General features: G+C 38.6%; 1 protein-coding gene and 2 long non-coding RNA genes across 4 annotated transcripts; 1 reads left to right on the top strand and 2 right to left on the bottom strand.

The window, feature by feature from the left end:
* The first annotated feature begins 5,332 nt into the window (after nt 1-5,332).
* Nucleotides 5,333-80,734, top strand: MROH2B (maestro heat like repeat family member 2B). Its single transcript, XM_079145586.1, has 42 exons — nt 5,333-5,507; nt 6,689-6,750; nt 9,096-9,206; nt 10,285-10,444; nt 11,098-11,196; nt 14,685-14,839; nt 23,326-23,466; nt 23,838-23,930; nt 24,019-24,088; nt 25,683-25,796; nt 26,683-26,756; nt 28,295-28,417; nt 29,703-29,816; nt 30,558-30,714; nt 30,861-30,901; nt 31,700-31,841; nt 32,417-32,460; nt 35,034-35,141; nt 38,364-38,480; nt 44,899-45,006; nt 45,561-45,713; nt 48,712-48,738; nt 49,559-49,678; nt 49,870-49,949; nt 56,028-56,163; nt 56,260-56,355; nt 56,625-56,714; nt 57,082-57,202; nt 59,345-59,442; nt 61,878-62,030; nt 64,422-64,579; nt 65,348-65,474; nt 65,958-66,145; nt 67,935-68,075; nt 68,482-68,596; nt 69,205-69,351; nt 69,593-69,775; nt 73,480-73,635; nt 73,972-74,103; nt 74,516-74,618; nt 75,542-75,607; nt 76,150-80,734. The coding sequence occupies exons 1-42, from the start codon at nt 5,492-5,494 to the stop codon at nt 76,254-76,256; spliced, it is 4,746 nt and encodes a 1,581-aa protein (XP_079001712.1). The 5' UTR covers nt 5,333-5,491; the 3' UTR covers nt 76,257-80,734.
* On the bottom strand, nt 46,510-50,242 carry LOC306664607. The gene is made up of 4 exons (XR_013764757.1): nt 50,028-50,242; nt 49,745-49,944; nt 48,079-48,935; nt 46,510-47,201 (listed from the first exon to the last, which is right to left on the bottom strand). It is a non-coding gene; the product is annotated as an uncharacterized lncRNA (long non-coding RNA).
* On the bottom strand, nt 56,785-80,859 carry LOC306664606. 2 transcript variants are annotated; one of them, XR_013764755.1, is made up of 4 exons: nt 80,730-80,859; nt 68,548-68,660; nt 59,026-59,076; nt 56,785-56,945 (listed from the first exon to the last, which is right to left on the bottom strand). It is a non-coding gene; the product is annotated as an uncharacterized lncRNA (long non-coding RNA). The 2 variants fall into 2 exon arrangements; XR_013764756.1 differs by lacking the exons at nt 56,785-56,945; nt 59,026-59,076 and adding an exon at nt 64,486-64,623.
* Nucleotides 80,860-108,892: the final 28,033 nt, after the last annotated feature.

Here is a 108,892-nt window from a genome sequence, read left to right on the forward strand (position 1 = left end):
TGCAAACAACAAAGGAAACAATCAGAATATTTGCTTTTGTAAACTAATATGATGTTAAGAAGCAATGAGGAATTAAAGACCATTATTTCACAAAATACAATATAAAAGAGAAATGCCTATGAAGTAATTAATAATTGAGTGATTTGCAAACACTTAGCTTGATTAAATCATGAATATGATTATTTCACAGTGGAAAGAACACTTTTGCTTAACATCAGAAACAATAAGCTTAAGACTTCAATAAGCAGAATGTTGTTGGATTGATATGGCCTCAGTCTGTTTTCCAGTTGTTATAAGTATGAAAGCAAGTGTGGCATCAGCAAAATAGCAGATAACAATAACAATGCTGACTTGATGCGATTGCATCTTTTCTTTGCATTATTAATTTAATCTACACACTTATCCATTTTATCAATGATTCAACTGAGGCTCAGCTGGATTGAGTAACTTCCTTGTAAATGTCTTTAATATTTATTAATGGATGTATCTACTTTCCTGCTTTAGTAAGCACAACATGCTGAATTGGGCCCCTGCTTTATCTTCTTGAGCTTCTGTCCTCATCTTTGTGCATCACAGAAGTAGATGAAGAGTTCTACACACCAACACAACTTTCAGCCAGGAAAGTTACATTGTGTTTCACAATCCTGAATCTACATTATGGTTTTGAGTTTTGCCTCTTTTCCAACAAAAATCCCTATTCATATTTGAATGTTATTGGTAACTAGGAAATATATTATTTAAATTTTAATCTGATTGTTCACTATCCCCTTCTTGATTAAAATGTTTTGAACACTTTCACTTAATAAATAATTTTTATAAAACTCACTGAACATTTCTAGGAATCTCAAAGTCTTCAAGGGCAACATGAGAATACCCATATTTTTTATGTCTTATCTACAAGCCATTGAAACAACCAAAATCCTGAATTAGTGTTTGTCATCCTATAAAAGTAATCAAAAGCAACAGAGACAGGTTTGTTTCTTTTCAAATAAATGACAAGTTGTTGTTGTTGTTGTTGTTGTTGTTGTTTTTTCTAAAAAAAAGAAAATCACTGAAAGGCAATGAAACTATCTTTATAATTCTTAAAAATATGTTACTGGTGACTTCTAAAATTCTTCTTCTAAAATTTATTTACTTGAGAAGTTACAAAACCCAAGTCATACATTATGGAAAGTTGAGATAATGAAAGTATTCAAATAGTTTAGTTGCCATTTAAGATGAGCTCCTCAGTGAAAAGATGGTGTTTCATTTCTCACCAACATAACCCTGGAAGGGGACTTGGCAAGAGGTGACTGACAGTTAAAATATAGTCCTAAAAGCTCTAACCAAGGTCAAATGAGCCCCACAGAGCAGAAATCCAATATCCAGAAGACCAAGTCACTAGACAAGGTCTTCTGAAGTAAAGGTCCCCATATTACAAAGATGGACGGGTTTCTTCTCCCTCAGCCTATAGGTCATGAAGTTAGATATACCTACTATGAGAGGCTCTGAGAAATAATCTGCCTCTAATATGCTTCTTCATCTGCAGGGACTTGAATTATCTATCACTTGAGAGTGATAACATCAAATTAATCATCCCTGAGTTCCAGAGAAAAATAAATTCTTAAGGTCTTTCTGAATACCTAAGATAGAGGATACCTTTAAAACCATGTTCTTGATTTTTAAATGCAGCATACTTAAATGACATACATAAAAGTAACTGTTACTTGCATGTTTCAGATTATTAATTTATGGTTAATATCTCTTGAGGTTTTTAAATCAAGAAACTAATGGAAACTCGGTCACTGATATGGACCCTGAGCTGTATCTATCTCCCTTACCTCACTGTCCACAGAAATGGCCACCTTGCCTCAGTACCTAGGGAGTCCTGCAGTCTCCTCACCCTGTATGGTTGGTTTCTGCTGCTATCGGTGCAGGAAGAAGGAAGATTTTAGGCTGACTCTCTACCGGCAAGACTATAACTTCCTTTTCCACTAAAGGTTCTAATACAAAACTTCACTTATAATGTCATTGCTTTGGAATTAGAAACAACATTATTAATGGTTTGAAATTAAAAGAAAGTGAAAATAAAGTTGCTTGACACAGGAAGTGGTCCTTAGGCCAGCTAACCTGATATCCTCATTTCTCACAATTGAAACATGGTTGATTTTCCCAGAATAATAAATACAACTAAGACTAAGGCAGGAGGATGGTGAGTTCAAAACCAGTCTCAGCAAGAGTGAGGCACTAAGCAACTCAGTGAGACTCTGTCTCTGAATGAAATACAAAATAGGGCTGGGGATGTGGCTCAGTGGTTGAGTGCCCCTGAGTTCAATCCCCAGTACCAAAATAAGGAAATAAAAACAACTAGTATGAAACAGAATCTAGATAGGATTCAAGTCTCTGAAATCCAAGTCTCCTGCTGCTTCTTTCCTTCTATTTCTTACATTAATTCTGCTCTAAATGGAGGAAAATTATTTTGAATATATATTTTATCACGAGAGCTGAATACTATATATTTGCAATAAAAACAATCAAAAAGTCTAAATATTGGAAAATTTGAATAGAAAAAAATCAAGAAAATGATGTTATTTAGTCATGTTGAAGAAGAAAAAATTAACTAGAGGCTCCTAAGTCTTCTACTTAGGAAAAGAGGCAGATAAGTTTCTCTGAGTGCTGTGAAGAGGACTCATTTCTGTTTCCAAGGACCAATTCCAGTTTCACCCTATGCTTGGCGGACAATTCCTTCATGTTCGGTTTGCTCTTCTATGGTAACACTCTCAACCCTGGCTCACTGTTCAGTTTGTTATGTTGATGGACTGGCCTCTCCCCTCAGACTGTGGGCTCTCTGACTGAGGTATTCAAGAGTCTCTACTGTGGGCTTCTTACCTAACAAGGAGTCAAGTAATGGTTGAATCTAACTAAACTGAAAAATACTGAAAATTATTCTTATATTGTTTGTTGTTGTTTACTGTAAGTTTAAAAGTAAAGAAGGAGAAAAGCAAAAACCAAAACCAACAGGACAGAAAAGACTAACCTGGTGACAGGAAAGCAGAAGAGACAGGAGAGAGAGCAGAGGGAAGAAGTAGGAAAGGATGAAAAGAAAAAAAAAGAGGAAAATGGGAGGTTATTAACATCAAAGGCATATTTGCCTCTGTATTACACTGCTATGTAATATTTCTTGTCCTTTTGTATGCCAAGATTCAAGTTATTGGGTTTAACCTCCTGAAACTGATGAAAAAGTAAAGCACAAGTTAATTTCACTTAATTTAACTCTTTTATAATATCTTAACACCTCATTGAAAGAACAAAAGGATTGATGTCAAAGTTTAAATTAATTGTGCACTACAATTAAAAGTTTTTACCTTAAAACCACAAAATATAAATTTCTATGGTTTCCATGTTTGTATAGGTATATTCACCCCTAGCTTTATATTTTACCTTAACTAGATTTTTCACATTCTTGTCTGGTAATGCTTCATTTGGGAACACAGTACTCCTTGGATTAAGGGGAAACATTTGACAAATTGTATTGAAAGGAAGGAGTTATCACATGTCCAAGGAGATGCCCTGGTTCCTCAGTAGGCTGAATTTAGGCTCCTTCAAAATAAAAAATCTGGAAACAATACTGAATTAGTTAGCAGGTGCCATCCAAATAGATTTGAGAATCACTGCTTAGCAAGTTCCCATAGCCTCAAAGAAATCAAACCTACTTTGTGTAAGTCTGATATAAAGAAGAAATGATGGGAAGACACAACAAAGAGACCCCCAAAAATGAAATAAAATGAAAGCAAATTAGCTGTTTTGAGGATTTGTTTTTTAATCTATCTGAATTTGCTTTATCTTTAAAGATTTTAGTGAAAGGATGTGTTTTGATTGTCCTGATGAATAAATTACAAAGTTAATATAAATCAGTCATCACCTGACTTTGCCAATTTCTAAAGAAATCAGAAAAATATTTATGTAAGGGATGCATAAAATCATTGCATTCACAAAAATATAAAAAAAGAAGAAAACAATTATAACAGTAACCTAAATAGCTAATTTCTTAATTTTGTTGCATATTGACCTTTATGATTTTAAAAGCACATAATTTCTAATGTCATTTTTCCTTATGAGGCATTATAAGCTTCAGGCTGCCACTAATCACCCCACTACCTCTGACTCACCAGTTCTCAGCCCCTTCTTCAACGGTGAGTGAGTCAAGAGGAACAGCTGCTCTTCTTGTTAATCACAAAGAACACCGTCAGTTAACTGCTCAGTTTTCACTCATCCACTCATGGGTGACTGGGCCAGGATCTTGGCCAGGGCTTCTCAGACTTCAGTGAACCTAAGACTCACCAAGGGTACTCATTAAAAATACAGAACCCTGACCCCTCATTCTAACTTACCAGGTCTGAGGTGGGGCATGAGAATTGACATTTTAAGTAAAGATACCAGATGAATCCTATAACAAGTCAGTTGTTGACCACAGCTTGAGAAAAAGTGATACTGACTTTGGAAGCAGAGAAAGTTTTTAATCGCTGGCCTGCTGACCTACTGACCTAAATATCTGCTTATGAGTGGTGATTGGGAGCCAAAACTTGATCTTTGAAATAAGGTGTGTTAATGAAGGGAAGATAGAGAAGAAGCCACTAAGATCATCATGTGCCCCTCTCATTGTCCCTTTCACCTTGGCCTATGGCTTGTTAGTACCTCTTTCCCATTCTCTCATATGCCATTTTTTCACACAGGCTGCACATATAGCAGAGATTGTGATCCTATAGAGTTAGAGTTAAGGGGCATTAGGACCAGATTTAAGTCAATGCTAGTAAAGTTGAAAGCATTATGACCAAAAAGTCTGGATTAAAAATTATTTAAAGTCAAATAGAGATAATGGAGTCAAAGAAAAACCTTGATCAAGACAGGAGAAAGCAGTGGGAAGGGAAACAGAGAAAGCTTGGCTATGCCACTGTGTCAGTTGGACATTCCATTCAACTGCCCCTGACAGTCCACTGGGCATGCCCAGTTTGTGTGACTGACTTTCACCAAATAGAATAATCAGCAAGCTCACCTCAAGGCTTTACCAACATCAGGCCAGTAAAGTGACCACTGAAAACCATTCCCAAATTTGTGATCAATGGACCCAAGTTTAGGGAGAGGAACTCCTTTGATCTCTAACAATGGTTTGAATCCTAGTCTCTAATTTCTTCCTTCTCAAATACTCTGGTCTCCACCAAAGGGACAATATTCGGTGAGATGCAGCCATTTTGTTGGTCAGCAGGAGCTCAAAAGCAAGAAAATGCCATAGTGGTAGAGTACAGCATCAGCCTCCTCAACAGCAAACCCATCGCTGGAAGTTCCCAGATCACTGTGCCAATCAAGTGAAGGGACTTTCATTTAGGGAACCTTATGTGAACTTTATTTGAGAAACTTGCCAACCTGCTTCTTTGATTTTTTTCAGCCTTACTATTTCTGATACTTAGGTGCTGTCTCTTAGAAAGCCTAAAATAGCCAAGACATAACTCACGGCATGGAGGAATCCACAGGTAAGCACCATCAGGTCCTGGGGAGTTGGGACTCTGCTGTGTACTGTACATGTCTTGTGCACACATTGGGTCTGGCAGAAAGTGTGTCATTGTGGGAGGTGTGTATACCTCAAAGATTTTATGAAATGTTTTGCCAAAGTAAGATTATTTCCTGCTACTCTCCCTTTATATAAAAACAATAAAAACCATGCTAATTTATAGGACCAATGATAGACTGGAAGCCTGGGACATAACTGTTTTACTTGTTGTAAAAATTTTGAGCCTACTTGAGAAGAATGTGGCTACAAATCAAAGAAAGGCAGTTTCGTGTTTAATTTTAAATATTAGAGGAATCCTATAGAACTGTCTTCCTCCTATTTGCAAGTATGTCTGTCTTTCTGCTTTGCCAAAGATGCTGTATTGTTTGAAGAGTCATAAGAAATCTCCATCCCCAAAATCATCCCTCCTACCAACCTGCCATGTTGAGCCCGAAATTGCTCAATTCTTTTGATTCCAAATTTGTATTTGAGTACTCTAGACTGCTTTGTAAAATATATATATATGTGTGTGTGTGTGTGTATATAAGCATATACATGTATATAAATATATATACACATATATTATAATAAATAATATATATATATTTATTCCTGGAAAGTGCAAATCAAAACATGTAGATCTTTATCAGAAAAGATAAAGGTCTAAGCAACGTGGGACCAGAAAAAGGACCTGGCAGGCACAGTGGGGTAGATAGAAGGGAAGAGAGTAAGGAGGTAAAATGGACAGGAGAGGTGTTGAGACAGAAAGAGGGGAAATGAAGAGCTGTATTTGACCACTGCCTTCTAAGGCTCAAGTCAAGAGAAGTGGATTCAGCTCACTGAATCTTACAGCTGAGCTTGGTTACAGGTATACATAGGGCGATGGCCACTTGACTAAAGGGATAAATAGGGATCCAGCATCTTTTATGTTCCTCTCCACATGGAACTCAGGTTTCAAAACTATTATAGAACATCTGATAACTTCAAAAATCTGATAATTTCAAATGCATCAGGATGTGAAATATGAGTAACATACAACTTCTGTTAAGGAAGAGAGAAAGGATGCCATAAGGACAGAGAACAAATTAATTTTCTGTGACTACTGTAAAGCAATGAACAGCATTTCAATACACATTTTAATTCTTCTTTTTCTGCCCATTTTAGAGATTTTTGGTGATATTAATCTCACTCTTGGGATGCTGAACAAAGAGGATAATATTAGTAAGGTAGGACAATTAGGGAATAATATCTTTCACCATGTTTAATATTGTTGTTGCAACATTTCATATTTACTCTTCTTTACCTCAACTTCCTTATTTTATCTTCCTGGCTTCTGACATGGTGTTAAGTCTTTCAGAAATGTAGTTGTAAACTGGGCATGGTGGTGCATGCCTATAATCCCAGTGGCTCGGGAGGCTGAGGCAGGGGAATCCTGAGTTCAAAGCCAGCCTCAGCAAAAGTGAGGTGCTTAAGCAACTCAGTGAGACCCTGTCGCTAAATAAAATACAAAACAGAGCTGGGGATTTGGCTCACTGGTTGAGTGCCCCTGAGTTCAATCCCTAGTACCAAAAAAATAAAAATAAAATAAAACAAAATAAAGCAGTTTTAATGTAAGTCATTATAACACTGAAACAATTATATTTGCCATTTCAAGAATCATGGAACTTAGCAATCACTTAGCATTTCAAGAATCCATTCAATTCTAGAAACTAGCAAATGATGCCCTTGTTCATAACCTTATACAGGTAGATATGGAAAAAGGGGAATATCAAATTTGCAACCACGTGGTTAAAGTCTCCTCTTTCATAATTTTAGAGCTCCTAAAATAATTCACAAAGAGCTCCCATACTCTAATGATTTCCAAACTGGAAATTTTTCCTAAGAATTGAAGGCTATTCAGACTTCAACAACTAAAACAGCAGTTCTACCCTTCAATGGACACTTATGTAGGAAGTGAAGGGCTAGTTATTTTCAACACAATGGTGCATGTAATATAATAATTACTCCTCACAACAACTTTATAAATATTGCTATTTCCATATGACAACCAAGAAAAATAAGACAGAAAAGTTACATCACTTGCCCAGGGAAGAACAAAACACAAGCCCATGTCACACCACCAAAATGCTCCTAATGACTCTCAGTATTGCTCCCTGTGGAGGGCAATACCTACACCTTTATCTCTGAATTCAGCAGTTCTCAACCCTGACTGTTTATTGGAATCCCTTAGAGAATTTTAGGAAAATACCATGAGCCAGACCTCACCACCAGGGATTTTGATTTGATCAATCTGTGATGAGTCTAGACACTTAAAGCTCACAGAGCTTATGCTGACATTTAGGTATGGTTGAAAATCATTATATTAATCTCTTGGTAGGAATTAATTTTCCCACAGACCACTATTTCTCAAACATTTGGGAGCATTTGGGAAATGGTCTCTGGACCCCATATTGAAGACAAAGTTCTAGAAAAGGCATCAGAGAATAGCAAGTATTTACAATTTATTTTAATGTTGTGTCAAGTTAAGGAATTGAAAAAGACAGCACAACCAATAGGTTAAGGTGCCAGCTAAGAATCAGTTAGGTTCCAAGTGTAGCATTACCACTAACACTAACCACAGTTAAGCTCTCCGTGACTCAATTTCCTCATTCATAAAAGGGTATATTAATAGCTTCTAACACAAAGGCTCAGTGTGATCAGTCAGGAGAGGTTCCAGATAAAGGATCAGGTCCAGTTCCAGGAACACAGTGAAGGTCACGCGAGTGTAGACCTTGCCAAGAGAACAAGGCCTGCAGAAAACAGAAAACATGTGGAGCAAGGTGGTAAGACAATCTCTGAAAGCACTTACAAGGAAGAAAGCCAAGACAAAGTAAGGCCAGTTCTTGGGTCTTCCAAGGCTCAGCCCTTGGGAGTCATGCAAAGGAAGCTGTTTCATACCTCAGACATGGGTGCAGCCCCAGAGGTGTGTGACTGATAACTATTGAAGATCTCAGCACACCAGCCTCCCCTTCATCTTCCAGAGGACATGTAAGCCACCTGAGAGATTTAGAGGACACAGCATCTGGTTAAGCCACATAATTCCTGAAGCTGCAGCTCCATCCAAAAAGGATTTACCCTTCTCTCAGCAAAGGCATAAATAAAACACAGACCTACAACTCTCCCTTTTGGTCCAGTTTCACAGCATAGCAGCCTTTTTGGGAAATGCAGTGTGCTTCCTAGAACACTCCCTGAAATTGAGAGCAGCAATTAGGGTGACAGGCATTTCCATTCCCCTGAGACCTCTACAACAGTGACTTTCAAAAGACTTGGATATATGAGGTAACCTATCCCTGCCTTCAGTTAGATCTTGCCATAGGAATGTAACAAGTTCAAATCGATTTTAGAATTAGTTTTGTTCTACATATAAACTTTTGACTCCTAAAGATGCATATTATGTTTGGGAAGCCTGAATTAAGATATTTAAGATCCACTCTGTAGTAAAAATATATTGCCTACTTGAATGGTGTTATTTATTTGAATTTCATACAATTCCTTTATTTTTACAATCCGAATACCTCTTACATGTTCACAGGAAGACATTTACAGTCATCTCACATCTGTTATTCAGAATACTGACATCTTGGATGATGCGATTGTCCAACGGTTGATTTATTACACCTCTAAGGATATGAGAGATGAAAATGTAAGTTTGGTTCCTAGTGGAATCAGCAAAGGGCTAGCAACAGGGTCTTCAAGTCACCCAAGTGGACTGGGGATGTAGCTCAGTGGTAGAGCACTTGCCTAGCATGCATGAGGCACTGAGTTCGATTCTCAGCACCACATACAAATAAATTCCAAAAATAAAATAAAGGTCCATCAGGTCACCCAAGTGCATCTGTGTGGATGTGCAGAATCTTTTTCTACATCTCTGCCAGAACGGCAGATGACTTTTACTTCTTTATCATGGACACTTGAATACAGTTCCAGAGCCCATTATTCATCCTTTCACAGTTGAAGAAACTGAGGGAAATCTGAGAAAGACATTAGAGGTAACATCATCCAGTCTCCATTTAGATGAGGAATTTTATGCTAACATATTTTTTCAAAGTAGCACAACTATCTGTTGACTAAACAAGTAACTAGAAACCAGTTTTCTTGGTCCCCTTATGACTTTTTATCTCTTTGTGTGCCTCCTTATCTTGGACTGTCTGATCTTTTCTTGATTTCAACCCATTAATTCATTACACTCTACATCGTGAGCTCCCTAATACTTTTATGAATACATATTTTAGTATCTTGTCCTGATTTTTTTATTTTCCTCAGCAGGAGGGTTGATCAAATTTACCTAGCTCACCATCAATAGAAGCAGAGTATTTCCAATATCAAAGACAATTAGGTCAGGAGATAATAAAAGCAACACTCTCAACTCCTAGCCCATTTCCTTTCACCGTTATTTTTGGTCTTTCAACCACAGTTATTCTTATTATTTAAGCATAAAACATAAATCCTGTGTTCACAGTACATGACCAATTAGCAAGAAAACATCCACTGACTCCCCATTTACAAGAACCCTATTAAAATCATTTTTTAAATACATTAATATGACATCTACTTTCCCAACAAGTGACATCTATCTGAGAGTATTTTACCATAGATTTGTAATTAATAGCTTGTTCTCTCTCTATCCCAGATTTATGGGAAATCACAATGTTATGTAGACTGTTTTCCTCTGCAGACTTTGATCATCCTCTAGTTGTTATTATTTTTCTTTTCCTTCTCAGATTCCCAGAGAAATCAGAATGTTAGCTGGTGAGGTGCTGGTGTCTCTGGCTGCACATGATTTCAATTCTGTGATGTATGAAGTCCAGAGTAACTTCAGGATTCTAGAGCTCCCAAATGAATTTGTCGTGCTCTCCCTAGCTGAACTGGCAACCAGATACGGTATAATCACACTTTCCCTAGGAGACCTCTAACCAATTATCTAAAACCCAAATGAGAGAAAACGGCAGAAAGGAGAGCATCTCTACCTACTGTAGAGAATTGACAGGAACATACGGGGGCTATTTATGAATGTAGGTGAGCCTGCCCACCCACCATTAGTCCAGAATTCAGTGAATTTGACCTGACTCCCATCCTCAACGTCCCCTTCATCTGGCTTTGCTTTTGCAGAAACACATTTTCCAAAAGGCATATTCTGCAAACCAATGAACATTTGTATGAAGTAAAGGTTTCCCTTTCTGTACTACTCTATTTAACAGACATTACTGAGTACCTGCTACATTTCCTGGGCCTTGGGAGTACAGGCAAGTTTGGGTGGGAGATACTGGTATTAATAAAACAACTATCCAAATAAGCAATAGCTACTGAACAACATTTACAAGTAGTTGTAAAACCAGTACCTTCTTTCAAGGTACTAACTACAGTGTGGCATTCAGGTGGGGAAGGAGGGGATGGAGGAGAACATCTCCCTCCTGAACCTCACCTACCTCCTCCTTGCAGCTTTGGCATGCTTGCTGCTTATGCAAGGAGAAGTCACAGAGCCCCCACGAGAGAAAATGAGTAATACCTTTCTCCTCTCACCCGCTTCCCTGCAGTGTCCCAAAGTATTCCCTTCATGATGATGACCTTGCTCACCATGCAGACTATGCTCAGGCTGGCCGAGGATGAAAATATGAAGCAAACTTTCTGTATTGGTGGGTACACCTGTGATTTCCTCTTTGCTTAAGACAAACTACAACCTGTCTTACGAACTGAACAAAAGTCTTCTCTTTCCTTTTACTCTATTGTCTTATACTAAGGGGTGCCTTTTATTGAGTGCCTCCCACGGAGAAGGCCCTCTGCAGGCAGTTCCCTCACTCAGTCTTCACAACAATCCTGCAAAGTAAGCCCATCATCCCATCGTGTAGATGAGAACCTTAAGATCATGAAAATTAATCAGCTTTCTCGAGGCAGTGACACGGTTGTACAGGGGGCATTCAACCTGGGTCCACCCGACCACCCAGACTCATTTGTATACTGTTCTGCACGACCTCCTCTTCTCCTAGCATCCTTCTTCAATAGGACCACACTTTCTCCACAATGATTATGAGAGTTTATCAGATCTCAGCAGTAAGTTAATTTGTGAATGATTAAAATCTAATAAAGATAAGTAAACAAAGTAACCCAAATACAAGCAATTGCATAATTAAAGAAAAATGAACAGACAAACTCTGGTCATAAAGCCCCTCTACCTAAAACTGAAATACATTTATAGTAATCAAGAGCCTACAAACAAAGAACATATGCTCGAATTCCTGGGAGAAAATATCTGTAGTGCAGAGGGAGTCTTCTTGGATGAGTCTGGAAACCTAGATTCTTGTCTCTGTGCAGTCACTGAGCTACACCAGCTGACATCTCCCTTCTCTCAGCCCCAGTTCTGCTTCTAAAAACATCAGAAAAAGTGATTGTTAGGATCCCTTCCACTTCTCACATACTGTAACACTACTATTTTATAATACCTAGCAGCCTGTGCTCTCAGAAATGTCTTTACCTGTCAACCAAGCCCCTTCTATCCCACTGTGCCCCTCTCCTCTTGATCTGTCCTCAATTAAGGTGATATTTTTATCTGATATATATTGAGTATTTATTGCCCTGGATATTAATTTTATTATTATTGTTTCATTTAAGCTTCACAGCAAATCCATTAGGTAGGTGACACTTTTTTCTCCATTTTACAGATGATAAAATTGAGACTTAAGATAAATAACTGTACTGTCATATAAATAGCACATGGCAGAGCTGAGCAAATCAACCATGAGAGCCTGACTCAAGAATTTAAGCAACTCTCCAAGATTTCTTTATACTAGATTCCACTTTCTATTACTTTTATTATCCCTACTATAATCACAGCTAACACTATGTTCCTGCAAATAAACTTTGGAGCCTCTACCTCCAGTATTAACAACAAATAATGTAAGAGGAAAATCATCATGGCAATTAAGAGAATTCTGTCTTTGCACTATAAATGTACCTAAGTGCTCTTTGATGTTACAGCAACTCTGCCTGAATACCACTAAAGAAATGGCATAAAATTTAATAACCATTCATCCATTTATCCATCCATTTGTCCACATTGAGGCATTAGCTCAGTCAGCAATTAAGCAGATATTTCACTGCCTGCTTCAAATACTGTGACCCAACAGGATGCCAAGTTTTCTGTCTTGTTTCTCACAGGCCAATGGTCTCTACCTCCCTCTCTCTCTCTCTTTCTCTCTCTCTCTCTCTCTTTCTCTCTCTCTCTTTCTCTCTCTCTCTCTCTCTCTCTCTCTCACACACACACACACACACCCTACACACACGCATGCGCATGCACACACACACACACACACACACACACACACATTGATGATAAAATGTAGCCAGAAATTCTCAAAAGGAGTTTCAAAGGAATGTGAATCAATTCATAACTGGCCAGCTCTCAAACTCAGGGCTTTGTCCAAAATATTCTTTGCACGTAAGAGTATCCTCAAGGAAGTAAACTATGAATTTTTTGTGTGTTCTAATGAAATGGGTAGCATGAGGTCTCAAGGAAAAATATTGTAAGTTGATGTATTGATGCAAATGGAATAGTGGATCAAATGATATTTTTGTAAGTCCAAGGTGACATTTTTATTTCATTGAAGAAAACACAGAAAATCATTCAGACCAGCTACATACAGGTTATCCATGTGACCACCATTCATGTCAAGAAGTGTGACACACCCATGTTTCCTCCTACATCCTAATTTCTAGCACAAGTAGTTTTATCTGCTTATGAGACTCATATTATACTGATAACTATAGTCCGTTTTCTATATTCTCTTACATGTCTATACTATAATTTGCTTTTCCATTCTACCTACTGGCAGAAATTTTGACCATACATGCTTTTACAAGATTTTTTGGTATATATATATTTTATTTTATATGTATAAAATGACTGTATCTGCAGACTAGAATTGATGGGTCATATTCACCTTTGATAGATAGTGCCAAAGAGTTTTCCAAGTGTTTACACCAGTTCAACTCTTACCAGCAGTATGCAAGAATACCAGCTATGTTTTAGTCCTATCGGTACTTGGCTTTATATTAAATATTATCCACTCTGGATGGTGTGTTGTCATGTCTCATAGTAGTTTTAATTTGTATTTTACTAACTTGACTGAACTCTTTTTATATGTTCATTTGTTGCAGTTGTAAGATTAAATATAAACTATTATATATTTACTAATCATCAGTACTCTCTTCACAAGTTATAGTGCTTCCGCTTCCGTTTCTTATATTCTTCTCAGTCGGTGATTATTTTTTTTATTTTATTTTATTTGCATTTGTACTTTCTTTTTAATTTTTTATTTGTTTTAATTAGTTATACATGAGAGTAGAATACATTTTGATACATCATACATAATGGAGTAAAATTTCTCCTTCTTCTTTCTATACATTATATAGAATACCACCAGTTGTATAGCCATGTATGTATATGGGGTAATAATGTTTGATCCATTCTTCTATTCTTCCTACCTCCAGAGCCCCTCCCCTCCCTTCACTCCCCTCTACCTAACCCAAAGTAATTCTATTCTTCCCTAACCCTGCCCCCCATTGTGAATTAGCATCCACATATCAGAAAAATAAATAGTTTTTTTGGGGGGGAGGATTAGCTTATTTCACTTAGCATGATATTCTCCAACTCCATCCATTAACTGGCCATAATTTCATTTTCCACATCAATGTTTATAGTAGTTCAATTCACAATAGCTAAACTATGGAACCAAACTAGGTGCCCTTCAATAGATGAATGGATCAAAAAATGTGTCTTATATATATATATATATTTACCACATATATATATATATGCTATATATATATATATATGCTATATATATATATATATAGGATGGATTATACTCAGTTTTAAAGAAGAATGAAATTATTGTATTTGTACTGTCTTAAATTGGTTGCAAAAAGTTCCCTTAGGTTGAAGTGGATTCCCTTTTTTTTCTATCTGTTGTCTTGAGTTCTGGGCTCTGTATTACACATCTCCATTTGGCATACAGAAGCTCTTTGACTTATGATGGGGTTATGTCCTGATAAACTAAAGTGGAAAATACAAGTTGGAAATGCACTGAATATGCCTAATCTATGTGGATGCACTTTTTTAATGCAGCCCTTGAGAAATTCAGCAAGGCCATTTACAAGTATGTCAACCATTGGAAAGATTTCCCCTATCCCAGATTGGACGCCAACCGACTATCTGACAAAATCTTCATGCTGTTCCGGTACATAATGGAGAAATGGGCCCCCATGGCCTCCCACATGCAAGTGAGTGGTGCCTCTGCAGGCCTCAAGCCAGACCTCCCTCTGTGCTGGTCACAACCAGGTCTAGGTTTAAATCCTATCCTATTTGAGTTTCTCTGTGGTGATATATAAAAGGTTAAATACTTGGCTACCTTCTCTAGTTCAGTTTCTTTTCTAAACTTTAACTTATTAAGACATTTATTTTTTTAACATCCTAGGGTAATTGAATCATTAGCAAGCATAGAACTCTTTGAAACTCCTCTCTCCTTGTGACATGGTAATTGAGCCTGTTCTTTCTGACACTACTGGTTGTATTTTTTGAGGTTTATCAGATCTCTCAATGTTTGTATCTATTTCAAATCATTATTTAGTCATTCTTTCATCTAATATTTATTGGATCCCCATGGCATGCCAGATACTATTCCAGAACTGAGGACATAGCAAGGATTAAACAGACCTAAACCACACTCTTGTGAAACTGATATTTCAAAGTATAAAGAGAACAAGTGAGTAAAATAGCGAGAATGTGAGCTAGTTCACATCTTATATATCATAACCTATATCTGAGCTGAGTTACACACTGGGAAAACAACAGGCTACAGAAATTTCCAGCACCTATGAACATCACGATTAAATAAAATAACATTTAAAGAATGTACTAGGCTGTGTCAAAATACCACAATGTCCTATTGGAGAATAGATTATGAAGTGCATTCACATATATAATCCCATCCTTATCTTGCTTAATTGCTGTGACTTTTAAGTAACATAAATTAGATTGAATTTAGGTTCCTTTATTGTCATATTATAAAAGGTTTGATACTGAGCTATATTCTCAAGCTCAGTTTCTTTCCTACACTTTAAGTTATGAGAGCATTTTTTAATTACTTTTTTACAGACTGAATTTTGATTTGTTGTACACAAGTGGGGTACATCTTTCCGTTTTTAAGGTTGTGCACAATGTAGATTCATACCGTTCATGTAATCATACATGTACATAGGGTAATGATATCTGTCTCATTTCATTTCTCATACACTCCTCCCTCTCATTTCCCTCTACATAATCTAAAGTTTCTCCATTCTTCTCTCGCTCCCATCCCCACACCCCCATGATCTATCATCATCCACTTATCAGGGAAAACATTCAGCCTTTGGTTTTTTGGGATGTGCTTATTTCACTTACCATGATATTCTCCAATTCCATCCATTTATCTGCAAATGCCATAATATTATTATTCTTTATGGCTGAATAATATTCCATTGTGATATACCACAGTTTCTTTCTCCATTTGTCTGTTGAAGGGCATCTAGGTTTGTTCCACAATTCAGCTATTGTGAATTGAACTGCTATAAACATTGATGTGGTTGCGTTACTGTAGTATACTAATTTTAAGTCCTTTGGGTATAAACCGAGGAGTGGGATAACTGGGTCAAAAGGTGGGTAAATTACAAGTTTTCTGAGGATTCTCCACACTGCTTCCAGAGTGGCTGCTCCGATTTGCAGTAATGTATTGGTGTACCTTTTTCCCCACATCCATGCAACATCTATTACTGTTTGTGTTCTTGATAATAGCCATTCTAATTGGAGTAAGATGAAATCTTAGAGTTGTTTTAATTTGCATTTCTCTAATTACTAGAGATGTTGAACACTTTTTCATATATTGATTAACCATCTGTATACCTTCTTCTGTAAAGTGTCTGTCCAGTTCCTAGGCCCATTTATTGATTGGGTTCTTTGTATTTTTGGTGTAAAGTTTTGTAAGTTCTTTCCAAATTTTGGAGATTAGTGCTCTTATCTGAAGTGTGTGTGCAAAAGATTTTCTCCCACTCTTTTCGCATTATTGATTGCATCCTTTGCTGAGAAAAAGTTGCATTGGTTAAATCATTAGCAAACATGGAACTTTTAAAATACTCTTAAAATTAAAATTTTCTTAAAGCCGTCTAGAATGGCTACCCTTTGCTTTCCTTAGGAAGAGCCAGGCAAATGAAGATGAGGGTACACAAAGTGGTACAGAAGCACAGAGGGAAGACGCTTCCCTCCCCTGGTGAAGCGTAGCACTGGAACTGAGCCTGGCAGCCTGTGAGGTTGCCCACCACAGGGAAGGTGCATTCCCTGAAGAAGGAACCAAACCCACCAAAGTAAAGGCTGCAGATGGGAAAACATGCCTGCTTCAGTGAGGGCAGTGTGAGACCTTTCTGGAGGGAGGACAGGAGACAGAAAAAGCAGAAAAAATGAAACCAGAAAGGCAGTTCAATCACACTATGAAAAGATTGGCATGCAACAAAGGACTGGGGACTCTTTTCAAGAAATGGGAAACATTTAAGCTTTTAAATCAAGTATTTGGAATGCTAGAAAATAAATCATTGTAATGTCAGTGTAAAAGGTGGATCCAGAATAGAGAAGGCTGAAGGCAAGGTCATAAACGGTAAGAGGATCAATTAGTGTAGTGTCAATGGTCTTGATCAATGAAGTCAGATGCTGAAGAAGAGATTCAACAAGAATCTGCATGAATTGAATGCTTCTTGTGGAGAAATTGGAGAACACCTAGTGCGCTTCCTAGATTTCTGATTTAAGTGATCTGGTGGCCATGAATTTAGATAAGGAAATGGGAGGAAGAACAAATTTTGGACAGTACAACATGGATTACTGTAGACATTTCGACTCAAATGTCTGTGGTTCATTCAAGTGGAGATATTAGTAAGTACAGGGATATTCAGGATTGGAGTTCAGAAGAAAAACAAAAACTGGTTGCATAGGTATTAGTATCATTGTTATAGATAGAACCATTCAGGGAGAGTATGTAGAGTAGAAAGTGCCAAGAAATAAACTTTTGGGGAAAAGCAAAAGAAGGACTCATGACAGGAAATTGAGAATTATACTAGGAGTAGGAGAACAAAGTAGGTAGATATTTTAAAAACTAAGAAAGAAGAAATTTTTAAGAATAAAGATCTACAAAGTCCATTGTTATGGTGCTCAATCAAGAAAAGGCTTGAAAAGTATCTGTTGCATAGAAATGTTTGGTGAAAGAACCACCACCTAACTAATACAATTTTATTGTATTGGGTATTGAACCCAGGAGCCCTTAACCACTGAATCACATCCCTAGCCCATTTTATTTTTCATGTTTTTTTTTATTTTATTTTTGAGACAGGATCTCACTAAGTTACTTAGGGCCTCACTAAGTTGCTGAAGTTGACTTTAAACTTGTGATTCTCCTGCCTCATCTCCTAATCGCAGGAATTACAGGCGTATACCACCACACCTAGCTTGATACTCTCTTGAATAGAATAAATGGTTGTTGTTATTAGCTAAGTTTTGAAATGGTCTGCTTTAAAATAAAATTTATCCAATGCAAAAAAAAAATTGTCATGTAATATTAGCTAGAAAAAGTAGACTATAGAATTATATAGTTAAGAATTGTGTTTCACAATGAAACTTCTGAGAAAGAAATCAGGAAGTCAATATCACTTAGAGTAGCCTAAAAATAATAATAATAATAATAAAGTATCAAGGAGTAAACCTAACTAAGGAAGTGAAAACTTCTACAGTGAAAATGACAAAACACTGAAGAAAGAAATAAAAACAGGCATTAGAAGATGGAAAGACTTCCCATGGATTAAGAGAAATAACATCGCTACAGTGGCCATACTACCAAAACAATCTGCAGATTCAATGCAATTCCCATTAAAATATCAATATCATTTTTCACAAAACTAGAAAAAATAATTCTAAAGTTTATTTGGAACCACAACAGATCCCAAATAGCCAAAGCAATCCTTAGCAAAAAGAGCAATGCTGAAAGCATCACAATTCCTGGATTTCAAAAAATATACTGCAGAGTTATAGTAACAAAAACAGCATGGATGGACATAAAAATTGGCACAGCCAATGGAATAAAATAGACTCACACAAATACAGCAATATGATTCTTGACAAAGCTGCCCAAAACTTGTGTTGGAGAAAAGATAGCCTCTTCAACAAAAGGTGCTCAGGAAAGTGAATTTTCATCCATAGAAAATTGAAACTAGAGCCCCATCTCTTACCCTGCACAAAAAGGAATGAAAATGGGTCAAAGACAATGTAAGATCTGAAACTGCAAGGCCACTAGAGGAAAGCATAGGGAAAGATACACTCACAGGCAACAATTTCCTAACTCAAACTCAAGAAATAGTTAAGGAAATAAAGGCAAGAATTGAAAAAAACAATTACATCACATTTTAAAGGTTATGCACAGCAAAGGAAACAATCAACAGAGTGAAGAGACAATCTACAGAGTAGGAGAGAAACTTTGCTCGTTATTTATCTGATAGAGAGTTAATATCCACAATATACAAAGGACACGAAAAAACAACATCAAAAGAACGACTAATCCAGTTAAAAGCAGGCAAATTATCTGAACAGACACTTCTCAAAAGAAGTACAAATAGACAATAAATATATGGAAAAACTGCTTAACATCTTTAGCCATCAGTGAAATGCAAATCAAAACTACATTGAGAGTCCACCTCACCCCAGTCAGAATAGCTATCATCAAGAAAAAAAAAAAACAAAAACAAAAAACTGGAAAGGACATGGAGAAAAGGAATCCTTAGACACTTTTGATGCAAACTAGCATAACCACTATGGATAAAATGTATGGCGATTGCTCAGAATATTAAAACTAGAACTACCATACAATTCAGCTATACCACTCCTGGGTATATACCCCCAAAATGAAATCAGCATACAAAAGAGATACCTGCATACCTATCTTTTTTATGTAGTTTAATTAAAAATTCCTTACACCATTTTTAAAAATAATTTTAATATAAATATGAATTCCTAGTACTTGTACATGGCACTGTTTATAATAGTAAAGTTTCATACTCAGCCTAGGTGCTCATTAAAGGTGAATGGATTTTTTTAAATGTGGTATACATATATGATGGAATGTTGCTCAGTCCTAAAGAATGAAATCATTTCATTTGCAGGAAATGGATGGAACTGGAGCTCATCCTGATCATGTTAAATGAAATAAACCAGATACAGAAAGACAAGTAGCATGTTTTCTCTATATGTGGAAAATTTTTTAAAAAAAGAAGAAAGGAAGAAAAGATGACCTGAAAGTAGAAGAGGAACTATCAAGAAAGGGGGATGAGAGAGGATTGGAGAGAATGGGGAGGGAAGAGGGAGTTGTAGGGAAGCTAGACATGATTAAATGCCATATGTGTATGTATGGAAGTGTCCCAGTGAAAACCATTGGTATGTACAAGTAATAGGAATTCATATTCATAATAAAAATTGCTTTTTAAAAATGGTGTAACTTATTTTTAATTAAAATACATAAAAAAGGAAAAAATAGGTAAAATAAAAAGCCTATTAAATCAGACAAAGACACATCAAAGAATGAAAACTTCAGATCAATATCCCTGATGAACACAGATGCAAAGATTCCTAAAGAAATACTAGTAGATCACATACAAAACCGCATTAAAACAATAGTGCGCCATGATCTAGTGGTATCATCCCAGGGATGCAAGATTGGTTCAACACATGGAAATAAAAATGTAACTCATCACATAAATAAGTTTAAAGAAAAGAATCACATGATTATCTCAATAGATGCAAAGAAAAGCATTTGACAAAATACAGCATCTATTCATGTTTAAAACACTAGAAAAAATAGGGATACAAGAAATATACCTAAACACTGTAGAAGCTACATAAGACAAATCCAAGGCCAGCATTATTCTAAACAGAGAAAAACTGAAAGCATTCCCTCCAAAAATAGGAAGAAGACAAGGATGTCCACTTTCACCACTTTTATTCAACATAGACTTTGAAACCCTAGACAGAGCGATTAAGTAAAAGAAAAAAATTAAAGGGATACAAACAAGAAAAGAACTCAAACTCTCTCTATTTGCTGATGACATGATTCTATATTTAGAAGATCCCCCCAGAAAAAAACACCAGAAAACTTCAAGAACTCAAATGAATTCAGCAAAGTAGTAGGATAAAAATTGACACTCAGAAATCAACTGTGTTCCTATACTCCAACAATGAATCATCTGAAAGAGAAATTAGGAAAACCATCCCATTCACAATAACCTCAAAAAAATAAAATACTTACCAATCAATCAATCTATCAAAAGAGGTGAAGGACCTCTATAATGAAAACTACAAAAAACTAAAGAAAGAGTTTTAGGAAGACCTTAGAAGATGGAAAGACAAACCCATGTTCTTGGATAGGCAGAATTAGTATTGTCAAAATGGCTATATACCAAAAGCACTATACAGATTCAATGCAATCCCCATCAAAATTCCAGTGACACTCTTCATAGAAATAGAAAAAGTGATCATGAAATTCATCTGGAAAAATAAGAGGCCCAGAATAGACAAAGCAATCCCTAGGGAGAAAAGTGGAGCAGAAGATATCACAATACCAAGCCTCAAATTGTACTACAGAATTATAATAACAAAAACAGCTTATTACTGGCACCAAACAAGCAGAAGACCAATGGAAGAGAATAGAAGGCACAGAGAAAAACCCACAAAAATAGTTACTTCATACTAGACAAATGTGTCGAAAAACATCAGTTGGAGAAAAGATAGCCTCCTCAACAAATGGTACTAGGAAAAATGAAAATCCATATGTAGTAGAATGAAATTTAACCCCGATCTTTCACCTTGCATGAAATTCAACTCAGAGTGAATCAAAGACTTAGAAATTAGACCAGAACTCTGCACATACTAGAAGAAAAAGTAGGCCCAACTCCCCACCATGTTGACTCAGGAACTGACTTCTTCAATGACTCCTAAATCACAAGGAGTAAAATTAATAATCAATGAATGGGAATTCATCAAACTACAAAGCTTCTTCACAGCAAAAGAATCAGTCAAGAACATGAAAAGAAAGGGTACAGAATGGGAGAAAATCTTTGCCATCCACACCTCAAATAGAGCATTAATCTCCAAGTTATATAAAGATCTCAAAAAACAACACCAAAAACACAAATTACCCAATCAATAAATGGGTTAAGGAACTGAGCAGACACTTCATAGAAGAAATATAAATGGTCAACAAATATATGAAAAAATGTTCAACATCTCTAACAATTAGAGAAATGCAAACTAAAACTACACTGATATTCCATATCACTTCAATCAGAATGGCAATTATCAAGAATACAAACAACAAATGCTGACAAGGATGTGGGGGAAAGATACACTCATACATTGCTGGTGGAAATACAAATTGGTGCAACCAGTATGGAAAGTGGTATGGAGATTCCTCATAAAACTTGGAATGGAACCACCATTTGACTCAGCTATTCCAATTCTTAGTATATATCCAAAGGACTTAAAATCAGCATACTATAGTGACACAGCCACATCAATGTTGATAGCAGTTCGATTCATAATAGCTAAACTATGGAACCAACCTAGGTGCCATTCAACAGATGAATGGATAAAGAAAATGTGGTATTTATATGCAATGGAATATTACTCAGCCATTAAGAAGAATGACTTTATGACACTGGCCAGTAAATGAATGGATCTGGAGACTATCATGCTAAGTGAAATAAGTCAGTCCCACAAAGCCAAAGGTCAAATGTTTGCAATAATATGTGGAAACTAACCCACAATAAGTGGGAAGAAGGGATGAATAGATACTCAGTAGATTACACAAAGGGAAATGAAGGGAAGGGAGGGGGAATGGAAAAGGAAAGACAGTGAAATGAATCCATAATAATTTTCCTATGTACATATATGAATTCAAAATAGTGAATTCCACCATCATGTGCATCCACAAGAATAGGGTCCTAATTAGAATAAGATATATTCCATGCCTATAGAATTTTATCAAAATGAATTCTACTGTCATGTATGACTAAAAAGAACCAATAAAAATTTCAAAAAGTCTAAAAATAAAACAGTGTCATCTATGGGTTTTTGTGGCTACTCTTTTCTTTTTCCTAATATTCATGATATCTAAATTTTTATGATCAAAATTTATTACATTTCTAGGTTGTACTTGGGAACTTGTTCATTTTCATAGTCGAGTGAAGAGGAAATCATAGTGGATCGAGGAGTGAATGGGAGTTGGGAAGTGAAGATAGGACAGACATCGACTCCTTCAAAAAGTTTTATTCCAAGAAAGGGAGAGAGAGAATTGGGTGGGGCTCACCATACTGGGTCAAGGAGATGTGGAGTCACTAAATCTTTCTTAAAGGAGGGAAATTTTCAATTCATTAATATATAAAGGAAAATGACTATTAGAGATTAAAGAAATAGGGAAAGAAGGGCAAGTGTTATAATGAGTATCAATACAGAAACAGATGTAGATATAAATACTGCTCTGCCCAAGCAATGGCCTGCAACAGAGCATTTTTAAGAGATTTTCACAGAAACTCTTCTTGCCTGGAAGCACCCAGTAAAGATTTTTGGGGTCCCCTAAAGCTCCCAATGCCCTGGAAACATAGAAAGCATAACCATGTGTTAGAAATGGTGTATTTTTCTGCTTCTACAGACTTTGGCCATAGTTAAGGTCCATGGCCCCACCGTGAGCCTGCTGCTTCACCGGGAAGACTTCAGTGAATTTGCCCTAAACCAGGTACACTGGCTCCTGAACCAGTATAAAGACCAAGAGATTGATTTCCACATCACCCAGGTAAGAGCCGCACCCTAAAGCAACTGAATCACAACAGATCTGCAACCCTCCTGAGGACCCTGAGTCTCAAGGGACCTATGGAACTCAAATAGCTGTTTGGCAGCTGAATTTAAATACCCCTCGGCAAATGGGAGGCCGAGGCAGGTTGTCTTAGCTAGTGATGGAAACTCCAGGAAGGGATTGGGAAACGTCATTCCGAGATGCTGAGGCACTGCACCACACGAAGGGAGCCCCAGTCATTGGAGAAAACGTGTAGCCGTGGGAAGGTCATGGGTTTGCCCTGCTCACAAATTTTAACTATTTGCATCCCATGTCCTGGACCACCACATCATTGGTGGCCTCCGCCTAACCTGCGAGCCCTTCCATTTTAGAGTCTCAAACAGATACTGGCTGCAGCAGTCCTGTATGACATTGTCCTTCCCAAAACCTTGAGAAAATCCATCTTTGTCAATATGCTCCACCAGGTAAGAGGGTCATGCTGTCAACTCTGTTTGATTTTAGCTGGTTTTCTACTTTTCACTTCTAGCACCTATTTTTTTCCTCCCCATTCAGTTCTGCAGAGTTCCAGAACATTCAGCAAAGGAAAATGAAATCGAAGCTTCAAGCTGTTTCCTCATTCTAGGTAGGATCCTGCATCCTGAGGGTGTTAATAAAAAAGTCCCCAGGTGACCAAAACAACAATGGTAAGAGGGTGTGCAAACTATCACTTTAGTTATCGCCACACTAACACACACAAAATACTTCTTCAGCTCACAGCATTCTGTGCCTGCCCCTCTCTCCACAAGTCTCCAGGAGGGGTTGCAAATCAGACCAGTGTGCCCAGGACTGGGGGATTCTGGGGAAATAGAATTTTCAGCTCTCAATCCAGAAAAGTCCCAGGAAAACTAGGGTGAGTGAGTCACCCCATTTTTGGAAAATGTGTCATTTTAAAAATAATTTCTAATGCCATTTGGGGGATATACAAATTCAAAGCACTATTATATATGGATTTTACATCCAGCATCTTTTCTAAGTTCTCTCATTAATTCTAATGATGTCACTGAACATTCTGTAAGATTCAGCATATAGACAACAATAATTGTATAATGTTAAGCAAATAATCCTTCCATTCCAATTTTTATTTATTTTTTGTTTATGCTGGGTATGAAACCAGGGACTTACACATACTACGAACATGCTCTACCACTGAGAGACACCCCCAGTCCCACCTCTTTTTAATTTTATTTTTTTAATTTTATTTATTTTTACTGTTACAGACTGCATTTTGATTCATTGTACAAAAGTGAGGCACAACTTTTTGTTTCTGTGGTTGTACACAATGTAGATTCACACCATTCGTGTAATCATACATGTACATGGGTAATGATGTCTGTCTCAGTCCACTATCTAAGTCACCCCTTTTTTTCCTTGGTCGTCCCTTTGTATTCAAGTCTCTTTAGCCCTCAATGTCCCCCCACCTCTTTCCCTCCTCTCTCTTCTCTCCTCTCTCCTTTTTCTTCTTGCCCTGTGGCACACCGTCACAATCCCTTCATCACCTGGTTGAAATGATTGACACAGGAGACATCAAGGTCCCAGGCCCAGGATGCCTCCCACACTTCTATTCCCCAACCAAACCGTCACCACACCTACTTCATTGCATAATTTCTATTATGTTCTACTTCTCTTGACTAGCCCCTCTGTTTCTATACTTTCCTTATTGGCCTAATTAACTAATTCACTTTATCTCTGACAATTTCTGAAACAAACTGTCCTTCTCCAGCCAGGCATTTCCTTAGTTTTGCCTGTGTCAAAGCCTGCAGCCCTCTAGCTTCACAGCTGGTAAAGCATCGCTCCAGTCTCTGCCTCATCTTCATACCTCCATCTTACCAAACCTGTGTCTCTTCTCCTTTACTTATAAGGACACCAGTCATGTTGAAACAGGACCCACTCCAACGACCCTCTCTTAACTTGATTATATCTGCAAAGATCCTAATTTCCAAATAAGGCTACATCCACAGGTGTGAACAGAAGTGAGCCTACTAGATACAGAAAGTTTTCTTAGTAACCAAACTGCTTAATTAATTCTGCAAATATTGATGATGACATCATAAGACCAAATTACCAATTGAAGAGTGACTTTGACAATCCTCATGATGAAATTCCCTTCTTCCCATGCAGAAGCATTTACCTGAGATGAAAATGAGTTCTTATGACCCCAGTATTTCTTAAACCTGCAGCCCATTCCAATCCAGCAGAACTGATGGAATTTTTTGATGAACAAATAAGAAGTAACAAAGAAGTTATTCGAATAGGAGTATTGACTTTGTTAAAATCAGTCATCAGTGCTGAGGGTAAGCATTAGGGACAATACAAAGTGGTTTATTTCATATCAAGAAGCAACCTGAAGCCTTTGCATTCCCTAATTCGATCCTAAGTTATCTGCAAAACATCACATGCACATGAAACTCTGTCTTCTCAGTCTTGTGCAGTCTATTGCTTTTAAGCAGGTATTTTCAGTTGCCTCTTTTATTTCACGATACTTATACATTCTGTTGAAATAGATGAGTAGAATTTTTGAGAATCAAATTTAGAATTTAGAAGATCCAGCAAGTGGGTTAAGTGAATCAATGACAAACAGCAGGTAGGCAAGAGACAAGAGGTACTAGATATTGGTACATTTAAAATAGAGAGTAATTTAATGAATTACCACATTCTATTAATCCCAAAAAAATTCAATATTTTCATAATATCAAATGAATCTTTCATTTAAAAACATCTTAAATTAACCACTATTTTTTTTTCTTTTTTTGGTGCAATATAAAATAATGCATCATAAAACTGATGATATCTTCAATTCCATAAAATGAGAATTCATTTTTGCACAACATAATTTAGGATTTTTTAAGAAATTAGTTAGGACTATACTAAAGAATTAGCATATCAGAAAACATGATGTAGTCTTACAAAATTCAGAGCTAATCCACCAGGCATGTTGTATTGAATCCCTGATGGAATCAAACATTTTAAGCAAGATGAAACAAATGTAACAGGAAGTAAAGACAGACACAGACTCCTTAAAGGGTTAGGAAGAAGAGGGTAAAAAATAACTGAATAACGTAAGATGGTAAAGACAAAAGACTTTGCAATTATGTGCCATAACTCTAATGGGTTTTCCTGAACTCTAAAAGCACTGTACTCCTACTGACTCTGACGTCACAATCTCTCTTTGTCTTCCAGAGCCCAAGTTGAGGGATCACATCACTTCAGTTGAAAGAACAGTCAAGGTTGTCATGGGTGATCTCAGTACAAAAGTAAGAGAATTAATAGAGATTTTTATTTGGTTAATGGCAATTGTAGGAATGAATGAAATTACCCTGATTTTTTAAGTATCACCTGCCAGACTGCTTTATAAAGAGATCAGTGATCAATTCCATTTTTTTAAAATAACTCAATTCCAAAAAGATAAACTCCATGAAGGTGGAATCCTAAAATATATACAGTTTAGGGCCTTTCAATGGACTCTTGCCCACAGCAGCACTATATCAATGCTCTTCAAATAGTTTAAAAATAAATGTTAATTATAAATAAAATGTGTTTTCCCCCTCCTCCCCAAAAAAACCCTGAACCTTGTTCTTAGCTTAGATATTCTATTTTCCAACCAGAGACCACTGAGAGCAAGTCTTACACATTTCTGGTTGCTCAATATTTCTTGATTATTTGACTAAAGTAGTAAAGTCAGAAAATATAGAACTTATGCTGAGAGAAATCACGGAAATTAGCAGTTATTGTAATCTTTGTAGAAAACTCTTTGCAGAAGAAGAAAAGAAGAGGAGAAAAACCTTCTAAAGCACTTTGGACTTCAGTGGCTATTTTGTTATTTAAAATAACAAAAACTTTGCAATAAATAATAATGGAGTAAAATATGAGCATGCATAAATAAACATCATTCCATTATCTATCCATATACATATATATTTATTTATATGTTTATGTACAAACTCGTGTGTGTGTGTGTGTGTGTGTGTGTGTGTGTGTGTGTTCCAGTTGTGGACCAAGCCAATAGAATTATGAAAATACTTTGGAATAGAAGAAAAGAGCATGGATATGTTCAAAAGCCAGCTCCCCAGGCAATAAAAGAAGATGTACCCTTTTTTGCCCTACTATGCAGAGTAATTCCGTGTCTTTATATTTTGACCATCAAGCAGTCCTGCTTTTCTGTTAAGAATTATTTTTACTTCCCACCCTGCAGTAAATGACTCGTTCATTAATGGATTGGGTCTTAGCTTTCTGTCCTCCACAGAAGCAAGCAAATAAATGAATTTAAACCAAATTTCTAACAATATTATAACACAAAATTATAATCTCTCCCTCTAATTCTGAAAGCTAGATGTATTTCAAATTCACAATTTTTCAGATTTTAGAAAGACATTATTGTGATAGAAACCCAAAATCTAAATCAATTGGTATTTCTGCAAATACAATGTATGCACATCCGCACTATACTTAGGTAAATACTACAAACAACTTTAAAACAATTTAACATGAGTTTTGCCACTAAATGATATTAAGAAACAAAATTCCAATATTTAAAGTGAGGTATTGTTTTAGCCCAAAGTTTCTGACATTTTACAATACGGGATGTGTCTTTGGGAGCTGGGGAGAAAGCTTTAGGTTGACGAGAACATTTCCAGTGACTCCGTAGACTGTTTCCTACTCCATTTATTTATTGTTAATTTCATATTCTCTTTTGAAAAGATTCTCGCCTTTGAATGACTCACAAAGGTTACAAGACAAGGTACATTTCCATTCTTCCAAACAAAATGTTGCTATTGCCTTGTTTCTACACTAGGTGAGGAATTCCACCCTTCTTCTCATCCAAACCATGTGTGAAAAGTGCTTCATTGAAGCTCGGGAAGGATGGCCCTTGATTGATTACGTCTTCTCCCAGTTTGCAAGATCCAACAGGAAACTGGTATGAAGGGGCTGCAGTTTGGGGTGTCACACTCAAAACTGGGCTTTAAAAAAATGACTGGCCCCAATTAAATAACTGATTTCAAAGTTATATTTCATTGTGATCACTTTCACTGGTAATTTTTCTCTACCTCTAGTTCTCAGAATAAATAAACATCACTCCATTATCTATACACATGGTATCAACAGTGGAAGGGAGGTTAAATCACGGTTTTCTCTGAGGAGACAACCAGCATCCAAAAGCTTGGGATGGGGATGGTGTGGGGAGGGGCAGAGACAGTGGATTGTTTTTAAGGAAACAAGAGACACTTGATACCAAATGCACTAATGTCTTAGTACATTTGAGCAGCTAACACAAAAATACTATATACTGTGTGGCTTACGAACATTTATTCTCATAGCTCTGAACACTGAGAAGTCCAAGATTCTGTGTCTGGTGAGGGCTGGCTTCCTCACAGATGGTGCCTTATTCCTGCGTCCACACATAATAGACAGCTATCTAGCCCACTGAGGTCCCTTTCGAATGACCACCAATTTCAAAAATCACCTTCCAAAGGCCACTCCTCCTAATACCATCACCATGAGAGTTAAGATTTCAGCATATGAATTTTGGGGAAATTCAAATATTGAGACCATAATAACTGGGCTCAGCTCTCTATAGATGAAAAATATGTGAAAGTCAAGGCAAAGTGATGCACAGTTGTAATCCCAGCATATCAGGAAGCTGAGGCAGGAGGATGACAAGTTCAAAACCAGCCCTCAGCAACTTAAGCCAGGCCCCTAAGCAACTTAACGAGACCCCACCTCAAAATAAAAATTGAAAAGGACTGGTTGGGGATGTGGCTCAGTGGTTAAGCACCCTGGGGTTCAATCTCTGGTACAAAAAAAAAAGTGTAAAATCTGAGCAATCTTAGGAAGAAGTTACAACTGAAATTGCAATCCACTATGTTAGGAAGCACTGCTTTGAATTTTTTTTTTTTTTTTTTTTTTTTTTTTTTTTGACCTAGAGAACATGAAAAAGGCCTGAAAGACATAGAGAAACAGAATATCTTCTGCTCAGAGTTCCTCACAGTTTTTGCTTTTCTATTTTATCCAGGGGTGTATTCCCAACCCCTTCCTCCAAGGGGCCCTTTCAAATAGGGATTAGATGTTGGAGACCAACATTAGCAGGTTTTAAAGCTCCTTAAGTGACAGTATCCTCCATCCCAGAGTCTGAGAACTCATCCAAGTAAGGTTACAGGGACCAACATGAGAGCTTAGTGTCATCTATTTCATCTTTCTTAAAGGAAAAAACAGTGAAAGCTAATTCTCAAGAGGAAGAAAAGGGGGAGAAATCTGTTCAAGAAACAAGCCTCAAGGTCCTAAAAACCCTGGACCCACTAGCCTTTGGAATGCCGCAGGTAAGGCTGGAAATAATAACTGTAGGAAACCAAGGGACCAAGATTCAGTCTGAGCAGAGAGACTATATGACAGACCAGCCACAACCCACAGAAACAGCAACAGCGTCATGACAGTAGGAATGAAATGCAGAAGGGCATGAGAGATCTTACAATGAAAGGGACTTAACCTGGTGATAAAATACAGATGAAGAGACCAGAGTCCATGTTGACACCAAGGTCTCCATTATGACAAGGGAGAGTTCCTGGGTTGGGGCACGGGACATGAAACAGTATTTATACAAACTAGAGTAATTCCAGACCTTCAGAGCAGGAAGATAGAGCCTGAAACACAAAGAATAAGAGCAGCCCTTTCCCTGTTCTCTCCCAGTTGTTCTCAATTGGAGAAGTCTAGGGAAATATGTAGGGCGATTTCAGTTGCCACTCTGACAAGAGGAATAGCAGCTCTTGGTGAAGGGGGCCTCGTAGACTTCCTGCGCTACCTGCATCCATCTCTAACAATGAGGAATAGTCCTGCCCCAAATTCCAAGAACAGCCCAGGAAGAACCCTTGACCAACATTTACTACAACTAGCACCTGAAAATGAAAGAGATTTTACCTGATTTATTTCATTTTGACCTGATACGAACTGTAAAATTATATCCAATGAAAGTTTCTGAATCAGAGGGAGACCTCAGTCAAGTTTAGGGAGAAGTCACAGAAAAGAACAAGTAATCCTTGCATCTTGCCTTGTGCGTTCCACAGGTGCTATGGCCAAGAATCCTGACTTTTGTCGTGCCTGAAGAATATACAGGAACCCTGGACTACCTGTTCAACATCATCAGAATTCTGATCATGGCAGAAGAGAGAAAGAAGCATAATGTGAAGGAGTCGACGGCGCTTGTTCTCTCTACAGGAGCTGGTTCGTACATTCAGAAACAAAGTCAGGTTTTGCTGTCAGGAAAGACTCATTTCCAGAAAGACTTCTGTGCCCTGATCTTACACCCAACCCCAGTCTGAATTTCTCTAGCCCCTAAAGTGATAATGAAAATTGCTTTCTCTTTCTAGTGAATCTTCCTTCACCACAACAGCTACTGGCTAGACTTCTGGTGAGTGAGTTATATAAAGATCCAATGTAGGATGAATTTAAGCTGATATGGATAATTCAGTTCAAAATATAATGCTAATAAAAGTTGCATAAAAGTCGGGCATGGTGGCGTGTACCTATGATTCCCGCTACTCAGGAGGTTGAGGCAGGAGGATCACAAGCTCAAGGCCAGACATGGCAACATAGTGAGACCCTTTCTCAAAAAGCAAAGCAACAACAAAAAAAAATTACATACATATTCCAAAAGAAGTACTGAAATGGTCTCGATAATGAATTTTCTGCTATACTAATGACATGGATATTTACTACTGACAAGATTGTCTCTTCACTTGGAAGTGCTTTTCAAACTTTATGACTTTATAATATACATAAACTGAATCTCATCCAGAGGTACCATCAAACAAATTCCATACCTGTTGTATGGACTTCTCTTCTCTTTTTGGCCATATGTGTATCATTTACTCAAGCACAATTCCATATGCATTTATTTAATAAATAGGTATATCTGAGTATGGATCCTTTCCATTTATCTCTTTTATTTTATTTTATTTTATTTTATTTTTTGGTGGTGGTTTCCATGTATCTTTTCACCTTTATCATCAAGGGGGAAAAAGACTGGGAGAAGGATTGTCTAAATATTATCTTTGCTCTAGAACAAGTAAGGACTGTGATGATTTGTTAAGTGATTATCCAATTTAGGAATCAAGGGAATCTAGAACAATTAACAAAAAAGGAAAAGGTAGGTGAACCTTTAAAATACCTCTAAAATTCATGAGTACTTATCTCTTCCATCCTTCAGGTAATATCTGTGCTTGCCAGTCTGGGTTCATTACGTGGGGCTGGTGCAATAGGACTTTTGAAGATACTGCCTGAGATAATTCACCCAAAATTGATAGACCTGTGGAAAACACGTTTGCCTGAGCTCCTGAAGCCTCTGGAAGGTACATGGATAGAGTCAGATCTTTACCAAGGAGGTGAGAACACAAAGAAATGGTGTATCACTTCCCTGTGTAAAGCCATTGTTGCTCATTTTAGGCAATCATGACCATGAGCTTGGCATGCGAGTTAGACAGCTATTTTTCTCGACTCCTTGTGTTTTGTTTCTCTACCAATGCTCACACTGTGAGAAGACTTGGTGGGGTACCTGCTTTGCAGGAAGGTTTACTTTTGCTTTGATCTTTTTCTTGTATATAGACGCTCTTTCGGTATTCTAAAAAGTCATTATTCATTCATATTCAAGTATCAAAATACAGTCATTTCAGTAATTACTGCTGAAATTAGCAAAAAAAAAAAAAAAAAGTAAAAGAAAAACCCACCCTAGAATATTTTAAACAAATTAAATACCCTCTCTCCACCTAACTCATACTTTTCATACTTTAAAGTTGCCAAAATAGTAAATTTCATCTCAGAGTAGGATGAAAGCTTGAAATCCATTTCCAGAATCGACTGGGGGCCTGGTAGGGGAGAACTGGAGTCGTGGTTCGTTTGCAGTTATTGCATCAATTTTTATTTCCAGGAAATAATGCTAGTGTCGTGCTGTGGGAACTCATGCTGCTTCAGGTAAGGTTGGCTTCTAGATGAATTGTTGAAGATGGATGAGGGAGTAAACTGTAGCTACCTCTCTTTTTTATTGGTTCTGTTTAATTATGCATGACAGTAAAATCCATTTTTTACATAATTTTAAAAGCATGGAATATATCTCGTTCTAATTCAGGCCCTAGTAACTCCCCTTCCCCTGTCCTCCCCCCACCCCCATTCCCTTCCCTCTATTGCTCTTTCTGCCATTTACCCACAGTTATTTTTTTAATTAATTTCTTGTGGATGTGCACAATGGTGAGATCCACTGTGGTATATTCATATACGTACATAGGAAAACTATAGCTACTCCTTTTAACAATTAGATTAACAACAAAAGAAATGGATTCCAGAGGGCAGTGAACAACATTTCCTTCATGAGGGAAAGAAACTGGAATGGTAGACGTGATCTATTAAGGAAAATGCTCTTTAAGTCACCAGAACGTAAACAATGGTTTTTAGTCTTTAATTAGGTTACAAAAGACAGTTTTGAAATCTTCTCTTATAATACTTTTCTGTCCTTCAGTCTTGAATTTTCAAGGTTTTTCCCTTTCCTTCCAACTGACATAAATACAGATTCACCTAAATTCTATCTGTATGCTTTTAAATAAAACATTTTATTTCTTCCTCTATCTGCTTCTTGCTAACTTTTTTCCAGATTTCTAAAATCAAAGGCCCTTTTCCAGAAAAGAATCTCCTCTCTCACACATCAACTCTTCGACAGTTACAACTAAACAGTGCCACAGGAAATGTCAAACCCCAGAAATGGTGAATTACAGACAGGAGTAGACAGGAGATCTCAATTTCAGGAACCTAAAGGAGGTCAAGGGGCATATGGACAGAGAGCTTTTATTTAATTTTTTTATAATTCAAAATGCTTTATTTTTGAAAACACTAAAAGAAAAACCATTTATTATGTAAATATGAAATTCTCTTGCTTTCAGCAGATTTTCCCCTTTGAGATGACTTTTTACTGACAAATTATAATTACACATAGTAGTGGAATTCATTATGTCATATCCATACATGCACATAACATACTTTGATCAATCTCATTCCCCAATACCTTGCTTTTCCCATTCCTCTTCCCTCCCCAATCCATTCGCTGTACTCTACTGAATCCCTTCTATTATTGTTATTATCATTATTATTTTAGTGCACTGCAATTCATATAAGCAGGATTCAGTGTGATAGATTTATACATGGATACTCCATGATCTGGTAGATTTCATTCCCCAGGACTTCACCATACTCTCCTCTACTCCCTCCCTCTTTCCTCTTCCTCTTTTCTGTTCTTCTCAGGGAACTTTTAGCATAGCAGGTTTTCAGTTCATAAACCATATGCATAAGCATTTCTATGGCTTCTCCAAAGTGTGGTTTTCAGTGAGCTGCTCACAGCATCCCCTCTACCCCATTCCACCACCTTTTCTGGAATCAGAGTTACTGAAGTGGCACCAGAGGGCCATCGTGTTTCAAAGCCTCCCACTAGCAATTCTTATTCAGTCTAAGGTCTACAATGACTGCTCTACTCAGCTGGTCCTCTTCTGAAATCCACCTCTCCTCCTGTATTCTTCCCCTCTGTTTCCCCTCCTTCTCTCAAGTTTCCTACCCTACTTTCCCCCCGAGTGCTGTTTTAAAACAACTGTTTTCATGAGGAAAGAAATTTCTTTCCCTGGCAGGGAGTCTTTGGAGCCACTCATTGTCTTCTTCCTATCTCGAGTATACTCTAGTCTTATTTTTCCAAAACTGTGTGCCTGGGCCTTCTTCCCCTAATCTTCTAAGTCTGTTTAATTTCTTTTCTTTAAGGGACCCATTGGATGCTCTCCTATTTTAAAAAAATGCATACAAGTCTTTTCCCTGGCTTTGACATTGTGTCCTTTTCTAAGCTTAAAATGGGAAAATATAGGAGAAATAATACATTGTAGAAATTACATGGAAATTGTCCTCCAAAAGACCAAAAAAAAAAAAAAAAAATGCCTCTTTATATGTTGTTGAATGAAACACCAAGGGTTCAGAGGACCAGTTGTGACCCTGGCTCAAACAATTGGTAAAATCAGAATTATTTACTTTCACTCACCAGTGGGGATGTTGGCACAGATGTGTCTGTACATTTAATTGGTTCTTAAATGCATTTAATTTCTTATTCTAAAGATCTCCTTCATGTTCTTTTTTTTAATTTCTAGTATGTAATAAGCCAAACTCACATTGACAAAATGGAGTTTTTCCAAATTTTTCAAAACTTGAAAAACCTTAGCTTCAATTTAAATTTCAGATTGAATTAGTTTCTACTTTGAGTCATTCAGCAATTTTTGTTGAAAGGAAAAAGAAGGAAGGCACTAAGGTAGAGTTATTTCCACATTTTGTGTATTTTATTCTTAAAGGGAATCCAGAAAATTGTTTTGAAAATAAAGAGGAAAAGTTCTCAAGTCACTAGTTCTTTGGTGGGAAAAGGTCCCATTTAATACCTCTTCACACTTTTGAAAGATAAGGAACAAAAAAGTACCAAGAAAGCACATCAAACCATCACACTCATCTCTCACTTCCACTTCCTATAACAGTTGCTCAAAGAATCTTTATGGAAAATCAGTGACAAGGCCTGGACCATCCAACTGAGTCAGGATTTCAACCAGCAAATGGACAGTTACAGCAACACCTCCATTGAGAAGGTGGGTTTTTCAGCTGAGGGGCCTTAGCAGTTTACCTTATGATCCACAATGCTTCTCAAGCTCCATCTTGTTTTTACTGCAACCAAAATGAGAGAGGAATGGTTAGAAAAAGTAGTTCCCTCCTTTTAAGGCCATTAACTTCTTTTCACCTCAATTTTGGCTGAAATCTACTCACATGGCCATACCTAGCTGCAAGGAAGACCAGGACAAGATAGATATGTGCCTAAGACTCAGGGATACTCTTCTAGAAGAGAAAAAAAAAAAAAAAAAAGGAGTTGCACTCTCTGCCACATCGGTGGCTTAATGTCAGTTTATGTATTGGTTTCCATTATGCCAGTCTGTGAGGCTTCCTGCCAAAAATGATCCACTACATTAATAAAAGCTTAGGAGTAAGAAAATGCTTAAGAGCCTCTTCTTCCATTCCACTGTCTCCAAATGACCTCTCTATAACCCTCTGCCTTATAGCCTTCCATTCTGTTTTTTTTTTTTTATTGTTGCATTATAATTATGCATAATGGTTGGGATTTATTGTGATATATTTGTACATGCACATAACATAATTCGGTCAATTTTATTGCTCACTGTCTCCTCCTTCCCTCTTTTCCTCTCTCCCCCTGATCCTCTACTGCTATCCCTCCATTCTCATGAGGTCCCTTTTTGTCTTTCTAGCTTTCACATGTGAGAGAAAACATTTGACCCTTGACTTCCTCAGTCTGGCTTATTTCACATAGCATGATGTTCTCCAGCTCCATCCATTTTCCTGCCAATGACATAATTTCATTCTTCATACCCTTCCATTTTAAGGGCAGTTGGAATCCAGTGTCTGCTTCTTGCTCCAGATGTAGTTCAAGAGAAACTGTTTAATTTCTCTGGATCCTCAGCATATTCATCTTTAAAATAGAAACAGTGCCCACCTCTGAGGGTTGTAGTGTCACGAGGGTTCAGTAGATAACGTATAGAAAGTCCCTGGTGAAGTGCCTGGAACAAGATATGTGCTTAGTATAAAAGCTGATCATGGTCATTATTATGTTAAATCAATCATAAATTTATTTTCCTGTAAGAACAGTTCTTAAATTTCTTCGGTTATAATAATATTTTCCTATAAATTATTCATTATTAAACTTCAACTCTCCTATGTAATTTTTGGAGCATTATATTGTTTTAGAAAACATTCAAATTGAACTAACTTGTTGTGGGATGTGTTTTCCAAATTATTTTTGAAATTCCCTTCACTGACCAACTCTCTGATTTGGTACAGAGTATTAATTCTCCAAATTGGTCTACCAAGCCTGCAGATACACATTAAAATGATTTTATAAGCTTTGTTTCATCCTCTTGTCACAGATTTGCCCTGTGCACCTAAGGCCATATATTCATCCAATAATTTCCAGACTTATCACTCCAGGATAATGGTGGTGCTGGTAGGCAGAACAGTTTTGGCAATGGGATGTCTAGATAGCCTTCAACCCTGTACCGAATAAGAGTAAAGTAAGAGTGTACCAGTCAGCTTTTGCTGCCTAAGGAGATACTCTTAATGGCTTAAGATGACAGCCACCCATTCAGCTGAGAGGAGTTAGGCAAGGCTCAGCTGCGCAGTCTTCTCATCTCAATGAGGTTCAAGGAGGTTGCCTGGCAGGTGCTGGTCTCAATTAGGACAACTGATTCTCTTCCTTGTGGTCTCTCATTCTCCAGCAGGCCAGGTGAGACTTGTCTTCATGGCATTGACAACAAACTATGCAGAGCCTCTTGAAATATAGGTTCAGGAGTGGCACAGAGTCATTTTTGTCTCATTCTGTTGGCAAGTCACAATATCCACAAAAGGATCAGGAAAACAAAATCCTTTCCTGATGGAGGGAGTTGTAATGCCCATAGTAAAAGGACATGGATAGAGGTTGAACAGAAACATAGTAGCTATTTTTGAAGTCTACCACCTTTTCTTCCAATGCTGGGTTCCAGATTTCTTAGATTCATCACTAAATCCCAATGCAGGAATATATTTTATGTTTGACCAAAACCAGCAGAGAAGCGCTTTTTCTCTTCATCACGTCAGTGTTTTTCCATACCACAAGACTTTTCCAGGCTCTTTCCAGTCCTTCCCCCAAGATGGAGTTAAACAGACCCTAAAAACTTTGCCCTACCTGGGCGAAATGGCACACACCTGTAATCCCATCAATTTGGGAGACTGAGGAAGGAAAATTCCAAGTTTGAGATCAACCTCAGCAATTTAGCAAGTCCTTGTCTCAAAATAAAGAAAAAAAAAAATGAAATAAAAAGGACTTGGGATGTAGTTCAATGGAAAAGCACCCCTGGGTTAAATCCCCAGTATCAAAAAACAAACAAACAAAAAAACTTTGCCCCTGTCTAATGATCACCTCTGTGTGTACAGTTTTCCTCATTCTAATTCTATTATCGCAGGAGGGCATTTTTCCTGAGTAACCAGGAATGGAGTGAGTGGTGCCTAGACAGAGTCTTATATCATCTGGTAGTTGAAATTGCAGCAACGGCTCCACCAGTTTTAACACTATGTCCCCACCCCATTCCAGGTCAGACTGGTCTGTACAACTTCTACTAGATGCATTAATTTCCCTCCATCTGTTTCTACTAACCTTTCTCCCTGTTCCATAGATTCCCCTCTGATTAATGATGACCATAATAGCCATAATCCTGCAAGTGTTACAGAGTCCTTGAAGAACACCAGCAGCTGGTCAGTTTTCTCTCCTGCACTTGACAAGATGGAGAGTCTAAACAAAGAGATGCTCATTTGATATAATATAGCCATAAGTGATTTGAAAATTTGAAAACAAATCAAAACCAACTTCAAAATAACCCTTCTATCACTGAGCATGTTTATTCAGTGAGCATACACGAAGTGCTTTTTCACCACCAGGAACTGCACACTGGAAAGAATGCATAAGACACGCGGTGACCAAGAACCCAAATCTGAGTAGAACCAAAGAATATTAAAATATTATGATAGGAAGTGAAAGGCAATTGTAATGGTGGTGCCCAAGGTGTAGAGAAGCCAGAAGAACATTGTGGAGGACAGACCTGGGGTAAGGACACACCTTTTCAAGAAGAGATAGCGTGAGGGGTACATGGCTGTAAAGCAGTGTTAAGTCACCCCAATTTCTTTCCCTCAGATAACAATTTCGATTCCTTCCATTTTTTATCAACTTGGTTTTCTAACTTTTACAATCCTGTTGCTCACCTTTTGTTTTTCAGAAATTCCTCTGGAAAGCCTTGGGAACCACCTTAGCATCCTGTCAAGATACGGACTTTGTAAGCTCACAGATTAAGGACTTTCTGGTTGCTCCCAGCCAACTAGGGGACCAAAGACAGGTGGGATCCCTTGCTTTCAATTTCCTCTTACAGTGATGACTGCTAATCCTATCCACAAAACCTGGGACGGCTCTGGTGATAAAATCTCAACCGGAAGTATTCATGAATACTTTCAAAGAGTCCAATAGAATTTGGTGGGGAAAAATGAAGTTTCCCTATTTACTTATCAATACTTCATTTCTTTAGCCACATTTATGGAAGTATTGAAAACTCAATTTCAAACATCCTTACTTAACAAGAGCATCTCTGATATATTTTGATGTTGGCTTAATCATTTAGAGCATGGTCACGACCTTTGAAAGCACTGTGTGCCCAACTTGACAGTAACCATACAGACAATTGGTTTTTGATCTAAAGGGAATGTGAGTGCAACCCAGAGAGTTTTACTAAGTAATTTTACTTATTCCCTACCTAACCTCAGCTAGGGAACATATGTACCTGTGAAGGAAGGAGAGGACTGTATGAAAAAGAAACAAACAAACAAACAAAAAAACTCCCCAGGCTAACAGAGACCACTAGAATAAAAATCTTGCTAGGTGTTGTATGATATCTCTCCTCAACAATTATAAGATGTCTGGGGCCTTTCTCCCACATTCAATAAGAGAAACCACTAGACTTTAATGAGCTTTTAAAACTGCCTCCATATTACCGTTATTTCTTTTTTCCTTGTCAGATATTATCATTTATTGCTCTGGCACAATTTCTAACACCATTTTTCCCATGTCAATTGCCCTTGTTAGCTCTGCTTTAACTGTAGAAAACAAAGTAAGTTTGTTTTAGATGTAAGCATGCAATTAGGCTCTCATTCAAGGTCAGAGTGTCGCAAGAACCTTACAAGACCAATTGTGACATCCATCTGAACTTCTCAGATACATTGTTCACTTAACTTCATGACCCTCTGGAGTGTCCCTCACTCAAGTTGCTTAGGAAATGACATCAGATAAAAAAGTGTTAGCACATGACTTTCTCTATCTCACTAAGCCCAACTGGCTTTTTAAAAAAAATAAATCAACACATTTTTATTTCCTTTTTATTGGTGCCTTATAGTTTTACGTAATAATTGGGTTTGTCTTGACATGATATAAAGGCATGAAATTTAACTTGCTCCATTTCAGTCCCCAGTGCCTCCTCCTTTCCTCCTCTCCTCTCCACCCCATTCCCCTTCTTCTGCTCTACTGGCCTTTCTTCTGCTTATTTATCTATTTATTTTAAACTGGTGTTTTATAGATGTACGTGAAGGTGCAATTCACTACGGTATATTTATACATGCATGTAGCATATATTTGTCAAATCATTCTGCATTTCCTCCCCTTTTTTGTCCCTCTTCCTTCCCTCCACTACACTGATCTTCCCTCTCTCCTTATAATATCCAATCCCACCTCCCAACATTTTCTTCTTTTAGTTTGCTCTAGCTTCTGCATATAAAACATTCAACCCTTAATTTCCTGAGTCTGGTTTGTTTCACTTAGCATGATGTTCCCCATTTTCATCTATTTACTGGCAAATGCCCTAATTTCATTCTTCTTTATGGCTGAATAAAACTTCATCATGTATATATACCACATTTCCTTAATCTATTAATCTATTAAAGGGCACCTAGACTGGTTCCATAACTTGGCTACTGTGAAAGGTGCTGCTATACACATTGATGTGGCTGTATCATTATAATATCATGATTTGGGTTCTTTGGGGTAAATACCAAGGAGCGAGAGAACTGGGTCATATGGTGGTTCCATTCCTAATTTCTTGAGGAATCATCTCCATACTGCTTTCCAGAGTGATGGTACTAATTTGCAGTCCCACCAACAATGTATGCGTATACTTTTTCCCCCATCCTTACCAGCATTTATTATTATTTGTATTATTGATTATTCCATTTTTAATGAAATCCATTAATTCCATTTTTAGATGAAATCTCAATGTATTTTTTATTTGCATTTCATTGATTGCTGGGGAAGTTGAACATTATTTTAAATATATTTGTCAGTCATTTATGTTTCTACTTTTGAGAAACATCAAAAGTAGAATTATGAGTTACACCATTTATGAGTTACACTTTTTTCATGTTGAGCTTTTTTAGTTCTTTATATATTCTGGATATTAATTCTCTGTCAGAGGAGTAGCTGGCAAAGATTTTCTCTTATTCTTTAGACTCTCTCTTCATGTTCTTAATCTTCTCCTCCACTGTGAAGAAGCTTTTTAATTTGATGTCATCCCATTTATTTCTTCTTGGTTTGGTTTCATGAGCTTTAAGAAGGGGTCTTGTTGAAGAAGCTAGGGGCTGCACCAATATGTTAAAGTGTTGGTCTTATGTTTTCTTCTAGCACCCACCTGGCTTTTGCTCGCCTAAGCATGACCCTGTCAATCACATAATGTCAGAGCTCCAATTCTGGCATCAGACTAGATGGATTCAAATCTTGGCTCTGCAACATGCTATCTGTATGACTCATGTTCCTCCAACGTAAATTGGAGAAAGCAGAACCCCTCTCAAAGTTCACATCCAAGTACTGTACTCGGTGAAAAGTTGTGGGTGAGGGGAGGTTTTGAGATTGAAATTGCATCTTCAAGGAACTGGGCAGAGAAGCCTGGATTAGAAGTTGTGATAAATTCTGTGTCAATTTGAGGGCCCAGATAGGGTTGAAACCAAAAAATTACACTTTCTCAGAGCTATTGCTGGTATCCCAGTCACACCAACAGATGAGGTGCTGGGTAAATGGGAGAGTCAGTTAATCCAGGGCTTGGGTTTTGCCAAAAAGAAGGACAGGGGGACATCTCTCACAGAATTAAAAATATTGGAGAAAGAGACACAAAGCTGGGAAGAGGAGTTGGAAGAGGGAAAAAAAAAAACCACTGAGTATTCAAAATATCTCTGTATGCTGACAACATGATCTTATATTTAGAAAACCAAAAAAAATTCCACCAGAAGATGTTTAGAGCTCATGAATGAATTCAGCAAAGTAGCAGGATACAAGATCAACACCCATAAAGCAACCACATTCCATACTCCAATGATGGATCTGCCAAAAAATAAATTTACTATCCCACTCACAATAGCCTCAAAAAATACTTTGAAATCAAGCTAACAAAGAGGTAAAGGACCTCCACAACAAAAAGTATAGAACACTAAAGTAAGAAATTGAAGAACTTAGAAGATGGAAAGATCTCCCATGTTCTTGGATAAGCAGAATTAATACTGTTAAAATGGCCATGCTACCAAAAGCTCTATTCAGATTCAAAGCAAATCCCATCAAAATTCTAATGACATTCCACACAGAACTAGAAAAGTAGTTCTGAAATCCATTTGGAAAAATAGACTCGGAACAGCCAAAGCAATTTATATCAAGAAGAGTGAAGCAGGAAGCATCACTATACCAAACCTCAAATTATACTACAGAGCTATAGTAACAAAAATAGCATTGGTACTGGCACCAAAAGAGGCATGAAGACCAAAGGTACAGAATAGAGGACAGAGCCAAACCCACATAAATACAGTTATCTCATACTAGACAAAGGTGCTAATAACATACACTGGGAAAAACACAGCCTTTTTTAACAAATGGTGCTGGGAAAACTGGAATTCCATAGGTAGTAGAAGGAAATTTAACCCCTCTTTCTCACCCTGCACAAAACTCAATTCAAAGTGAATCAAAGACCTAGGGATTAGACCAGTAACCCTGCAACTGCTACAAGAAAATATAGGCTCAACATTCTAACATGTCAGCACAGTAGCTGACTTCCTTAGCAAGACTCCTAAAGCACAAGAAATAAAATAAAAAATCAGTAAGTGGGATGACTTCAAATTCAAAGCTTCTTCACAGCAAAGGAAACAAAACCATGCCTACAGAATGGGCAAAAATCTTTGCCAGCTGTTCCTCCGATAGGGCATTAATATCCAGAACATACAAAGAACTCAAGGAAAAAAAAAAGAAGTGAGACCAAAAAAAAAAAAAAAACAAAAAAAATAAATAAATAAATAAATAAATAAATTGATCCATAAAAGGGCAAAAGAACTAAATAGACATTTCTCAAAAAGAAGAAATACAAAGGGTCAATATATTGAAAAAATGTTCAATATATCTAGCAACCAGGGCAATGCAAATTAAAACTACACTGAGATTTCATCTCACTCCAGTCAGAATAGTCATTATCAAGAATAAAAATAACAATAAATATTGGCAAGGATGTGGAGGAAAAGATACACTCATACATTGTTGGTGGGACTGCAAATTAGTACCACCACGCTGGAAAGCAATACAGAGATTCTTCAAGAAATTTGGAATGGAACCTCCATTTGACCCAGTTATCCCATTCCTCAGCGTATACCCAAAAGACTTAAAGTCCGCATACTATAGGGTTGCTGCCACATCAATGTTTATACCGGCTCACTCACAATAGCTAAGCTGTGGAACCAACCTAGGTGTCCTTCAACAGATGAGTGGATAAAGGAAATGTGGTATAAATACACAATGTAGTTTTACTCAGTCATGAAGAAGAATGATATTATGTATTTACTAGTAAATGGACGGAACTGGAGACTGTCATGCTAAGTGAAATAAGCCAGTCCCAAAAAGTCAAGGGTCGAATGTTTTCTAGTATATGCAGAGACTAATTCAAACTAAGGGGACATAAAAAATAGAAGAAAGATGGGTAAAGTAGATGAAGGGGGTCGAAGGGGAGAAAAGAGGTATGGGATGAGGAAAGAACATTGGAATAAATCTGACCTAACTTTCCTATGTACATATATGAGTAGACAACAGTGAATTTCACCATCATGTATAGCCACAAGAAACTAATTTAAAAAAAAAAATCTTCTTATAAAACAAAAAACCTGCTTTCCATGAACATTCATATATATGGATATAACCAAAATAAAAATGATCAGCTATCAAGACAGTGGGGCAAAGGGTCAATGTCCACCATTCATTTGTTACCTGATTAAATATTCACAAATACTATGTAATACAAATATCATTACTGCAATTTTAAAGATACAAAAAAATTATAAGCAGGTTAGTCAACTTTCCCCAAATTGCAACATCTTATAAGGAAGACCAGGCATATTCGTCTGAGCTGCTTTAACTTAAAATTCATGTTCTTTCTTATATATCATATTGTTGTCAATAAAAATGTAAATAATTTGTTTTACTTATATATTTTCTATGTTTTCAAAAAAACCCACTGAGAATTGTATTGTGGGGTGAGGGTAAAATAAGATCAAAGATAGAGAGGTTCATATCTTAGACTATGACCAAGGAACCAAAGTCCGTCCACAGGACTGCAGAGGATTCCCAGCACCTTCTACGGGGCCCCTGTGGCCTGGTGTTTGAGGATAAGAACAGCCGCTTGAGACCTTGTTGACAACCGTCCAATCTACGGGATCTTGTTGCAACCCAGGTGGGGTTATGTAACCGAATGAAACGTAACAGCACTCATGAACACGTAGCAGTGGAATGAGACACAGCAGGATTCATGTCCAAATTGTCACAAAGGCACAATGGTGAAATCAGCCTTAGACCAGAGCGGTAGGAGGGGCCAGCATGGGCAGCGGGGAACATGACCTTAGAGTGCCCTACAGGAGCCCCCAGATCTGGAGAATTTCACTGTGTAAGATGTACGGACATTTCAGCAGCAGAGTGATCCTTTAAAAATGTCAGTCAACATAGTTAGTAATAACCTACTACATATTTCAAAAGAGCTAAAAAATACTAGGTTTTAAATGTTGGGGTGATGAATATAATAATTAGCCTGATTTTATAACTCCACAAGGTATACATGCATCAAAATATATTGTACCTAAGACTAATATATGCACTAATTATTTGTTAATTTAAAAGACTTTAAAACTTAAAAGAATATATACATTTTTAAAAAGTCAGTCAATTCAAACCTCCATTGGCTTGCCTTCTAAGGTTATGAGTCCAAAATCTTGAAAAGATTAAGAGTCACCAAAAAAACCCTCTGTCTGCCCCATCTTATACTGATTTCCTCCATGACTGTTCAGTCTGACCTCTTCAGTGACCTCAGGGCCTTTGCACTTACTTTCTGTTTGGAGCTCTCCTTCTCAGGTAGTTCAGTAACTCACCCTCACACTTATTTCGGGTTCTCCTTATGCCACCCTGTTCAGGGGCACATCTCTGACTACCCTATTTACATTGCAAACTGCCCCAACCCTCACTAGCCATTACCTTTTCCTGCTTTTCTTATCTCCCTAGCACTTTCCACCATCTGACATGCTATATATTTACAATTTACTGAGTCTGTGTGTTTGCTTCACTTCCCTGTTGCTTCTCTGTCCTTTCCCTTGGGTCTACACTCCACAGGGACAGAGTTTGGTGCACATGACGGGTGGGTACTCAACAGACATCTCTTAAATGAATGCCTGATTAACCTCATAATCTCATGCCCTTTCTGATTTTAGGGAATAACATCTATTTTAGGATACTGTGCCGAGGACCACTTGGATATTGTTTTAAAAGTTCTTAAGACATTCCAAGATCAGGAAAAGTTTTTCATGAATCGATGTAAGGTAAGTAGAACATTCATCTCTAACGCTTTTGGTCTTTACAAGAGAAAACAACACTGATTTCTTCAATGAATATCCTTTTTCCGTATTACCCTCACTCCTATCCCCAAGTCCTTATCCTACACCAAAACCTAGTAGACCCCGCCCTGCAGGGTGATGAGCTACCTAACAGACCTACTCCATTTCCCTGTCACTAATGCTGGCCCGGAAGTCCGTGTGTGCCTACGTTTGTCCTGCTTCCAGCCTGCCAGGCCTCCAGCACAGCTCCCATTATGTGTCCTCTGCCTCCCCTGAAGGAGCAGCAGGACAATTAAATAATTAACAAATCCTCTCTCGGTGACCTCTGCTATGGTCCCATTAGCCCCACGACAGTCCTGCCTGTTTACATTTGTACAAGCAAAAGTATATCAGTTTTAGACTCATTTTAATCATCTCAGTCCAAATTCTTAGCTCTGAAAGTAGCCCAGAGGGTTAGGAAAAAATATGAGAGAAAAAGAAACTCCTTAAGTCACATTTTTTTTTTCTTTTATCAAATGTCTCCCTTTTCTGGTCTGCAGTATATTTTTTCTGGGAAAAAGAAACTGACCAAGACGGACGTCATAGCGATCTACGGAGCCGTGGCTCTCCACGCTCCCAAGCAGCAGCTTCTCAGCAGGCTGAATCAAGACTTCCTGGCCCAGATCCTGTTTCTGTATGGCCAGTGTTCTCAGGTAACACTCATCCCCATGCTGCCGCAGATTCCAGGGCAGGGCTCCCCCCCCTCCCCCCAAAAAAAAAAGTGAGATCAGTTATTCAGTTATGTTTGGGAGAGGAAAATATACGCAAACAGAAAAAAATGGTTATGAAGTAGGGTCAAATAATTTGTTGGCTTCCCAAAGCCTTATGCAGTTTATGTCCTACCACTCTGGTGATGTCTCCCCAGATCAGCTGTGTCCGTGGTGACCTCAGCCTTGTTTGAACTTAAAATAATCAGTGCTGTACCACTGTAGGGCAGCTGGCTTATAACTTCCCTATAATAATCCCAATGGTAGTTGTTTAACCTTTCATATGATACTATTCATAAATCACCCAGAATGGTGTATCAAAAGTGCACAGGTATATGCTTTTTTTAATTTTGTTTTGTTTTGTTGGTACCAGAGGTTGAACCCAGGGCTCTTAACCACTGAGCCACATCCCCAGCCCATGTGTATTCATTTTTTTTTTTTTTTTCTCAGTACTGGGAATTGAACCCAGGAGGACTTCATCACTGAGCCATATTCCAAGACCATTTTATATTTTATTTAGACACAGTCTTACTAAGTCGTTTAGGGCCTCACTAAGTTGCTGAGGCTGGCTTTGAACTTGAAATCCTCCTGCCTCAGCCTCCTGAGCCATAGGAGTGTGCCACAGCATCAGCCACACAGGTATTCTTCGGTGAATAAAGTATATTATTCATCAAGCTACTAGGTTCATGTACTATTTTCCCTCTCCCCATTCATCCCAGCCACACTGACCCTTCTTGATGCCTTTCAAACATGACGAGAATGTCCCAGCCTCAGAGCCTCTGAACTGAGATGGAATTCATCTGATCATTCCTGCCCCGGTGCCCATAGAGCAAACTTTCTTTGTTTCTTTAATAAACTGCTTTATGCAAATTGTCAATTCAGAACCCTTTTGCTGACCCGTATCAGGTTGGCTACCAAAGAATCACCTAGGGATGAAGTTTTAAATATAAACTCCCAGAGTCGTTTTTTCAGGGAGGTTGATTAAATAGATCCCAGAAGGAGTCTGGAAATCTGTAGGCTTAAAAGGCTTATGAGTGGCTCTTGATCTACAGGCAGGTGTGGGGAGTGCTCATTGATCATGTGCACATCTGCTTCCCCCATTAGCTGCCAGCACCTTGATGTTACAGTCTCTATCTAATCCTCCTTCATCCCCTTTTCTGCCTCTCCACAAACCACATTTGATCCACATGTGCTTTGATTTTTTTTTACTCACAAGCGTAACTGATAAGAATAGACTTGTGGGGAGTTCATAAAACGTGGACACCAGCATAAGTCAGTGGAAGGATGTGGGGCACTGACCCCCACACTTCAGTTGCATGAGAATTGCCTGGAGATCCTGGAGATATGGAGCCCAGTAAGCCAGTCTTCAAGGATGGATCACTGAATCTGTATTTTCAACACCCTCCTCCGGAGCTGAGTCCAATGCCCCCAAATCTGATAAGCAATGATGAGAAACATCATAAAAGATGTTTTATGCTACATTAATTATTAGCCAATCATTGAGAAAACTTATTACAAAAATAAAATAGGAATGGAGATAAAGGTGACTGTATTTATAGAGTACAATAAATTCTGCTGTCATGCAAAATATGAACAAGATAACAGGAAAAGCTGGGATTATGGGGAAAGTGGAATTGAGGAACAATATTCATTTGTTCACACATTTTTTTCCACATTTTTTGTGCATTATAGCTGTACACATTGATGGGATTTGTTGTCACATATTCACACATGTACACAATAGACAATATAATTTGGTCAATATCACTCCCAAGCATTGACCCCGTCCCTCCCTGCCTCCTGCCCCTTGGTCCCTTTCCTATGCTGATCTCTCTTTGATTTTTAGGAGACCCACCCCCACTTTGTTTCCTTTTTCCTCTCTAGCTTCCACATATGAGAGGAAAATATATGCCCTTTAACCTTCTGAGTCTGACTTATTTCACTTAGCATGATGGTCTCTAGTTCCATCCATTTTCTTTCAAATGCCATCATTTCATTTTTATTGCTGAATAAAACTCCATTGTGTATATACCACATTTTCTTTATCTGTTTGCCCATTAATGAACCCCTAGGCTGGTTCCATAGTTCAGCTATTGCAAACTGTGTGGCCATAAACGTGGGTAGGCTTGTATCACTGTAGTAAGAGGACTTTAATTCTTCAGGGCAAATCCCGAGAAGTGGCATAACTTGGTCATACAGTGGTTCCATGCCTCCTTTTTTCAGGAGCTAGAGGCATGTTTTTAAATAAGACAGGAACCTACTTTTAATTTTTTTTTTAATTTTAGAATACAAAAAAAAAATGGCATTTTACCTTGAAACACCTGAAATCAGTTGCAAATGTTGACTTATGAAATAAGGAAGGCTTATCTGAAGTGCAACGGAGTCATCACACCAGATTTGGATGGGAGAGGCTCTCAGCACCCAGCAAACTGAGATAGCTGGTAGAGGACCACACGGTGGGCACCTCTGTGCTCTGGGCTCAGTCCAGCTGTGCGCCTTTCTCTTATAGAAGCAACTGCACATGAGCAAACACAAAATTGGCACATGCTAAAAGTATTCCTAATCTGTCAACTCAAGCCTTGCAGTAGGTCTGAGTATACTCTCAGTTCTAGATTTAGCTGCCCTGCAACTTTTCATCTTCGAACTCCTCACTGAACTTTCCTCCAAAAGGCTTTATTTACCCTTTGTCCCAATCACATTCAGTTAGAGCCTCTTTAAAATGATTGCAAAGCCTGAAACCCAAAACTTGGAGTCTTCATCCTGCCTTTTACAGCTTACTCTTGACTAACCTGCCAGTGTGCAAGGTCTCACTTCAAAACTCTGGTAGGAGTGAACAGCTCCCACACCTGCCTTAGCAAGACTCTACTTGCTGCTATCTTTCAGGATGGCAGGTAGTTCCTTTGGGGACTGGGGGTGTCTCTGACTGCTGCTTTTAATTTTTCAGGTTCTGGGCATGGCTGTGATGAATAAGGTATGAGATACTTGATAGATGATACCTCAATCAATCAAGCTCCCTTGAAGTATGCCAAGTGTTGACGTCCTCTTAATTCCAGTGGAAAGGATCCCAATATATAACTAATTCATCCAGTTCTCTAGCCAAGATCCTTAAGCTTAATCCAGAACTGGACAAGGTGCTGTATTCTGGTTTGAGGTTGTTTGGAAGTTGACCTGTAAACCAAAGCAGTGTTTTTCAAACTTTAGATTGTAACCCACCAGTGGACCAAAAATTCAAATTAATAGTTCACAACAGCAAAAAAAATCTTTTAATAGAATAAAGTAAACGATAAAGTAGAATATCTTGCATATAACAATAGCAAGTATTATTCAACTTTTCAGTTATATATGTTATGTTGTATACAAGTAAGTTCTAGGTAGAATGGTAAATGCTTTTCTGCTGTGGTTCATGATCAAAAAACATCTGAAAACACTGCTCTAGAGAAACTTCAATCTGTGGAGAAGATAGTGACCTTTGTTTCTTTTTTAAATATTTTTTTTAGTTGTAGATGGGCACAATGCCTTTATTTTATTCATTTATTTTTATGTGGTGCTGAGAATTGAATCCAGTGCCTCACATGTACTAGGCAAGTGTTCCCCCACTGAGCTATAACCACAGCCCCTGACCTTTGTTTCTTAATTCCCTGCAACTTGGATCGCAGTTTGGGATAGAGATGCCAAAGGGAACTAAAATTCTTGCTCCTGTCTGGGCACTTATTTCAACCCTGAGTCCATGTTCACAGGTCCAGCTGTGGTACCTAAGACCTCACCTTACACTGTGACTTGTTTTGCTTTAGGACATAGATCTGCAAATGAGTTTCATAAGAAGCATCATTGAGATTGGCATTGCTGTCCAAGATGCTGAGGATAAGCAGTTCCAGTTTTCCTACAAAGAGTTGCTGATCGGTTACATGCTGGTGAGAGTGCAGAGAAAGAAGGAGGGAAGCATCTGAGTATTCCATTTAAAAATGGCTGAAACTCACCAGTGACATGTCCCAGGATTTTGCTGTCTTTCTGCCCCAGAGCACCCAAGGGCCCAAGGTTGGTGCTGCCTCTGGGAACTCCCCAAGCATTTCTGAAACCTTTCACTTCCTTGTTTGTGTTTCAGGACTTCATCAGGGATGAGCCCCTGGACTCCTTAGCTAGCCCCATTCGGTGGAAAGCCTTAATTGCCATCAGGTACCTAAGGTAGAGAATGTTTTGTTATTCTCATGGAAAAAGTATTTCCTTCTCCCCAACACTCCCGATCCTGACCAACTGACTTACCTCTCAGTGTCAACTCCAGCACCCTCCCCAAAGTGAAGATGATTCATTAAGGGGGCTTTAAAATAGAAGCCTTTTCTCCTTCCAGAGCATTGCCATGCCAGCAGAGAGATTGATCATTTAATGAATGACAAGGTCAAAGAGTTACTCAGAGAATTGGATTTATTGTTATATGAGACTGAAATTTCTGTGCAAAAGGAAACTTCTCTTCCTACATCTTGGCCTGCAGACAAATTTTAACCTTCCCATTAAAATCTTATGAAAGGCTTAATCACATTCTAGTTGGTTAGCAGCAATAAACCTGAAGAAGAAAATAATTTTAATCAAGTTTTTAAAGACATATTTCCTTACTGTAGTAAAAGAAATTCAAGTTTGTTGTTAAAATTCGGAAGTTATAGAAAAAAAAACTTCTGAATAGTAAAGATAGCTCATAATCCCCCTGCTAGCAACATTTTGACATGCTTCCTTCAAGTCTTTATTTCTAGTCTTCCATTTTCAATACTTAATTGAGACACTACTCTGCATATGGTTTTTCATCTTGCTTTTTCTCACTTCACGTTATGTAGTCTCATGACATTATCCATTCTTCTCAAGCAACATTTTTTATTTTAAAATTTTTGTTTGTGGTAAAATAAACAACATAAAATGTTTCATCTTAATCATTCTTAGGGGAACAGTGTGATGGTGTTAAGTACATTCACATTGTTGTGCCATCAATCTTGAGAGCTCCTTTTATCTTATAAAACTTAAACTCTATATCCATTGAACAATAGCTCCTCATTTTCTCCCCACCTCAGTCACTGGAAACCACAGTATTCTGTCTCTGGGAATCTGTCTACTCTAGATACATCATATAAGTGAATCATACAATATTTGTCATATGACTGGCTTATTTCATTTAGAACAATGTCTTCAAGATTTATCCATGGTGTAGTACACATCAGAATTTCATTTCCGTTTTAATGCCTATACATATATATATATGTGAGATATATAACACATATCTTTATCCATTCATCTTTTCATGAGTACTTACTTGGGTTGCTTCCATCTTTTACCTAAAGTGAATAATACTGTTATGAACATGGGTCTACACATTTCTCTTCAAGATGCTACTTTCATTTCTTTTGGGCATATAAACAGGATTAGAACAGCTGGATCACATGGTAATTCTGTTTTCAATATTTTGCAGAACCACCCTAGAGTTTTCCATGGCAGTGGCATTATTTTATATTCCCACCAACCAGGTTCAAGAGTTCAAATTTTTCCACATCTTTATTAACACTTGATATTTTCTGGTATCTTTAAGAGTTTCCATCCTTTGAATGGATAAAGAAAAGGTATATATACACCATGGAATATTACTCAGTCATAAAGAAGAATGAAATTACGGCATTTGCCGGTAAATGGTTAGAACTGGAGAACATCATGCTAAGTGACATAAGCCAATCCCAAAAAACCAAATGTCGAATGTTCTCTCCAATTTGTGAATGCTAACCCAAACAAGGGAGGTTGGGAAGGGAATAATAGAAATCCATTGGATTAGACAAAGAGAAACAAAGTGAAGGGAGGGGGTAAGAAATAGGAAAGAGAGTAGAATTTATCTACTTTCCCAGCCTTGTCTTTGTATACACAACCAGGGTAACTCCACATCATGTGCAACCACAAGAGTGGGAACCTAAATAGAATAGGTTATACTCTATGTGTGTATAGTATGCCAAAGCACATTCTACTGTCATATATAACTAAAAAGAATATTTTTTAAAAAAAATTAGTTGCCATCCTAATGGTTATAGGTAGTAATTGATTGTGATTTGGGACTGCATTTCCCTAATGATTTGTGATACTGAGCATCATTTCATATACTTTTTGGCCATTCGTGTATCTTCTTTAGAGAAATGTCTATCCATTTCCTTTGCTCATTTTTAAAAATCAGATTGTTTTGTTATTATGGAGTTACTGGAGTTCTTTATATATTCTGGAAATTAACCCCTTATCAGATATATGGCTTGCAAATGTTTTCTCCCATTACATAGGTTAAATTTTCACTCTGTTTGTGTCTTTTGGTGCCAAAAGTTTTTACCTTTGATGTAATCTAAAAAGCATCTGCACCACAATAAAGCAATCAACAGCATGAAAAGGCAACCTGTGCACTGGGAAAAAATATTTGCAAACCACATATCTGATAAGTATTTAATTTCCAAAATTCAAAAAGAACTCATGCAACTCAATAGCAATGTAAAAAGACGGATTTAAAAAAAAAAAAAAAAAAAAAAAAAAACTTAACAGACATTTCTCCAAAGAAGACATAAAAATGTCCAAGAGTTATATATAAACATGTTCAGTACCACTAATCATCAGGGAAATGCTAATCAAAACCTTTAAATCATCTCACACCCATTAGGATAGCTATTATTAAAAAGATAAGAAGTAACAGTGTTGATAAGGATATGGAGAAAAGGGAACTCTTGTACACTGTTGGTGAAAGTCTATATTGGTATAGCCATTAGGGAAAACAGTATAGAAGTTTCTTATGAAATTCAAAATAGAATTAGCAATCCCTCTTCTGAGTATAACCCCAAAGGAAATGAAATCACCCCCTTGTAAAGATATATGATTCCCATATTCATTGCAACATTATTCTTTATAACCATGATATAAAGACATCATAAGTGTCCACTGACAGATGAATGGGTAAAACAAACTGTGGGGAGTATATGCAATAGGATATTATTTAGTCTTTAAAAGGAGGATATTTTGCCATTTGTCACAATACGAATGAGCCTGGAGGACATTGTGCTTAGTGAAATAAGCCAGATGTAAAAAGAAAGATATTGCATGGTCTCACTTATATGTACAATCTAAAGAAAAAGTCAAATATCCAGAGAATAAAACAATGATTAACAGGGGCAGGTGGAGGCGAAGGAAATGGGGAGATGTAGATAAAAGAACACAAAGTAGCAAATATGTAGGATGAAAAAGTCCAAGAATATAATGTGCAACATTAACAAATAAATTAAGAATAGCACACTATTGTACTAAGTATTTTCACTTGTAAGATTGTAACTGCACTTACCAAAGGGCAGGAAAGGGTAACCATAAGCAATGATAGATGTGTCAGTGTTTCTCTCCAGTAACCATTTTACTGTAGATCTCATATAGCACCATGTTGTATACCTTAAAAAAATGCAATAAGTGATATTTAAAGACAAAAAGGTCGTCCTTTCCCCCATTGAATGGTCTTGGTATCCTTGTCAAAAATCATTTAAACATATATATGAGGGTTTATTTGGGGGCTGTGTATTCTATTAATTGATCTATATGTCTGTCTTTATGCCAGTACCATACTATTTTGATTACTGTGGCTTTATAATAAGTTTTGAAATCTGTAAGTGTAAGAATTCAAGATTGTGTTGTTTACTTGGGGTCCCTTCAGATACCATATTAGTTTTAGAATGGATTTTTCTATTTCTGCAAAAACTGTTTTGGTTTAGATAGTAATTACAATTAAATCTATAAATCTAATCTTCACATTACTAAGATCTAACCCTCTTAACAATATTAAATTTTCTAGTTCATGAACGCAGGATGGTTTTCCCCTTATTTGTGTCTTCTTTGATTTCTTAGAAAAATGTGTTGTGGTTTTCCTTGGTTAAGTTTATTCCTGACAAGTTTATTCTTTTTGATGCTCTTATAAATGGAATTGCTAATTTCCTTTTTGTATAATTCATCATTAATGTATAGAAATGAACTGTTTTTCACATTGATTTTGTTTATTACAACTTTGTGAACTTGTTTATTAGTTCTAATCTTTAGGATATTCTACACATAAGATCATGGTACCATGAACAGAGAACATTTTATTTCTTCCTTTCCAATCTGAATGCCTTTTACTTCTTTTTCGTGACTGCTCTGCTCTGCTCTGCTCTATTATGTTAAATAGTAGTGAAAAAATAACATCTTTGTCTTGGTCCTGATCTTTGAGGGAAATTCTTCAGTCTTGCACCATTGAGTGTGATGTTGACCACAGACATTTGATATGTGGCATTTATTATGGTGAAGTAATAAACACCATTTTAATGTCTACCTAACAGTTTATTGTATAACTATGCCTCATCTTACTCAATTTCCCATTACTATCTTTCATTATTTCTTATTCTTAAAAACTTAAATATTTTGATGAACACCTTTGTGCAAAAACTATGACTGGAACATCTAAGTATAATAGTTGATAATTTTTTCAATAAATACCATTGACATCCATGTCAGTCAGTCATTGAATTAGAATCTAAAAATAAATGAAAAATAAAACAGCTCCACCCTGAAGGAGTTTTTGCCTACTGGGGAAATAGATGCAAAAATCACCCACATAATTCCTCCGAATTGTGAAAAGAGGCAAGACAAAGGAAAACCCAAATTACATGTCAACAAAGAGGAGGGAGATTTGTAGAAATCTCAAACAAGTGAATCTTGAAGATGACTTAAGAATAAAATTATGGCATTTGCAGGCAAATGGATGAAATTGGAGAATATCATGCTAAGTGAGATAAGCCAATCTCAAAAAGCCAAAGGACGAATAATATCGCTAATAAGTGGAGGATGACACATAATGGGGGGGAGGGAAGGGTTAGTGTTAGGGTTAGAGTTAGGGTTAGGGAGGGGGGCAAGTATGGAGGAAGGAAGTACTGTATAGAGGGTAAAGAGGGGTGGGAGGGGTGGGGGGAAGGGAAAAAATAACAGAATGAATCAAACAACATTACTCTATGTAAATTTATGATTGCACAAATGGTATGCCTTTACGCCATGTACAAACAGAGAAACTACATGTATCACATTTGTTTACAATAAAAAAAAAAAAAGAATAAACTGGACTCTAGAGCAGTGTTGTCAAGTGGAAATATAATGCAAGTTACTACATGACATTTAAAATTGTCGGGTAAAAACTTTTTAGAAAGTAACAAATTAAAAAAAATTTAAAAAGAAAGTAACAAGTTTATTTCAATAATATATTTTTCATTTACTCCAATATATTTAGCATATTATTATAATATATTTTGTTTATATAATATTTATATTATGTAATATATATTCAGTATCTATCATTATAATATACTGAATACCTTGGATTAAATATTTTTTAAAATCCACATTATTCTTCTCTCTAAATCTTCAAAACCCATTGTACTTCAGGCTGACAGCACATTAATTCAGACTAGCCACTACTCAGATGTGTCCAGTGGCCACATGCGGCTCATGGCTACACTCCCTTAGAGCAGCTGCAGAACCTAAAAACTAATCTCCAACGGCAAAGAGCAAATCAGTGGCTGTCTGGGGCCAAGGTGGAGGAAATGATGTACTGAAAAGGGGCATAAAGAAAACCTGGGGACAACAGAAATGTTCTGTATAAATTATGGTATTGTTTTCATGGATATAGCTCTCTGTAAAATCCATTAAATCGCACACCCCATATAGACGCAGATTGCTTACATTACCTCAGTGATGATTTTTTAAAACACAGTCAGTCAGCAAAGACAAGAATCTAAATGGAGCTTTCCTGGTTAGTACTGAAGCTCCCTGCTCTCCAAGAGAACTTCCTCACACAGCCCTGACAGCATCATCATGTTTAATTTCTTTGCTAATTTGATAATTGATGAGTGGTATCTTCTTGTCTTAATTTACGTTTATTTAATAACCAATGAGTCTTTATGTTTATTGTACGTTTCCATGTTCCCAAATCGTGTCAGGTTGTGTTTTTCACCCTCACGATGTCTATAGCAAACAGAGAAGGGAAAGAAGGCAAGGCGATTCCAGTTCATTTGTTCACTTAACACCAATGCAGTCGGAGGCTGTGAAATCGGCCTCTCCCCGCTCCCATCGCCAGCTCCTTGGACATCCCAGCCTTTCTGAAAAAGTGGCACCTGGGCCTGACAGCTCTTGCCAACCTCCTGGGTGGGTTCTGCTTGTCGCGGTAATATCCATTCCTCCACGTGGTTCTCATTGCAGTAAACTGAAACCTCAGCTCTCAATAAATGACCACCTGAATATTCTTGATGAGACCATTCGGAAGCTGCTTCCCCTTCCACCTCTAGAAATACTCAAAAACGAGGGCGAGACGGACAAGGACAAGGAGCACATTAACGTAGGTGGCAGTGAGGACTGAGTAGAACGAAAATCTCGAGTAGAACTTGACCTCCTCACCGCAGCCTGAGGCTCATACACGCACATTTGATTTCAGTTTCTTTACGATCGATCCATGGATGCTCTGGGAAAACTTATGAGGACCATGATATGGGATAACGTGGAGGCAGAAAACTGTCACGAAATGTTTAATGTGAGTAGGACCTCCGCTCACGCTGATTCCCCTGCCCCCGATCTGTCCCCCAGTGTGTCACGCCAAACTACCTCATCTTCACAGGAGGCTCCAGCCCGACCCACTTTCCCCACCGTGGAGGGTCAATCCGCTTAAGAATTTTTTGTGGGGATATGGGAGCCTTATTGCAGAAGAGGCAGAATGAAAGGGACAGTGAGGGAGAGGGAGAGAATGAGATTGAATGAATATGAAGAAGACTAAGGAAAGGACATTTATTCTTTGACCAACAGCTTCTCCGAATGTGGCTTGTTTCACAGAAAGAGTGGGAAAGAGAAAGAGCCTTCCAGATCACAGCAAAAGTGCTGACAAATGATATCGAGGCAAGTAATCCCCTAGAAACAAATAGATTTCATTGCTTGCGAATCGCAGGGATTTCTGAGGCCTCTTGAATCCAGAGCTCCTGCCTGATGGGTCTGGGGTCCCAGAGCGGAAGGCTTTCCAGAGGACCACCGAGAGTGTCTCCTGACTCCAGAGTGAGGGCAGCACCACAGAGATAGGCTGTCCAGCTGTCTCTTGCTCAGCTCACTCGGCTCTTCCTCTCCAGGTGCCTCCTAGGAGAAAGTTTGTGATTCAATTTGATTCTAAAGACTTGCAGTGAGAAAATAAGGGACTTGAGATTCAATGTGGGGACGCCCGGGGCCATAATCGGGCTGCCCCATCACACGGGGTGCTTCCTTTGTCTTGCAGCCACCAGAGAACTTCAAAATCGGTTCACTTCTCGGGCTCCTGGCTCCTCACTCTTGTGACACCCTGCCCACCATCCGCCAGGCAGCTGTGAGTTCCATGATTGGCCTGTTCTGTACAAAAGGTGAGGGAAAGGTGGGAAACCTACAGACAGGGAGATGCCGATAACCTTCATTCTCACTCTTCCTCCTTGAGCATCTATCTCTCTCCTTCTTGTGACTGTCTCCTCCCATTTCCCCCACCTCCATTTCTCAGGCCAAACACCTTAATTAGATCACAGAGTCTGTGTCTGCTGAGTTTGAGAGAAGTCATATCTTCCTTCAGTGGGTCAGGGTTTTTTTTGTTTGTTTGTTTGTTTGTTTGTGGTTGTTTGTTTTGCATTTTATTTTTTTTAACACTGAAGCACTACAAAGATTCCTAAAAGTAGGTAGAATGTTTTGGAAGTCTCCTATTTAAATCACTGAGCCCTTCATCATGTTAGCGATGCCTTCTCTAATGCAATTCTCTTCAGGAGAAGCTTGCACTAGTATGATGGTGCTAAGTAACTTTCAAATTTCTCTAAGAGAGAACTGTGAGGTTAGTGAGCCTACAGATCAGCACTTCTTCTTGCTCTGCAGCTATATGAGAATAGCTGTCAAGATCAGAAAATATTGAAGGAATTTCAAAACTTCTGTCTCAGAATGAAACCAATAATCCCAGCCTTCTGTTGAAGGCTAACTCTGCAGGTATTTCACCAGGGACAACTCTGCATGGTGTGTACTCAGTTCCATGGAGACCAGGTGTCCCTGGAAACACTTGATTCAAGTTTAAGGCCATCCCAGGCCCATGTTCACTAGTTGGTTTTGAATTAAAAAAAAAAAAAAAGTCATACATTTTCAAAATTTTAGAGTGCTATTCCATGTGTCAAGCACTGTTCTGATGCTGGTGACACAGAGATATTACAATTCCAAGAGTCACATAAGAAAAGTACTTAGGGACAGGCGGGGAGGGTCATCGCTCAGTGGCAGAGCGCTTGCCTAGCATGCACAAGGCCCTGAGTTTGATCCCCAGCGCCGTGAAAGGAAAGAAACTGTATTAAAGCCAAATGGTGAGATTTAGATGGGGATAGATACGGTTGGCAGTCAGTTCAAAAGAAAAAAAAAAACTATTCATCAGAGTTGGAGTAGATCCGAAAGTTCTTTAGGATATGGGAAGATAATCTGTTAGGGATATATGCTTTGTACCCCACCGGGAAAAAAAATAAGAAAGTGACCACTAAGGCACTATTTCAGTAAGTGAACATGCCAAGAAAGAACATGCCAAGAATTTGTATTCTATTATTGTTCTACGTATTCTTTATTTTCCTGAAACACAAAACTCAGGTCCTCAAACTCTCTTTGTTGCTAAGAAATCCCATACTTATTAATTAACCTACCTCTTTTTACTTGGTTAACTAAATAAGTATGGCAGAGAGAAGGGACATGCACTATTAAGCACCTACTAAGTACAAATAACTATTGTGGTGCTAAATTAAATCCCTGTGAATACTCATGGATGTTACTCCATCAGTTCAAAGATAAGGAGATTTGCCAGTTACTTGGACCACTGAAAGCGTAGCTGGGCTTTGAGCTCAGGTGTATCTGACTCTTAAGTCTATGTCTGTTCCATTGGGCTAGGCTGCCCCCCATGGAGTGGTTCAAGCGTCAGTCTCCATAATTAATATGCGTTCAAATCCAAGCAGAGGATCATTGTTATTTAGGTCTGCATTTGTAAATTGATAGCAACAATCACTTAGGCAGTTACTGAGGTAAACTTCTTATTATAATTGTTATCTTTGATTCTCCTCCAGGGTAGCTTACTGAAGAATGGAACTCCAAAAGAAATGGCAATATAGCAGAGTTGTTACAGCCTGAACATTTGCTTCACACAGACCAGGGTTCAAATTCTGATTCTGCAATTGTTACTCACTGTGTGACCTTGGGCAAATGACTTCCACTCTCTCCTCCCCAGTTTTCTTATCTGCAAGATAGGGACAAGAACAAAAGAGTCCACCTCAGATGATCTTTCTGAGAGATAAACCATTGCATGCAGAGCATATAGCTTGGTGTCTATATATAGAAACTACTCAGGATATGTTTGTTCTTAAGTCCACCCTCTCATCAGACAACCCCATGTGTGTTTGTTAAAGGAATCCAGCAGTGAATTAGTACCACATCAGAGCATCACCAGCTTCTTCAACCTTTGCGGGGTCTTTGAACCCATATATTTTCCCCTTTGTTCACTTCAGGCATTCGAATGGAAGTGGAAAAACTGCAGGGTTTGCAGCAAGGACTGGAATGTGAAGACCTGCAGGTCCAGATCAAGATTTCTTCTAAAATAGCTAAGGTAACAAATATGGAGGATTGGCCAAGGCATGCAAAGGGATTCTGGTCCAATTTCCAAATGCCGTAAACTGTAAACCGCCCCTTGCAAAGGGAGACAAAAGTTCAGACCTTCCAGCTAATGAAGGATCTGTTATCCTGTCATTTATTGACTTTGGGTACACGTGCCTACTCAACAGCTGCTACTGATCATGTCACACTATGAGAAATTTTGTAATCTAAAGAGGCTTCCCCAGGGTGGAATACAGCAGAGTAGAGTGGAAGGAACAGGGCTTTGCGGTCCATTGGATGCACTCTGTGCTCGGCTTGATATGGAAAGTTTACTCTTTCTGGGCACAGTAACACATGCCTATAACCCCTGTGACTCAGGAAGTTGAAGCAGGAGGATCTCAAGTTCAAAGCCAGCCTCAGCACCCTAGTGTGGCCATAAGCAACTCTGTGAAACCCTGTCTCTAAATAAAATATAAAAAAGGGCTGGGGGTACAGCTCAGTGTTAAGTGGCTCTGGGTTCAATCCCTGGTACCAATAAAAAAAAAAAATTTTTTTTTTACTCTTCATCTTCAAACTAACAAACAGAAAGAAAGAAAAGAAGATAGCTTACTTCACAGTTCTAGTGAGAATTTGTCAATCAAGTCACCATTCATTCAGTCTTGCACTCATTCACCTACTATCTCCTGAGCACCTTGCATATGCCAGGCTGTATTCTAGGCTGTAAGGGTAAAAGAAGACAAAATTCCTCCCTTAATCAAGATTGCATCCCAGTAAATTGAGTCTGAAAAAATAAATATAATTTCAGATCATGACAATTGAGAAAAATAAAGGGAAGTGAGGTAATAGGGAACAGGGAGAAGTGAACCTCTAGAGAAATCCTCTCTGAAGGAGAGAAACATGGAGATATGTAGGAAATAGCCCATTGTGAAGGACACAGCTAAGGACACAGCAAGTGCAAAGGCCCTGAGGTGGAGAAAGAGGTGAGCAGTGAAATCTAAGAGATAGCTAAGGGCTTGTTGAGGAACTTTCTAGGCCCTATTAAGGACATTGGTTTTTACCTCTGTTGAAATCAAAAGCCAATAGAGGATTTCAAGCAGTAAAGTCAGGGCTGCTACATGCATTTATGCCTGGTGTGAAATGTGCAGACTTCACAGATTTATATGTGTATCTCAGAAATGTTTTCCACAGATGACAATAAATCAGTATATTATGATAATACACATAGAGAGGGAAGTGAAATAAGCTCAAGGATAGGATACAGTCTCCGGATTTGCAAAGGCCTCTTTGGGCTCATGGTGGTTCTAAGAAAAGATCCTATTTTTTTATTTCCGAAAAGTCACATTGGTTGCTTTGGGGAAACTAGAATATAGTCTGGTAAGAACAAAATTAGTGAAGTCAGTCTGGAGGAACCAAGAGTTCTAATGTTTGATGAGGTAGCTTGAGGCAAGGCGGCAGCAGAAGAGATAATGAGAGACTGAAGAGAAGAGGGAGGAGAAGTTAGGTGGGTCACATGGCACAGAAGCAGTGGAGAAGTCCTTTGAGCTTGGAACCATGGTCACTCAGGAAACGGCTGCCATGAGCAACTATTCACGGGAAGGAGCTCAGTTCATCTCAACAGACCATCACCAGATCATGCCATGCAGCGGGGTGTCCACTGTGGACAGGCATGCTCTCGTGTCTGCAAAGTATTACCACCTTGCTTTGTTAACAGCCCAGAAAACACTCCTGGATCTCATTGGCCCTGCCACTCTGCCTGCCTACCCGCCTTTATACATCAACCCACATATACAAGTATACACACACGTATTTATACACTCCCATTCACACGTTGCTGTCCACCATTCTATGGAGTTCTTGGTCTTAGAGACCAACATTACAAAGTTTTTTATTTTCTTGAACTTATATTTACTGTTCTTAATACTGAAGCATGGAAGACCACAAAACAGGGCCCAGAATAATCCATACCCCAGAGGGATACTGTCAGCCACCTGAGTACTCAGCTTTGTACTCAGGATATGTAGGTCGATTTTTCCCAAATGTTCAAGGCTTAGTTTTTCTTGAACAGACTTCAGACATATTTCTATGATGCATGAAATGTATGTGAAAGTACTTTAGAATATGAAAATCACTGTATAAACATGCACTGTTTTCCCCTCATGCAGTATGCTATTGCTTTAGGTTTGCATAGGAAACTTCCTTACCAAACTTGAGAGTCAATAAACATGAAATGATAAAAAGGCAAGCCCAGGGAAAATTTGCTTAGCAATAAAAGGTCATGCCTATAACTTATCTGAGTGTCTTATCTAGTTTCAATGGCGTCAGTCATGTGCCATTTGGAAATCCCAGTGGTTGCTAACATCCTTAAGTAAATAACAGCAGCATGCTCTTAAGTGTTCATTCGTAAAATGAGGTGTTTGGCGACATGAGTCTTTCTGGGTACATTCTCAGATTGCCTGTAGATTCATTCCAAATGAAGAAATCCAGATGTTCTTGGAGGAGACCCTTGATGGTCTGGAAAGCCTGGATCCCTCATGTACAAAGGCCTGCGGCATATGGATGATCATCACCCTGAGGGAGCACGGAGCGGCACTGGAAGATCAGGTGAGCTGACCACCGACTGTGTAACTGAGCAGAACTCTGCTACTTTTGAAACGCCAAACAGGTGGCTGCTCCTCAGCCTGTCCTGTGATGGGCAACAGGCAAGAGCCCATGCCCAGCTTCAGGAGGCCTCAGCATGGAGTCCCGTGGTGTGTTAATAAGACTCTTGCTGAGTCCTGCCTCCATGGCCTCTCTGGTCTTTGATCCTAAAAACTTTTGAAACTGCCCCATTCTGACCAGAGGGTGTGGCTCTGAACCAACACCGATCAGCTTATGGAAAACTGTGTTGTTAGATCCAGGCGATGACAACAGCCAGGGAGATACCCTTGAACTTCTCTCCTCACTGCGACTCCTCCACTTCTCATTCACACACCACAGGGTGCACTGTCTGGTAAGCAAGGCTGCTGGTGGGTTGGGGTAAAGCCCTCAATCCTTCCTCCCAGCTGAAGAGTTAAAGAGAATGAACAGAATTTAAATTCAAGAAGCTTGATTAAGGGCTATAAATAGAGATTCGTCTGTCCTGTCTCCTGAAGTCAGACACAGAATACAAACTATTCAAAGATTAATCAGTAAGAAAGGAACTTTTAACTAAATGAAGACATCTCAAGGGAAAAGGGAGAAAGAAATCTTTGTCCCCATATGCCAGAGTCAACCACACTCGATTTAAAATTTTTCCAAAGCATGGCTTTTGTGAAAATGCATTAGTGGTTGATAGGCCCTGGGTTCAATCCCCAGTAGCAACCACTCCAAACATGGGGTTTTCTACTATGCTAGTAGACATGGGAGACTAGAGGTTGAAAAATATGAAACACCTGTGTGTTTGTGCTTAGCATAAGGAGCTGTTCAAAGAATGGCTACAGACTTCCAACAGGGAATTAAATCCTCTTCAAGTGTCACCGAAGTGGGACTCTATCATGATCATGTTTAAGGGATATTCATGATTAAGGGGTAAGGAGAAAATGTGATGTTTAAAATAAATTTCTAATTTAAATGTCTATGCAAAATAAGAGAAATTTCTAAGAGAAGAAAAGTTTACTTGAGCTAGACACATGTTCTTGTCCACATCAAGAAATCCAAATGTATAATATCTTTCCCTACTGTCCACAGATAAACATCAAAATTCAGAAAAGTGAGGGCCGGTGATATAGCTCAGTTGGTAGAGTGCTTGCCTTGCAAGCATAAGGCCCTGGGTTCAATCCCCAGCACTGCAAAAAAAAAAAAAAAAAAAAATTCAGAAAAGTGGCCTTCAGTGTCCTCTGGGCACTATCAAGTCATCCACTGTTCATGCCACATCCTTCTCTCAGTTCTCTGAATGGTATCATTGTCTTTTTCCAGAAATCTTGCTGGCATTTTCTTATGTTCATGCTTTCCTACTATTTTCATTATGGACTTTCTTTTTTAGAGCAGTTGTAGGTTCACAGAAAAACTGAACAGAGTGTTGCCATATCCCTGCTTCCCCACACATGCTCAGTCTCCCCACCATCAACAGCCCCCTCCAGAGTGGTACATTTTTTACCCTCCATGAACTTACATTGGTTCATCAATATCACCTAAAGCCTGTAGAGTTTGCATTGACTCTAATGTTTAAGGTACTGTATTCTAGGTCTTGCACATCTCATGGATTTTGACAAGTGTTTAAGGACATGTACCTACCATGGTAGCATCACATGGAATAGCTTTTCTACCCTTAAAATCCTCTGTTCTTTGTCCATTTTCATGTTTTCCTATTTTACATCTCTACCTGTTTTTTCTGACAAGGATGTCCTCCTCCACCAACTCCACCCCACCCTTTGAAATGACGACAGTTCCTTTAAGACTCAGACCAAAGTCTCCTCCAGCATGACTCAGTTGCTTAGCTTTCCGTATCATTTCTGTGCACCTTTTATATTCGATCTGCCTTATGTACCCTGGAGCACATTCCTCTGGGTAACCAGCTGATATCCTCCACTAGACCACTTGCTCCTTTTACAGGGGCTGCATCTCTTTTCACTTTTGGTGTACCACCCACAGTGCCCACCACAGCATCTGGCATAATACACTCTTTCATTGACTGTTTCCTAAACTGAACTAAGAATGAACATCCAATTCACCAGCAATCTTCTTATGTGAGAAATAAGCCATGCCTAAAACCAATGCTTGCTTTAAACATTATTTATCATTCATCCACCACCCACCCATAATGTGCTGATGGTACCTTCTTTGGGCCATTCATGTAGAAAAAAATAGGTGATTTTTTTGTTTGTTTGTTTTTAGTTGTAGATGAACACAATACCCTTATTTATTTTTATGTTGTGCTGAGGATCGAACCCAGTGCCTCACATGTGTTAGGCAAGCGCTCTACCACTGAGCTACAACCCCAGCCCTGACATAACATTTTATTTGACTTCTTTTTAGCTACTGGAGATCCTGGGCACAATGTACCACCACATGCCAGTCCTCAGACAAAAGGAGGAAAGTTTTCAGCTCATGCTCGAAGCCATCTCCCAGATTGCCAGCTTTCACATGGATGCTGTTGTCGTCAACCTATTGCATAAGGCTCTGCCCTTTGACAGGTAGCTGCTAATTGAATTGGTCCTTTCTCCCAGGAGAAGCCACCCTGCAAGGCATTGGGGAAGGGTTTATTGTTTGAGGGAAAGATAGCAAAGATTGAAAACAAAGGCTGAACAATTTAAAACTTGGTATTTGAATCACAAGTAATGTTTTCCCAAATGTTTTATCCTGTTTTTTATTTATTTCCAAGTGTTATTTATGAGATTTTTTTTAAATTACACACACACACACAAACACACTTTGTCTCATGAAAATCAAGTGAGGATCAGTAGAAAAAATGGACCAGAGGGTAGAAGGAGGGCAGGAGGGAGGGGGTTAAGTGCTAGGGAATGATATTGTCCAAATTTTATTGTTACAGTGTGTGCATGTATGCATATGTAACAATAAATCCCATCATTATGTACAACTATAATGCACCAATAAAAAATATGGAAAGAAAATAATTATAGATAGATAATTCAAATATATATATATATGCATCATAGAAATAAATGATATTAGAAAGTGAATATTACTCCCCTTTCTTGTTGCCTAAGATGCAGCTATGTGAGAGGTTTCCATACTGATAGACATTAACAAACCTTGGTCGCCCAAATCCAGAATTTTGGATTAGTAAATAAAACATCTTACTGATCCCCTGTCATGCAGCATGTCAATCTGCTCTTGAAATTGTGATTAGGAATATTATGGTTTTAGAGTGAGTCTGATGAAAGAGCTCACGGTCCAAGGACTTGTGTCTTATCTGTCAACCTCCTTCCTTGACACCCTAGGGACACAAAAACGTTGTGGAAGGCCTTAGCTGAGAACCCAGCCTCCACTGGTAAAGTCATTCGAGTCTTAATAGAGAAACTGGAAATGGGATTAGAAGATGACGTTGCTGGGAGAGAAGCAATTTCAGTGAGTTCAACATTGCCTCACCTGCTGGAACTGTTCCCTACTCCATGATCTTTCGTCATCCTTCTCGCATCTGCTAACTTTAACTCTACTCCAGTTCACATTTAGACAAATATGGTAGTGATCTTGTCAGTGACCAATCATTTGGAGACGCACCTTTCTCATCTGCCCCAAAGCAAATCTATGTATCTGTGTTTCCAAATTAGTCCTCAAGATAACCAAAGCACCTTTTGGTTTTTGAAAAACTCCAATGCTGAAAACATTTCATTGTCTATGCCTGGTACCTCCTGATAGACATGAAGTTCTCAGGGCAACCCCAAGAGAGAAACATTTACAGACAAATAAGCTCCCCATTTCTCTTTATCATGAACATTGTCGACTTAGAAAACAATCACTTGGGGAGAAAACAAACTTTGGAGATCAGCCCCTAGAGAAGATGGCCTTGGAGAAGAGAATGCCATTTGACTGAGTGCTTTGTCCCCTCAGGTGGCCTGTGCGCTCTATGAAGTGGTCTCAGTGGGAACTCCTGTCACCGGTTTGTACCCAGAGCTATTCACTCTCCTCCTGAAGCTGGTCAGCTGCACTCTGGGCCAAAAGATGCCCACCTCTACCTTGAGCCACAGGAGGCGCGTGATGCAGCCAGGGGAACGGCAGCAGGTCCCAGACCCCTGCAGGTAAATGGCCTGGCAGGGAGAATGTTCCAGGGCCACCTTCCATAGGCAGATTCCCAAGAGGGGATGTGGAAGCCAGGATCTGTTCCTGCAATCAGGGCATCCAACATTTGTAAGAAATGAGGTCCTACTCTCTCGAGGCTGTGATGGCAGGCCCTGCAGTTCCTTTTCCCTCACCCAGTACCCACTGTGGCTGCCCAGAAAGGGCACATGGGAAACAACAGGCTATGCCTTCTTTCCTAAAGGCCCACTCTGTTTCCTGGGGTTTCCTTTGTCAAGCTCTTTCTAGGAAAACTGGAATTCTTTGACATTAAGACCACTAGAGAAAGAAGGAAAATACAAATGGGTACCATATCTTATCAAATCTAAGACTTCAGCCATTGAAAACAGCAACATTATTGTGCGTACCATTGAGAAAGAAGAAAATGATTATCAACTAAGCCATAAGTCAATGCTTTCTTATGTTATGTACATTATTTTGTTCTTACATACACTTATTTTCCTCCAAATTGATTACTTTTCTATAATGGTATGAAAAGTTTTCATTTCCCTTTTCCCAAGTGTTGCTGTTCAAAAAGCAAAATCTTAACTATACACTAATCTTCATCTCTTCAGTGTCTTACATGCTGATTTAGTTTCATATGTAAATATTTATATCCATTTAGTGTATAAATTAATGTATACATTCCTCAGGAATGTATACATTAATACATATGCAAATAAATACAAACTTTTTTATCTTCATTTTATCATTTGACAATACAACTCTGAATGTTTCACACAGCTATTTCTTAGTCAAGGTCATTTGCAAGGGCAAGTTGGTTTCTGATGAAATCTCATTTGATGGATGAAGGATCTTTTGAGGGATTCTTATTATTAGTTTTTCCTCTATATTCTGATCCACTGGGCTTCTTTTTAAAGAGCTTGCAGAAGGAGGTATGAAGTCCCCCCTTTCTGGTCTTGCCAGGATTTTGATCTCTGAAAGATGTTTGTTCACTTTCTTTTTCTTCCTCTGGACAGAATCAGATGGTGTTTTCTAAATGCATCTCTTCCAGATAGGTCTGTTTTGCTCTTTGGGTCTTCTGGTAGGGGAAGATCTGAGGTATGCCACAGAGGACTTTGGTGCCAGCTGTCCAGCTGTGCAGCTGCCACTTATATTTTTAAATTTTTGTTTCATACTTATCAAAAGAGATCTTCAAGGATTATTAGGTGTAAGATTTTCATCCTATGTAACATCACTGTTTCCTTTACCTTTTGCCTGACTTTTCATCCCAACATCAAATTATAGTACAGCCTTCATAAAGACGTTTTAAACGGCACATAGACTCAATAAGCGCAGTTGCACTAACACATGCAACTTCACTAAAATGAAAACAATATGAAGAGTCACACCTGAGTGCAAGCATGTACATGAGAGGTCAGTAACCACATCACAACCACTGTCCGGCCAACAGCAGCGGTGTACCACACCGTCCAGTGCAAGATGCATCCCCATCTCACAGGGCTACGTTAGAATCAGTGAATAGGGTATTTTTTCACTTTCTGTTCTTAGGGTGTTGCGTTTTTGTTTTTTTCTCATGGAAGGTTGACAAGACCTTGTGGCAGCATTTACTAGCTCACATCATCTGGATGTCTCCTTTGATCCCAAGAATAAAGTACGGTTTTTCTCTTGTACGACAGCCATAAATCCAGGGTTGTCAGGGCACTGTGGGGAGCAGGAGAGTGATCGTGGGATTCCGCAGTCCTCTGTTAGGCGCTGACTGACTCTGGTGATGCACACTGTCTCCTTCAGGCTCTCAACGACAACTCTGAAATGCTTACAAGCGCAAGCCACGAAAGAAGGCCTTGCAAGAGAATCCGACGAGGGGGACAATTTATGGACCCTCCTTAGCAGTCCTGAGAGCCATCACATAGGTGTATGTGCACTGGCCAGGTAATGTACAGATAGTTTAGAACCAGACACAAAGAAGAAAACCAAAAGCAAAGAATAAAAGTGTGATACAGGCAACCTCACTGAGAACAATGGGCTCACACAGGATTTATCGTCAAAGGAGAACATCAGGGAAGAGTGAGCAAAGGGGGGTAGCGAGAGATGGTAGGATCAGCCCCAAACTCACCCCTCCTCTCAAAAGTGGCGTGGGAGTGGGGATTCAAGTGAACGACTTCAGATAAATGACATTTAAATTGGATCGTTGAATAGGCATTTTAAAATTTAAGGCTTGGTGGTCTTTCATCAAGCATTCTTTTTAGATCATTTGCATGAGGAACAAATGGGCTAAGAGTTCCTCCATTGCTGAGAGAAAAATAACAAAGATTCTTCTAAAATTTGCATTTTCCAGGAGCATGCTGGTGTGGCAGCGTGGTGTCATACTGGACATCATGGAACAACTCTTCCCATCTCTTACCTCCTCCTCAGAGAACTACCGGATAACTGGCACAGCTTTCTTCTCGGAGGCAAGGGAGAGCATCCAACAGAGCATGCTCAGTGGGCCCCTGGGGGTATTTCTCTCAGTAAGAGCTGAAACCATAGAAGAGGGACCGTCAAGGGAAACTTTAGTAGCAGAGGAAACAGCACCTGACAGAGACACCTAAGCAGGGATCAAAAGAGGAAGGACACTCCCTTAAACATATCCTGCCCTCTGTCCGCAGAAATAAACTTTCCAGGACAGAGAAGGGAGGGAATCAAACCTGGGAGGAGCAAAACTAAAAGTAGCCAGCAATCATAACATTACCGACCCTTCCAACTCTGGCATAAAGACCCTTCCAATCAATCCAGAGGAAAATCAGCATCAGTAATCCCTGTTTTCCCTGCCCAGTTTTTCCACTGAGATTGGAAACATCCTCTTATCCAGGTATTCTGGTTCTCATGACCACATAACCTTGGCCTATGGGCTGTCATATCTAGGGCTTATCCTCTACAAAACTTGCTAGCTCACCCAAAAGCTTCCTTCTCTACTACACAGCAGTGAGGCCCTTTCTTTGATTGTAGTTATGATACATTTGGCACTCTCCTGAAGGGAGGTCACACCCTTAACTAAAGGGAAGGAGTGTATTGATTTCAGCTCATGAAGGAGCCAAGTCTTTGGAAGCTTGGGAATCTACGAGATGTGCTGATCTTGATGGATCAGAGTGCCTGGGATTCCAATTCCACTCTGAGGCAAATGGCCATCCGAGGGCTGGGTAACACAGCATCTGGGGCTCCTTATAAGGTAAGAGGTGCTCACAGGGAAAATATTTCACTTAAACCACTTTTAAATAATTATTTACTAGACCACACCTGGTAGTTGCTTATAAATTAATCAAAATCCCAATACATTACTGAAGTGATGGCTCTTGTATTAAAGTACATGTGACCCTAACAGAATTTCAATCTCCTTGCCAGGAACTCATACAGTATTCCAGATACACTTAGAAGAGTTTATGAGATTAAGAGACTTTATTTCAAAATAGGTGAAGAAGCATAAGCAGATAATGTTAGAATCTATCATCAGAGGCCTGTATCACCTGGCTCGTACTGAAGTCGTCTGTGAAAGCTTGAAGGCTCTCAAAAAGGTCCTGGAGCTGCTTACAGACAGAGACGTGAGCTTCTACTTCAAGGAAATAGTGCTGCAAACGAGAACCTTCTTTGAAGATGTAAGTGAGCTTGTTCAGGAATTTTTCTTCCCCAAAGTGAGTACACAGAAAAAGCACTCAGGTCCTGCTTGTAGAAGATGTCAGTGTTCTATCAGTATTCCTCGGCCAGCCCAGAGGACACCTACAAACAATTCTCATATAGGAAAACGACTTCCTTTGTCTCTCTCTGCCTGAGGGTACTCCCTGGCCTAGGAATCATGACTGATGTAAGCCGGGTGAGGTAGAATTGTTGGGGGAAGAAAACCCTAGAAAGGGTCCTCCAAAAATGGGAAACAACAAACTGTAGATTCACTTCCCAACTTCCTTAAAAGGAAGGATTGAGCACCACTTGCTCAGGTAAGTAAAGCACTCATTACTACTCGCTTTCTGTGCCCTCCTTTCTTCCCTATCTCATTCCCACTACCCAGGCTTGCTTCCTGGACTCAACTCCCAAATAAATTACTTGAGCCTAAATGCTCATTTCAAAGCCGGCTTTGTGGGAAACTCAATGTAGGACTAGGCCTTAAATAAAGATGATGTTGCTCTGGTACTCTTTCCCACTTCCAAAATGTAAAGTCTCATTTTATTCAGGAGTCAGTAAGCTACAGTCCATGAACCAAATCCAGATCACAGCCTGCTTTTGTCAATAAAGTTTTATTGGAACACAGTCACACTCATTGGTTACATGTTGTTTGTGGCTGCCTTTGCACTCCACCAGCAGAGTTGATTAGCTGTTAAAAAGACCACATGGCAGGACTGGGGATGTAGCTCAGTTGGTAGAGTGTTTGCTTCACAAACACAAGAGCCTGGTTCAATTCCCAGCACTGCAAAAATAAAGTCATTATTGGGCTGGGGTTGTAGCTCAGTGGTAGAGCACTGCCCAGGATGTGTGAGGCACTGGGTTTCATCCTCAGCACCCCATAAAAATAAGTAAATAAAATAAAGGTACAAGAAAGATCACATGGCCCACAAAAATCCAAATGATTTACTCTTTGGCCCTTTCTCGAGGAAAAAGTTTGCCAATGCCCAATCTAGTTCACAGCCCTAACTTCCAAGAGGATGAATCAGCAATTTCCTCAGAGGGGAAGGTCACTTTTTTACACCTTTCAGGAAACCATAGTTCATTATTTATTTTTGGTTTATTCACACCATCAATGTAAAAATCATATATTTGCATAACAAATGAGATCAATTATTTTGTGATCTATACCTGCTTCCTAGTGCTCTATTGTCAGAGGAAATGGCAAACTGCTGGTTGCCTCCTGCAGTGCATATTCATTAACATTAAGACTTTATTAAATTACTTATTTACCTTCCAGTCTCCAGACTGAAAAGTCTTCATTTCCTTCATTATTCATCATAACCTAATTTTTCTGCTCATTAAATATTTTATAAGCCTGTGTCTGAGTTGGATCTCTAAATGAGGCCTGAGAAGTATTGAACACCATTTGAAGAAAAATTACCTTTCAAGTCCAACCTTTTCCTATTTATTTGCTTCAATTTTTTTAAATCCTTCTCTTTCCTCCTGATTCTCCAGCAATTTATTAGCCATGCATCTGTAGATTCTAATCTGCAATATATGCCCAGTCGATCATTCTTGTTTTTTATTTTTGCAATTTCCCTGATTTATGTGCTAACTTAAATCTAAACTTTGAAAAGAGCTTTTTCTGCTTCTTTTTCTCCCCCAGCCAATTTCTATAATTTACCAATATCACTTTTAATTGCCAAATTGTCCTCAAAAGTGCTTATTGAGCTCCCACCCAGTTTAGTATCTTCTCTAAAAGTAGCAATTGTTCTTTTCATTCCACAGATAACTGATGGCTATCTTTAACAAAGGACTGAAGTTACCCCAGAGGCCTTCCTATGGGGTTTCCTGGGTTGTTGCTGTTGAACTAATAATAATACTTTCCTTGAATCTGAGCCTACAGTAAATCACAAGTCTTTCCTAAAAGCTTTGTGGTCATGATAAAGTTTCTCAGTGCTATTGCAGGAGAAAATAAATCTAAATATTTTGTCAGGGATGGGGGTATTACCAGGAATTGAACTCAGGGACACTCAAGCACTGAGCCACATCCCCAGTCCCACTTCGTATTTTATTTAGAGACAGGGTGTCACTGAGTTGCTTAGCACTTCGCTTTTGCTGAGGCTGGCTTTGAACTCTTGATCCTCCTGCCTCAACCTCCTGAGTCACTGGGATTACAAGTGTGCACCACTATGCCCTGCAAAATCTAAATTTTTCCTGGTTATTAGATTGGATCTTTCTCATTCCTAATAGCCATCAATTCCATCATGCTTGCAAAAAAGTAAAGTTTGACAAAACTTAGGTCTTAGTAAGGACGAGCTATGTATTCTCTAGTAGTGTTTTCTTTCTGCTGTGACGAGTTTCTCCTGTATTTTTCTACAGATTAAGCATAGAATTCTGTAATCCCTTAGTGCATTCTCTCTCTTTCTAAGTATATCATACTTCCTTGTGTTCTCTAAACATGGTGATGCTTCAATGAAATGGTGAAACCAAACACACGGCCGCTGCCCCGTGCTGCGGTCCCTTCTTGCTACCATTTCCCGCACATCACCCTGTGTCATCACAGGATCCACTCTCTGTGAATCCATTTTTTTTTTTAAACAGAAAACTAAAGACATTGGATGTGACCGATTGTTCCTACTATCTCTCCTGGCACTTCTTTCTTCTGCTTTCTCATCATCCTCTGACTTTACTGATGTTGGAAAATTTTGAAGTTGGGTTTGTTTGTTTATTCGTTTCCCTTTTTTTAAGTAAATACCTTTCTACCTTTTTGGTACTTTGTTTTTGGTTTTCTCCATTTTTCTAAACAGAGATGTTTTAAAAATACTCTTTGACCTGATTCCTAATATGTTTCTACTTTCAAGTCCATTACACAGGTGCATTTGTTTAGTTATTCTGATCTTTCCCCAACAAGCCATTTTTGTTTTTCTGGGTGATCTATATCAACTTCCTTTTTATGTTTATTGATTATCTAAATAATATTCTGCTACTCAGGACTACTTTTCCTTTTATCCTTCTGTGTTCATATGAGTATTTTAAAGGACGTTTCTAGGCCTGGGGAAAAAAAATCTGGAAAACTCACCTAACTTCATTTTCTTTCATTGCTGGAACAGATGAAATAATAGGAAGTTGTCCTCCTTCATCATCTTACCCTCTGTTTTTTGAAATCATTGCCTATCATCCTGGACAAAAAGCAGGAAAGTTTCCTAACTTCACATACTCAGCAGTAGGTTCAGGAACTTGTTTGTTTAACTGAGACCCAAGGCCCAAATTCCTGAGTATTTGGCACCTTGGAGAAGAGTTCTGGACCTGGGGAAATTTAGATTAGAGCTTGCGTAGCCCCGGGATAATGATGTGCTCAGACTAACTGATGTAAAATGCATGAGCAGGAATCCTCTTGGCCCTCTGCAGACAGCGCTCCTGTTTAATCATTCCTGTGACCACACTTCCCCTCTAGCTACTCAAAGACAAAAATTGGGCCTCAAGTTTTATAGCATCACCTAAACTCCAGGCCCTTGGTTTCTCAGACTCATGCATGATGAGGAGAAAAAGAAGAGAGTTCTGAGAACACCCAGGGATGGAGGCAGTAGTGAGCCAGTGCCTGGGTCCCAGCCTTCCTTTGCTGAAGTGGGGCAGACTGGGGAAGGGACCAGGGGGATGCTGGAGGGAAAGGCCTGCAAGAAGATAACATTTGTTACCACAGGAGCAAGATGAGGTGAGACTGACTTCCATCTTGTTATTTGAGGATCTGGCATCCCTAACAGGAAGAAGGTGGAAGATTTTTTTTGCTGAAGAAATAAAAAAGAGCATGATTTCATTCCTTCTCCACCTCTGGGACCCCAATCCCAAGATTGGAGCTGTAAGTGTCCCTCCACAGACACCCATACCTCCTCCTCTCCCCAGGGCTGAGAAGCATCAGTAAACCTGTTCTAGCTGGACTAGAAGCCAGATCTGAAGTCACTCTCCCCCCGCAAAACTGAAACTGAAAACCACTTCTCCAAACCTGGGTACATTCTTGTGATGTCTTCCCAAGTTTCCTCTTCCATCTTTGAAACTGGGAAAATACCAGGAATGGTGTACACCCTCCAAACCATATTAACTTACACTGTTCCTTTGCAAACACTAGTCAGCACTTCTTCCCTATGGAAAGAGGGTCCCGGTCTTGTGGTCTGTGACACAGAACACTGTTTTCCAGGCTTGCCGTGATGTCTTGGTCATCTGCATCCCCTTCCTGGGCCTGCAGGAACTCTATGGGGTATTAGACCATCTCCTTGATCAGGATCTACTAAGGGCCAGAGATTTCTATAGACAATTCTGTGTGAAACTGGTGAGTGTACAGTAGATGCTGCCTTGAAAATGGCAAGGTAAGAGTCTGGAGATGAATCCCAGAAGGGAAAACGACATAGCAAGGACTCTCTGGCCAGAGCCAGGACTATCCTGGAAGGATCACAGTGATGGTTGGTAACCCCCCACACTGCTTTCTGCTCAAGTCCTGAGTAGGATCTGTTCTCCTAGGTTCATGAAGCTCATATCCTTTGATCAATTCCCAAACCCCAGTACCTTCCTGATAAAAAGGAGATTAAAATATCCATAATACAATTTTCAGTCCATTAACAAATCAATGACTCGCTGTGGGAATGTTCACTAGCCTTTAAGGTTCCCTTCTGAAGACCTACAAGATGCAGAATGTCATAAATTCCTTTTCTAGTTGCCCTTTTTGTAACACACATCTCGTCTAGGCAAAGAAAAACCAGGAAATTCTGTGGATCCTTCACACACACTCATTCACCTTCTTCACCAGCAACTGGGAGATGATCAGGAGTGCAGCAGTCAAGCTCACAGGTGAGCTCACCTCCACGCTCCCCCTCAGGAGTGCTGTTTTTTCCCATCTAGTTTTTGCCTGGACTAAAAGTTACCCCAGCATAAACATTGTTATTACTGGTATGACAATTTTTAGAGAGGCTGAGAATAAATTCATTTTATGTCTTGCAACAACCTCCTTCACAGGAATTTGCTTTTTCTTGCAAATGAAAACTTACCACCTCTTCTGGCTTGCCAATGCTCAGCTCTCCTCCCATCAGACTCTTCTCCCTCCTGAGACCTCCATGTTTCTTCCATCCTAAGCATTGCTCTTTCTTTTCCCCAAGTCTTTGCTCCAAGCCTGCCACCTCTGCCTAACTACTATTTTTCACTTCATTCCTTAACATGACCCATACTCCAGATTCTGAGCTCAATTCAAATGAAAGCTTGGGCAGCAACATGATACACATGGAAAGCATGCTGACATTAATAATGGGGACCAGTAGACATCTGTGGGTCACCTCTTTGTCAATCTATAAAAAGAAAAATAATTGAATCCCAGAAGATCTTTCTAATATGAAATTCTAAGTTTTATCTTGAAACCTGTTCCAACTAACCAGCACACAGAGGACAGGCCTACTGGCTTTGCCACCTTATACATTACAAAGTCATTGAATACAGGAACCATATCTTAAACAAGTTTGAAACCCAAAGCCTGCCCCTGCTCCACCCAGGGCCATTATGTGAGTTTTCCCAGTACTCTTTGGATGAGTGACCACTTCCAGACATAGTTCTCAAAACTCAATAGAGATTCCACTCACATCATCCTGGGGGGCTCACAGTAAGTTATTTAATTTGCTCATTCACTAACTAGACCAATTTACCTTCTGACCAGGTGTGGAGTCTGACATGATCTACTCCTCCCCTATAATGAAATCAGTAACTCTTTTTCCTGTTGACTTTAGATGCCATTGTTCTCAACTTGACCAACCAATATGTGGAGTTATTAGAGAGAGAACAATTGACCACACGTGAGTACCATCCCTAGTTTCTGCTTAACACATTGTTTACGTTCTTAGGGATAAAGAAACTTATTTCTCCAAGTTCCATGTAAACTTAGAAATAAAAAATCTTAGTAACCAATTATTGTCTCTGAGTTTCTCTAAACACTGAAATTTCCATGGTGCATAAAACTACCTCCAGCTCCATCCCTTTGCAGACAACATTCCCACAGACTGTGACAGCTAAAGGTTGTGTCTACCCTTACTGACCACAAGGTCAGGGTCATGTGTTTGTTTGTGTGCTTGGGTTGCCCAGGGCCTTGCTCATGCTAAGTATATGCTCTAACTCTGAGCTACACCCTCAGTCCCTCTCCCCTATTTCAATATTAAAATAGTTCCTCAACTTGTAGCTTCAAATTCTGCCTTTTCGAGTAAAACATGAGCGTGAGAATCTGAGTTGCTCACAGGTCCGAACCTCAGTGTTGGGTAAAGTGGACCTTGCTTTGAGTTGCTCTTCCTGCTGGGCTCTGATTTTCCACCTTTGCTTAAATTTGCTCTTCTTTCCATTTCAGGGCTCCAAGAACTTCGACAAGACCACTGTATCAGTGTCCAGAGAGCAGCAGAAGCTGCCTTGCAGACCCTCCTGAGAAGGTGTAAAGAGACAAGCATCCCTTTGTAAACCATCCAGAAATAAACTGCTAGGCTTTTTCTAAAACTGACCTCCTGTCTTCATTCCATTACTTCACACACTTAGAGTATCTTGAAAAAAGAGGTGGTGCCTGGGATGGGAACCTCGAAATGGTGGTGTATTCCATACTCTCCCGAATCTCCCTGTGGGCTTTCACTAGTAAAAGTAAATCCCATCAGATCCCTTCAGGGATAACCTATGATTTGACTGGTGACTTTGCACAGGTCAGCCCTCTATCTTGAGAAGTCTAAATCCCAGCAGATATCAAAAAGTGACAAAACTTGACAGAGTCACACTATCAGTGAAACGAGGGCTACTCTACTTTCCACACCTTTCCCTTCTTATCTTTGTCAGCTTTGAATGACTACCCACACTATTTCTAAAACACACTCTTACGATGAGCTTTAACCTATCTATTGTCTCCCAGGTTGTAATTTATTCATCAAGACTATGCCAAGTCTTTTCTTCAAAGGACCTTTCTGACATTCTGTTAAATCTCACAGTTTCCTTTCCATTTTTAACCTAGAGCAACAGTCTCTGTGTGTGTGTGTGTGTAGGCACAATATTGCCTGTGTGTATCAACTTTCTTCTTAGTATCTGCTTTTTAATCCTTTACCCTTTTCCATAATACATAAAGAAAAGACTGCACATATGAAATTAGATACATAAAAGAAGTTTCTGTTAACTCATTTAACACCACCATAATAATCATTTATTAACAACATTATTAATATATTCCTCAATAACACCCTTGTAAATTCCTATTACTTATATTCTAATCTCTTCATCCCCAAACTTCTTGGGGAAACATTTTTTTAAACCTATAAAACCCTGAAAACAAAGGAGTCTTTGGGGTTAGAAATATTGAGCCAATTCATGCATTTACAAATATTTATTAGTGTGCTAGGATTGTGGCTTAGTATTAGAGCACTTGCCTAGCATGTGTGAGGCACTGGGTTCAAATTCGAGCACCACATATAAATAAATCAGTAAAGGTCCATCAACAACTGAAAAAATATTTTTAAAGAATTACTTGGTGCATACAATTTTATAAGGTATTATTATACTCACTGGGACTATAATGATGAGAAAAAATAGAGAAACTGTACACTCGTGCAGATTTTATTCTATGAAATTGATGTATATTTTCTAGAAATGGTCCCCAATGAATCTTGCCCATTATGTAATCCCTTCCCACAATGAATAGGATTGATCTCTGCAACCAACACAATATTTTAGCAACAATGGAATGTGACTTCCAAAACAAGTCATTAAAGATTTTGTGCCCTCTCAAGTCATTCACCCTGCAGGGAGCCAGCTGACCTGTCAAGAGAACACTCAAGCAGACCTACAGAAATGTCCACGTGGCAAAGAACTAATCTTCCTGTGAATAAGCAACACTAAGTCGTGAGGCATGAAAGTGCACTGCCTCCAGAATGGATTCTTGAGCCCCAGCTAAAGCCCTCAGGTGATTGAAACCCCAGCTTGCCCCTTAACTGCAACCTGTTTGTAAAAAAAAAAAAAATACAGAATACCCAGATAAATCCAAATTTCAGATATGCTTTGAATACTTTTTCTGTAGAAGTATGTTCCCTATATACTACACTAAAAAATTATTTGCTATTTATCTGAATTTTTAATTTAGCTGAACATTTTATCTTTTTTGTGCTAATTCTTGCAAACCTAGTACAATCAAAGGAGAGTTCTGCACCAGAATCACTAAGTTTAGCAATTCTGAAACTCCTGAACCACAAAACTCTCTGAGACAATAAATCTTTGGTGTTTTCCAGAAAAACAAATAACCCAATCAATAATTGGACAAAGGGACTGAACAGACACTTCTCAGAAGAAAAAATATGAATGGTCAATAAATATATAAAAAAAATGTTCAACTTCTTTAGCAATTAAAGAAATGCAACTTAAAACTACACTGAGATTTCATCTCACTCCAGTCAGAATGGCCATTATCAAGAAAACAAGTAACAATAAATGTTGGTGAGGATGTGGGGGAAAAGATACACTCACACATTGTTGATGGGACTGCAAAGCAGTATGGAGATTCCTCAAGAAACTAGGAGTAGAACCACCATTTGATCCAGCTAGCCCACTCCTCAGTGTATATCCAAAAGATTTAAAATCAGCATACTACAGTGACACAATAACATCAATGTATAGCAGCACAATGCACAATAATTGCTAAGCTATGAAGTAAATGTAGGTGCCCTTCAACACATGAATGGATAAAGAAAATATGCTTATATACAGTATGAAGTATTACTTGGCCATTAAGAAGAATGACTTTTTGACATTGGCCAGTAAATGAATGGATCTGGAAACTATTATGCTAAGTGAAATAAGCCAATGCCAAAAGACAAAAAGTCAAATGTTTGCCTGCAATGTGAAAGCTAACCCACAATAAGGGGCAGGAGAAGTGGAAGAACAGAGATTCAGTAGATTAGACAAAGGAGAATGAAGGGAAGAGAGGAGGATAAGAAAAAGAAAAACAGTGGAATGAATCTGACCTAATTTTCTTATGTACATATATGAAAACATCACAGTGAATCTCACAATCATGTCCTTCCTCCACAAATATGGGTCCTAGTTAGAATAAGATATATTCCATGCCTGTACAATTATATCAAAATGGATATCTACTGTCACGTGTAACTAAAAAGAACCAAGAAAAAAAAATAAATCTTTGGTGTTTTAAAGCAAATTTTGCAGTGATTTTCTATACACCAACAGATAACTATTACCCAGAGGGGCCATGATCCCACCAAAATTGTATGCTAATTTCTTTGTATAATTACCTTTGCAATGTCTGAGTGATGGCATTCATCAAATTCTTAATGAAATCAAAAGCTATTCCCAAGCATAAAATATATGAAACAGGACAAGAAAAGGAAAGCAAAAGATATGGGTTTAACTGACTTCTTTGGGCAGGTCATTACAAGTCAATGACTCTCAAAATAGCACTATCCAATAAAAGTTTTTGAATGATGAATATCATTTTTCTTTCTGTACTACCGTATGGTAGTCACTAGTCACATGAAACAACTGAGCACTTGAAATGTAATTAGTGTATCCAAGGAATTAAAATTTTAATTTTACTTAATCTTCATTAATTTTAATTAAATGGCTATTTATAACTAGCAATTATGTCATTGCACAGGAAAGCTTAAGAAAGTAGGACAAAAAGGATTATGAGAACTTGGTTTGAGTGACTCCAGAATTATAGGTAGTCCCCAACAGAAGTATAAATTCATTGACAAGAATTTTGATACTTTTTTACATATATATACCACCTCTGCCCACCCGTCTTTGCACCCAGTAAAAAACCTTTTTTATAGATTGACTGATGGAAATTAGGTAGAATGGTCACATGAAATACACATTGCCATTGAACTTTAACTATCTAAACCTAATATCTAGGATTCATGCTGGCAGGAATTTCCAGGACCTTTTTACATCCTGGCTCCACCATTTACTTGCTATGGGACTTCAGAAAGTCACCTAACCTCTTATTGTTTTAATTTCCACATCTTCCAAATTACAATAATTTTTTACCTCAAGGTGCTACTCAGGGGATTAAATGAGAAACATGCCTTAGTCCACTTAGGTGGCTATACTGAAACATCTTGGACTGGGTAATAAAATACCAGAATTTATTGCTTACTATTCTGGGGTCTGGAAAGTCCAAGATCAGGGTGCCAGAAGATTCAGCATCTATCTGGTAAGGGCTCCTTCTTCAGATGTGGTGACCTCTTGTGCATTCTTACATGCAGGAGGGGCAAACAGGTTCCTTAAGACTTCTTTTAAAAATACACTAATCCTGCTCAAGAAGGCAGAGTCCTAATGATCTAGGCACCTCACAAAGGCCCCACCTCTGGGCCTTTGAAAGTTAGGTTTCAACAAGGTAGGCATTTGAGGGAAACACAAACATTTGGACCACAGCACGTTAGGTGTTCAGAAGCCTGACAGAGAATCATTGACCAAGTAAGGTCAACTACACAATATAAATATCATTAATATTAACACATTTATCAGTAGAATCATAAATATTTACATAAACTCAGTGGTTGGTACTTAAAGCCAGCTCATTACTCTACCCCTGGGTGGCCATGTTCCCGGCTCTACGAATACTGCAGAGAGGGTGCAAGTGAGGTGACCCTTCTAACTGAGGAGCATTTAATTCAGCTTCTGGTTCTTCTGCTCAGGTTACTTCATAGTCTGTGTCAGCCACCACCAAAGTGTTCTTACTTACTCTTATAATACAGAGCATGAACAGAGTTGGGCTTTGTGACAGGAGAAATTTAGGTCTCCTTTTCCTCCTGGACAACTATTCCTATTAATCCGTCCCAGCTACTACTCTTCCCCTGAGACGTTACCACCAGTCCTCCATGATGCCTCCCTTCCCAGTCAGTCCTCTGGTTCATCCCAAGCGTTTAAACACAGGCATGTTACCCAAGTGAGGAAGATTCCTTGAGGGTCCCAGAAAATAGTCACAGAAGAAAAGCTTGTTCAAGTTCTTTTGAAGAGATTAGAAATTCCTTTTAGTTTCGCTCCAGAGCTTGCCTCACAATTATTTGCAAACATAATCATTTTTCCATCCATATTTATTATGGGACAGAGATTCTGTAATGTTCATAGGCTGCCTAATGGGCTACCACTGCTTTGAAGGGCTATGAGTCATGTTATTTTGCAACTCTGTACTCTGCCCTTTAACCCAACGGTGAGGGTCAGTGTTCTGCTGGTAAATTAGGGACGTTTAGTTTGGCTGACCCTGCTGTGAAGGCAGTTTTGTCAGGAAAGACGAGAACAAGATTACAGATGGGAAGAAATAAACAGGTTTCCGGCTAAAGAGGCCAGAGGAATTGCTTAACCAGAACTGTCATTGTACTGCCATAATTTCAAAGGACAAAATACAGAAACAGCCATTTCTTATAGAACTCTTAAAGGATTCTGAAATTATAGCAAAGATCTTCTAATAGTGATTTTTCATAACTTAATTTAGTTTCCAACCTTACCATTAGCCTTCAAATGACCTGAGTGTAGAATTAGAGAATGCATGGTCAATCAGACATGGTAAGAGACTCGGGCTAGTCAGGAGCCTCTGAAAGAGCAACTTTCTGACAAATAATGTTATATGTTTGCAACTTGGGAATTGTCGTTTCATGGACTTTCTTTTTCTTATTTCTTGAAGGTATTCCTTGCACTGACATAGTAGAAAACATGACAGAATCAAGGCGAACATGAGGAAGGGGCCATAGAATTCATTACAAAAATGTGAAGGGAACAATCTGTTTGTCTCTGGGTATATAAAATCACCAAGTCATGACCTAAAAAATGGCATTTGTTCCTGCCTCTACTGTCAAACTTTATTTATCCAAAAAAACACTCTTACTTATTTGTATTCCTTCTGGACAAACTGTCCTGGATTTTATTTATTGAATTATGTGGTTATCCTGAAGGCAAGATAAATTTGGAGAATATAATTTTCCAAATATATGTGACTCATACTTCTTTTTCAGTTTGAGAGCCATTGAAAAACACAAGATAAAAAAACACCTTTATAGGGAGGAGGGAGAAGGAGACATAAAGGGGAGATACTGGGGAATGAGAGTAATTAAATTATGTTGTGTGTATGTATGAATATGTCACAATGAATCCCACCATTATATATCATTATAATGCACCAATAAAATCACAAAAAAAGAAATTCCTTCTTCTGCATTACCTACCACTTCCTCCAAATATTCTCAGAGGCAAGTCCTGAAGATTAAATTGACAATTGCCTTAACCCCTCTCTCAACAGCAAAGTGTTCAAAAGTGGCTGCCTTGGAGATGGAGAACCTGGGAGACAATTATGCCTACAGGACAGAGTTTAACCAGAACTTTCTGAATTTTGCAGAAATAGGGAGTTGAAAATGATCTTTTCCCTGATCCCAGTGGAATCTTGAGGAAACCATCATTTCACATTCAACCTAAGAGGTTGTGTTCAGGGTTAGAATCAGGAAAACATGCCACACGCATTTGGTTGGGGTAGATAGGCCATGTGGGAAGGGCTGGTGGAATGGCTGATTTCTAGTCTGTTTCATTCTGTAGAGGACAAAATGAAGTCCCATCTGAAGATAGCAGGAAACTTTTATTAAGAAGTAAGGATGGGGCTGGGGTTGTGGCTTAGCAGCAGAGTGCTTGCCTAGCACCTGTGAGGCACTGGGTTCAATCCTTAGCATGACATAAAAAAAAAAAAAAAATTAAACAAAGGCATGATGTCCAACTACAAAAGAAAAAATTTAAAAGAAAGAAATAAGGATGATTCATGGGAAATGCAAAACAAAACCACAGTGAAATATCACCTTACTCCAGTAAGAATGGCTATTTCCACAAAGACTAACAAGTGTTGGCAAGGATATGAAGAAGAGAACCCTTACACAGTGTTGTTGGAAATGTAAACTAGTACAGCCATTAAGGAGTTCCTCAAAAACTAAAAATAGACCTACCATATGATTCAGCAATCCTCCTACTTGGTATATTTCCAAAGACAATGGAATCTGTATGTTAAAAAGATATCTGTTCTCCATGTTTACTGTAGCACTGTTCACAATAGCCATGAAAATGGAAACCCCCTAAGTGTCCATCCACAGATGTCTGGATAAAGAAAATGTGACACATACACATAATTGAATGCTATTCAACCAAAAAAATGAAATTCTATTATTTGCAGCAACATGGATAAAACTGGAGATCATTATGTTAAGTGAAACAAGGCAGTCACACAAAGGTAAGTATGCATGATCTCACTCATATGTAGAAACTAAAAAAGTTGATCTCACTGAAACTAAGAGTAAGATGGTGGTTACCAGAGGCCACAGAAAGTAGGTGGTAGGGAGAGATAAGGCAAGGTTGATCCATGGGTATTAAGTTACAGTCAGACACAGCAAGAAGTTTCCGTGTGCTGTTGCTCAGTAGGGTAACTATAGATAAGAGTAACAATATGTATTCCAAAAAGTTCGAAGAAAGGATTTTGAAAGTTTTCACCAAAAAAGAAATTATAAATGATGGAGAAGATAGGTATGTTTAACATAATGTTTTAATCAATTATTTTGCTGCTGTGTCCAAAAGACCTAACAAGAACAATTAGAGAAGAAATTTACTTGACCCCTGGTTTCAGAGGTCTCAGTCGATAAAGGGCTGACTCCATAGCTCTGAACCTGAGGTGAAGCAGAACATTAAGGCAGAAGTGTGTGGAGAAGGAAAGCAGTTGAGGCATGGAAATCAGGAAACAGAGAGAGCTCTGCTCACCAGGGACAAAATATATCCCCCAGAGGCACACCCTAGTGACCCCCCTTCTCCAGCCACACCCTCCTTACAGTTACTGCCCAGTTAATACACATCAGTGGATAAATTAATGCACTGATTGGGTTAAAGTTCTCATAAACCAGTCATTTCACCTCTAAACGTCCTTGTATTGTCTCACACATGAACTTTTGGGGGACACCTCACATCCAAATGCTAACATTTCATTTATGTGCATTATCAGAACATTACATGGTGCCCCATTAATATGTACAAGTTTTTATCTCATGTATTAGATTCTAAATACGTTTTTTTAAAAAGAGATAAGAATGATTAAATAGCAAAGAGCCAAATGGCAAATGACAAATTGATTTGCACTTTATCTGAAAGACAATGAGTAGGTCATGTGGATTCTGGACCAATGTAGTAAAATGATAAAATCAGTCCTTTAGGACGTGATTAACAGAGTAGATAAACTGGAAAATCAGGTGGTAGGCTTTGACAAAGGATATTGCCTGGCAGATTTAAAGGAGTGAATAAAAATAGTCTGAGGTTTTAAGTCTAGATGACCAGAAGATGGGCAAGAGTGTTGAGAGCTAAACCTATTCCAGATGAAGATGATGAGTTTAGAGTTTTAACTCTTGTCTCCAACTACAGGCAATTGTCACTAATCTTGTTTATTTTCTTGTTTCTTTTAAAATAAAACATGTTATACAAAGATTAGACAAATAATAAATTAATAATTGAAATTACTTCGACTGCTGCATATGTACTGGTAACTCCTTGAATGGTACCCCCACCCAGATCACTCCTTAAACCCAGGTCTACCTTCCCATCTTCCTGTCTCAAGGTCCATCAATCCAGTGACTTTCAAACACTGAACTTACATATCCTGTTCTGTATTCAGTAGACCAGTCATATCATCTCTACACTCAGTTTTCCAATCAAGAGCCCAAGAGTAGGCCACAGTCCTTCTTTTCTCATCCCACCAAGTGCATTCAGGTCATTAAGATCTTCCTCTTCAACTCTTCACACCTTCTCTCTCTTTATTTTGGGTGTTTCTTGTTACTTGCAAAGATAACTGCAGAATCCTCCTGTTTGGGCTCAGTGTACCTTTTTTTCCAGTGTTCTTTCCTCTAAGCCATTTCTCCAAGTGTTACCTGATCGATATCTTGTCTTTTAAAACAAAATTCTAAAAGTGACATCACCTCTAGCAGTTTTCCACTCATCCAAGATAAAGTGCTAACTTCTGAGTTTGGCCTGATGTACCCACTCCACTGAACACGTCCCCACCCTTATTTCTCACCATTCCCACAGCTGGCATTTGTGACCTGCACTCCAGAGCACCGAACTACCTAACATTCCCCAAATGACTGGAAAATGCTCTAAGCCTACAAATCTCTCATTGCTATGAGTTGAAAGAGTTCAAGCAGACTGATAGTTTAAAAAAAAAAAAAAAAAAGACATTAGGTAAAGAAATCCCTTGGTGACCTTAAAAAAGTGAGTACTAACAACAAAAGGAAAGAAAAAGAAAAACAAGGAGGAAAAAGCACATGGAGAAAGAGGAAGAAGAGGGAAATTGAAGGAGGAAGAAAAAATATATCTTACACCAACACTGAAGATCCTTTTACACCTCTTCCACAACTGTAAGTCTAATTAAGAGCAGACTTGAGATAACAATAACCTGGTAAAAGTAAGCCCCTTCCTCCCAAAGACAGGAGATTATTACAAAAGCTGCAAAGACATAGCAAAAATAAATACCTTCAGCGATATTGCATTCTACACTCCCAAGTAGTCCATGTTTGGAATTGGATAAGAAGCCTCCTGTAGGCGATATTTAAGAAACTTCTGCTTTTGGCCCTGATGGAGTAATATGGACTAGATAGACATTCCCATCATACAGCTAAAAACATGAAATCAGTAGTTTTCAGATATTTGAAAATAATCAGTGAAGGATTTCAAGCACTAAAAGAGAAATAAATTAGGTGAGACTTAGATTTCCCCTGCTCTGTGTATGGCCTGGTAGCAATTTCCAGGGCCCTGTATAGGTAGGTGGAACTCAAAGTCAATTGGTTTCACTGCATTGAAAAACGAAAAATGCCTGAGAGAAAGGAACGTCACAGAGAGGAAATGAGGGTTCTAGAGATCAGCAGAGTAGGACCTTTGCTGACATGTGCTGAATACTGGGCTGTGTATGAGTGAGGGAAAGAAGCATCAGAAACTAGTACATCTACCAATTACTGGAGATGATTCACTCAATTCCTGGAGTAACCTAACTCTGTATTACAGCAAATTTTAGTACTCTCTAAAGAAATACGACTACACCCCACAATTAAACAATGTAAAAGTCATAATGCTTGACATCAAATTAAAAATTACAAAACACACAAAATATAAAAATACTGTTAGCCAGAAGAAATTTTGTTAGTGATTAAAACGTACCCAGAACAACAAAGATACTAGAATTAAAAGGAAAGGACCTTAAAACAGTTATTATAAATGATCTTCACATGTTCAAGACAATGAGTACAGATAGAGAACATAAGAACAATCCAAAAGTCTCTAGAAGTCTTCTGGCATAGTTTTTGTTGTTGTTGTTGTTGTTTGTGCCTTCTAAATATGGGATCATGTCATCATCAAATAGAGATAATTCAGCTTCTTCTGTTCCTATTTGTATCCTTTTGATTTCCTTCTCTTGCCTGATTACTTTAAGTAGAGTTTCAAGGACTATGTTGAATAGGAGTGGTAAAAGTGGACATCCTTTTCTTGTTCCTGATTTTGGAGGAAATGCTTTCAGTTTTTCTCTATTCAGTATGATGTTGACCTTAGGCTTGTGACATATAGCTGATGAACGAACTTAGAAAAGTGTCATTGCTTCCCTGTACTCCAATAATGAATCTGCTGAAAAAGAAATAAGGAAAGCTATCCCATTCATAATAACCTCAATAAAATAAAATACTTGGTAATAAAACTAACCCAGGGGTGAAAGATCTGTAGGATGAAAACTGCAGAACACTAAAGAAAGAAATTGAAGAAGACCTTAGAAGATGTTGTCTCATGTTCTTGGATAGGCAGAATTAATATTGTCAAAATGGCCATACCACCAAAAGTGTTATACAGATTCAATGCAGTCCCCATCAAAATTCCAATGACATTCTACACAGAAATGGGAAAAAAAGTTCTAAAATTCATTTGATTTATTTGGAAGATTAAGAGACCCTGAATAGACAAAATAATACTGAGCAAGAAAAGCAATGTTGGAGGCATCACAATACCAGACGTCAAATTATACTATAGAACTACAGTAACAACAACTGCATGGTATTGGCACCAAAACAGACATGAAGACAATAGAATGAACACAGAGAAAAACCTAAATAGATACAGTCATCTGAAACTCAACAAAATTTCCAAATTTGTGTTAGGGAAAAGCTAGCCTTTTAAACAACTAGATATCCATATATAGACTGAAATTTGATCACTGTCTCTCACCCTGCAAAAGTCAACTCAAAGTGAACCAAAGACCTAGGAATTAGACCAGAAACTTCGCAACTACTAGAAGAAAAGGTAGGTCAACAGGCACTGACTTCCTTCACAAGACTCCTAAAAAGTAAGAAATAAAACCAAGAATCAATAAGTTCATCAACTTTAAAAATTTCTGCACAGTAAAGGAAAAAGAGTAGGGAGAGCCTGAAGTATGGAGATCTTTCCCAACTACTCCTTTAAGAGGAGATTAAATCCAGAATATATAAAGAATTCAAAAAGTTTAACACCAAAAAAAACATAATAACCCAGTCAATTAATGGGCAAATAAACTGGTAGACACTTGTCAAAGGAAGAAATACAAAAGGTCAACAAATCTAACAGTCAGGGAAATGTAAATCAAAACTATATTGAGATTTTATCTCACTCCAGTCAAAATGGCAACATCAAGAATGTAAATAATTATAAACATCGATGAGATTGTGAGGATAAATGTACAATCATTTATTGTTGGTGGGACTGTAAATTTGTACAACCACTCTTGAAAGCAATATGAAAAATCATCAAAAATCTAGGAATGGAACCACCATATGACTCAACTATCCTACTCCTTGATATATACTCAAAAGAACTATAATCAGAATACTATAGTAATACAGTCACATCGATTTTTACAGCAGCTCAATTCACAATAGTCAAGCTATGTAACAGATGGATATATAAAGAAAACATGGTACATATACACAATATTTACTCAGTTACAAAGAAAAAAGAAATTATGGCATTTGCTGGTAAATGGTTGGGACGATATACCATCATGCTAAGAGAAACAAGCAAGAATCAGAAAGTCAAGGGTCGAATGTTTTCTCTCATATGTGGAAGCTAAACCAAAATAATGGGGGGAAGTATTGGGGGTGTATCCCATGAAAATAGAAGAGAAATCAGTAGCTTAGATGAAGGGAATGGAGGGGAAAGAAGGAGGTTCAGGAAAAGAGAGGAACAGTAGAATGAAACTGACCAAACTAGCCTGTGTACATGTATGAATATAACACAGTGAATTTCACCTTTGTGTATATCCATAATACACTAATATAAAAAAAAACTATAAATAAGTAAAAGAAGGACCAGCAGAGTAGAGGAAAGAGAACAAGGGAGGAAGGAGGGAAGGGAAAAGAAAAGTACTGGGGACTGATTTGGAGCAAATTATATTCCATGTTTGTATAATTATGTCAAAATGAATCCCAACAGTAGGTGTAACTATGATGCACTAATAGAAAGACCCAAGTGGAACTTCTTAGTGATGAAATAAAATTCTGGAATCTGAAATAAAAATATATTCAATGGAATTAACTGCAGAAGGCCTAGGGATGTAGCTCAATGGTATAGTAGCTGCCTAACCTGTGAAAGACCCTGGGATCAATTCACAGGGCTGAAAAATGTTGTAATTAAGTGAAGAAGAAAAGATCAGTGCAACCAATGAATAGAGATGTTTTAAAACATACCAAGAAAAACACAAAGGGAAAAAAATAAATGACCATCGGGACAATATTGAAAGACCTAACGCACATATAATTCAACTACAGAAAAGGGTAGAAATAAACAGATAAGAAAAATATGTCATGAAAAGAAGTATATATCCATGAAATTCTACATAAGTTTTAAGAAAAAGAACAAAGAAAACCACAACAAGACACATGATAATCCAATTGCTTTTTAAAACATTGCTTTTAAAAAAGCCAACAAAGAAAAAAATATTAAAAGTAGCCAAGGAATAAATACATTTTATACAATGGGGAAAAAATAAGAATTAAAGAATACTTCTCAGAAATTATGGAAGACAGAAGACACAAATTTCATTTTTAAAGTAGTTAAAGAAAAAATGGTCACTAAACAACTCGAAATGAAGGCGAAAACAAAACAAAACACTTCTTCAGACAAGCAGAGATGTCATTCATATTCAGCAAATTTGTAATACAAAAATGTCAAAGAGGGGCTGAGAAGTTAGCTCAGTCGGTAAAGTACTTGCCTTACAAGCACAGGGCCCTGGGTTCGATCCCAAGCACCAAAAAAAAAAAAAAAGTCAAAGAAATTTCTTCAGGTAAAATAAAAGTGATATAAATGGAACATTTGATCTGCACAAAGAAATTAAGAGAACTAGAAATGGTAAGTATATGAATAAGTTTAAAAGTTTTTTTATCTTGTTTATCCAAAAGATGTCAAAAAATAGTAATGTGGATTTGTTAAAAAAAAAAAAAGTTAAATCTATGACAACAATAGTACAGATGGTGAAAGAAGAAAATAGAAGTATATTATTGAATTTTCTTAATAAATTAAAATGATTCAATTTTGTTTGAAGATCAACATTTGGATTAAAAATGTATAACATACACTTTAGAACAAATACAAGCAAGATTTAGATACAAAGTCAATAACAATGTTAAAATAATGATACAGAACTGGGGTTGTGGCTCCGTAGTAGCACGCTCGCCTAGCATGCGTGAGTTCCCAGGGTTCAATCCTCAGCACCAAATAAAAATAAAATAAAGGGATGCCAAGGTCAGACACCATCGAGCGGAGCTAGCCAGCCCACCTGACCCCCATCCTGGAGCTGGACACCATCGCTGAGCCTGCCTGCCTGCACCCCTACTGCTGACAGACACTGCACTTGCCTCTGTGCTGACTCAGCACACCCTCACTGGGGCTCCCCAGCTTCTTTAGAGGCTGGTGCAGGCATTTTGAATTATTCCTGTGGGTGTGACCATCAGCATCGGAAGGGCGGCTCCCTTCCTGAGACAGGAAGGCCTACAGGAGGCTAGAGGACCTTGACAAGACCCAGGAGTCAAGAAGAGGAGGTACTGAGAGACTTGGGACCAACTCAGAGAAGCTGGGTGAGTCTCTCCCAGTGGGCGAGGCTCCCTGGACAGGTCAGTAGTCCTGGAATGCAGGGAACTTCGTGGAGTAGAGTTGCCCAGTGAGACTCCACTGCTGGAGCCGTGAACCCGGACAACCAGGAGCACTGTAGAGGACTGCCCAGCAAGAAGCTTCGGTGCAGAGCGAGGGTCCCAGACCTGGACAGTAAGTCCAGTCCCCAAGGAACGTTGTATAGAAGGGCTTCTCAGAGAGAGAGTCCCTCTCAGGGCCAGGATCCCCAAACCAGGTGGTAGTTCCAGGCCCCAGGGAACGTTGCAGAGTAGGGCTGCCCATCCCAGGTGGTAGTTCTGGACTGAAGGGAACTTCTTGGAGGAGAGCTGCCCAGTGAGACATCCCCACCGGGTGAGTCTTCCCTGCTGGGAGAGGATTTCCAACCAAGGTGGTAGAACCAGAGACACAGGCCCAGACCAGCCATGCCCCAGCCTGCAGTCTAGTCCCCCTTTTGACTGACCATCGGTCAATAAGTGGAGGCAACTCTTCCCACCAGCAGGAAATATACCCCACCTGAAGGCCACTACCCCTAGAGGGGCAGCTTCCTTGTGTATCACTGCATTATCAAGTTCCTCCAAGACTTCAGGGACTGAAGGCTAGGAGGCAAGTTATTGGAAATCTACAGGGACACTATAAGTCGTTTCACTACTAGAGGGGTAGATACCTGACCAATATGAGAAAACAAGGGAAGAAAAGTTCCCAAAAAACCCACATGCTACATCAATAAAATCCAATGACAGCATGACAGAAGTAATGTCAGAAAGGGAGTTCAGAATGTACATAATTAAAATGATCAGAGAAGCAAACGATGAGATGAAAGAGCAAATGAAGGCTTTGAATGATCGCACCAATCAACAATTAAAAGAGCAAATGCGGGAAGCAAAAGATCATTTCAATAAAGAGAGATACTGAAAAAAAAAAAGACAAATCCTTGAAATGAAGGAAACAGTAAACCAAATTAAAAACTCCATAGAAAGCATAACTAATAGGATAGAACACCTGGAAGACAGAACCTCAGACATTGAAGACAAAATATTTAATCTTGAAAACAAAGCTGACCAAACAGAGAAGATGGTAAGAAATCATGAACAGAATCTACGAGAATTATGGGATATCATGAAAAAGCCAAATTTAAGAATTATTGGGATTGAGGAAGGCTTAGAGAAACAAACCAAAGAAATGAACAATCTATTCAATGAAATAATATCAGAAAATTTCCCACATTTGAAGAATGAAATGGAATATCAATTACAAGAGGCTTATTGGACTCCAAATATACAAAATTACAACAGACCCACACCAAGGCACTTTATAATGAAAATACCTATCATTCAAAATAAAGACAGAATTTTAAAGACTGCAAGAGAAAAGAATCAAATTACATTCAGGGGGAAACCAATACAAATATCAGCAGATTTGTAACCCAGACCCTAAAAGCTAGAAGGGCCTGGAACAACATTTTTCAAGTTCTGAAAGAAAATGGATGCCAACCAAGAATCTTATACCCATAAAAACTTACCTTCAGATTTGACAATGAAATAAAATCCTTCCATGATAAACAAAAGCTAAAAGAATTTACAAAAAAGAAAACCGGCATTACAGAACATTCTCAGCAAAATATTCCATGAGGAAGAGATGAAATACAATGATGTAGGCGTTTCAAGATGGTGGACTAGAGAGTGGCTGCATTTCATGTTGCTCCAGGACTCAGGATTCAAAAGAGGAGATATTGAGAGACTTGGGACCAACTCAAAACAGCCGGGTGAGTCTCTCCCATTGGGGAGGTGTCCCGGATGGGACGGTAGTCCCGGAAAGCAGGGAACTTTGTGAAGTAGAGCTGCCAGGCGAGACACCACTCCCCCGACTGGAGCAGTGAACTTGGACAACTGGGAGCGTCGTAGAGGAGGCCGCTCAGTACAGCACTGGGACTCAGAGCAACCACTGGGGCTCCGGCGGCTGCCCAGGGGAGGAGCGACGAGGAGAGCTGTGTGGACTCAGAGCAACCACTCCTGAACACCGGGGCCTGCCTGGAGGAGAAGGAGGAGGAGCATGGCCGCTTGGATTCGGAGTGACTATACCAGAGCTACAGGTGGTTGCCAGAGAAGGAGCTGCGCGGCGAGCTGCTTGGACTCAGAGCGACCACTTCTGAACACCAAGGCCTGCCCCGAGGAGGAGGAGGAGGAGGAGGAGCACGGCGGGTTGTCTGGACTCGCGGTGACTGCATTAGAGCTCCAGGCGGCTGCTCAGAGGAGGAGGCGATTGGTGAGTTGTTTCGACTCAAAGCGACCGCTCCTGAACACCAGGGGAGCTGCCTGGAGGAGAAGCGCGGTGGGTCGCTTGGTCCTGAGTGGCCACACCAGGGCTCCGGGCAGCTGCCCGGAGGAGGCGTGCAGCTGGTCATGTGGATTCAGAGCCACTCAGAACGACCGCTCCTGAACACCCGGGGGGTTAACTGGAGGAGGAGGAGGAATGGGGCGGGTCACTTGGACTCGGAGTGACTGCCCAGGGCTACGGGCAGTCGGTGGGAGGAGGAGGCACTCAGTGAGTTGCTTGGATTCCTAGTGACCGCACCGGAACCCCGGGCGGCTGTCTGGAGGAAGAGGCGTGTGGCGGGTCTCTGGGACTCAGAGCGATTGTACGGGGCCCCAGGTGGCTGCTCAGAGGAGGGGCCCCATAGCCAGGTGATTAGGTGCAGAGCAGGGTCCTAGGATCTAGGAGGCTTCTTGGTGGAAGAGTCGCAGAGACACGCTTAGGGGCGGAGCGAAGGTTCCAGGACTGCGGGCAAATTATCTGAGGAGAGGCAGCCTAAGGAGACTCATCTGTGAAGGGTGAGGCTCCCAGACCCAGAAGGTAGGGCCAGGCCACTGGGAACATTGCAGAGGAAGGCAGCCCAGGCCAGGCGGTAGCTGTAAATTCAGGGGAACCTCTAGGAGGGGAACTGACCAGCGAGACCTCCCCACCACGTGAGTCTTCCCTGCTGGGTGAGGTTTCCCCACAAGGACGGTAAAACCAGAGACATAGGCACAAACAGGCCTTGCCTCAGCCCACAGCCTAGTTCCTCTTTGGATGACCATTGTTCAACAAGTGGAAGCACCTCTGCCCACTAGCAGGGAATATACCCCACCTGAAGGCCACCACTCCTAGAGAGGCAGCTTCCTTGTGGAGCACCGCATTATCAACTTCCTCCAAGACTTCAGCCTACTGAAGGCTAAGAGGGGATATATAGAAATCTTCAGTGACATTATAAGTCAATAGAGGAAATGTGCAATAGCTCAGCAGTCCACTGATACCTGAACAATATGAGAAAACAAGGGAAGAAAATGCCGCAAACAAATCTAGATGTTACATCAATAAAACCCAAGGACAGCATGGCAAAAAAAATGACAGAAAAGGAGTTCAGAATGTACATAATTAGAATGATCAGGGAAGCAAATGATGAGATGAAAGAGCAAATGCAGGCACTGAATGATGAGATGAAAGAGCAAATGCAGGCATTGAGTGATCGCACCAATCGACAGTAAAAAGAGCAAATACAGGAAGCAAAAGATCATTTCAATAAAGAGTTAGAGATATTGAAAAAAAAAAACAAACAGAAATCCTTGACATGAAGGAAACAATAAACCAAATTAAGAACTCCATAGAAAGCATATCCAGTAGGATAGAACACCTGGAAGACAGAACCTCAGACATTGAAGACAAAATATTTAACCTTGAAAACAAAGTTGAACAAACAGAGAAGATGGTAAGAAATCATGAACAGAATCTACAAGAACTATGGGTTATCATGAAAAGGCCAAATTCAAGAATTATTGGGATTGAGGAAGGCTTAGAGAAACAAACTAAAGGAATGAACAATCTATTCAATGAAATAATATCAGAAAATTTCCCAAATCTAAAGAATGAAATGGAAAATCAAGTTCAAGAGGCTTATAGGACTCTAAATAAACAAAATTACAACAGACCCACACCAAGGCACATTATAATGAAAATACCTAACATACAAAATAATGACCGAATTTTAAAGGCTGTGAGAGAAAAGAATCAAATTACATTCAGGGGGAAACCAATACGGATATCAGCAGATTTTTCAATCCAGACCCTAAAAGCTAGAAAGGCCTGGAACATCTTTCAAGCCCTGAAAGAAAATGGATGCCAACCAAGAATCTTATACCCAGCAAATCTTACCTTCAAATTTGATGATGAAATAAAATCCTTCCATGATAAACAAAAGCTAAAAGAATTTACAAAAAGAAAGCCAGCACTACAGAACATTCTCAGCAAAATATTCTATGAGGAAGAGATGAAAAACAAAGAAGCAAATTAGCAAAGGGAGGAATTATCCTAAAGGAATTGTCCAATAAAGGAGGAACCACGTCGTGTCAAATAAATAAATAAATAAATAAAATTTTAAAAAATGAACCAAATGACCAGGAAACCAAATCATATCTCAATAATAACCCTGAATGTTGATGGCCTGAATTCAACAATCAAAAGACATAGACTGGCAGATTGGATTAAAAAGAAAGATCCAACAATATGTTGCCAAAAGAGACTCACCTCATAGAAAGAGATACCCATAGACTAAAGGTGAAAGGATGGGGGAAAACATACCATGCACATGGACTCAGCAAAAAAGCTGGAGTATACATCCTCATTTCAGATAATGTGGACTTCAAGCCAAAACTAGTCAGAAGGGATAAAGAAGGTCATTTGATACTGCTTAAGGGAAGCATAAATCAGCAAGATATAACAATCATAAACATCTATGCCCCAAACAGTGGCCCATCCATGTATGTCAAACAAATCCTTCTCAATTTCAGAAACCAAATAGACCATAACACAATAATACTAGGTGATTTTAACACGTCTCTCTCACCACTGGACAGATCTTCCAAACAAAAATTGAACAAAGAAACCATAGATCTCAATAACACAATCAATAATTTAGACTTAACGGACATCTATAGAATATACCATCCAACCAAGAGCGAATACACTTTCGTCTCAGCAGCACATGGATCCTTCTCTAAAATAGACCATATATTATGCCACAAAGCTAATTTTAGCAAATAAGAGAAGATAGAGACACTACCTTGTATTCTATCAGATCATAATGGATTGAAGTTAGAAATAAATGAAAGAGTAAAAAACAGAAACTATTCCAACATCTGGAGATTAAACAATATGCTATTATATGATGAATGGATAACAGAAGATATTAGGAAGGAAATTTAAAAATTCTTAGAGGTAAATGAGAACAAAGAAACATCATATCAAAATCTCTGGGACACTATGAAAGCAGTACTTAGAGGGAAATTTATTTCATGGAGCGCATTTTAAAAAGAAGTAAAACTCAACAAATAAACGACCTAACACTACAGCTCAAAGCCCTAGAAAAAGAAGAACAGACCAGCACCAAAAGTAGTAGAAGACAGAAAATAGTTAAACTCAGAGCTGAAATCAATGAAATTGAAACAAAAGAAACAATACAAAAAATTGACAAAATAAATAGTTGGTTCTTTGAAAAAATAAACAAAATTGATAAACCCTTAGCCACACTAATGAAGAGAAGGAGAAAGAACACTCAAATTACTAAAATTCGGAATGAACAAGGAAATATCACAACACACACGAGTGAAATACAAAATATAACTAGAAGCTATTTTGAAAATCTATATTCCAACAAAATAGAAAATCTTGAAGACATGGAGAGTTATCTAGAGACATATGAATTACCTAAACTGAACCAGGAGGACATACACAATTTAAATAGATCAATTTCAAGTAATGAAATATTTTAAGAAGTCATCAAAAGTCTACCAACAAGGAAAAGTCTGGGACCAGATTGGTTCTCAGCCGAGTTCTACAAAACCTTTAAAGAAGAGCTCATTCCAATACTCCTCAAAGTATTCCATGAAATAGAAGAGGAGGGAACCCTCCCAATCTCATTCTATTAAGCCAATATCACCCTGATACCTAAACCAGACAGAGACACATTGAGGAAAGAAAATTTCAGACCAATATTCTTAATGAACACTGATGCAAAAAGTCTCAACAAAATTTTAGCTAATACATACAAAAATATATTTAAAAGATAGTACACCACTATCAAGTGGGTTTTATCCCAGGGATGCAAGGTTGGTTCAACATTCAGAAATCAATAAATGTAACTCACCATATTAACAGACTTAAAGTCAAGAATCACATGATTATTTCTATAGATGCAGAAAAAGCATTTGATAGAATACTGCATCCCTTCATGCTCAAAACACTGGAAAATTAGGGATAGTGGGAACATTCCTTAACATTTTAAAAGCCATCTACGCTAAGCCCATAACCAATATCATTCTGAATGGTGAAAAACTGAAAGCATTCCCCCTAAAAACTGGAATAAGGCAGGGATGCCCTCTTTCACCACTTATATTCAACATTGTCCTTGAAACTCTAGCCATAGCAATTAGGCAGACCAAAGAAATTAAAGGGGTACAAATAAGAAAAGAAGAACTCAAACTATCCCTATTTGCTGATGATATGATTATATATTTAGAGGAACCAGGAAATTCCACCAGAAAACTTTTAGAACTCATAAGTGAATTCAGTAAAGTAGCAGGTTACAAGATCAATGCTCATAAATCTAATGCCTTTTTATACATAAGTGATGAACCTTCAGAAAGAGAAGTTAGGAAAACTACCCCATTCGCAATAGCATCAAAAAAAAATAAAATACTTGGGAATCAATCTCACAAGAGATGTGAAAGACCTCTACAATGAGAACTACAGAACACTAAAGAAAGAAATTAAAGAAAACCTTAGAAGATGGAAAGATCTCCCATGTTCTTGGATAGGAAGAATTAATATTGTCAAAATGGCCATACTACCTAAAGTGCTATACAGATTCAATGCAATTCCAATTAAATCCCAATGACGTACCGGACAGAAATAGAGCAAGCAATTATCAAATTCATCTGGAAGAATAAGAAACCCAGAATAGCTAAAGCAATCCTTAGCAGGAAGAGTGAAACAGGGGGTATCGCAATACCAGAACTTCAACTCTACTACAAAGCAATAGTAACAAAAACAGCATGGTATTAGTACCAAAATAGACAGGTAGATCAATGGTACAGAATAGGGACATGGACACAAACCCAAATAAATACAATTTTCTCATACTAGACAAAGGTGCCAAAAATATGCAATGGAGAAAAGATAGCCTCTTCAACAAATGGTGCTGGGAAAACTGGAAATCCATATGCAGCAGAATGAAACTAAACCCCTATCTCTCACCCTGCACAAAACTCAACTCAAAATGGATCAAGGACCTTGGAATCAGACCAGAGACCCTGCAGATTATAGAAGAAAAAGTAGGTCCAAACCTTCAACTTGTTGGATTAGGATGAGACTTCCTTAACAGGACTCCCATAGCACAAGAAATAAAAGCAAGAATCAACAACTGGGATAAATTCAAACTAAAAAGCTTTCTCTCAGCAAAGGAAACTATCAGCAATGTGAAGAGAGAACCTACAGAGTGGGAGAATATCTTTGCCACTCATACTTCAGATAGAGCGCTAAACTCCAGAATATATAAAGAACTGAAAAAACTCTACTCCAAGAATACAAATAACCCATTCAACAAATGGGCTAAGGAAATGAACAGACACTTCACAGAAGAAGATCTACAACAATCAACAGATATATGAAAAAATGTTCCACATCTCTAGTAATAAGAGAAATGCAAATCAAAACTACCCTAAGATTCCATCTCACCCCAATTAGAATGGCGATTATCAAGAACACAAGCAACAATAGGTGTTGGTGAGGATGTGGGGAAAAGGTACACTCATACCTTGCTGGTGGGGTTGCAAATTAGTGCAGCCACTCTGGAAAGCAGTGTGGAGATTCCTCAGAAAACTTGGAATGGAACCACCATTTGACCCAGTTATCCCACTCCTTGGCCTATACCAAACATCTTAAAATCAGCATACTACAGAGATACAGCCACATCAATGTTCATAGCTGCTCAATTCACAATAGCCAGATTGTGGAACCATCCTAGATGCCCTTCAATTGATAAATGGATAAAGAAACTGTGGTATAGATAGATAGATAAATAGATAGATAGATAGATAGATAGATAGATAGATAGATAGATAGATAGATAGATAGATACACATAGACACAATGGAATATTACTCAGCCATAAAGAAGAATAAAATCATAGCATTTGCAGGCAAATGGATGAAATTGGAGAATATCATGCTAAATGAGATAAACCAATCTCAAAAAACCAAAGCACGAATGATCTCGCTGATAGTGGATGGTGACACATATGGGGGGGGAAGGGGGGCAAGAATGGAGGAAGAAGGGACTGTATAGAGGGAAAAGAGGGGTGGAAGGGTGAGAGGAAGGAAAAAATTAACAGAATGAATCAAAAACTATTACCCTGTGTAATTGTATGGTTACGCAAACGGTATGCCTCTACTTCATGTACATTGAAACAAGATGTATCCCATTTGTTTACAATAAAAATAAATTTAAAAAATAAATAAATAAAAATAAAATAAAATGAAGGTATTGTGTCGACCTATGACTAAAACAAAATATCTTTTAAAAATAAAATAATGATATAATTTTTAAACAAAAGCTTAATCGAGAAAAAAGATAAAAGGTACAAAAACAAATGGAACAAATAGAAAATTAATAGCAACATGGTAGATTTAGACCCAACCTTGTCAGTTATGTTCAACAGTTTGTAATCAAAAACAAGATTATCAGATTGGAGTTTATTAAAGACCAATAATATGTCCTTAGCAAGAAATCACTTTATCTATAAGGATGTAGCTAGATTAATGATAAGAGAAAAAAAAGATAAGCACTACGTGATGGTTAATTTTATGTCTCGACTTGACTGGGCCATGGGATGCCAGGTACCTATTACTCCGCAGTGTGTATGTGAGGGCGTCTGTGAAAGAGAGCACCGCTTGGGTTGGTGAACTAAATAAGCATATTGTCCTCCCCAATGCGAGCAGCATCATCCAGCCAGTCAAGGACCCAAACAGAGCAAAAGGCAAAGAAGAGCTGAACTTTCTCTCTCTTTCTGCCCAGCTCAGGATGCTGGTCTTCAACTGCCCAGCCCTGGGACTTGCACCATAAGCTCTCCTTGGCTCTCAGGCTTCAGACTCAGACTAGAATTTACACCCCTGACTTCCCTGGACTCCCACTCACAGGCCGCACCTTGTGGACATTTGCAGTCTCCATAACTGTGTGAGGCAATTCTTTACGTTTATTATCTTATCATGTGTTTATGTAAATAGTATATGTAGCATATATATAACAGATAAATAAATGTTACCTAAATGAATATATAGTATGAAAATATATATTGCATTGAAGTATATTTCTATGAAATATCTAATGTAAAAATATTGATGTCATACAATGTATAGTAAAAATATATTTATGCAATAAATATTTATAGTATTTATATAATACGATAGGATGCCATACATACCCTGTAAGATATTCTATGTCTATATCTATATGTCCCATTATTTTTTTTTTCCCTAGAGAACCCTAATAAAGATTCGTATACTGGGAGTGATTCTAGAGGAATGGAACTTTAAGAATGAGTGCTGTGAGTTTTTTCTGAGTTTTCTGGAATTGACTCTAATCCGGTTATACTAAAGGAGAGCAAAGGAGAGTGCTCAAAGTTCATGACCTGAACTGGTAATAAAGATTCACAAAATATCTGCATTGGGTATTCCCAATAGACACCTTGAAGGAGCCAGGAGTTCTGTGACTGGGCTTATGATACTTCTTTTTTAGACCTTTATTTTATTTATTTATTTTTATGTAACACTGAGGATGGAACCCATTGCCTCTCACATGCTAGGCAAGTGCTGTACCACTGAGTTACCACCCCAAACTGGCTTATGATACTTTTGAACATTTTTAGAAAGCTAACAAATGTAGTGAGATTGGTTACTTGTGGCTTGACAAAATGATTTAAAAATAGAGTCAGGGATTAGATTGAGAAAGAATAGGACCCTGTGTTAAGATTTTGACCTGGGGTAAGACCCTGATGAAGTTGGGGACATTGAGCACCTAAATTCTGATGAAACTTTTGCTAAGAGAAGAGGTATCCTGTGTCCCCATAGAAGTAGCACCCCCACCCCTGGTGGCATTGACCTATACACCAATACTGAGGGGCTTCCTTCTGCAACCACTGAGGAAACGGCTGGCCTTCCCTGAGGCAGTGGTCATGCCAGACAATGTTGACTCCCCAGGACCCACCCCCATCACCCTCTTTGCTCCTAGACCTGACTAGACTCAAATCTTGACACAGTCCTAAAGGTGAAGTTCAAGTTATGACCCACGAAGAGGTGTGTTACACTCCAAAGGAACTACTTGAGTGCTCTAATTACAGAGAATAAAATCTGGAGACCTATGTAAGAATAGATGCTGTATGCTTGGAATTGGGATAATATTGAAACATAAAGTTGAATCAGGCCAAATTTGTTGATATGAACTCACTAAGCAGGATTCTGCATTTGATAGTGCATCTTAGGGAGTTAGAAAGAGCTCTAATAGTTTTGTTGGTTGTTTGGTTAAAACATAGACTAAAAAGTTAGTCCACAGTGTGTGAGCTGTAAATACTAAACTGCCTTGGTCTCATGTATAGGAAGGGATCCAAAACCTTAGCAAGATTGGAATGTTAGAGTGGATTTATCATCTAAAATCTATTTACTCAATCTGAGCGGGTCCTGAAAACACATCTTTCACCAATATTGAAAGAAATAAATTTGCAAGGAGAGATCCCAGTACCCTTGGTGAGTTTCATAATCACTTTTCTATATATTACAGAAATGAGAATTGTAATTGTCATGAGTATTTCCTCTTTATTTGGTTGTGAATATGTGTCTGTGTATGTGTCTGTGTATGTAGCAAATATCTTTTTTTCTTCTTATGAAATGTAAGGTATATTGACTTTATTTCATCATATTAAAGTATTGTTGATTTTATATTATATGAAGAAGAGGGACAAAGGATTTTTACCTCCTCTTCCAAAGAAGAGGTTAGTGCATTTACAGTTGTACACAGAATATTTCTATCATGTTAGGTTGAATAATGACCTTGTCATTGTCATTAAGAGATTAAGTATGCTTTATGGAAATACATGTGGGTTCCAAGTTGACAAGAAATGACAACGAACTTGACATCTATGGAACATTCCAACACACAACACAATGCAAATTATCTTCAAAAGTAAATGGTACCAGAAAAAAAAAAAAACTAAAAGGAACTGGGGCTGGGGGTATAGATCAGTAGGTAGAGTGCCTGCCTTGCGAGCACAAGGTCCTGGGTTCGATCCCCAGTACTACAAAAAAAAAAAGTAAATGGAACATTCACCAAGTGTAATGGCTCATTTGAATTGTCAACTCGATTGGCTTAAGAGATGCCAATGATTAAGAGGCTTCTGGGTGTATTAATGAGGGCATGTCTAGCAATGATTGGAATGTAGGATAGAAACTGACGTGCATCTCCTCCCTAAATGTGGGAAGAGCTGCCCAATGCGATGGATAAAAGCTGGAAGAACGAGGAAGCAGATGCAGATGCAAGCTCTTCTTGAACAGGTTCTTGATTGCTGCTTGGATCTTCTGAGGGTATGGAACTCTCACTTCTTCACTCTTCCAAAGCAGACTCTGCCAGTGATTCTCCAGATAGTTTCCACAAGTCTTGGTCTCAGACTAGGGTAGCACTGTTGATCTTTCTTGTTCTGGGGCTTCTGCATCTTGGACTGCACAGCTGTTGGTTCTTCCAGCTCTCCAGCTGCAGACGGCCATTGTGGACTACCCAGCTTCTGGTCATGTAAGACAATCTAATAAATCCCCTTTTTATAATCATACTCTAGAAATCATTCTGTTCCTCTAGAAAACCCTGACTAATACATCAAGTTAGGTCAAATTCTGGGCCATAAGACAAATATCAATAAACTTGAAAGGATTAAAATCATATAACGTATATTGTCTAACCAAAGTGGAATTGAAATAGAAATCAATAATAGAAAAAATATCTAGAACTCTCCAAAATATTGGTAAATTAACTGTTATTTAATAAAACAGGTCAGTGTTTCACTAAAGCTCCTTAACCTCATGATCGAACTTTAAGAATCTCATTTCCAGGTGGGAATATCCCTGGCTACACACACACACACACACACACACACACACACACAATAGAGTCATGGAATAATAGAACTCTAAAAATTTGTTTCCATCTATTTTATATCAGTTGGAAAAATCATTTTATGTGCTGAATCTTTTTGAAAACAGCTACAGAAATTAGATGCTGCATGTTTTTATTTCAGAAACCTGCTCTTATCCTGAATATTGGCTTCTACCAAATAGTACTACAGGTCCTATGTCATGGGAAGTGCCATTACCATCTATAATACATAAGAATAGTGGTTAAAAGCATAAGCTACTAAACCAAAGCCTTGGATTTGAGTACTGGTTCCTCCATTTGATATCCTTGTGAACTTGGACAAATTTCTTATCCTCTCTATGCCTCAGTCTCTTCATTTATAAAATGATACTAATTACATTACTTACTCAGAGCATCACTGTGCTATTTAAATGAGTTAATATATGTAAAATACAACAGTTACTAGCATGTGATTAGCATCATATGATTTTTAGTTTTAAATATTAATATCGCTCATTTCTAACATTCTGGTCTTTGTGTTCCACATCCCTGACTGAATTCCAGTATTCCTTCTCAGAAGAGATGGTACTTTCTAGCCTTAATTGCTTGGAATCTCTTTAGGTTATTGAGGCACTGCCATTATAAAGTAAGAGAAAAATGTCTCTCCAGGATCTTCACAGACAATATACCATGCATCATAAAGTTACTTTGGTTTATTTGCACTATTGTCCATGCTGCCAAAGGACAAGCTAGTGAGGTAAGACTCACAAACAACGGGTCTGACTAATAAATCACCACAGTTCATGATTTTTACTATGAACTGAATATTTATGTCCTCCCAAATTCATAAGTTGAAGCACTAATCACCAATGTGATAGTATTTAGAGACAGAGGATTAAGTTAAGATGAGGTCATGAATGTGGGGCCCTCATGGCAGGATTAGTGTCCTTATAAGAAGAGGGGAAAAAACAGAGATTCCTCTCTTTCCAGCATGTGAGGACATAGAAGGTAGCCTTCTGCAAACCAGGAAGCAGACTTCCGACACACACCAAATCTTCCAGCAGCTGGATCTTGGATTTTCCAGTCTTCAAAACTTTGAGTATTTGCTGTTCAAGTTGCCCAGTCTGTGGTATTTATTGTAGATACCTGAATGGACTAAGATAGTCTCCTTCTCCCACCAAAATGGGAAACAGCATTCATTGCAGGATCATAATTCCCATCTACATTCAAAGGAACTGATATCTATGGACACCTCAGCATTTGAAGCAGGAGCATGAATCTTTGGATAAACCAGCATCCTAAGATCAACTTCCCTAGGACTTGAGCTTATTTGTCAATGTTGTTTAGATCTCAGAAAGCTTCTTCCTTAAGCCTTTTGCCTGCCGGTTCTTCTCTACCAGTTCTCAATAGTGAGCTTCCTCACCCTCAATCAACCCCTACAGAGGCATAAGAGGAAATTCCCTACCTATATTCAAAAGAAGGAAGGGAGAGTATTTGGAGGGACTTGTTTCCCATAGCAGAAAAAGCTAGCAGTTGAATATGAGCTATGAGCTAGCCAGAATATGAATATGAATATGAATATGAGCTAGCCCAGAATATGAGCCCTATAGGTAGCAAGAGACCACCCCACACAAGCCCTTATGCAAGACATAACAGAAAAAAATCCACAGGCTTACTGGACAGCAAAGGGGTCAGCTCTGTGGTGAAACAAGATGAATGCTACCTGGGAGAACAAAGAGCAATTTCCAGACTAGACCTTTTGCTATCTAGCCATATAACTAGGGGAAAGTGACTACAAAATGGACATTTTTTTTGAGCACACAGAGGCAGTGCACTGAGCATTGGGGACACCGAATGATAACATAGTATCTCTGCCATTACCATGTGTTGGGGGCTATGCCATGCGAACTATGCCAAGATGGCGCCTGGCAGCCAGCCAGAAGTTGTTTTGATCACATGGGTGGTGAGGAAGTCGGTTAACATAAACACACCCAGGTGCTTTAACATAAACACACCCAGGTGCTTTATCATTGGCCGCATTCAAATAAGTCCACGCACACAACGCTTGCATGTGTGTTCCCGAGTGCTCCTTCTCGTGCCTGCTCAGTTTGACCTTTACCGTGATTGGACTGCTAGCTCCTCGCCTGATCTTGATTAACTAGCGTTGGCCCTACCCTTAGCCTCCTGGAGGGGATGTAAGCCGGCGAGAGCCGGTGTTCCCAGATTCCTGAATCATCAATAAACCGCTTTAAATTCAAGAGTGTCTCTACCCGTTTGTCTCCCGTGCCAAATTGACTCCGCTGGATGGTGTCAACCATGTTAGAGATTTGGGGGGCTAGACCTCCTCAAATGTGCATTTCTCTGTCACATTAATGTATTTGTATTCTGTGTTCATGCTAAGGAGGAATCATTAAGTATCTTAGGAGACTTAAGATCATTTGGAAGGTTTGTTATCATCATCCAAAGCTCTTGACCCTGTACGGCTACAAGAGTTCGTTACTGGGTCTGTCTGCACTGTTATATCATGTCTACCTTCAGGAGTTGCTCTTGATGCTATCTTTGCAGAGACGAGTTTCTGCACATGGAACACAATGGTGGTCACTTACTAAATATTATCATAATGCACGCTTGGGTTGTGTGTAATTTAATGATACACTAACCCTGAGCCTTTCATGTTAATTACTTTCTTTTGAGGATGTCAGGCAAAACTGCCCTTTGATGGGAAAATTCCATTCACTCTTGCTGAAAATTCCTTTGACCTTTCTGTGTTCCCAGCTCACTTGTCTGCTGATTATCATGCAATGGGCCTTCAGGTCAGCATTGCATATGCTTCATTTTTCCAGACCATGTTCCTCTTTCTTGGGCATCACTGATTTGGCATGTATCTAAGGCCTCTCCCATGGAATTCAGTACAAGTCTCCTCTCCTAGGGACGCATGGAAGTAACAGATAACAGAGCTAAGCAGTTGTTTATCCTTTCACAGGAAATTATCCTCAGACTGTGAATCAAAAAGAACATTTTAATGTTCTTTCTTCTCCTTTCCACCTTCTCACCTCCAGCCCACCCCTTCTGAAACAACGAACAGTCTTTCCATCTGGTCTTATTAACCCTTGGCTGAAAAAGCAAATTTTTCTAGGAGACTGATGCTTTGAGTATAAATTTGGAGGTCTGCCTTCAAAGCCTGACAGGAATAAATAAAAAGACAAATTGTAGGGCTTTGGTTTTCACAGCAGGGACTCCTATCATGTCATCAGCTTTCTTGTCCTCAAATGTGCGAACTGCCTGAAAGACCAAGGTAATTGAAAAGCAGACATAAACCTCTCTGGTTTCTCTGATATTGACGGAAATTGCCTCCTACTGAGGTTGCTTTGTGGCTTAATGCTCTGAAAAAGAAACAGGCCTTTCTGTTTCAAACGCAAGCATTGCACACACTTTAACCAGTCCATCAGGGAAGAAAAATCTCAGTGGATTAGTAGGTAGCAGGACCCTGTGATTGCTCAGTTCTTCCAATCCATGCTAAGAATGGCTCAAATTCTCACTCTACTGTTATGTTTATCTAACAAGAACAAATAAAACAAAATTTTAAAAAATAAAATAAAATGAGATTTTTAAAAGATCTAATTATAAAAAAGAATGGCCCAAATTCTCATTCCTCTCTCTCTCCTCTCCACTCTCCTCTACTTTCTTCTTTTTTCTCGCTCTCCTCTCCACTCTCCTCTCTCCTCTACTCTCCTCCTTTTTCTCCTCCCTTCTTTGTCCTCTCCCCCAGCTAAAAGAAAGAAAGAGAAGTAGTAGGTACAACTGAACATCCACTTCATCTTGTACCAAAGAATGCAGCATCTTAGTTCATCTTCAAGTTTATGGTGACTGCACTAATTATACTGGTCTCACAAATAATACAAATACCTATGGTGGTGCTCTGGTTTGACAGCCTCCCATTGGTCCATGTGCCACAGGCTTGGTTCTCAGGGTGGCACTATGGATAAGAGCTGTGAACCTTTAGGCGGTGAGGCCAAGTGGGAGGCCCTTAGGTCATTGGGGCATCCCCTCAAAGTAGAATGCAGGACCCTGGCCTATTCCTCTTTTCTCTTTGTTTCTTGGCTCTTAAAGCAAGTGGTTTTGCTCTTTCACACACTCCTACCACGTTGTGCCACTCTCATGGAAGTCCCAATTCCATGGACTCACTCAATTTTAGGTTGAAACCTCCAGAATTATGAGCCAAAATAAAACTTTTCTCTTTATAAGTTGATTGCCTCAGGTATATCATTATAGTAATGGGAACTAATACAGTAGCTTAGTATATATGTGAATATGTGAGCATATGAAATGTGGGTTGAAATAGAAAGAAAATATAGAACAAATGATAATTCATGGGGTCCAAATATATTATTAGTACACATTTTAGCCAAAAGGAATAGTGATTAATGATTTATGTGTGGACACATAATAAGCTGTTTCAGTAACTACTTGGGTAAAGCAGCTACCCAGCAACTCTAAGCATGTACTCAACCACCGGATGGGCTCACAAGTCTCATGTGAGGCTGAGATTAGCCACGATCTGCCCAGTCAAGAGAGAAGCCCTCAATCGAATTAGCCCATTACCTTGAGTTATCTTGAGATAACTCAAGAGTTCCAGGGTCATTTTTAATATATTCCTGCTTGCCACTCTGTACCCCATTTGAATATCAAGAGCCCTCCCTCTGTTTCAAGGTAATTACAAGTAGCTGCACTGATAGCAACGGGAGGGAAGTTAGCCGGAGAGCAGTTCGGATGGGGCTCATGAAACCTCAGGGCTTTGCTAAGCAGCACTTCTGTTGCCAATCAGTTGTTGGGAAATATGTGAGATATCTCAGGAAGGCACTCTCCAGTGCCACCAGGAGCCTATCTGTCCAGGTAACTTGCAGTGCCCACATAAATGGTGATAAAGTCGTCTGTAGGATGTGCCTTGGCTTCCATGAAGCACCCTAAAACTAGTGATGGTGAAGGCACCCATTCCCTTCTCTCCCTCTGTTCTTCCTTGGCTCAAAACTGCTTTCAGCCTTCTCAACTACTTCCCGTCCTCGCTCAAGTGACCTCTCCTGGTCTGAGACAGAAGACAGGTGGGCAGAGGAGTTTCTCACACACCTTCTGTTCTCTTTGCAATGAACATTTTGATGGCATAAATAATCACCCAGGATCTCCTCATTTCCTTCTCTTTAGGTGTTAAAGAACTTACATTGGAAACTTCAAAACATTTTTAATAAGTCAGTGTTGAAAATAACTTTCTCCTTTCAGATCTGCAGCAATAATCCTAATTCTCTTTAGGAAATCATGACTGAACCTGCTCGATTTGAGGAGGAAAGGTCAGCAGGTATAATACAAGAATGTTCAGAAGAGAAAGAAGCACAAAATTTACTATTTCAAAATAATATCTCTTTACAACTACATTTACTGATTTCTTCCTTCTCTGGTGTTTTTTCAATACTTTCATTCTCCTTCAGAAATTCTGCTGAAGCTTCTTTCTCAAATCTCACAATTGTTAAATCTGCTACCAGTTGAGTATCCTTTATTCAAACTGCTAGGGCCCAGAATAATTTCCAATTTCAATTTTTTGTCTTTGGGGATTTTAGAATATTTGCATATTATAGTGAGATATTTTGGGGATAAGGTCCAGTTCTAAATACAAAATTTATTTATGATTCACATACAACTTATGCACATAGCCTGAAAGTAATTTTATACAATAATTTTTTTGCACCCGCATTGTGACTATGACCTATCACTTGAGGTCAGATGTGAAATTTTCTACTTGTAGCATCATTTCAGAAAATTTCACATTTGGGAGCATTTCAGATTTTGGATTTTCAGATTACGGATGCTCAATTGGGAATTACTTTATTTCAGACCCCAATCTCTGATAGAATTTGATCAATGCGGACCATATCCTCCATATTAATTAGGAGTTGGAGGTGGTGACACATAATCAGTAGAAATCTAACTCTATCCTGGCCTAAGTTGAGAGGAGAAATTATTGGAAGGATACTGCAATAGCACCTTCCAAATGAATTCCTTGTGCAGTCCTTGATGGTGGAGTTTACATCCAGACCTGACACTTTCAAATCTATCCCCTACTCAGGATAGAAATTGACCTCCATAGTAATCTATAACAAATGCAGTACACCTATCTAAATATTATTGATTTTAATCAACTGAAACTTATCTCCTTATAATGACCACCTATTACATCTGCATCTTCCCTCAAGAGATGCACTGGTCTAAAAAGTTACGTCTGGATCAGACATAAAACTTCAACCGAGAACAAAAAAAAAAAAAAAACATTGCCATTCCTCACGGAAATATTCTCTAAAATCAAACAATAGACACATCAAAAAATTCTTCTTTAATGAGTTTCTTAATCATTATAATCTTCACTAAAGTTTTTTTGAAATGTATTTATCGGCATTAGAAAAACATGGAGATAGTATTTGTATATAAAAGCTTATTTTAAATTCTATCTCTTCCCACTCATTTCAACTCCCACAGCTGCTTTTTTGTTTTGATTTTAAAAAATGAATAAGTAATAAATAGAAGGCCAATGCTTCAAATTGTAGACCTTTGGTAAAATCTAGAAGTGTATCTACCTTAGCGAAGACTATTCTCAATTACACATCACTCAATAGCTCAGACATGCACTGATACGTCCTTCAAAAACAGGGTGGGAATGGATTGCAGGTCTTGGTTTT

The sequence above is a fragment of the Sciurus vulgaris genome (assembly GCF_902686455.1).
Source record: "Sciurus vulgaris genome assembly, chromosome: 6".
Taxonomy (NCBI): domain Eukaryota; kingdom Metazoa; phylum Chordata; class Mammalia; order Rodentia; family Sciuridae; genus Sciurus; species Sciurus vulgaris.

Excerpts from the sequence above, each read along its gene's own strand:
- MROH2B (XM_079145586.1), top strand. Across the intron at positions 30,715-30,860 it reads TGTTCTCTCTACAGGAGCTG|TGAATCTTCCTTCACCACAA; the intron begins GTTCGTACATTC and ends TTCTCTTTCTAG. Across the intron at positions 45,714-48,711 it reads TGTATGGCCAGTGTTCTCAG|GTTCTGGGCATGGCTGTGAT; the intron begins GTAACACTCATC and ends TTAATTTTTCAG.